Below are 144,179 nucleotides of genomic sequence, written 5' to 3'. Positions count from 1 at the left end.
GCTAAACCTTGATAGTGGTAATTTTAAGAAATCTGAATTGGTTTTCGTGTTTGCATCCTGTGAAATTGACAGTGAACTTTGCTATTTTCTTTTCAGAGGAACTTAGGAAAAACCTCGGTAAGTTGTCCGATATCCCTCTTCTTCCATCGCTCCTTAGGACGCCTGCTGTCTTGGCCTCTGTGAGACCCCTGCCACTATATCTCTGAGCCATCCATTTACATGCACTTCTCCTGAGTGTTGACTTTTCCCACCCAAATCGGATGGTGTTGGGCTTCTTCCATTTTAAGTTCTGACAGCTTCCCTTACTCTTCCCTCCATCCTCTTCCATCCCTGCTATTTGCCTTTCATTCCATGCCATCCTTGGAAACATTGGCTTCTTCCGTGCTGCAGCCATTTCCCAGAGTTTCTTTAAGCAGTTGATGAAACGAAGGACATTACGTTGATTGGCGTTTGGCTTTTATTCTGCATACGTTTCTGGAAAACCTCCTAACTTAAGACTTGCCTCGAAAGTTCTGAGTTTGAGGGCCCGTGCCTGTCAACTCCTACTTACCCAATACACCGAAAGAGAAGAGAAGATCCCCAAACGCTGAGTGCAGCCCCTCTATCCATTACGCCATCAAAACTTCTTATAACTGATATCATTCACTGGCCAAGTGGGACCTGAGGGTGACACTCCCTCTGCCCTCGAACATATTACCCAAGCGTTCCCATGCGCCTAACCACGTCACATGTTTTCTCCTAACATTTAAAAAGTTTTCAAGCACGCTGGTCGCTCTGTATTCTTTGGCATTTTCATTGCCCCCATGATCAAATCGACAAGCTGCAATTTCTTCTAAATATGGGTAGAAGGATTTTTATGACCTCAGGAAGGTTCAAATCTAATGTATCTCAATTCTGAATGTGTTCGAGAACAACACAGGCAGCTATTGGCCTGGCCTGATTCCCAAAGGACATGTCATAGAACCCTTACATTTTGACGTCCCCCTTTTCCAATGACGTTTTCCAGTTAAACTCTTGATTTCCTTGGAATGGGATTTGCAACCTTATCTCTTCCATGTAGGTAGCGCGTTTCCTAAGTCTACCGGTCCAGATAGAGATTGGGACAGCTGGGTGCCTTTACTGTCCGCTGCCTCGTCATGTTTGGAGTCCCTGTCTCACGTATCTGTGCGTGTCTGCATCGTCTCCTTTAAAACGGGACAGCTGCACACACGAGGACTGATTCCTATCGTTAATCCTGGAGGAAGGCCTATCATTCCTTGTCTCGTGGTTTCCTTTCCCATCTTCCTCCCGTTTGCACCAAGGACTGAGGCGATGTAAAAGAACTGTGCCTCTGATGGGTGAGAGGTCCTTTGGAACCTGAAGGTTCTAATTCGCACAAATATGGGTCCGTTTGCATCACAGGGTCAACTAGGAAAGGGTTTCAAATGTCGGCGCTCCTCCCATCCTGGCAATGTACCTTCCTTTGCAATAAATGCTTCCTCTCTTCCTTTCCTTTTCAGCCGAGACTGAACAGGACAAAGGTAGGTTTCCATGATATATTCCACTGTTTACCTGAGCCATTGCGTATGTCTCTTTCTCTGTGTGTCTGTGTGTGGAGGGGGTGTGTGTGTGTCTGAGAGTGAGGTCAGCGACCCCTTGAAAGTGGTAATTTTAGATACGGAATTTTAAGAAATTTGAAGTTGTTGTCCCCTTTCCTTCCTGTGAAATTCACTCTGAACTTTGCTATTGTTTTCTTCGGAGCAACATAGGAAAACGTTCGGTAAGTTTCTGATATCCCTCTACTGCGACAGGTCCTTGGCATGACCGGTTTCTTGGCCTCTTTGAGATTCCCTGCCATGTTATCTCTAAGCCATCCATTTGCACGCACTTCTCTTGGTTGCCGACCGCTCCCACCCAAAGGGGATGGTGTTGGGCTTCTCCCATTTTAAGTTCTGTCACTTTCCACTCCTCGTCCCTCGGTCCACTTCCATTCCTGCTATTTGCATTTCCTCCCGTGCCATCCCTGGAAACGTTGGCTTCTTCTTTCCTGCAGACACTTCCCAGTGTTTCATTAAGACGTTGGTGAAACGCAGGACGTTACGTTGAAAGGCCTATGCGTTTGATGCTATAGCTGTTTCTGAAAAACATCCTCACTTAAGGCTTCTTTCGTATGTTCCAAGTTTGAGGGCTCACGCCTATGCGACGCATACTTACCCCATGCAGCGAAAGACAAGAGAAGATCCCAGACTGCTGAGTGAAGCATGTCTATCCATTGTGTGTTCAAAGTTGTTGTTATCACGGATGTCATTCCTCGGTCAAGTGAGACCTGAGGGTCACCCTCCCTCTGCCCTCGAGCATACTACCCTAGTGTTCCCATGCATCTAAATACCTTACGTGTTTGCTCCTACCCTGTAAAAAATTTCCTACCACGCTGATCGCTCTGTATTCTTTGGCATTTTTATTGCCACCGTGATCAAATCGGCAAGCTGCAATCTCTTCTAACTATTTGTAGAAGGACTGTGCAACCTAAGGAGGGTTCAAGTCTAATGTATCTCGATTCAGAATGTGTTCTGTAACAACACACGCAGCTATTGGCCTGGCCTGATTCCCAAAGGACACGTAACAGAATCCTTCCATTTTTACGGCCTCCTTTTCCAAGGACGCTTTCCAGTCATCCTCTTGTTTTTCTTGGAATGCAATTGACAGATTTCTCCCTCCAATGGGCATAGGACGTTTCATACGACTACTGGTCGAGACAGAGATTGGGACAGATGGGTGCCTTTACTGTCCGCTTCCTCATCACTTTTGCAGTGCCCGACTCATGTATGTGTGCACGTCTGCATCGTCTTCTGAAAATCGGGACAGCTCGGCAAAAGAGGACTGATTCACATTGCTAAACCTAGAGGAAGCCCTATCATTCCTCCCCTCATGGTTTCCTTTCCTATCTTACTTCCTTTTGCACCAAGGAGTGGAGGGATGTGAAACAAGTGTGCCTCTGATGGGTGAGGTGTCCTTTGGACCCTTAAGGTTCTCGATTCTCACAAATATGAGTCCATTTGCATCCCACAGTAAACTACGAAAGGGTTTCACATGGTGGTGCTCCTCCCATCCTGGCAATGTACCTTCCTTTGCAATAAATTGTTCCTTTCTTCCTTTACTTTTCAGAGAGGAGTGAACATGAAAAAGGCAAGTTCCTATCATGTATTCCACTGCTTACCTGAGCCGCTGTGTAGGTCTCTTGCTGTGGGTTTGTGTCTGTTGTTGCGTATGTGTGTGTTTGTCTGAGAGTGAGGTGAGCTAAACCTTGATAGTGGTAATTTCAAATACCGAATTTGAAGACATTTCAGTTTGTTTCCTCGGTTCCATCCCGTGAAATTGACATTGAACTTTGCTTTTTTTTTTTTTTCAGAGGAACTTAAGAAGAACGTCGGTAAGTGGTTCGAGATCCTTCTTCTCCATAGCTCCTTAGGATGCGTGGTTTCCTGGCCTCCGTGAGACCCCTGCCATAGTATCTCGAAGCCATCCTTTTACACGCGCTTCTCCTGGGTTTTGACTGTTGCCGCCCGAACAGGATGGTTTTGTGCTTCTCCCATTTTACATTACGTCACTTGCCGTTCCTCTCTCCTCCATCCACCTCCTTTCCTGCTATTTGCATTTCATCTCATGCCATGCCTGGAAACACTCGCTTCTTCGGTGCTGCAGACATTTCCCAGAGTTTCTCTAAGAGGGTGGCGAAACGAAGGCCATTATGTGGGTAGGCCTGTGGGCTTTATTCTATATCTATTTCTGGAGAACCTCCTAACTTAAGACTTCTTTGGTATGTTCCAAGTTTGAGGGTCCACGCCTATGCAACTCATACTTCCGCAATACACTGAAAGACAATAGAAGATCCCAAACTGCTTAGTGAAGCATCTCTATTCTCTTGCGTCATCAAAATTGTTGTTATGACTGCTATCATTCCTTGGTCAAGTGTGACCAGAGGGACACTCTCCCTCGGCCCTCGAACCTACTACCCAAGTGTTCCCATGCATCTAAATATGTTACATAGGGGCTGGCCCCCTGGCCGAGCGGTTCAGTTCGCGCGCCCCGCCGCAGGCGGCCCAGTGTTTCCTTGGTTCGAATCCTGGGCGCGGACATGGCACAAAAATTTCCAAGCACACTGATCGCTCTGTATTCTTTGGCATCTTTCTTACCGCCATGATCAAATCGGCAAGCTGCAATCTCTTCTAACTATTTGTCGAAGGGCTGTACATCCTAAGGAAGGTTCAAATCTAATGTAACTCAATTCTGAATGTGTTCGAGAACAACACAGGCAGCTATTGGCCTGGCCTGGTTCCCAAAGGACACGTACTAGGATCCTTGCATTTTTACGGCCTCCTTTTCCAATGACATTTTCCAGTTCAACTCTTGATTTCTTTTGGAATGCAGTTTAGAAGTTGATCTCTTCCATGTCCGTAGCATGTTTTGTATGCCTGCTAGTCCAGATAGAGCTTGGGACGGGTGGTTGCCTGTACTGTCCGTTTCCTCATGGCTGTTGGAGTGCCTGAATCATGTATTTCTGCATTGTCTGCCTCTGCTTCTGAAAAACGGGACAGCTCGACAAAAGAGTCCTCACCGATATTGCTAATTCTAGAGGAAGTCCTATCATTCCTCCCCTCGTGGTGGCCTTTCCTGTCTTAATTCTTTTGCACCAAGGAGTGGATGAATGTAAAGCAACTGTGTGTCTGATGGGTGAGATGTCCTTTGAACACTTCAGATTCTCATTCTCACAAATATGGGTCAATTTGCATCACAGAGTGAACTATGGAAGGGTTTCAAGTGGCAGTGCTCCTCCCATCCTGGCAATGTACCTTCATTTCCAAGAAATTGTTCCTTTCTTCCTTCACTCTTCAGCAAAGACTGAACATGAAAAAGACAAGTTCCTATAATGTATTCCACTGTTTTCCTGAGCCACGGGGTATGTCTCTTGCTGTCCGTGTGTGTATGTGTGTGTGAGAGGGAGAGAGAGGGAGAGAGACTGAGGGGAGCTAAACCTTGATAGTGGTAATTTTAAGAAATCTGAATTGGTTTTCGTGTTTGCATCCTGTGAAATTGACAGTGAACTTTGCTATTTTCTTTTCAGAGGAACTTAGGAAAAACCTCGGTAAGTTGTCCGATATCCCTCTTCTTCCATCGCTCCTTAGGACGCCTGCTGTCTTGGCCTCTGTGAGACCCCTGCCACTATATCTCTGAGCCATCCATTTACATGCACTTCTCCTGAGTGTTGACTTTTCCCACCCAAATCGGATGGTGTTGGGCTTCTTCCATTTTAAGTTCTGACAGCTTCCCTTACTCTTCCCTCCATCCTCTTCCATCCCTGCTATTTGCCTTTCATTCCATGCCATCCTTGGAAACATTGGCTTCTTCCGTGCTGCAGCCATTTCCCAGAGTTTCTTTAAGCAGTTGATGAAACGAAGGACATTACGTTGATTGGCGTTTGGCTTTTATTCTGCATACGTTTCTGGAAAACCTCCTAACTTAAGACTTGCCTCGAAAGTTCTGAGTTTGAGGGCCCGTGCCTGTCAACTCCTACTTACCCAATACACCGAAAGAGAAGAGAAGATCCCCAAACGCTGAGTGCAGCCCCTCTATCCATTACGCCATCAAAACTTCTTATAACTGATATCATTCACTGGCCAAGTGGGACCTGAGGGTGACACTCCCTCTGCCCTCGAACATATTACCCAAGCGTTCCCATGCGCCTAACCACGTCACATGTTTTCTCCTAACATTTAAAAAGTTTTCAAGCACGCTGGTCGCTCTGTATTCTTTGGCATTTTCATTGCCCCCATGATCAAATCGACAAGCTGCAATTTCTTCTAAATATGGGTAGAAGGATTTTTATGACCTCAGGAAGGTTCAAATCTAATGTATCTCAATTCTGAATGTGTTCGAGAACAACACAGGCAGCTATTGGCCTGGCCTGATTCCCAAAGGACATGTCATAGAACCCTTACATTTTGACGTCCCCCTTTTCCAATGACGTTTTCCAGTTAAACTCTTGATTTCCTTGGAATGGGATTTGCAACCTTATCTCTTCCATGTAGGTAGCGCGTTTCCTAAGTCTACCGGTCCAGATAGAGATTGGGACAGCTGGGTGCCTTTACTGTCCGCTGCCTCGTCATGTTTGGAGTCCCTGTCTCACGTATCTGTGCGTGTCTGCATCGTCTCCTTTAAAACGGGACAGCTGCACACACGAGGACTGATTCCTATCGTTAATCCTGGAGGAAGGCCTATCATTCCTTGTCTCGTGGTTTCCTTTCCCATCTTCCTCCCGTTTGCACCAAGGACTGAGGCGATGTAAAAGAACTGTGCCTCTGATGGGTGAGAGGTCCTTTGGAACCTGAAGGTTCTAATTCGCACAAATATGGGTCCGTTTGCATCACAGGGTCAACTAGGAAAGGGTTTCAAATGTCGGCGCTCCTCCCATCCTGGCAATGTACCTTCCTTTGCAATAAATGCTTCCTCTCTTCCTTTCCTTTTCAGCCGAGACTGAACAGGACAAAGGTAGGTTTCCATGATATATTCCACTGTTTACCTGAGCCATTGCGTATGTCTCTTTCTCTGTGTGTCTGTGTGTGGAGGGGGTGTGTGTGTGTCTGAGAGTGAGGTCAGCGACCCCTTGAAAGTGGTAATTTTAGATACGGAATTTTAAGAAATTTGAAGTTGTTGTCCCCTTTCCTTCCTGTGAAATTCACTCTGAACTTTGCTATTGTTTTCTTCGGAGCAACATAGGAAAACGTTCGGTAAGTTTCTGATATCCCTCTACTGCGACAGGTCCTTGGCATGACCGGTTTCTTGGCCTCTTTGAGATTCCCTGCCATGTTATCTCTAAGCCATCCATTTGCACGCACTTCTCTTGGTTGCCGACCGCTCCCACCCAAAGGGGATGGTGTTGGGCTTCTCCCATTTTAAGTTCTGTCACTTTCCACTCCTCGTCCCTCGATCCACTTCCATTCCTGCTATTTGCATTTCCTCCCGTGCCATCCCTGGAAACGTTGGCTTCTTCTTTCCTGCAGACACTTCCCAGTGTTTCATTAAGACGTTGGTGAAACGAAGGACGTTACGTTGAAAGGCCTATGCGTTTGATGCTATAGCTGTTTCTGAAAAACATCCTCACTTAAGGCTTCTTTCGTATGTTCCAAGTTTGAGGGCTCACGCCTATGCGACGCATACTTACCCCATGCAGCGAAAGACAAGAGAAGATCCCAGACTGCTGAGTGAAGCATGTCTATCCATTGTGTGTTCAAAGTTGTTGTTATCACGGATGTCATTCCTCGGTCAAGTGAGACCTGAGGGTCACCCTCCCTCTGCCCTCGAGCATACTACCCTAGTGTTCCCATGCATCTAAATACCTTACGTGTTTGCTCCTACCCTGTAGAAAATTTCCTACCACGCTGATCGCTCTGTATTCTTTGGCATTTTTATTGCCACCGTGATCAAATCGGCAAGCTGCAATCTCTTCTAACTATTTGTAGAAGGACTGTGCAACCTAAGGAGGGTTCAAGTCTAATGTATCTCGATTCAGAATGTGTTCTGTAACAACACACGCAGCTATTGGCCTGGCCTGATTCCCAAAGGACACGTAACAGAATCCTTCCATTTTTACGGCCTCCTTTTCCAAGGACGCTTTCCAGTCATCCTCTTGTTTTTCTTGGAATGCAATTGACAGCTTTCTCCCTCCAATGGACATAGGACGTTTCATACGGCGGCCCAATGTTTCGTTGGTTGAAATCCTGGACCCATAGATGGCACTGCTCATCAAACCAAACTGAGGCAGTGTCCCACATGGCACAACTAGAAGGACCCACAACGAAGAATATACCACGATGTACCAGGGGGCTTAGGGGAGAAAAAGGGAAAGAATAAAATCTTTAAAAAGTAAATAAATACGTTACATATTTTCTCCTAACTTTTGAAAACTTTCCCACCACACTGATCGCTCTGTATTCTTTGGCATCTTTCTTAATGCCATGATCACATCGGCAAGTTGCAATCTCTTTTAACTATTTGTAGAAGGGCTGTATAACCTAAGGAAGTTTCTAATGTATTGTATCTCAATTTTGAATGTGTTCTCTAACAACGCAGGCAGCTACTGGCCTGGCCCCATTCCAAAAGGACACGTAGCAGAATCCTTCCATTTTTACACCTCCTTTTCCAATGACGTTTTCCAGTCATACTCTTCTTTTATTGTAGAATGAATTTGCAAATTTCTCTCTCCCTGCACACAGGACCTTTCATATGACTACTGGTCAAGATACAGATTGGGACAGATGAGTGCCTTTACTGTCCGCTTCCTCATCACTTTTGCAGTGCCTGACTCATGTATGTGTGCACGTCTGCATCGTCTTCTGAATATCGGGTCAGCTCGACAAAAGAGGACTGATTCATATTGTTAAACCTAGAGGAAACCCTATCATTCCTCCCCTCATGGTTTCCTTTCCTATCTTAATTCCTGTTGCACCGAGGAGTGTAGGGATGTAAGACAAGTGTGCCGCTGCTGGGTGAGATATCCTTTGCAACCTCAAGGCTCTGATGCTCACCAATCTGGGTCAATTTGCATGACAGTGTAAACTGTGGAAGTGTTTCAAATGTCCATGTTCATCCCACGCTGGCAATGTACCTTCATTTGCAATAAATTGTTCCCTTCTTCCTTCAATCCTCAGCAAAGACTTAACATGAAAAAGACAAGTTCCTATAATGTACTCCACTGTTTTCCTGAGCCACGGTGTATGTCTCTTGCTGTGTGTGTGTGTGTGCACGTGTGTGTGAGAGAGAGAGAGAGAGAGAGAGAGTGAGGTGAGCTAAACCTTGATAGTGGTAACTTTAGTGAATTTTAAGAAATCTGAATTTGTTTTCGTGTTTGCATCCTGTGAAATTGACAGTGAACTTTGCTATTTTTTTTTTCAGAGGAACTTAGGAAAAACCTCGGTAAGTTGTCTGATATCCCTCTACTTCCATAGCTCCTTAGGACGCCTGCTGTCTTGGCCTCTGTGAGACCCCTGCCACTATATCTCTGAGCCATCCATTTACATCCTCTTCTCCTGAGTGTTGACTTTTCTCACCCAAATGAGATGGTGTTGGGCTTCTTCCATTTTAAGTTATGTCACTTTCCCTTACTCTTCCCTCCATCCTCTTCCATCCCTGCTATTTGCATTTTCTCCCGTGCCATTCCTGGAAACATTGGCTTCTTCTTTCCTGCAGATATTTCCCAGTGTTTCATTAAGACGTTGGTGAAATGAAGGACATTACGTTGAAAGGCCTATGCGTTTATGCGTTTAATGCTATAGATATTTCTGAAAAACATCCTAACTTAAGGCTTCTTTCGTATGTTCCAAGTTTGAGGGCTCACACCTATGCAACTCATGCTTACCCAATATAGCAAACGAGAAGAGACGATCCCAAACTGCTGAGTGAAGCATCCCTATCCATTCTGTGTTCAAAGTTGCTGTTATAACAGATGTCACTCATTGGCCAAGTGTGACCTGAGGGTCACTCTCCCTCTGCCCTCGAGCATACTACCTAAGTGTTCCCATGCATCTAAATACGTTACATATTTTCTCCGAAATTTTAAAAAATTTCCAACCACACTGATCGCTCTGTATTCTCTGTCATTTTTACTGCCACCCTGGTCAAATTGGCAATCTGTAATGTCTTCTAACTATGGGTAGAAGGATTTTATGACCTAAGGAAGGTTCAAATCTAATGTATCTGAATTCTGAATGTGTTCTGTACCAACAAAGGCAGCTAGTGGCCTGGCGTGACGCCCACAGGACACGTAATAAAATCCTTCCTTTTTACTTACCCTTTCCACTGATGTTTTCCAGTCACACTATTGATTTATTGGAATGGAATTTAGAAACTTATCTCTTCAATGTACATAGCACGTTTCATATGACTACTGATCGCAATCGAGATTGAGACAGATGGGTGCCTTTACTGTCCGCTGCCTCATCACTTTTGCAGTGCTTAATTCTTGCATGTCTGCATTGTCTTCTGAAAAACGGGACAGCTCGACAAAGGAGCACTGATTGATATTGTTTATTCTAAAGGAAGTGCTATCATTCCTCACATCATGGTTTCCTTTCCTGTCTTAATTCCTTTTGCACCAAGGAGTGGAGGGATGTAAAACAAGTGTGCCTCTGATGGGTGACATGTCCTTTGGAACCTTAAGGTTCTGATTCTCACAAATATGGGTCAATCTGCATCACAGAGTAAACTATGAAAGGGTTTCAAATGTCGGTGCTCCTTCCATCTTGGAAATGTATCTTCCTTTGCAATAAATTGTTCCTTTCTTCCTTTACTTTTCAGAGAGGACTGAACATGAAAAAGGCATGTTCCTCTAATGTATTGCACTGTTTACCTGACCCTCTGTGTATGTAACTTCCTATGTGTTTGTGCGTGTGTTTGTGTGTGTGAGAGTTAGTTCAGCTCAACTTTGATAGTAATAATTTTAAATATTGAATTTCAAGAAATTTGAATTTGTTTTTGCATTTCCATCCTGTGAAATTGACATTAAACTTTGCTATTTTCTTTCAGAGGAACTTAAGAAAAACTTCGGTAAGTTGTCTGATATTCCTGTAATTTCATAGCTCCTTACTCCAAACCTTAATTAATGGGAGAACAGTCCTACTTTGGTGAATGACATTTCTCCCTCCATTGTACTTTGAAAGACTGTAAAGTCTGTTGTCTCCTAGTGGTCAAGTGTGAACTTGAAGCTCAGTTTCGACTGTCCTTGAACATATTACCCTAGTGCTCCCATGTATACAAATATTTTACAGTGTTTTTTTTCTTTCCAACCATAGAAAGCATCATTTAACCTTTTGCACTTTTACTGACACAACTTTTAATTCTGGGAATGGCAGTCTGTTTTAAATGTTGGGGAAACTAGACAGCGCCATGAAAAAGAGTGAAAATAGGCATTATTTTATACCATAGCCAAAAATTACTTCAAAATGGATTAAAGACTTGAAGGTATGACCTGAAACTGTTAAACTTCTACAAGAAAATATAGGCTGTACATGCTTTGACATCAGTCTTGGTAGAATCTTTTGGAATAACCTGTCTGCACAGGCAAGGGAAACAAAAGAGAAAAATTGACAAATGGGACTACATTAAGCTAGTGGGTGGCTAAGGAAACCAACAACAAAATGAAAAGATAGCCTAACAATTGGCAGAAGGTTTTTGCAGGTCATATCTGACAAGGAGTTAATTTTCAAAGTATATGATGAACTCATACAACTCAACAGCAACAACAAAATAACCCATTTACAAAATTAGCAAAGGATCTAAACAGACATTGTTCAAAAGAAGATATATAGATGGCCAACAGACACATGAAAATGTGTTCTACATCACTAACTATCAGGGAAATGAAAATCGAAATAACAATGAGATATCACCTCACACCTGTCAGAATGGCTGTAGTTAAAAAGACAAGAAATAACAAGTGTTGGAGCAGATGTGGAGAAAAAGGAACACTCGTACACTGCTGGTGGGAATGTAAACTGAATACCATGGAAAACAGTATAGGGATTCCTCAAAAAATTAAGAATAAAATTACCATATGATCCAGCTATACCACTTCTGGGTATTTATCCAAAGAACGTGAAAACATGTTCTTTTTGTCTAATTCAAAAAGACATTTGCACCCCTATGTTCATTGCTGCATTATTCACAATAGCCAAGACTTGGAAGCAACCTAAGTGCTCATCAGTGGATGAATGGAAAAAGAAGATGTGGTGTATATATACGACAGAATATGCTTCAATCATAAAAAGAATGAAATCTTGCCATTGCAACAAGATGGAAGCACATAGAGGATATTATGCTAAGTGAAATAAGTGAGACACAAAAAGCCCAGTACTGTATGATTTCACTTGTATGTGGAAGATAAAAAACAGCAGCAGCAACAACAAACAAATACATAGATATAGAGATTACGTTGGTTGCTACCAGAGCGGAAGCGGGGGAGTGGGGAGATTGAAAGGAGTAAAAGGCCACGTGTGTATAGTGATGGATGGTAATTAGTCTTTGGATGGTGTGCATGATATAGTCTGCACAGAAATCAAAATATAATGGTATAAATCTGAAAAGAAAATGATAAACAGTAGAGTCACATTCTGGGAAAGAGATAAAATGAGAGTTTAAAGCAGTCTTCTAACATTTTAGCAGTAATTCTAGCATTCCTTTACCTCCATTAACTCATTATATTTCCCTTCAAGTAAATGAGTTAGTATCAACATTAATTTTATTCCATTTTATTTCTGTTTGTTTATAAAAGATTTATGTGCTGACAAATTATGTACTTATATATGTTAATGGGACTGGAATGAATTTGGTTAGAGTCACATCACTCAATTCTTTGAACTTCTTCTGAGGTAAATGATAAGATCAGAGAATACAGGTTAATCAAAATTAATTTTGAAAGTTCTGTTCAGTTGAAAACTCAATTAAATTCTATTGCAATTTTGTTAAAAGCATAGAATTAGAAACCATCAGACTTCAAAAAATGTTATATCCCATCATGATAGCCATTTGCTTTCTTAATGGTTGTGACATCTTCTAAAAAGAATTTCTCAGGACTTAAATATATGTTGACCATTAATTACACAAATTATGTTTCACTTAAAGATACCTTGTGTAATCTGAAATACTCAGATTTTTGGAATTAAAAATCAATTTCAATAAACTGCTACCGATAACATTTGTTATCAAATTATTTTATTTTATAAAATATATATTTTGACCCAAATCTTGAATTATGTATATCCTTAAAACTATTCATAATAGAAATATGTATAAAATCATATTTGCTATCTCTATCTGAATCTTCACCATTCTTCTTTTATTCAATCAATTGGGAAAGTTTATTCCCTTTTCTTACTTTTCCAAGACAAAAATGTGCTTCCTTGATATTGTTTCAGGGTTTTTTTGTCGTTGTCTTTGTTCATTTTTTTTTTCCTACTTACATTCATCCTACCAATTTACTGTGCACTGGAAATTTTCTACTCATTTTGGTTTTCTCTGTTGGTTCCCGTGACTTTTACACAAGTTTTTCCGTTTTATTTTTCAGAAGCACTCCAGGAAGAAATGGGTAACTTTTTCCTGACATTCTTTTTCACTGATGTTTTCCTTAGAAATATTTTTCTTGTCCCTTCCTGACTCTTCACTTTACTCCTTCCTGTCTTTCCTCTTCCTTCTTGTGAATTTCAAATCACCTTATCTCTTTTCTTTCTGGCATCCTGGACTCCTCTCATATTATGTTCCCTTCCCATCATCTTTCTGAAATTTTCTTCATTCTCTTTCCTTTCTTTGCTATATTCTGAGGGCTTTTCTATCTTTCAGACGATTACTATAATTTCCTTATAAGATTGGTGAGATGAAGTGGATTAAGCTAAGAAGAATGTGGCATTCTTCATTCAGCAGAATGCTTCCTTTAACTTGCATTCTCTAATATGTCCCCTGAGATGGAGTGCTTATTCCTTTGTACATGATATTGTCCTGGTTTTTAAGACAAGTGTTCAAACTCCAAAACTGCTGAGTGAGATAAGTCCTCCTTTTGCTGACCTTTTAAAGACTTCCTATATGCTGATACCAGGTGTAATTTTGAGACTAGCTAATCTACTTCTCTTGACCATATTCTCAAGTGTTCTAAAATATATAAAGATTTTTGCATAATTTTGCCTGATATTTTCTTTCCAACTGTAATTACTACTGTTCTTTCATTTTTATTTTAATCCATTCAACTATTAATTCAACAAATTGCTAAACCATTTTTTAGTACCTCACTACAGGAATTATTTAAATCCTCATGTCCTTCCATATCAGATTGTACTCTTCAAATTGTGGTGAATATTTCAAGTGAAATGGACTTTAGAACTTTCTTTCATTGCTTTTGAAATGGACATTACTTGGCCAATTTGCAGACACAAGTACTGGCAGATGTGTGGCTTTAATTGCATCTTCTTTTTAATGTTAAGAAAGCCTGTGTTATATATGGATGTTCATATATTTTTCTCTCAGGTAGGAGGAAGGCTCAATTCAAGTCAGGTGAGTGATGATTATCCCTCAGAAAGCTCCATTCTTCTGTTTCTCTTAGATTCTGCCCCTGTAGCGGTGGGATAGGATGCAGAAATACAACAGAAATGTCTATAGTAGGCAAAGAAGCGTTTGAAGCATTACCTTTCGAAATTTCAGTAACTTCAATAAATTCTCTCTGAAGTGCAAACCACACATGATTCAGCATTTTCTACCTCCTCTCCTCCTTTTCCTCTTCCTTTCTTTTGTTCTCCCTTGGTCTCTCAGACCTTTATTTGCTTCTATATTTCTATCTATCCTCCAATTGATCATTTTTATCACCATGCTTGAAAAAATGGAATATGAAGACATAGGATAAAAGGAGAAATTCCAAAGGATTTAGAAGAAGAAATGTGACAGATAGGGAGAAATGGAAAAGACAATGAGAGAAAACAGGAAAGAAGAAAAAGTAAAGCGTTTCCTATTTTTTTTTTCCTTTGCAGTCTGGAGGATCACACCATTATATGCTGGTGAGTGGCATGGACTCTGATGAAGAAACTCCTATTATCAAAGATATTTTAAATGAGTACATACTGTGTACAAAGCAGTATGCTGAAAATCAAGGAAACTACAAAGAATAATTCCATGAACTCCATAGATAACAATATTTTAACAGATAATAATGTGTTTGAAGCATTAAATTTTAGCAATTTTATTGGTTTTTTTAATCTTCATCTCACATCATGCTTTGAGGATAGATAAAAGGTTATTACCTGCTATAAATTATAAGGAAACATAGCCAAAAGAAGTTGTTCGATCAAGCTGACATATTCCATATTTCCTCCCCAACATCCTAAATAGATTATGGACACTTATCCTGGGGGAATGTTGGATGAGGAAAGCCTAGGGATGGATCAGGTCTTCAAGTGAGATGTAATTTAGCAAGTTGTGAAAAGAGGTGCAAGTATGTGAAAGAATATTTTCTTTGGTTGCTATAATTCTTGAATTAATCCTAAAGAATGTATACTCACATTATTCTAGACAGATAAGCAGCTTTACCTTTCAAATGGTAGGTTCCCATGTTCATTTTTTTCCTTGCAGATTGGAGGAAAGAAGAGTTCAAAACTGGTGAGTCCATGAGGATCCAGGAGGGACCCTGCTTCTTGTGGGGTAGTCTCAGGGAAAGATGGGTGGATGTAACCTGGATCTACCTCATTCTGTGAGGACTCCCCTGGCCCAGGCCTAGTGACCGTTCCAAGAAATATGATGGTCCACTTATCTTTGCAGTAAATTTGACTCTGGATGCAGCCTCTGCCCATCCTGCCCTCCGTTTGTCTGAAAAAGGGAGACAAGTAGCCTGGCAAGAAAAGCCTCAAGATCTACCCAGCTCCCCACACAGATTTGAGTCCCTCCCCTGTGTGCTTGGTCAGCTAAATATCACCTCGGGGAGATGCTACTGGGAGGTGGAGGTCGGGGACACGTGTTCCTGGGACCTGGGAATTTGTAAGGATAAGGTAACAAGGAAGGGGAGGGTCACAATGTCCCCACAGAATGGCTTCTGGGCCATCAGGCTCTATGAGGGGGAATACTGGGCCATCACCTCCCCAGAAACTCTTCTTACTCTAAGAGAAAAACCCCGTAGTGTGGGGATATTCCTGGATTATGAGGCTGGAGATGTGTCTTTCTATAACATGACAGATGGCTCCCACATTTTCACTTTTCCCCAGAACACATTCCATGGTGTCTTAAGACCTCTTTTCAGACTTTGGTCCTCTGACTCCAGTCCCTTGACCATTGTCCAGGTGGAGGAGAACTGACTGATGTTGTAATTTATATGCCTACCCATCTCCCACTAGCCACAAATTGATTTTGTCTTCCTCCTCACTGGTTCATTCTCAAGATGAAGATCTGGGACACAGACTGATGATAGTCCTTCATATAAATTCTGCCTTCTTCCTTAGCTGTAGACTCCTTCTTCTTATTACTGTGCCCTATGACAGCCTAGTGTAAAGATGTGATTTCCTAGCCTTCCGTACTGAATGTGACTACATGATTATCCTGAATTATTCCGTATCACTCATGGGATGTGTCCTTAAAGGGAAATTCTGGGCCCTTCTTGTTTTCTTTCCTTTTTCCAATGCTTACAATGTGTCATGATGGATGGAAGTCAAAGAACATCTCTGACATTGTAATATGACATGGATGGCAGAGAAGACAGAATGAGCATGGGTTTTTGACAACTTCATGGAACTACTCTATTGCCCAATTCCTGAATTATTTTTTGTGAGAAATAAACATTTGTCTTTGAGCCATTTATACATTGGATTTTTGACACTTATGATTGAATCTAATTATCCCTGATGCAGCATCCCTTTAAGGATGGCAGCCAATGGCATGCATAGTTGAATATTCAGGTGAAACAGGAGGAGTAAAGTCCTGTACTTGCTTGCTTAGCCACTCCTGCACTCCAGTGTGTCAGTCTCATCAGAGCCTCTCAGTTTCTTCTGATCCATCAATCCCTCCCGACTTCACTTCCTGCCCTTTCCTATTTAGATGCCCTGACTAATAATTTTAAGTATTCTCTTACTAATAAATGAAAATCCCTGGACTCATTGTCTTTCTTTCCCATCTGCTTGGCAAATCTCCAAATACAAATGGCTCTACTCATCCATTTCCCATACTGGCAGCTTAACACTCTGTAAAAATCCTCCTATACAAGCAAATTGGATCCTCCGTAGACACCTATCACAATGTGGATGCAAGCGCTGTCTGGTAATCCTCCCACGTGCCTCCTACCATGTGCAGTTCCTTACTTTTGCACAGGCAACTTCATTAAAAATTACACTTTCTCTAAACTTCAAACTCTGCTCTCACCTTACTCGCAATATATGACCTTGTTCACACTTTGAAAATAATAATAATAATTAGAATAATATTCAATTATTCTATAGTTATATTTTACTTATATATACTGTTATGTTATATACACTATATATAATATAGTATATATACAAATTATATAAGTAGTATAGAATAATTAGAATCCATCAGAAGGGAATTGTCTCATCTTTGTAATAACAAATATAACAAACCTATCTAAATCTCTACCTCTCATTCCTTCCTCATTGTTATATTAAGAGAAGTATTCGTCTTCCTTTATAGAGAACACCACATCCATCTGTTTTCTCTATCCATCCTGTACTGCCCTCTGTGGTACTAGGATCCATCAGTTTTTCCTCTCAGCCTTCCTACTATCTTCTATCCATGAAACTTGAAATTTTCAAAATCTTGCCCATCTTAATACAATAGAATTTTCCATCAACTCTATATTCTCCTATATATATTTCTGACTCTCTTTCATAATCCAACTTCTCAAAAAATAGTTATCTAAGAACCTTATTTCTACCTCCCTGATTTCCATTCCCTTCTCAGCATACTCTGCTACGGATTAAATTGTCTCTTACCCAACGCCCCCAAATTCATATGTTGAAATCCTAACCTCCAGTACATCAGAATGATACTTTACTTGGAAATAGGGTCATTTCAGATATAATTAGTTAAGATGGAGTAGGGTGGAGCCCTAATCCAAATGACTGGTATCCTCATAAAAAGGGGAAATTATGACTTAGACGTGCACACAGGGAGAACACCATGTGAAGACTGGAGTTTTGCTGCCACAAGCCAAGAAGTGCCCAAGATCGCTGGAAAACCAGCAGAAGCATCGTCCCAACAGATCCTTCCCAAGCCCCTTAGAGGGAGCACGGCCCTTCCACTCTGTTCTCAGACTTGTAGCCTCCACAACTGCGAGACAATAAACTTCTGTTGTTTCCACCATTCAGTTTGCTGTACTTTGTTACAGCAGGCCGAACAAACTAATACACTCTTCTTTAAAAGTACAATGTTATCTTTTATTTTCTTTCATAATAACCCAATGAAAAAGGACTTGTTACAGTCATTCTGAGAAGTTCCTACATTTATATAAACTTCATGTTACACTTGAAAATCAACATATAAAAAATGTGCTTTAATCATACTAGGGATTCTGAAATTCTGATTAATCTATATAAAATAGTTAAATATGTGAGAATTATGTCTTACATCTTACAGTGTTCATAATTTCACATGCTCTTATGACACTATCTCATGTCAAACTTAATATCCCCTATAAACATTTTATTCCTATTTTGTAGATGAGTAAAATAAGGCTTTGATTATTTAAATTATGTGACTGACTTGTCCAAAGTAACATATTTACTAGATGCCAGAACTGGAACTGATCCCAAGTCTCCAAACTTCCCAAGTTCAAGTCAATTTTGGATAATCAATTAAACTTGCTCTTTTCTTATTTATGTATGCCAGGCCTGATATATGTACTTCATGCTGAGAAGGAGTGGCAGGTTTATGATGTAAGAAGCCAGATTAATAGCAGTGTGGCCAAAAAGAGTTATAGTAAATGGTGGGCATTAAGCTCTTCTACTTTAAATGACGCTAAGCCAGTAATTCTCAAAGTGTGGTTCCATTGAACATTAGTCCTATGATAGCCTTATTGGTCAAATAAAGCTTGCAAATTCTTTTAGAATGCAAAGATTATAAAAACCCTCTAGGCTGTGGTACACTCTGGAAACCACTAAACTATTCCAACCCATAAGCAGTCAAAAAAATAGGAAAAGAATCTATCCTTATATGCAGGGACTCAAAAATCTTAAGAATATTTCTGAAAATCATGTCTAAATCGCTTTTTTTGTTATTAAAGGCCACTTGCTTAAGAAAAAAATCTGTAGCATAAGAGCCATGGTTTCCTTTATGGTATTAAGAGTTTGTGCTATTCTTTCCCTTCACTTCCTCAGTCCAGTATGCCCGCAGGATACCCCAGTCCAGTTCCACCTATGGGCCTGACCAGTGCAGACATCTACATTAGTTGCTATAACAGAAGGCATTATTTTTAGAACTGAAGATGCCATTGAGATAACGTAATCCAAGGTCTTGAAGGATTCTTTCCATCAACCACAATGGATTACCAGGTCCTTAAGAATCAGAAATGAATAAAAACACATTTGAATGCCTTTGGCAAGTGGTTTTCCACACTGGATAAACTTAGAAGCACCAAAAATAGCTTTTTAACTTTAAGCTTTTAAATTCTGAAGCCCAGGCTCCACTTCAATTGAATTAGATCTTCTGAAATTTTGCCTGAGGCAGCAGTATTTTGTTTGAATATTCCTCCAAGAGATGTTACACACAGCCGAGTCCAGTCTTTGTTTTAAGTGGTGCATGCACTTTTGAATTCTTACGTGCAAACATTCACTCTGGATTCTAATCAAACCTGCCAATTTTACAGGTCAGCTTAGAGGACCTGAGGGGCCTGATCACTTGCCCAAGATCACCTTGGTTAGTGCTATCTCAGAAGTGAGATTCCACCAGGTCTTCAAGGTGTTTTGTTGTCATTGTTGTTGTTATGTCATACTGATTGCATAAAAGAAAGATCAAGCCTACACCACAATTTGCTTCAAAATTAGGAGATTCTTAGGACCTATGGTTTTATCTGGTCATCTGACACATGCCTTCAATTTTTCTGGGTTTCTCGGTTCTAATAGCCTATTTGTAATTATGAAAATCTATTTAGTCAGGCTTGACTCTGGTTCACGGTGCTTCTACTTTTATCTTCCTCTCTGTGATGGGTAGTTTTGTGTGTCAACTTGGCTAAGCTAAGTACCCAGTTATTTCATCAAACACTAATCTAGGGTGTTGCTGTGATGGTCTTTTGTAGATCATGTAACATCTACAATCAGTTGACTTTAAGTAAAGAAGATCACCCTCAATTATGTGGGTAGGACTCATTCAATCAGTTGAACTTTAAGAACAAAAACAGGTTTACCAGGGAAGAAATTCTGCCACAAGACTACAGCATTAACCTGAGTTTCTAGCCTGCCAGCCTGCTTGCCCCATGGTTGTCAGACTTGCCAGCATTCCAAAATCATGTGCTACTCCAAAAGCATATGTACTATCAGTATAAATATTGGCAGTTTTGCCCTTGGCTAAAATACAAGCCCATGCAAGAACATCCAATTCAGCCTGTTGGACTGAAGTAGCCATATGGTAAAGTACTGCTTCAATAAAATCAAAAGGAGTTGCAATAGCGTACCCAGTACAACATTTGCCAGTGTCACCTTTTAAATGAGAACCCTCAGTAAACCATGAGAAGTCGGTGCAACTCAAAGGAGTTTCCTGCCGATCATCATGAGGAGTTAGGAGCTGATCCATCAGCAGAAGCAGCCATGAGCAATTTTGTTGGCAATGGAGGGGAGAAGAGTAACAGGGTTAAGGTTATCAGAAAAGAGTTATCTGAGGAGCAATTAAAATAATTTCATAGGAAGTGAGGCATCTGGCTAAAATGTGTGTTGAAAATTCAGGAGAGCTTCTATACATAAGGTACAAAAATGGTTAAGGGGATCCTACAATGATTTTCTTGGTGGCCTTAAGCAAAAGGACAGTGGCGGTAATGGCTCTAAGGCAAGGGGAGTATCCCCATGCCACAGGATCCACTTGCTGGCTATAATACCCTATAGGTAAATGGCAGTCCCTTATTCTTGAGTAAGAACCCCAAGGCCATTCCCTTCCTTTTCACATATAAAGAGGAAAAAGCAAATCTGATCATTGGGATGTCCAAGGGCAGTTGGGTTCATCCTTAATGGCCTTTAAGGCTGCGTAATCTGGTTTTCCCCATAAAAGTGAGTGGGAATTGTTGTTCTTTAATAAAACATACAGGGGTTTGGCCATAAGAGAAAAATTTGGAATCCAATGTCAGCAATAAGCAACTAGCCCGAGATAACCTCACAGTTGGAGCCTACTTTTGGGTTTAGGGAAACTTAGGACACCATGAATCCTATCTGGACCGAGGTGTAGCCCTTGTTCTGACATCAGATGCCCTGAATTTCATATCTGGGTTTGGGAAAACTGCAATTTCTCCTTGGTGACCTTATGTCCCGTTAAAGCTAAAGCTTTAGCAAGTGGATCCTGTCTTCCTGTGAGGAGGCTTGGTAGGGAGAGTAAGGAAGCAAGTCATCCACATATTGTAACAAAGTAGAACTCCTGGGGAACTTTATATCATCTGGATCAGGCTTCAGGACTTGTGAAAAGAAAAAGGGCTCTCAGGAAAACCCTGAGGCATTACTGTCCAAGTGAATTGTTTTCCTTCCCAAATGGAGGCAAAAGTTATTGATTAGCTTCATCAATTGGAATGCCAAAGAATGAGCTACATAAATCAGTTACCGTAAAGAATTTGCTCCCAGGGGCTGGCCCCATGGCCAAGTGGTTAAGTTTGCACGCTCTGCTGCAGGCGGCCCAGTGTTTCATTGGTTCGAGTCCTGGGCACGGACATGGCACTGCTCATCGAGCCATGCTGGGGCGGCGTCCCACATGCCACAGCTAGAAGGACCCACAATGAAGAATATACAACTATGTACTGGGGGGCTTTGGGGAGAAAAAGGAAAAAAAAATAAAATCTTTAAAAAAAAATTTAAAAAAAAACAAAAAAAGGATTTGCTCCCGGTGGGAATGGATGTTAGCAGTGTATAAAGGTTATGAAGACCAGAGTGTCGAGGGATAACAATGTTTTTTATCGCTCAAAGGTCCTGGACAAACCTCCACCCTCGGCCCCCGGGTTTCTAACAGGTAAAATGGGACTATTACAGGGACTTGTACAAAGGATAACAAGGCCTTGAGCCTTGCAATTTTCCTTTATCAGCTTTATACCTCGAAGGGTTTCTTTACTTATAGGGTATTGAACTATTCTGGGGAAGGGGTGTGAAGGATCCATTTGAATATTGAGGAGATATCTGCTGTGAGTTTTACCAATGTCAGTTGGTGGCAGCTGATTCAATAGGGACAAATGACCAGTGTTTCCAGAATCAGCTCTAGTCCTGTCAGAGATGAAACAAGTAAAAGGTGTCAAAATGTCATTTAATTCACCTGGTTGGCTGTTTTGATGACTACTGACAAATCCTAGAATTATTTCCCCTTTTTTGGAGAAAGAAATTCCAGCTTGGTAATTTTTTAAGAAGTCTTGGTCTGAAAAATGAATAGGGGTGGAGGAACTAAGGAGAAAAGAGTTTGTGTCTCTCAAAGAGCCTAAACAAAAGGGAATAGGTTCAGAGGCAGTAACCTTTGGAGGTTTATTAGACACCCCCACTATTTCAACTGTTTTAGTACTCCGAAGCAGGAGTACTGCCTACAGTAGTGAGGTTGAGCACAGAGAGTGCGGCTCCATTGTGAAGTAGGACAGAAAGACATTCATCTTCAATCTGGAGAAGCGTTTCTCTGAGCCAATTAAGGAGGACTGGGAAGAGCCCTTGCAGCTCTTTGGAGCCCCATCACTGAGAATTTGGAGGACAGTGGAAAGGCTGGTTAGAAAACTGAAGGTGCTCAAACTGCTTAAATTTGTAACAATCTCTTTTCCAATGGCCTGGCTGTTTGCAATAACAACAGAAAGTAGAAGGATTTTGGTTTCGTTTAGGGTCCTTCATATACTGGAGTTGAAGATTAAGAATTTTAGTGGTCTTTCTTTTAGGTGACTCATCAAGAGGTCGAGAGAGTTGGTCTGCCAGATTTTTAACCATGTCTGGAGTGGACATAGTTTTCCATTCCATCTTGATCCTTTTTACTAGAAGGGAAAGATTCCAGCTAAGCCCATTAATAGAGTTAAAAGCTGCCCAGGTAGAATGAACATCTGAGGGAAGCCCAGAATTTTCTTTAAAAACAATATGAAGTGAATTGTAATAGTCACGAACAGGTTCATCAGGTTTCTGTGCACAAGCCTGAATTTGGTTCCAATCAACAGACTTTGGGAAAGCCCTAGGAATGTCCTGATGAAGTCATCTAGTGGTTCCCTGAGCCTGATCATACAACAGGTTAATGGGTTGATGTCCTGGTTGTAACTCTAGACTTTTCAGGATTTTCCCAATTAGCAGGTATTATTCAATGCTGGCCTGGCCTTCCCTGACAAGCATATGAACTAGCTGATATAAGTCTGAGAAACCAGGTTGATAAGTTTGAATGACTATATTGAGTTCCTCAGCAAATCTGTGAGGATCTTTGGGTGCTTTCATAAAATCTTTGAATATGGCTTGCAGTTCAGTTTTAGCCCAGGGAATATAAGAAATTAAGGGTTTAGCCTTTGGGTCCCCAGAAGACTTAGTTTTAAAGGAACAAGGCATGATAGATTCAGAGGAAGAGAGAGCGAGGAGAGTTTCAGAGGAAAGGAAAGTTCGGAAAAGGTGTTAGTTTGGGGGAATTGAGGGTATAGAAGAGGTGCAGGCGGTATAGAAGGGAAGGAGGAAGATGGCGTTGGAGGGAGAGCCTGAGACTAAGAAACCAGGAAGAGGAACAAGATGGCACTAGAAGAGAGGAGCATGAGCCTTCAGAAGCCAATTTATCTTTCTTTAATCATTTGTTTGCCTCAGTTAATCTTAAAATTTTATTTTGCAAAGAGGCCATTTTAGACTCCTGATAATGTTTGGAAGCCTCAAAATATCAGTTGAAATAGGCATCCCATTCAGTTTTGGAAATTACAGAACTATGATCATCTAGTTTAGTTTTACAAAAGGTAACTTTGGGGAGTTCAAAAGTTCCCCATAATGGCTATTGATATTCTAAATTACTTTTGGTTAAATTGGTCTATTTAGTTAGAAATGTGCATGAGAAATGACTGTCATTTTTAAACATATAATAGGCCATGGTCCCTGTATGCAGGGCGCCCTCAAAATATTCAGATAACTGAGATGTAATTTCTTAGAGTTTTTCTCTAGAGCAAAGGGATAATTCTCAAAGAGCCTAAACAGCTCAAACAGCTTCAACAACTTACAACTCAAACAGCTTGAAAAGCTCAAACAACCTATAGCTTAATACAGCCAGCTCTAATAGAACAGTCCAATTTCATTAAGGTGGACGAAATCAATGCAGTTCCAAAGAACAGTTTGGTTCCCAAGGGAATAGGGCAGAAGGTTGATCAATACAGCTTAAAGGGAGAGTCTGCTCCCAATGCAGTCAGGCCACAGGCTGGATGGCACAGTTCCAATGAACAGTCTGAAAGTCAGACTGAAGGCTAACCAGTTCCAAGCATGACAACAGTCCAGTTCCAAAAGGAATCAGACCAAAGCCCAGAACAGTTCAAAGAGACAGCCTGATTCAGAGTCAGGCTGAAGCGCCACCCAAGTACCCACAGACAAACAAAGCCTTAACCAGAAAAGGACAAAGCCTTAAAATAGATCTCAAATAAAGCCTGGAGAGCCTCACATGCAAAGAGAGTGGAAGCTCAGATCCAGGAGACAGACTCACCCTCAAACTCGGGGGTCAACAGGAAAAACAGCAAGCTCAATGGGCTCTGTTGTGGGTACCACACCTGTTTTCTCATGAGCCTTGGAGTGATCAGGGTTGTCTCTGGATCCCCATTCAGGCCAGCAAAATGGTGACCTTAAACAAATAGACAGCCATTTATTTCTCCAGGAAAAAAATCAGTTTATTCAGGCTCAGCAAAGAATTGCAGTTCAAGGTCTGCAACCATGGCGAGCCACGTGCAAGTTCCACACCTGCAAAAGAGGAGAAACTCTTTTATGGAGAGGAAGAGAAACTTGAGAGGGCTATTCTCAACAAAGAGTTGGAGTTGCAGTGGCTTTTCATTGGCTGAATTGTGACAGTCTCTCATTGGCTGAGCTTCCTGCTGGTCAAGAAGAGGAAGTCTTTCTTTCTGTTAGGCTCTGCTATCTACGAAGAGTGAGAGCTCCTCGTTTGGTCTCCTAATTTCAATTTAATGATGTTTTTGTTTAATATCTTGACACTAGAGACCTTAGAGCCTAGGCCCTACCTCTGTGCTTTCCCTCTGACACTCCAGGAACAGATATATCCTGAGGTGGTGTTTTTACAACTGTCTGGTGCCCTGGTCTTTATGTCCAGTGCCCCAGGTTTTGTGGCTGCTTCCCAGGATATGCTCCTTGATGGCTCTTGTAGCCAGCAGGGCTTGTGTGCAAGAGTTCAATGGGAGACCATCAAAGAAAGAATACATAGGAATGAATTTAACCAAGGAAGTGAAAGACCTGTACACTGAAAGCTATAAGACGTTGATGAAAGAAATTGAAAAAGACACAAATAAATGGAAAGATATTCCATGTTCACAGATTAGAAGAATTAATGTTGTTAAAATGTCCATACTTTCCAAAGAAATCTACAGATTCAATGCAATCGCTATAAAAATTTCCATGGCATTTTTCACAGAAATAGGAAAAACAATCCTAATATTTGTATAAACCCCAAAAGACTCCAAACATCCAAAGAAATCTTTACAAACGAGAATGAAGCTGGAGGCATCACACTTCCTGATTTCTCTATATTACAAAGCTATGGTAATCAAAATAGTATGATATTGGCATAAAATTACACACATAGATCAATGGAACAGAATAGAGAGCTCAAAATAAACCCATGCCTATATGGTCATTTAATTTGTGACTAAGGAGCCAAGATTATACAATGGAAAAAAGACAGTCTCTTCGATAAATGATGTTGGGAAAACTGTACAGCCACATGCAAAAGAATCAACCTGACCACTACCTTACACCATACAGAAAAATTAAGTATGGATTAAAATGGGTTAAATGGATTAAAGACTTGAACATAAGATTGGAAACCATAAAACTCCTGGAAGAAAACATAGGCAGCAAGCTCCTTGACATCAATCTTGGCAATGACTTTTTGGATTAGACAGCAAAAGCACAGGCAATAAAAGCAAAATAAGTAAGGCTACATCAAACTACAATGCTTTTTCACAGCAAAGGAAACCATCAACCAAATGAAAAGGCAACCTAACGAATCAGATATCATATGTCCGATAAGAAGTTAAGATCCAAAATTCATAAAGAATTCACACAAATCAATAGCAAACAAAACACACACACACACACACGCAAACCATCCAATCAAATGGGCAGAGGATCTGAATAGACATTTTTCCAAAGACAACATACAAATGGCCAACAAGTACATAAAAATATGCTCAACATCACTAATAATCAGGGAAATGCAATACAAAACCACAGTGAAATATCACCTCTCACCTTTTCGAATGCCTATGGTCAAAAAGACAAGAAACAGGGGCCAGCCCAGTGGCACAGCAGTTAAGTTCGCACATTCTACTTCAGCAGCCTGGGATTTGCCGGTTCAGATCCCAGATCCCAGATGTGGACCTACAAACTGCTTATCAAGCCATGCTGTGGCAGGCATCCCACATATAAAGTAGAGGAAGATGGGCATGGATGGGCATGGGAAGACTCAGGGCCAGTCTTCCTCAGCAAAAAGAGGAGGATTGGCAGCAGATGTTAGCTCAGGGCTAATCTTCCTCAAAAAAAAAAAAGACAAGAAATAACAAGTGGTGACAAGGATGTGGAGAAAAGGCAACCCCTGTGTGCTTTTGGTGGAAATGTAAGTTGGTGCAGCCGCTATGGAAAACAGTATGAAGTTCCTCAAAAGATTAAAAATACAACTACCATATCTTCTAGCAATTCCATCTCTGGGTATTTATCTGAAGAAAACAAAAACACTAACTCTAAAAGATAAATGCACCCACGTTCATTGTAGCATTATTTACAATAGCCAAGATATGGAAAGAACTTAAGTGTTCATTGACGGATGAACAGATAAAGAAAATGTGATATATACACACACAATGGAATATTATTCAGCCATATAAAAGAATGGTCTTGCCATGCAACAACATGAAAACATGGATAGACCTTGAGGGCATTATGCTAAGTGAAATAAGTCAGACAAAGAAAAATACCATGTGATCTCACTAATAGGTGGAATCTAAAAAAAAAAGCTCATAGATACAGAGATCAGATTGGTGGCTACCAGAGGTGAGCAGTAAGGGTTAGGTGAAATGAGTGAAGGGAGTCAAGAGGTACAAACTTCCAGTTATAAATTAAATGTCATGGGGATAAAACGTATAACATGGTGACTATAGTTAATAATACTGTATTACATATTTCAAAGTTGCTAAGGGAGTAAATCTTAAAACTGCTCATCATAAGAAAAATAAAATTTTGTAACTATGTATGGTGACAAATGTTAACTAGAGTTAGTGTGGTGATCATTTTACAATATATACAAATATCAAATTATTGTGTTTAATATAATGTTATATGTCGCTTATACCTCAATAAAAAAATACTCAAGTGAGTCTTTTGTACATAGCATACAGTTGGGTCTTGTTCTTTTTGATCCATTCAGCCACTTTATGTCTTTTGATTGGGAAATTTAGTCCATTTACATTTAAAGTAATTATTGATAGGTATGGATTTATTATCACCATTTTGTTCATCATTTTCTGGTTCTTTCGTAATTCCTTTGTTCTTCTTCTTCCCTTGCTATCTTCCTGTGTGGTTTGATCATTTCCTTTAGTGGTATGCTTAGAATCTTTTCTCTTTGTCTTTTGTGTATCTAACATAAGTTTTGCTTTATGTTTGCCATGAGGCTTACATAAAACACCTTAGAATTATAACAGTCTATTTTAAGCCAATAACAACTTAAGTTTGAATGCATTCTAAAGGTTTACATTTTCTCTCCTTCCCCAGATTTTATGTTTTTGATGTCACAATTTACATCTTTTTATCTTGTGCATCCATTAACAAATTAGTGTAGTTATAGTTATTTTTACTATTTTTGCTTTTTAACCTTCATACTAGATTTATAACTGATTAAATTGCCACCATTACAACATTATATTACTCTGAATTTATTTATTTCCCTTTATTTATTTTCCCTTTACCTGTGACAATTAGAGGTTCATATATTTTCTTGTTACCAGTTAAGGCCATTTCTTTTCAGCTTAAAGAAGTCCCTTTAACATTTATTCTAAGGACCATCTACTGGTGATAAACTCTTCCAGCTTTTGCTTGTCTAGAAAACTCTCTCTCCTTCAATTCTGAAGGACAACTTTGCTAAGTACAGTATTCTTGATTGGCTTTTTTTTTTCTTCAGTACTTTGAATATGTTATGCCACTTTCTTCTGGCCAGTACAGTTTTTGCTGAAAAATATGCTTACAGTCTTATGGGGGTTCCTTAGTACAATACAAGCTGTTTTTCTCTTACTGCTTTAAGATTCTTTAACTTTTGACAATTTAATTATAATGTATCTTGGTGTGGGTCTCTTCAGATTAATCTTCTTTAGAACTCTCTGGTTCCCTGGGTCTGGATGGCTGTTTCCTTCTCCAGTTTCAGGAAGTTTTCAGCCATTATTTCTTCAAATAAGTTTTCTGCCCCTTTCCCCTCTTCTCCTTCTTGGATGCGTTTAATGAAAATATTGGCCCACTTGACTATGTCCTATAAGTAACTTCAGCTATCTTCACTCTTTGTCATTCTTCTTTCTTTCTGCTCCACTGACTAGATGAATTCCATTCCCCCATTTTCAAGTTCACTGACCCTTTCTTCCATTCCACCTAGTGCTGTTGAATCCCTCTATCGAATTTTTCAGTTCAGCTTTTGTATTCTCCAGCTCTGTGATTTCTGTTAGGTACTTTCTTATATTTTCTATCTCTTTGTTTAAATTTTCACTTTTTTCATGCATTGTTCTTCTGACCTCAGTGAGTATCTTTATGACCATTATTTTGAAGTCTTTATCAGGTAAATCACTTATCTCCAATTCATTAAGGTCTTTTTCTGAGGTTTTATCTTTTTTTTTCACTTGGAACATATTCCTTTGTTTCTTCATTTTCCTGGCCTCTCTGTGTCGGTTTTTGTGCAACAGATGAAACAGTCACATCTGCCAGTCTTGAAGGGGTGGTCTCATGTAAAAGATAAAACTTATCATTCAACCCTATTCCAGCTTTTGGTTGTCTCTCAAACCTTTGTGATTGCCTAAGCAGGCTTCTTTGTTTTCAGGGGCTCCCATTAGTTGAAGGTGTGCCATGACCTGTCAGTGTCCCAAAGGGGAGGTTCTCAGTCAGCACCTAGATGCAGGTAAATGAAGGCTGGATCCTCAGGCACCAGCTTTTAAAGTATGCAAATATACCTCTTTCAGGGGAGGACTGACAGAAAGGTGTCTCTGTCTGCTCATTTTGCACCAAACCCTGAGAAAATAGACAGTGAAGAACTGTTTCTTTGTTTTCTACTGTCCCATTAAATCTGTGAACACAAGTCCTGCTGGTCACCAGAGCCAGGCTATCAAGGGATGGGTCCTCTTGGTGACAATCACAAAAGCTGGAGCACCAAACCTGTGCACAAGTTTCTTGCATGGAGACACCAGTGTCCTGGGATGGGGCTGAGGAAAAAGCACAAAGATGGCACTTGCTGGCCTTTTCAGTCTCTGGAGATAGTTGTAAGTCAGCGCCTACATGTGCATTAAATTAGAAGCCTGCCCCTCGGGCCACAGCCTTTAAGATAAGCAATAAGGCCTCTTCACAGAAAGACTGCATATTTCAATCTTCTGCCTCTGTGCTGGGCCCTGGGGAAGAGCCACTGTAAGCCCACAGGAAACTGCTAAGAATTGTTTCTCAGTTTGCTATAGCATTGTGGGTCTTGTGGCCACAAGCCCCTTTGGCTTTCAGAGCTGGGCATTTTGGAGGCCTGTCTCTCAAGTGGAAGTCTTAAAAACTGGGGTGCCAGATGTGGGGTTCAAAGCCCTGACTCCTCAGGGAGAAGCTGGAAGTTGTGAGTTCCCTCCTGATTGTGGCTCACTGCACCAACAGTGGGGTTTATGGTGAGATTGTGTCTCAGCCTCTCCTACCCATTCTAATGGGGATTGTTTCTTTTTTGACCAATGTGTAGGATTCACTCAGCCAGTTTCTAGATTTCTTTCAGAGGGAATTGTTCTGTACGTAGCTGTAGGTTTGGTATGTCCACGGAAGGAGATGGGTTCAGGATCCTCCTATCTCCATGTTTCTACTTAATGCACTCTATTTTCATCCCAAGAATTCCACTGACCTTTTCTCATTAAAGCCACTATTCTCACAGTGAGTCTCAGTGGGTGCAACAGCAGTGATGTGAACCATGTGTGTCTTCTCTATGCCCAAATTTTCATGGAGAGATAGCCTCAGAGCTCTGGTATTTTATGGGGCCAAGTGAATGCAGTCCTTTCACTTATTGAAAGTGCTAAGTATTAAGAAGCCGAGTTACACACCCACAAATTCCCATCAATTCTTCTAGAAGTGTTTGCTGAAATTCAATCTCAATCTTTCTTTCCCAAATACAATATTTGAACCCAACACACAATTCAAGCTTCATCTGCCTGCTTTTTGGTTAATCCTCCAGAGGTTTCATACAATATAAGAGATAGCCAGGTTCTAAGGAAAGGAAGTCTTCTTATAAGTGGCAGATATAAAGTAAGGGCCTAAACCTCCAAAACAATTTTCCTTGCAATTCCTAACAAAACAATTTATACTTAAAGGGTTGTTTACCTGGGTTTTTCACAGGCAAACAGGTTTTTTAGACAGGTTTTTCACAAGGAGAAATAAGGTTCTACCTCAAAAGCAGTATTTTCTTCTTTATTTTGTCATACGAAAATTCTAATTCATGTTATATCACAAATATTGTTCATAATGATACATTATTTTGATGATATAGATACCTGAAGGATTTACTAATCACCGAGTAACTTTTTTATCTATTTATACTAACACCAAAACATATGCAATGCTTCCTGGGACTGGCATCGTGGATACCGTGGCATGGGTCCCACTGTTTGCACATCAGTGAGCCAGGTTTACTTTAGTGCATAGTGTCAGTATATCAGCCTGATCAGTATTTCCCAGATTACTTGAGAGTCTTGGGTTATAAATACCACCTCACTGATTACTTCGGTACAAGTGTTCAAGGTTTAGGTTATGGGGTACTTTAAAAGGCCCGAACATTATCCTCAGGACATTAACAGACTTTAAGTCTGGAAGAAGCCTGTTTGACTACGAAGCAATACCTCACTCGATCTTCCCATAAAGCCTCCTGCACTTTAATTATTAGTATTGCTGAGGATGCAGGCAACTCAATATATCAAGAAGGTATTGGCCTCTGACACTTCTCTCATATTTCCATGCTCTTTTAAAAGAATCTAGAGTATTCTCTTTAACCATTTAAAAAACCGAAGAGAAAAATATTTTTGCACACAGTCATGCTCTCAACAATTATTACATTTCATTTATTTACTATTGACTAAATCCAGATATCTTTGCTTGGTGACCATTTATGGTTGATTTATTACTGCAATCTTTCTCATATTTCATAAGTTTGCCTTTGTGTGACATTTTAATAACATATTGAATGGTGTGTGTAAATTCAATAACATGGTGAGAGAATGATAAACAGAAAAATCTTACTTGCCCTTTACAGAAAAAAAAATTGTAAGACAGGTGGAAGTAAGATATTTAGAAAGCAGCAATGGCATTTGATGATGTTAATTTGTAACCAGAAGGTTGAAAGCTTTTTTGTTTGGTTTGGTTAATTGGAACAATCTCAAACTTGAGGGGAGCACTAAAAGATACAAGACTCTTGTGAAATCAGAGTAGGGATGAGGCAATGAATTTGGCTCGTTTGTGAATAAAACAGAAGAGTTTAGAATCATATTTTAAAGAGATTATAGATACAGATAAACAGATAAGTAGGTTGGTAGATAGATAGATAGATAGATAGATAGATAGATAGATAGATAGATAGATAGATGGTGGATAGATAGATAGAATGATAGATATGGTAGGCAGGATTATCACTTCTCAAAGATGTCCAAGTTTTAATCTCTGGAACCTGTGAATGTGTTTTCTTACATGGAAAAAGGAAATTAAGAGAGCAGATGGAATTAAGGTTGCTAATCAGCTGGCCTTAAAATAGGGAGATTATCCTGGATTATCCCAGAAAATTCAATATAATCACAACAGTCTTTAAAGGTGGAAAGGAAAGGTAGAAAAGAAAGTCAGAGTGATGTGATGTGAGAAGGACTCAATCTGCCATTGCTGGCTTTGAAGGAGGAGGAAGAGAGCCACAAGTCACAGAGTATCAGTGGTGCCTAGAATCTGGAAAGGACAATGAAACAAATTCTCCCCTACAGCTTCCAGAAATGAATGCATCCCTGACAACCCCTTGAGTTTTATCCAGTGAGATCTCTGTCAGATTTACTCTACAGAACTATAAGATAGTAAATCTGTGTTGTTTAAGTTGCTAAGTGTAGTGTAATTTATTATGGCAGCAATAAAAAATTAGTACATAAACAGATTATCCATGGAGATGACAGATGACAAAGATACATGATGAGAGACAAAGAGAAAAAGAGATAGAGAGATAGATAGAGAGAAGTGAAAGAGACATGGTAGAATCAGTATCCAGTGAAAATTCCTAGAATTGGATTATTTCATTTCAAGACCAGTCATTCCTTCCCTAAATTGCTTCCATTCCATAATTAACAATCCTATAGCAACTGTCTGGGTGAACACTCAGCCTTTTCTTATTAGATACTCTTCCTACACTTTCACCTTCTTATCTCTTCCCTTTCATCTTCTACTCTCTGATTCTCAGAGTTTATTTCATTCTATCCCACTTTGGTTTTTGACTCCACCCATGGTCCTCACACTATACCACTTTGCATCTCTGTCTCCACTTCCCCTCACTCCTCTTTCAGAGACTAAGAACCATCTGAGTCCCTTTTCATCCATGTACCCACTTTCTTGAGCTCAATCACTTGGAGGGAAATGTATCTCTTTTTAACCATTAAAATTAATGTCAAATATAAGTTTTATTGTGCATAATGTCCAATCCTTGTTCCTGTGAACATACTGTTGAATACTCACGTGGGTATATATACCTTGTGCTGTCTACTTTGGAGATTTGTATTTTCCTTTGTAATGAATAAACTAAAAATGGGGGGGAAATGTCTAAATTAGCACAGGGAAATAATAAAACACAATCCGGTAAAATTTAAAGTCCACATCATCACCTCTTCCTTCCTCTACATGACAATGAAAAAAAGTTTATTCTCAAAAATGTAAACTTCGGTATACCTATTAGAGTATTGTTACTTTCTATGTTTACACCATTCCACCACTTATGTATTCTCAAAGGGAACAGACATCCCTCTATGCCTAGCACAGTCCCCTGTGTAGAATAAGTATTAAATTAATATAAAATGAATAATATATAAAAGGATTCTTCCTCTCTTTGAGGGAATTTTTTCTTCTTCACCATCTCTAAGCATCAAGCATAAGGAGCAGAAAGAGAGGGAAGAATGTGTTTTTACCCATGTCAAAGAAAAACCATCCTTAGTAATCAAATGGGATAACCAAATCCCACTCCAAGTTCTATGGGAAAATTCCCTCTTCACTAAAAGTTATTTTTCATGGGTAATAAGAATAGATTTTGACTGATGTGACTTTTCAATATAGAAAAATAATGGAGTCTCATTCTGCTATTCACTGATTATATTAGAACCTACCTAGTTCTCAGGACCATAATTTGATAAGGAATTTTAAAAAGTTAATCTTAACAAGAATATGAAAGCTCTAACTGAGAAGAGTCTGAAATCCCTCAAGAAGAATAAATGCTTAAAATAATTGCAGGTGTTTACACTAGGTTGACGGGTTGAGCAGTAGTGGCCTCCCAAAAGATACATCCATGTCCTAATCTCCAGAACCTGTGAATGTAACTTTATCTGGAGAAGGAATCTTTGCAGATGTAAGTAAATTAAGGATCTCGAGATGAGATCATCCTCAATTATCCAAGTAAGGCCTAATTTCAACAGCAAGTGTTCTTATAAGAGACACACATAGGAGAGACACACAAAGGAGAAGAACACGTGAAGGTGGAAGCAGAGATTGGAGTTATGCAGCCATAAGGCAATGAATATCTGGTGCCACCGGAAGCTGGAAGAGGCAGGAAGTATTCTCCCCTGGAGCTTTCAGAGAAGGTGTATACGTGCTAAAACCCTGGTTTCAGACTTCTGCCTTCCAGAACTGTGAGACAATAAACTTCTGATGTTTTAAGCCACCAAGAGTGTTGTAATCTGTTACAGTAGCTACTGGAAATTAATACAACCTGAAAGGAAAATCTTTTGGGAGAATGGAACAGGAATTTTCAAACCCCTAAAAGACTAAACACGTGGAAGGGTGATCATCTTTCGTGGTCATCAGGCAGAATTAGGACTGTTGTGGAAATTTCAAAAAGTCAGATTCATAACATATATTGGAGAAATTTTTCTACTGATTACAACTGCTGAAGATGAAAATGTCTTCTGCTCCATAGAGGTAATGCATTAGGAGTGGATGATCACACACTGGAGATTGTTATTGGATCACAATAACTTTGGAGATGTTATTGAGGAGATTCCAGCAGTCTTAGAGGTAAATAAAGTCTTTTCCCCTCGTTCATGATTTCTGAGAATGGTGTTCCTTCCTTGAGATTTGAGCTACTTTTATCCAAAATCTCAGCCATAAGGATTAGTTATTATCACACTGAATTCATTCTGGAAGTAGAGGGTTTTATTGATTTAAAAGTAGATCCACACACCTATCATCCAGATCTTGGTTTTTAGTACCATTCTCCAAAAAAAGGAACCAGGGCTCCATGGACAAAAGGCTGATTCAAGGACTGGCTCAGGGGTATCTTGTAAGGTCTGAAAGCATAGAAGTGCTCAAGAAAATTGATGAGAGAGTGTCAAAGGAGGACAGAAGCCAATTGAAAGAGCTTCCAATGGCCAAAGCTGGAACAATTTAAACAACAAAATAAAGTAATATTGGATTATAAGCCAAAGTATAAAAGTCCATACTGATAAAAATAAATGATTTAATAAATTAATTAATTGGGGGAAGAAGAAACAAATATGTCATGCAGATGAATTACCAAAAGAAATACATAGATTTTAGATACTCTGCTCTCAAGGAGGGGAAGCATAACTCCCCACTCCTTAGATGTGGACTGCACATTTTTGGTTCCTTTCAAAATACACAGAATGGAAATAGGAGGAGAGAATGAATAACTTTACCGTGGAGAAAGCTAACAAACATCATCTCAGTCAGGTCGTTAAGGCCAAAATCAACAGTCATAAATCTCATTGATATGATGTGATGAAAATGGCACTTTACTTTTGTGGTCTTCCTCCCAATAGCTCATAACCCTAGTCTTTTCATAAGAAAAATATTAGGCAATGCCCAATATTGTGTGAAACCAAATACCTGACCAGTATTCCTCAAAGCTGTCAAGGTCATTAAAAATAAGGAAAGTCTGAGAAACTGCCATAGCCAAGAGGAGTCTAAAGAGACATAATATCTAAATGTACTGTGGTATTCTGGAGGGAGTCCCATAGTATAAAAATAACATAAGATAAAAAGTAAGAAAATCTAAATAAACTGTAAATGTTAGTTACTAATAATGTAGCAATATTGATTAATTAATAGTAATAAATGCATCAAACTAATGTGAGATGTTAATAATAAAGGAAACAGTGGGATATAGGGGAGTCCTGTACTATCTTCACAATTTTTCTGTAAATCTAAAATCATTCTAAAACACTCAATTATATAGATCTTTATTATTTGCAAGCAGAGAGAAGGCCCAATGATCAGAGCCATAGAAAGAAAAAGCGTTGGTGAGAGAAAGTATTTGCTTGGATTTTCACAGCAAGGAGTCTAGATGGGGAAGAGATAACAGAAGCAGAGCAAGGAAAATATAAGGGCCAAATTTGTCTCCCCATTGGTTGAATGAAGCCAATGCCTTAGGAAGAGATCCAAAATATAAGGTACATGTGGCACACTTACTATGTTCCCTAGATGCACTGAAAACTTCTTTATCACATAATGGACATCTGAGTCCATATCATTTTTGTCCAGGACTATATGAATGATTCTTCCTGAGTATAACCAACTATCCATTAGTCAATAAGGCAAAATAACCAAGAGTCCAAACTCAGACAAGTTGCCAAAGAGAGGTAAACAGTGTAGGAATAAGCTCCATGATAGCCAGGCCTTGGTTTGCTTTGTACACTGATCTACCCCCAGAGACCAGAATGGGTCAATAATATTTATTTTATGAGTATATAGAGCACATTCTTTTTGGCAAGCTTAAGGCATGAGTTTTCCCAATTAATAAACTCTCATTGTGTACTTTCTGAATACATTGAGTACTTGCTGAAATATATACATGTTGCCTCAATAGCACAGTTGAGGCATAGGATTTTCTATCCCACTGAACACTGCCTTCATTGACAAATGAGGCAACATATTCCTTATTTAGGTGTGATACTCCTGTACATTCAACAGGAAAAGCTGCTGGTTTTGAGTGGGGCCCAGAACAAAAAGAACGCTCTGCATAAAGCCCAATGTGCCATGTAAGCTGCTCTGCCACTTGGGCTACATGATACAACAAATTCAATGGTGCTTAAAGTGTCAGTGCCAGATAGGGATGCTGTTTGAGCCTTTGGCAAACCCCTATAGATGAATTACAGCACAGTCCCCTAGGATGCTGAAGCAACTCCCTTCCATCTTCTCCAGATAACTTCTCTCCTTTTGAGAAATAGTTTTTGGTTTGATACTTGACCGTTATAGAGGCTGAACATTTAACCATAGGCCACAAAGTTAACATGTGATTTGAGCTTCCCATTATGATCTGGGTGTTACCTGACCCATGAAGCCATACAGCACAGCAGCACTCCATTATCAAACGGAGGTGATATATCAAGGTTGGCAGGCCCTGAGGGAACAAGTAAGTTCCCTGAAGAAGAGGCCCAATGTCCATGGTCTCACTCTTGTTACACTATCTTCTCTCTTCCTGCCTGTGCCTATGGCCTCATGGCAAGTTCCCTACAACTAGTTGATAGAGGAGAAGAATACGTGAGCCAGGTTTACAGATGGTTCTGTGTGATATGCAGGTACCACCCAAAAGCAATGCCACAACCCCTTTCTGCAACATCGCTGAAGGACAGTGGGAAAAGGAAATCTTACAAGTGGGCAGATCTTTGAGCAGTGAACCTGGTTGGTCATTTTTCTTGGGGGGGAAATGATTGCAATTATATTCCAATTCATGGGCTGTGGCCAATATTCTTAGAAGAAAACACAAGACAAAAGCTTTACAACATTGAATTTGGCAATGATTTCTTAGATATGACACCAAAAGTGCAGGTCACAAAAGAAAAAATAGACAAATTGGACTTCATGAAAATTTTAAAATTTTATGCATCAAAAGATACTATCAACAGAGTAAAAAGGCAACTTACAGAATGGGAGAAAATATTTGCAGATCATTTATCTGATAAGGGATTAATATCCAGAATAAACAGAGAACACCTAAAACTCAACAACAAAAAAACAAACAACTTGATTAAAAAATGGTCAAAGAAACTGAACAGACATTTCTCCAAAGAAGATATACAAATGGCCAATAAGCACATGAAAAGGTGCTCAATAGCAGTAATAATTAAGGAAATGTAAATTAAAAATATAGTGAGATACCACCTCACATCTATTAGGATGGCTTCTATCAAAAAAAAAAATAAACAGAAAACAACAAGTATTGGTGAAGATGCGGAGAAATTGGAACCTCTGTGAACTGTTGGTGGAAATGTAAAATAGTATAGCTGATGTAGAAAACAATATGGTCATCCCTCAAAGAATTAAAAATAGGATTACCGTGTGACTCAGCAGTTCCACTTCTGGATATATACTCCCCAAAAATTGAGCAGGATCTCAGAGAGATATTTGTACACCCACGTTCATAGCAGCATTGTTCACGATAGTAAAACATAAAAGCAACCCAAGTGTCCACTGACCAATGAATGATAAGCAAAATGTGGTATATACATACAATAGAATAGTATTCAGCCTTAAAAAGAAAGGGAATTCTGCAATATGCTACAACATGGATGAACCCTGAGGACATTATTCAAAGTGAATTAAGCCAGTCACAAAAAGGTAAACACTGTATGATTCCACTTATATGATGTTCTTAGAGTCATCAAAATCAGAAAATATAATGGTGGTTGCGAGGGGCTGGGGGGAGAGTAGAATGGGAGTTATTGTTTAATGGATATATAGTGTCAATTTTACAAGATGAAAAGAGTTAGGGGGATGGATAGTGGTGATGATTGCACAACAATCTGAAAGTATTTAATACCACTGAACTGTACACTTAAAAATGGTTAAAGTGGTAAACTTTTTGTTACGTCTTTTTTACCACAACAAAATAATATGTTATGCATATGCAGAGAACATATTTGAAATCATAACAAGTGAATAGTAACAATGGCTGCCTCTGGGTCGCCTGAGAACAGAGGTGGGAGAAGAATTTAATTTTCATTATATATATCTTTGTTGCTCTTGAAATTTATAACATTTATTTCTGATTAAATTGTCAACTCCTGAATATTTTTACAATGTGCATGAATTACCTATTAAAAAACAAATAAAAAATATGATATGACTACTTTGTCAAGCTCATTTCTTGGTATGACAATGTGTTCAGTTCCAGTAACTGTGTGGTGGCCCATGTGGCCCCCAAGGAGCAGGATTCCTAGAATACTAGCCCCAGCAACAGCATGAGAGAAAGACAGATGCCCTCAGCCTCTGGGGATCCCGTGCCCCAACTTCACTCCCTGACACACTGATCATATGTTATACTGTGTACCATCAGTACCGTGAATAAGTCTATAGCACACCCAGTGAGAGTGTGGGGAAAAATATCCATCGTATTTAGCAATTTTTAGATTTTCACCCCTCCCCTCTATCACTGAAGTCAAGTTAGAGAGAGTTGGAGATTAAAAAGGGAAAAAATTAGGTAAAGGGATAACATATTTAGAAAACTCTTGAGCCATTTAACTATGAAAAGAACATAAGATCAAAGGAATATTTATTTTTTAAGTTATTCCATAATAAAACATGTGGACTTCCATTGTTGGCCAAGATGAAGTAAGCCTACTACAGCCTATGTCTCCCACAGGTCACAACTAAAATCTCTGGACAAAATGCAAAAAGTGACTAGTTGAGGACTTTGAAAAGTTAACAACAGCAAGCAGATTATGGGGTAAAATCAAAAGTTGAAGACTAACCAATATGGGTGGTACACCTCAAGTTTTTTTCTCCTTACATCCAGGCTTCACCCAAGGGCAGCCCAAGTCTCAGAACTGCACAATGAAAGCAGACAGCAGAAACTCCAAGAGAAACTACATTTTCCTGGACAGAAGAACAGGAAAAAGAGTCATTTTGAGTCAGAGAGTGTGTTGGGGTGGAGAAAGGAGAACCTCCATTATTTTTCTCCTCTTTTTCCCCACTAGGCCCTGCCTAAAGGGCCCCATTTCTTAAGGAGCTGTACTGCCACAGAAGAGTGGTGGTAGTGCAGCCACAAAAAACCCTGAAATAAAACCCTTTCTCTGGCCAGAGAAACCAACAAAAAAGTCCCTTGTAATCCAAGGAATGTGGGGGAAATCCTTGCTAATTTTTTCTCTCTCTTTCCTTTGCTGCTTCACCCCAAGGATAGCTCTCGCTTAAGTGGAAGAGTGTGACAGAGTGCAAAACTCCATGAAGTAAAGGTGAACTCTTAAAATGAGTGGAAAGAGAATTTTTCAAAAGAGAAATAAAAACTAACTAAATGGAAATTTTAAAACTAAAACAAAATAATATCTGAAATTTTAAAAATCAGTTAGATGGACTCAATAGCAGAATGAAGAAGACCAAAAAGTGAGTCAACGAACTTGAAGTTAGATAGATAGAAATTATCCAATCTGAAGAACAGAGAGAAAATACTGAAAAATAACTGAACAGAGCCTCAGGTAACTGTGGGACCATATCCAAAGATTGAAAATTTGTGTCACATGAGTCCCAGAAGAAGAGAAGAAAGAGATTGCTGCAAAACAAACAAACAAACAAACAATTTTCAAAACTTAATTGCAAGAAACTTCCCAAATTTGGTGAAAGATATAAATTTAGAGAGTTAAAGATTTAAGTAGCTAAGGAAACCACAAATAGGATAAGCTCAAAGAAAACCAGGCCCAGGCACATAATAAATAAACTTACGTCCTGTGTAGCCTTCAACAACATATGTGCCTAGATTTCCTCATCAATAAAACAAGAGTAACAATCATCACCATCTTTCACAGGACCCACTGAGCTGCTTCCTAACAGGTCTCTTTGCTTCTACTTATCCTTCCCACTAAGTCCATTGTCCACAGTGCAGCTTTTAAAAAACACATATGGGTCCCCACTTTAAGTCCTCTTCTAGTTTCCTAGTACAAGAGCAAGAAGATCCATACTCCTTGGCATGAGGTATAAAGCCCTACTTGATGTGGTCCTACATAAATTTCCAACTTCACGTCCTACCATTTTCATTTCATCCCTGTATACAACCCACCCAAACTGGCCTTCGTTGTGTGCAACCAATGCACCAAATTCATTCCTGCTTCAGGACACTTGATCTGCTGTTCCCCCTGCCTGGAATGTTCCTTGCAAGGCTGATTCCTTCATGGCCTTCAGGTCTCATCTCAAATGTTTCTTTCCCAGAGAAAATTTTTTGACCATTCTAATCATCCTTCTTGGTCTTTCTCTAACTGATTTCCTTACTTTATATTGTTCATAGCACCTATCAATGTGAAAACTCTGGACTTTATCTATTATACTTTCTGGCTCTCACCACTAAGTTTAAGTTCCATCAAGGTGGGGTTATGTCATCTACTCCATCATTGCTGTCCAGTGTATGGAATTTGCCTGGCATGTAGGAGATGTTACATATATATCCATAGAATGAACAAATAATCAAACTAGTTTAAATAACAGATAACATGCGTAAGTACCCGAGACATAAACTTATCTCCCAAAGAGTTATCTCCCAAAGAGTTATCTCCCATAGATAATGTTATTGTTTTCATCCAAACATTGGCCATAGGTATAATTCAATTTCCTCAGTTCTGTCATAATTGTAAAACATTTACACATCTCATGATTTATGATGTCGATAAACTGATGATTGTATATACTGCTTCTTCCATCTAAACTTCTGTCTTTCCAGGATCCTTTTAAGATTGTCCCCTTCTGAAAATTCAGATCTGCTTAAATGCTTAAACTTCCTAAGAGAAGCCTCCTCTGAACACACTAATTAAAGTAACCAACCACCATGTACTTGTATCTCATTAGTCCACTTTATTTTCTCCACAGCACTTACCAGTATCTAAAATCATTACATTTATTTGTTGCCTTGTTTATTTTACCCTCCCCACCTCTAGAAAGTAAGTTTCAAGAGACAGGAAGTTTATATATCTTATTCACTACAATATTTTCAAGACTTACAATAGTGCCTGGCATATCATAAACTTTCAACAAATGCATATTAAATGAATGACTGTCCTTACTTTTTTCCCAAGTTCTTCCTTGAAAAAGGAAGAAGATTGGATATTGAAATATGTTAAAAAGATGGCTATTGTAGCCAAATGAATCTATTATAATCCAATGTATCATCTAACAGTTGAAAGATTAAAAATTAAATATGTATCAACTTTTCTTCATCTTTGTTAGGTAAGAAGGTACTCCGATTCTAATTGACTTATCAGACCCAGTTACTGTAATTGCCTAATAAGGTTATCCCTTGAAAACATTTAAGACATTACGATGTAACTTCTTGGTTCACTAATCAATTTCTAAACCATAATTCTGTGTCCTGGTTGGTTCCGTTTTCCAGGAAAAACATCCTTGGGGAGGCAACTACTCCTAGTCATCAGTGTAGATATATCTCATTCAAGCAGGTTCTAACTTGCTGAAACTTTTCTTCATAAATTAACTTCAGAGGGTTCAGTCATCTATCACTACGTGAGCTAATCAAATACAGTTCCTGAGCTATCAAAGTTTAAAAAAGCAAAATCAGGCAGATGGACTACAAAAGAGATGCAGCGAAATAGAAAAACTCTATTATTGGGCACAAAAAGAGAAAAACGTAAGTCATGTACAATTCAGGCAACTGCATTGCTTGTAGGTTCTCTATACTTTTCAACTTCAGAAGCTCAGAAACTCCAATAAGTGTGATAGATCAGAAGTATTAAACTGTTAACAAAGTGAAAGCTACTGCAGGTCTTTGACTAAACAAGATAGGCCTAGTTTAATTCTACTTCTTCTTTTCCTGGTCATTACAAGTAGCTCTTCCCTGTAGTTGAAAATAAACCCATAGGCTTGTCATACATATAATTAATTTCAAAAGAGGAAAGATTTTTGAGAATGGCCTAAACCTCCACACACTTAAAGAGAAAATCATATCACCTTTTGGCTAGTAAATGTTTCATTTGCTCATTCTCCATGTGGTCAAGGACCTTACATATGCTCTGTTTTCCGTGCCATTATTTTTTCTGCTTCTGCTCTGATTCAATCCATTCTAAACACAACCAATCCACTACTCACATTTTTGGTGAAGAATCCACTATGTTTCTGAGTCATTAAAGAGTCATTTGAGGGCAAATCTTGGTAACAGGTGACTTAGGAGTCTCGCATGATTCTCATTTTCTACTTGTTGGCAGTAAGATCCAAATGAGAGAGTGAAGCAGAGCTGAGCCTGGACTGGGTGAGATCCTGGCAGTTCAAGACCTTTGTACTTGGTATGCTTCTCAGCGAGACATACCCTAAAATTCTGAAAAAGAGAATATATACCCTAAAATTCTGAAAAACAGAATATGTATAGATCAGGGTCTCTAAAGTTTTCAAAACATAAAGTTTGCATGTGGCAAAAAGAATGTCTGGTTAACATGCATAATGCAATGTTTACAAGTGCTGGGCTGAGGGAATCACAGCCTAGACCTGTGGTAAACTATGCCAAATCCCAATACTGTACTTCCTCAAAGGCTTCAAGGTTAACATTGAATCAAATTAGCATGGGAAAATAAAATAGATAGTAGTCGCAGTAGCCAACCTCTAAAATGGCCTTAATAATCCCAAATTCCTGGTATTCACACCTTTTGTAGTCCCCTCCCACATTAGACCAAGGTTGGTCTGTCACTTCCAATATTAGATTACAAAAGACATTGAAGTCTCTCTCTTGTTGCTCCCTCAGTCTCTCTCGGATCACTCACTGAAAAAAGCCAGTTGTCATGTCATTAGCAGAACTCTGAGGAAGCCCACATGGCAAGGAATCGAAGTCTTTTGCCAACAACCATAGGAGTCAGACATCCTAGAAGCACATCTTCCAGCCCTGGTGAAGCCTTCAAATGACTACAACCCCAATCAACAGCTTCACTGCAAGTTCGTGAGAGACCTTAAATAAGAACCACCCAGATAAGCCACTCCTAAACTCCTGACCCTCAGAAACTGTGTGAGATAATAAATGTTTATTATCTTGAGTTGCTAAATTTTGGGGTAATTTGTTATGCATCATTAGGTACAGTAATATAGCCCAGATTGGCAGATAAATAAGTTCACGATGGGTGCAGTCAATCATCTTTAACATCAGACCCTCTAAGCATTGGCTTATAAACCAAAACCTGGGAGTTTTTGAAAAGCACATGCAACCAGAACTCCTACATACTGCTTGTGGGAGTATAAATTATTATAGCCACGTTTGAAAACTATGTAGTAGTATCTACTAAAGCCAAACCTAGGCTAGCTAAGATCTAGCAGTCCCATTCCCAGATAAATACACAACAGAAATTAGTGTATACGCTTGCCAAAAAATATGTACAGGAGTGTTCAAGAGCTTTATTCATAAGAACCAAAGATTGGATATAGCCCGAATATTCATGCACAGTAAAACAGATAAATTGTAGAGTATTTATAAAATGGAATACTATGGAGCAATGAAAAAGAATAAGCTATAGCTGCACACACAATGACATGGATGAATCTCACCACATAATTTTGAGTGAAAGAAGCTAGATGACAAAGAGTATATACTATATGGTTCCATTTCTATGAAGTCTAAGAACAGGGAAAACTAATCCATGCACAAAAATCAAAGTGGTAGTTACCTTTGGCAGGAGTGATCAGGAGAGGGAACACAACAGAGCTTTCTAGGGTGCTGGAAATGTTCTACGTCTTGATCTAGATAGGGTCATATGAAAGTACACTTACATAAAAATTCCTTGAGCTGTGCACTTGAAGTTTGTGCACTGAGATTTGAAAACAATTAACTGAACTATTCTATGGTTAAGATACAGTTCCAAGAAAAGTACCAAGAAGAAAATTTTTGTTTTCATCTTTATAGTTGTCTGTATTTTTTAGATTTTTACGACAGGTATGCATCTTTTTAAATTTAAACACTTCAGTTCAAAAAATGGTAAATTACAATATGTCATTTTATTATAGTTATGAAATATATATATATAAGCAAAAGAGTGGAAAGAAATACACTGAAATGTTAAACGAGTTTTCTCCAGAAGGAGGAAAACTACTTTCTTATTTTTCTACTTCTCTATTTTCAAAGTTTCCAGGATTAAGCATGTATTGTTTTTACAAGAGGGCAAAATGTTTAAGGATTGACTGGCAGAGTTACCCCTTGCCTTAGCTATTACTGGGAGCACCAGGAAAGGAAGATGAGCTGAAAGGTAATATTTCTGAAGAACTCATGGAAGCGTTCACTAACACAGGGGCTACATTTTGAAAGTTTCTATTAGATTTTAAAATATGTTATTTTATGTCATTTTAAATAGGTGTTAATTGATCTATAGAACCTTGCGTGTAGTAGGGACTGAATAAATATTTGTTCAAGGAAAAATATGAGCACTAAAGTAATCTGTGGGTTCATGTGTGTTATACATACTTTGTAGCAGTATAACCTAAAAAAACGTCAAGGTTAATCCTTGTAGCCTAGTGAACTAACATGAATGGAAATCCTCCAAAGACAGCTCCTATCTCAGGGCATCCTCATTATGCAATAAGGCTTCCCCTGCAACTCTTTAGGCAACTTTGGCCTATCTAGGCGGACACAAAACACAATGACAAGCAGGAAAGCAAACTATGTAAATGTTCCCTTCTGAGAGTTTTTATATATCTATATCTTCACTTATCTATCTATCTACTATTTTTATTATTTAAAATGGCAAAGCAAAACCACTATGCAAACATGGAAAATATTAGAAAATACAAAGAAGAAAATAAATTGTCCATAATATCACAATGAGAGATAAACATTATTACTAGTCTAATGTATTTTATGGTTTTCAGATTAATTTATAAGTTAACTTATTTGAACTTCTCTTATCATGTAATATTATACCACGTGCTTTTCCCATGTCATTATAAATTCTATAAAAATATGACTTTCCTGAATGTGTAATACATTTAGTTATATAATACTTTGTCTGATAACCACCCTGTTTTAGCATGTTTAGCCTTTTCTAAGGACACTGCTTTCTAACCACATCCTGAAATACATACCAAGATGCCACCTTACTCTAAAGAGAAAATTTTAAGAGTCTCATTTCCATTATCCTATACTAGAAGCAGAGGTAATTATTTCACCTTGTTTATTACTGTATCTTTTATTTTCTGTATTCTGATGTTTTGACATTTGGGGCCTTGCTGACCCTAGAAGCACTGCTCCTCCCAGGTTAGCCAATTCCTAGAGACAGTAAACAGCTCACCCACAAGTGTGCTTTTCAAATACAAACCAATCAATCCAGAGCCCACACCCCAACCACTTCCTTTATCAGTGTCTCACGCTCCAGGCCACTATCCACGTGCCCTAATCACCCCAAGGCCAGGTACCAGACAAATAGGGATAGTCCCTGTGCCCCAGAGCCCATTGACATTATTCAAACTAGTCAATCCTAAACCTGCTCACCCTGCCACTCCCATTCCTTTCTACAGAAACCATGATAAAGGCTCTTGCCCACAGTTCCCCCTTCTCCCTCTGCCTCCTGACTGATGCAGGTGCTTCCTCATGTGGCTCCCTGCAGTATGGTGTGCCCTTTCTTCCTGGGACCTGTGAGAAATAAACTATCTTTTCAATGACAACCATCTCCTGATCTGTTGGCCTTACTATACCTCAAATTTTCTATTAATACACTATACTTTAAAACATGGCAACGTTCTGGGCCAAAGTCATCTCATCCATATGTTACAGTGCAGAATTCTGTAGTCTCAAGAGATAATAGCCTCAAGAATTTGAGCAAATCCAAAGCTGTTTTATAAGAAAATGCATGGCCCCAAATATAAGCTTTCCTAGCCCATCCCAATGAGGTACAAAAGTTTTTTTTATTTAAAAAGAAAGTCAGGCTCTTGCCATTGCCCAACAAGTTGCTAATATTGCTGTATATCAAGGGTATTTAAATTATATGGACCTCCCATCAATCAACAATACATAATAGGTGTACTTTAGATACTGGTTAGCAATATTAACATTAAATTTTCTCACCTTGTCAAATGACCGAATTAAAGAACAAGCATGCCTTTAATTTATATGCCTAGATTATCAGCCCTAGGCAAACAAAGTGTATGCATCAGAGGGGATGCGTGCTATTCGTTACTCTATGTTTCTTAAACTGTAAGCTTCATCAAGTCAAATCCATTGAAAGTTACATATCTCAACTCTTTCCACATTATTTCTTTCTCCTTCTTAGTAGTTTAGAATTCCCATTGTGTGGGGTCAGTTTTCTAAAATAGATCAAATGTCTCCCACGCCTACTGGAAATGTACAGGGGGCCCACAGGAAGTTTTTTCTAACAAACACACTATAGCATATTGCCATAATTAGATATTTAGCAAAGAGGTGTACTAGTTAGGGTTCTCCAGAGAAACAAAATGAATAGGGTAATTATAGAAAAAGAGATTCATTTCAAGGAATTGGTTCACACAATTGTGGGGGCTGGCAAGCCTGAAATCTGTAGCGTGGGCCAGCAGGCTATAATTCACATAAGAGTTGATACTGCAATCTTGAGTCCAAAATCCACAGGGCAGGCCAAGCAGGCCTGAAACTCAAACAGAGCTTCTATGATGTGGTCTTGAGGCATAATTCTTTCTTCCTTGGGAAATGTGTCTTTGCTCTTAAGGCCTTCAACTGATTGGATGAGTCCACCCGTATTATGAAGAGTAACCCGCTTTACTTAAAGTCTTGTGATTGTAGACGCTTATCACATCTAAAAAACACCTTCACAGCAACATCTAGACTGGTGTTCAACCAAACAACTGGGCACCATAGCCTAGCCAAGTTGACACATAAAACTAACCATCACAGAGGGTGCTTTGTTTGTTTAGTCTGAGTTTGGGTTCAGGTTTTATGATGATGGCAGTAGTTATGATGGAAAGATCATAGAATTATCATGTTTCCACCCTTAGAATTTTGCTGCCAGTTTACATTTAGTCAACAGTAGGGGAGTTGCTGCAACTGAGCTGAGGTACTAATCTATTTCGTAAAGTGTTATGCAATCAAATCCTAATAATTCTTTATGATGTGCTATTAACACAGTCAAAATTATATAATTAATCATTGTAACTGACCGTTGGACTCATGATGTTCTAATAACTTTGTAATATGACAAGAATGAATCTATGTCAACAGATAAGTGTTAACGGAATTAAAATATGGATTATTGAAATACATGTAATTGAAATACATGTAATACATGTACATGAAATACATTTATACATGTAAAAATTTTAAATGACTACTCCTTCATCAACCTAGACCATAAAAATAGGCCAAATAAAGATTTCAACTATCAAAGTTGATTTTAAAAATCAAAGTAGGCCAGAGCTTCCCCAGACCTGGCAGGTAGAGCATCATAAAACTGAAAGGCCTCACTCTCCTCCTCCAGTGGCTGACTGTTTAGCCTGTAAAATACCACCATGGAAAGCAGGCCTCCAAGACTGAAATGAAATGCAACTTTGTGAATAGAGTGTGGGCTTTGGAGTCAGAAACTCTGCCATTTGTTGGCTGGGTGACTTCAGATGTCTCAGTCTTGAAGGATTTCGTTGTGAAGGTTATTGGGGATTAAATGAGTTTGTACTTGTAAAGTATCTACTACAAGCCTTATAGTTCATAAATACTCAATAAAAGGGAGTTTCATTACTCCCCTTGTTCTCCACAATGGCTTATGAAATCCCATTCACTGGCTCATTCTTCTAGCACCACACACCTCTTGGCTTTCCCTTACTATCTGATTCCAACAACCCGGCATCATTAGTTAACCCTTCACTTGTTTCAAGGCTCCTATTTTTAAATATATAGAGGAATTTTTCATCATCAGACATTTAGTAAGTACCTAATCTATAGGAGGTTCTCTGTCTCAAGTGTCATAAAGATGAATAAAACACAATCTCTGGCTTAAAAAATCTCTGGAAAATTAGAAATTATTCCAGAGCCCAGATAGGGTAAGTTCCCTTCCAGTATCCTAAGTTTAAGGTCCTCCAAAGTATTTTGAAATCTTCCCAGACTCTTGGTCGTCCTCTTCCTTTCCTTCTGCATCTCTGAAGTTCTACTTCTTTGTTATGACACAAATTCTAGAACTTTCATAGACCACACTCCTGTAGTCTGCTTAGATCTGACCACCTAAGCCACACAATTCCTCTGTGACTCTCTGCATCCTTGTCTACAAGTGCCTCCCTTACATCCAAGTTCATTCTGCTCAGAAACTGTGAGCTTGGGATGTTCATTTTATCTTGATCTCGTTCTGATAAAGAAATCCAGATGATACAGAACCTATTGAAGACAATAACTGGAAAATGGCAGTCTTGGGTATGGACTGACTCCCTCTCTGAGGCCTCCTTGACCCTATTGGCTCAGGAGTCCTCTCTTCAAAGGCTTTAACATAACTGCTTCACCTCCTTGCCTGCTTTCTTTCAAATTCAATATCCTTTCTTTCACTTTCATTGATTCCTTGAGAGTGTGGGGAAAACAACTCACAGGTAACTCAGCCCTAGAGTGAGAGTGCTGATTTCTTCTTCGTGTTTCTGGAGTTTGAACTGCTCAAAGAAAATAACCATCCTCTAAAGCAACAGGAAAAGTCCTTAGTCTATTATCTCACTTCCTGTAATATTACTCATTTTATAATGTACCTCAACTCTTCCTCTTATTTTCCTCATATATGGAGTGGATCATCTTCTAACCGTCCTATAGACAGAAAACTTCAGACACCACTGAAGGAGAGTGCTACTTTTCTGAGGCTTGATTTGAGTAAATGGTGGTTATGCTTCCTCCACTAAAGATTATTTAACATCAGCTGTGAAATTCTAACTTACATGATAGAAGCCAAACGGACTATTTACTGTTCATTTTAGTGGTCCATTAGGAGCAAATCTCTGAAAGTTCATTTGGCAGGAGAATTTTCTCACATGACCTAACACCTAAAAGACTCAGCAGACATTTGCCTAATCGGCCCCAATTGGAGTGTGTCATTACATCTTGCAGTGAATTCACCTATTGCTTTTTTGCAGTAGCTTTAATCTTGGTGTAACTAATTTTCTTAGCCCTTCAGAGTTCAATATTCTTCAGCATTTTTCATTGTCACAGGCAGATTTATGGTTGGTTCATTCATTCCTTCCTCCCTCCCTTCCTCCTTTCTCCCTCCCTCTCACCCTCTTTCTCTTTCATTTTTCTCCCAAGCCTCCAAAGTCTCTGTTCTTCACAACTATAGCAAGGTATCTAATTAAGATTTTCTCTCCTATGACACATAAACAAAAACAAGTCAGGCAGTCCCAGCATACTTTCTCCTATTAACCACAGTAACAATCCTCACAAACATCTATCTTATCATGAGAGGTTTGGTGGGTGATGACTGAAAAGTATTTCCCAATGATAAGAAATTTCTTTCCTCTGCTGTGGCTTTCATTAACATAATCACCTTCAGTCAAGATCCTTCAGCCAGGGACCTCCAAAATTTTTTGTTCATTTACCCATTTAAAAATTTTTGAGCACGTATTCCTTATATATGTGTATTTACAAATTTTATGAACATCCTACTGTACTAATATATATGTTTTAAAATAGAAAATTCAGACATTTTAAAGTTATAAGATAAAATTAAATAAAAACAGAACTAACATTTTTTTCTCACACCCCAGTGGATTACTTTCCATACCCCTGATTCCCTCTAACCTTCTCCTGCCCACAGAGTAAGGGGCTTAAGTGAGGAGGAGTTCTGTCAGATTTCCCACTCTAAACCAAGGGTACACAGCAGCTGAGGTTCTTACTATCTCACCAAATGGACCAACATAAAAGCTAAGAAATGGGCAGAGGAAGGAATATGAGGACAATAAGATGAGGAAGCCAAAGGAAGAAATGAGTTGAAATACCAGAAAAGGGAGCTAGGAGGAAATGTCTATTGGGTGAAAACATTAAGAGGTGACAAGAAGTTGTCTCTGATAATGACCAGGTCTAAATAAGCCAGCCTACAGGTGAGTTTTTGTTTCAGAAATAACTTTGGCTGTCATCCTGACTCTACTGGGTTTAGCCATTCTGGCTATTTTGCTAACAAGATGGACACGACACAAGCAAAATGGTGAGTAACAACAAGTGAAAATGGAGATTCCCTGTGAAAGTCACAGAGGGAGAAATGCTAAGATTCAGTCTGAGTTTGTTTCTGCTTATCACATAGGTAGAGACTTTGCCAATATTCTGGGAATCCATTTCAATACGTGAATCAAAGAATCTCTGACCAATTAGTGATTCCTCCTGTACTTTTAAACTCCCAAAGCTCATGTTATCAATAATGTCAATTAAAAAAATCAGATTGAGTTTAACAATAGTAATAATGAGAATACTCCAAAACAAAATTATCTGAGCTCCAAGGGAAATTACCTGAGGGGAAAAAAATGGAAGAGAGAAGACACTATGCTAGTAAACACCACTAGCTAGTATCACATGAAAAGAATTCAAGAATTTTAGTTACTTAATATTGGAAGGTGATAAGGAGACAAATATAGAGTAGTACTTGTCAATGAAACAAAGATGGGGCTCATAAAGGCAATGTCCTATTTCTATGCCATGAGATCTCTCTTTTCAGATTTTTTATCAGTATCTTTCCTTCTCCCTTATAGTCAGTTGCATCCCTTCCCAATTTCTCATCCTCAATACCCATGAGCTGAAGAATAAGTAGTGTAGGAGGATAGATAGAACAGGGCTGACTGGAGGCACTGAAAAGAGGTGGAAGCCAGTAATGCATCATATTAAGAGGGCCACCTTAGGAGCAAAGAAATACAGTTTAGAGTAAGGAGAGCTGAGCTGGGAGGAAGAACACCTCTCACAAGTACTTAGTAGAAATATTTTTGCTTAATTCTTCCACAGAAATTGATGTCTCCAGATACAGTTCAGATCAAAGTAAGTACTTATACCCATGAGAAAAATAAAGGTAGTAAGTATTTATGGAATTTACTTAATTCAGGGTTCAGATTTGTCTTGTTTACCATTGTATTTCCAGCACCTTGCATACCGCATCAGTCCATGAACTGAACTCCTAAGTAACTGGGAGAAACCAACCAGAGATTTCTATGCAGCCTTGAATGCCAAACTGGAGTTGGGCAGAATGAATTACGTTTAATAGTGGGTAGGTCTGCATGATTCTGAGGCTCTCTTCAAACGCCTGCTATAGTCCAAGAGGAGCAACAAAGATACTAAGCCATGGAAACAGCACACTCCTCAGGCAATGGAGCAGGTCTAAATCTGGTAGTGAAGAGGGACTCAGCAAGGTGGCTGGGTAGAAGAATCTAATGTAGCTAGGAATAACAAGAGTGAACACAAGATAATTATGATTGAGAAAGAGAGCACCAAATTCAAGATGTGAAGAGGTGAAGCAGATTTTCCACAGCAATGTCCAGTGAGATGTCAAGGTTGCTGATCAAAAGACAAACAGGAGCCAGGTGTGGAGTACCAAGAAGGAAAAGCAATTTTGAGGCCCCTTCTGATGATTATTTAGCCCGGCTAATATTATGAAACTGGTGACTGCCACGGTCACTTATCATCTTCCGCTCCTGCTACTTATGCATAGTTCCTAGTTCCTGTAAAGTAAATTAATTCTCATCATTACTCACTACTGGGAGTTCATGTCTACATTAGCTCTCAGAGTCTTAGAGCCCTACTAATTTTCAAGAAGCAAAATCATGGAGGTCTCTTTCCTTTTTTCTCCAGGTGCTAGTCTTCTGGACTATGAGGACAGTGCAGGTAAATAGATTAGGAACTACTAGAGAATTAATGGAGGAATGTGTTATTTAGAGAAAAAAATGGACTCATCTCCCTTGAGCATGATTTGTTACGTCAGCATATCTTTTGCTGTTGTAATATCCAACTGCCAATCCATCTCTCTATGCATTTACATATGTGTGTATGTGTGTGAAAGATTTGTGCATTTTCCTCAGAAAAGGCAAACATGTCCCATTCCTATGACTATTAAAATAACTCTTTCCAGCTCCTGTTTACCCTAAGATCTTGGAAAGGTTAAGGAACCTCTCTGAAACAATTTCCTTCATGTGTAAATAAGGATAAAATACATAATTCATGGGTTGTCATGAAGATTGAATAGTATACATGAAAAGACACTTTGAAAGCTATAAAGTACAACATAATAGGTGAACACAAGTTATATTATTATCTCCATTTTAGGAGATGAAATTGATGCTCAAAAAGGTTAAGAGGTTTACTCAAATTCACCTAGCAAAGGAAAGAGATGGATAGCAAACCCAGGTTTGTGGCCCTGAGTTCAGTACTCATATTCTTAAACTATATTATCCCTACTTGTTTTAAGACAAAAAAAGGCTCATATTATGCTGAATTCCAGTATTTCTTATTATTATTATTAATACTTATACTCTGTCCCTCAAATCAGGACATATGGTCTGACATGAGTGACAAATAATGATAAAGCTTATTTGAAATAAAACATCCAGAAATCTCATGGTTCTTAGGAGATTCCAAGGCACTCTCTACTTTTTTGTAGGGACACACACACACACACACGTGCGCATGCGCACGCACATGCTGCAAGCATATAGATTAATATCCCCAAGAGGAAAGAAAAGAGGATCCAGCTTGGTCACTCTGCTTGCTGTCCATGCCTCACACTTGGGACTCTTGATCCATTCCTCTTCTTACCTCTATGATTCATCTGTCATGACCAAAAAGAGTGAGGAGAAAAATGCCATGGCATAACCTCTTTCTTTTCTGAAATGGAATCCAAAGGAAATGGGAACATCTGGGAAAGTAGAAAAATCTCTTAGTAGTTGGATTTAGACTAATGATGAAACTTTTCTTGATGGGCTGTTAGTAAACTTAATCTGGCTTTTTTCCCCCAAAAGATCTTTCCTCTCAGAGATCTAAAAGAGGTCAATGTCAACAGATTTTCACCTAATAAGAAAATAATGTAGACATAGTTGTCAAGGTAGAATCTCATTATGTTTTAATCTTGTCTTTTAGGATTCCGACATTCATATTCAACAGAAAGTGGTAAATAAATTAGACACTGAATTGCTAAGAAAGTAATACAGAAATCTGTTTATGAGAAATTAAGAATCTTATTTTTTTCTTCAATCCTCTAGACACTTCATATGATGATCTAGGTAAGTATATTTAGAGATTATGGTAAAATTAAAGGAAAAGCAATGATTTTCCTGTTATAACATGAGGGGCTGTAAAACCTACCCAGGTAAAAAGATAAGAAACCAAAGTAGTGTACAGAAGATTCTGAGAGGTGTTCAAAAATGTTCACCTTCACACTATGAGGCCCCTTTTTCCCCAGTGCTGTCCAATTCCTCTCCTATCCACTGCCTAATCAGTTAACAAAAGTAATGAGTACTCAAGAGAAATTCAATATCCAAGAGCTCAGAAATGCTAATCACTCATTGCACCTTTCTTAATATAAATGTTAAGAAATGGAGGAATAAATCCCTGAAAATTCATCACATTAGGGTACAACCTGTGCATCGAAATTTCAAGGGCACAAAGAAGTGCTGTTATTGTCTACTGTTGTCGTTTACATCTCATGTAAACAAACCTCCTTAGACAGTTAATCATCAGAACACCACATTTAACCAGTGTAAGAAGGTACCTGAATGTGTTTAAGGGTACACAGACAAGCAAAATACAACTATACACAATAGGAAAGGAAGAGAATTAACATGCACTCAGCACCTTCTATGTGCTAGTCACTCTGGTGGGCATTTTCATTTTATTTTATATCTACAAAAGATCTTGTCAAACATACAAGGATTAATTACCCAAAAAGAGCACCCTGGCTGTCCAAAACCTCTACTAGCCTACAGGTTGCTTTGGAGCAAATTAGAGAGTGCTCCTTCCTCCAAGCAGATGCAGCCCCACACCAGAGATGCTGTTAAGGATTTCAGTCCCCATCTCTCTGCTCAGTGAACAACCTATACAACTATAATACAGCGTTCCTGAAGACATATACATGAGAGGCATCTCGCTTTTCATATGTCTAAACCCGGGTACTGGCACCTGTATTCACCCAGTTGCTCAGGCCATCTACCTTGGAATCATCTTTAACTCCTTTCTCTCACTCTGCTCATCCAATCCACCAGCAAATCTCATCTCTGATACTTGTGAATTATGTTCCAAATCAGACCACTTCTGACAGTCTTAGCCCAAGCACCAACATCTCTTGCCTGAACTATTTCAACTGTCCCCTAACTGGCTTCCTTGTTTATACCTCTTGCTCTCTTATAGTCTATTCTCATCAGTCTGAGTGATCCTTAACAAGAAAGTTCTTAAATGAATCAATTAATTTACTATACACTGTTATCCCGAATTTATAGAAAAAAAATGTATGCATGAAAAATTTTAGTGACTTGCCTAAGGCCACAGAGCTTGCAAGTGACTCAACCTGGAGATGAAGTTAGAACTTTCTGACTCCAGATTTCATGTAATTAGAGAGTTTATTCTTACACAGTATAGTAATACCTTAATTATTAATTTCCTGGTTAATCTTTAGCCTATAGTCTGAAATCTTAGCTTCTTTCAATTCCAGGTACACTTTCATTCTTAGGGAAGACTTTCCTCAGTAAACATTTTGTTGTCTGAATAAGCCAAAATTCAAAATTCATAAAACCAAATGACAATGAATTTCTCTGACTTGAAAATCACCTCTAAGGTGGTCCTGTAAATCATAATCACTCTAAGTTTCTAAGTTCCCAAGCTCTGTTAGTCTTCCCACTATCACTTCTGGACATAAAAATATAAACTTCCTGGTCAACTTGAGATTACGGAAATCTTCTGACAGAAAAATATTAGGTAAGATTATTATACTAGGTTAGGTACATAAATTTAGTACTTAAATCTTAGCTGAATTTAAATATATCACATATATATTGAAATTTCCATGATAATTCACAATTTTTGAAATGCACTGAATTTATTTAAAAAAAATTTTTTTTGAGGAAGATTAGCCCTAAGCTAACATCAGCTACCAATCCTCCTCTTTCTTTGCTGAGGAAGAGCGGCCCTGAGCTAACATCTGTGCCCACCCTCCTCTACTTTATATGTGGAACAACTGCTACAACATGGCTTGCCCTGCAGTGCACAGGTCCACACTCAGGATCTGAACTGGCAAACTCCAGGCCCCCGGAAGGGGAACGTGCGTACTTAACTGCTGCACCACTGGGCCGGCCCCCCGAATTTATTTTTAATGCTATTAATTTTTATAGCAAATATTAAGTGCAGCACATGAAAGTGTTCTCCATCTCTTAGTATTTTCCATTTTTAAAATACAGACAGAACTATGAGAAACAAGTAATATTAGTGTAAAACAGAGAAGATTTTGTGTGTTTTGGACTTAATTTCCTTCACAACGACAACCAAGTATGGAAGGAAAACACTCATTTCAGAAAAAGGGCTAAGAAAAAAAATACATATTGTCTCTGCATTTCTAGGTAGATCTTTATTTATACTTTCATAAACTATCAATGATACCATCATGCAACATAATTTGTTATTTCCAGAGTGTCAGTATTATTTATTTTTACACTTTCATGAAAACAGAAATAAAAAATTCAAACTGATTTTTCTTCATTTTGTGTGTGTTTTAGAGGGATCCAAAGGAGATTACAGTAAGTATTCTCTAGTTTCTCAATGAAAATTTGCTTCCCACTAGTAACATTCCCCTAGATTGTAAATACTTTGGGGAAGGAGAAATTCTATCAGTTCATATGAATACTAAGCAATAGACAAAATCTCGTAGTGCTAGTTTAGGATGGTCTATCAGTAACAAACAAGTTTCCAAATTGACTGAGAGGAAAGGAAAACAATGGAGAAGATCATGAGAGAGGGAACAGAGAAAGGACAGAGATAAAGGAAGAGAAGAGAAAAATATAGAAAGGAGGGAGCAATGAGAGCAAAGAAAAATGTAAGTCACAAAGTTTCATAAAAATTGCATCTGTCCACTAAAAGATGAAACCCTTTATAGAGATTGAAAGGATGAGAGATAGCTCGAGTGGCCTCCAGTACCCACCACCATGTCAGTAGATCTCCCAGGGTCTGGGCTTCAACTCCTGAGAGGAGGTCACAATGATTGAAGCTGATATGCAAAGGTTAGGGATCCAAATTCTGATGATAGTTTATGTGTGTGTGTGTGTGTGTGTGTGTTTTAGCACCATCAGCCAACTCTCTAGGTAAGTTCTTCATGGATTTCTTTGAATTCTACTACATCTGTGTAAGTCCTGTGGTTTCAGTATTTTCTTTCTCTTAAAGAAGTTTTAAAAATAAGGACTTGTAAATCCACACCCTAGATTTGACAACTGATATTTTGTTCTATTTCTCAAGTGATAGATAATATAGAAATCTCTTTCATCCCTATCCCTAGACCCATTCCACTCTCAACTCTTCCCTTATCAATGTATTACAAATATTTTTAAGTTTATTTTCATATATTCATATAATATATGAATATATTTTCATATATTCATATAATCTCTGTGTATCACTGAATAATATATAATATTATTTTGTATGTACTATTTTAAAAATTTTACTTAAATGGCATCATTCTGAAAGTATCATTACAACTTGTGTTTTTCCCAAAAACATTGTAACATAGAGATATACAGAAATCTGGGTGATGCATTTCAATTGTTGAACAATATTTCAAATTAAGAATATACAATATTTTTTCTATCCTTTCCCTCACTAGCACATTCTCAATGTTTCCAATTTCTGCTATAATAAATAATGCTGCACAATGGCCTTAAGTAAGAGGAAAACAGCTTATCCAGGGTACATAACCTGAAGCGAGATTAATGAATCACATCGTATGAACATTTACTTTATGTAATTTAGGCACATTTTTAATTTACTAGCTATTGTTTAATTGAGCCCCATGGTAGTCACACAGGAGGCACACCAAAAGGTATAAAAGTTTTCTACTTTCCTGCATCAATAACAACCCTAAATTTGTCATACTTTCACATTATTGCCATTTTGATAACTGTAAAATTTTTTAATTTGCATTTTCCTGCTCAGTCCTCAAATTGAGTACCATCTCATATGTTTAATAGCTAGGTAAGCTTCACCTTATACAAACTGTTTGTTCCTTTACTCATTTATCTACTAGGTTATTGATCTGTAGGAATTCTTTATGATTACGAAAGGTAATCTTTTATACTTTGTGTTAAACATTTGCAAATATCTCCTCCAATTCTGTCTCTTAGTTTTAAGTTTTTATGGTGTCTTGACATTTAGAAGATCTTCACCCCTCACACACAATTTGTTGTAAGTAATATTTGTCAATCTTTTGTTTTCTTTTAGAGTTTATGCTTTTTTTGGCCTTTCTTATATGGATATCACAAAGATGTTATCCTATACTTTCTCTTAATAGTTATAAAGCTTTTCTTTCTACATATAGGACTTTAATTCAAATGGAGGTTTTTGCATTTGGGGAGTTGTTTTTTGTTTGTTCATTAATAATACACGTAGCAGTCTAATTTTCTTCTGGAAAACCAATAGGTCAATTGGATTTACTGACTCTTGCATTCTTTCCCCACTGATTTGTAATACCTCCTTCATCTTATGCTTCGTTTTTCCCTGGATTTTCTCTTCTGTTCCAGTGATCTTTTGTGTTTTGTTGAACTGATACTAAATTGCTGCCATTACTAAAGCTTTCTGATATCCCAAAGCTTTTCACAAAGTTATCACAAACTTATACTATGAAGAATGGCATACTGTCTCTTTGTTTTTCAGAAATGCTTTGGCTATTCTTGGATCTTTACTCTTACACAAGAATTTTAGAACCAATTTCTCAAGTTCTATCTGAGTCACAATAGGATTTCATTGGAATTTCACTAAGTACGTATATTTACAAAATCAATTATTCATATATTAATATGGTAATGTATTTATTATTCAAATCTTCTTGTATGCTCTTAAATAATGTTCTATAATTTTCTGTAAAAGGTCTTGAGTATCTTTTGTTAGATTAATTCCTATACACGTATTTGTTTTCTTTCTGTCATGAAAGGTATTTTTTTTCTATTGGATTTCCCAAATAATTATTGCTGGTATATAAGTTGTATGTTGTATTGTTGAGAGTGAATTTTGTATCTAGCCACCTTGTGGAGCTCTTAGAGTTCTAATAATTTTTAGATTCTCTTGGACTCTGTAGAAAATCATATCTGCAAAAACTAACAATTTTGAGACTTTTTTCCAATTTTTAAAACTTTTTTCTTATCTTATTGTTCTGCCCAACATATCCAGCACAATGTTAATATCAGCAATAATCACAGGCCTCCTTCTTGGTACCTGACTTTAACAGGAATGCCTCTGGCTTCATCGTTAACTGTGATGCTTGCTTCCATTTGGCAGCTCCTTTTTATTGGGTTAAGGAAATTCCTTTCTCTTTCTAGTTTGCTAACAAAAATCTTATCAAGAATGAGTACTGAATGAATTTTAATTAACGCTTTTTTGTATTTAATGACATGAAATTATTTTATGATTTAAAAATTGTTCATTCTATCTATGGATATGTCCTATTTTTATTCTTAATATCACTGTGCTGTGCCTTCTTTCTTTCTGATCATTCATGACAGAAATAGTCATGATTACTTAATCTATTCAAAAATCAACTTTGGTTTTGTTGAACATCTACTGATTCTTTTTTCCTAGTTTCTGTTTTTATCTTTAGTATTTCCTTCTTTCTACTTTAACTTTATTTCTGATCCTTTTCTAGCTTAATATGTGAAACTCTTAATTAACTTTCAGACTTTCTTATTTTATAATATAAATATTTAAGTTCATTCTAAATGCTGCTGAAACTTCATTCCAAAAAGTTTTGATATGTAGTACTTTCCTTGACCTTCATTTTAAACATTTCATAATTTCCATCATGATTTTAACAAATAAATTCTGTAAAAGTGTTTTAATTTAACATGTTTTAGCTTTGTTATTTTTATTGTTGATTCAAATTGTATTGCATTATGATACAAAAGTGAGATGTGTGTGATACAGATTCTTTGAAATATGTGAGACTTTTGAGGCCTTATAAGTAAACTTAAAACCAGTTTTTATGGGTTGGGTTCAGAATTTTAGCCACAGATGTACATATCAGCCCAAGCTTATTACCTTTATTATTCAAACATTCTCTATTGTTATTCTTTTACATGATGTATTAGTTTCTGAGAGATATGTTTAAACCTTCAACTACAATTGTCTCCTTTCAATGTCACTTTTCTTTTTAATACTGCTCATTTTTCATGCTCATATTTTGATTTTCGTTAGATATATACAAGTTCATAATTGTTCTATCTTCTTCTTTCAAATTTTGCTTTGCATAATGATACAATGTCCATCCACAGCCTCGTGAATATTTTTGGCTAAATTCTATGTTATCTGATATTAATATTGCTCCAAAACCTTTGTGGTAATATATATCTGCCTGTTATATATTTTTTTTCCTTTTATTTTGAATCTGAGTTTATTTTTGTCTCAGTTGCGCCTTCTTTAAATAGTATATGTCTCTGTTCACATTAACAATTGTAAAATTTTCTCTCTTAATAGATGAATTTAGTCTATTTACATTTATCATAAATTGCTGATATATTTTATCTAAGTGCTGCCAACTTGTGTTTTCTATTTACCATGTTTTGTTCTTTTATATTTATTTATTTATTTATTTATTTTTGGTGAAGAAGATGGTCCCCGAGCTAACATCTGTGCCAATCTTCCTCTACTTTGTATGTGGGATGCTGCCACAGCATGGCTTGATGTGCAGTGTGTAGGATCCAAACCTGTGAACTCCAGGCCGCTGAAGCAGAACACACACAAACTTAACCACTATACCATTGGGTCGGCCCCTGTTCTTTTATCTTTTTAATCTTCTTTCCTACCTTCTATTGGACTGTTAGGTTTCCTTGTTCCTTTTGTTTTGTTTTTGCTAGTGTTGGTGGCTTTTATTTTATTCATCCTTACATTTGTAACATGCATTTTGCTTAATTTTTCTTAAAAAAATCAACCTGTATCTTTTTCTTCCTCCAAGATTAGACAATAACTTTTATTTGCCCATCTTCCGTTTCAACATTCTCCATGTTGTTTTATGGTATGACTTTTAAAAACCAAAGAATTATTTACTTTTTTACAATCGATAGACATAAAAATGTTTCAGGATTTTTTCTGTTTATCATTGTTTGCCGTATCCTATGCTTTCCTCTTTATTTCTTGCCTAAATACAATCTTTCAGTGGTTTTTTAAACTCTATATGTGTGTGAAAATTTTTCTAAGGCTTTGTAGGACTGAAAATAGCTTTACTTCACCTTCAGTCTTAAATGAGAGTTTAGCTGAATATATAACTGATAACTATTTTTTCTCATTACTTTGAAGATTTATTCCATTTTTTTCTAGCATTTATTATTGTGGATAGGAATCTACTACTACTTTGATGGTTGTTCCTAAGTAGATATGAATTTAAGATTTTTTCTTTACCTTTGTATTCTACATTTTAATTATGATATTATCTGGGTGTGAGATTAACTTCATTTACCCTGCTCAGGACTCAAAATTTTCCACTCTGTGGACTCATATCCTTCTTTAATTATAGAAAATTCTTAACCTTAACTGCTATAAATATATCCCATATTTAGATCTATATCTATCCATCTAACAAACTATAGTCTCACCTTCTAAAATTCCTATCAAATATTTGTAAAAATTCTCCTCCCATCTTTCACATCTGGTAACTTCTCTTTTGTATTTTTCATCTGCATTAATTAAGTTATCCCCATAGATAAATAAATAAATCCTAAAATCTCAGTAGCTCTATTCATAAAATTCTGTAAAATCAGGAATGCTCAGTTGGTGGTTGGCTCTTCTCTCAGCAATGACTTAGGCATTCAAATTCATCTTCTCCTATGTCTCAACCACCTTAAACTAATGGCTTGAGCTCATCACGACTGCCTTAAGTGAGCAGAAGGGTAAAAGCTTGGAGACCATGAGTGAGAGGCTTTTACGGATGTCTGGATGTTTCTCACACATCACTTCCAACAACATTAGATTGACTATAACTCAATTATATGGCCACACCTAACTGCAAGGGAATCTGAGGGAAGGAATCTAACCATGTAGTATTAGTTTTCTATTGCTAGTATAACAAATTACCACAAACTTAATGGCTTAAAACAAGACAAATTTATCATGTTACAATTCTATAGGTTAGAAATCTGATACATATCTCACCCTGATAAAATCAGGGTGTTAGGAAGGCTGCATTCCTTCCAGAAGTTCTAGGAGCAAATCTGTTTCCTTGTTTCTTCAGCTTCTAGAGGCTGCCCACATTCCTTGGTTCATGGTTCCCTTCCTCCAACTTCAAAACTAGCAAAAATACACCAAGCCCTCACATCGCATCACTGTGTCCCTTCTTCCATTGTCACATCTCTTTCTCTGACTCCCTTCAACCTCTTGCTTCCACTTTTAAGACCTCTTATAATTACATTGAGCCTACACAGAAAATCCAGGATAATCTCCCTATTTTAAGATCAGCTGACTAGCAACCTTAATTTCCTTTTGCCGTGTAACCTAACATATTCACAGTTTCTGGGGATTAGCACGTAGACTTCTGGGGGTGAGGGGGTTTTTATGCCTACCATACATGTACCTTGGAGAAAAAGGAAATTAATTTAGTGAAAAGCAAGGCAATTTCTGTCACATCATCTCCTTATTTCTCTATGCTGGGTCCTGGATAACTTCTCTCAGATTTATCATTCACTACTTTCTTCAGTTGAGTCTGTTCTCTTTGTTTATCCACCTAATGATTTTTAAAATTTAATGACTATATTGTCTAAATCTGCCCTTTCCATTTTGCTGTTTATCAAATGCAGCTGCTCCTGATAATGTTAGTCTTGATTAATGGATTCTATTTCTTCTTTTGTATCTTTGAGTATTTGAAACACATCTGTTTGAAAATTCCTTTTAAATTGCTCTGCTTATATGTGTTGTTCCCTTTGTTGTGGCTACTGTCTGTCATGTCAGTAAGTTTCCTCAAATGTATTTTATCTTTAGTCTGTGAGCTCATTGGTTATCATTTGTTTGAGTTCCTCATAAACTCTCTGTTGTGCAATAATGCTATTAAAGCGTAGATGTAGGTTTTATATTAGTTTCTACACTCATAGTTTCTTCCCTACATGAGGGGATTAAATGTGAGCTCTATACATGAACTCAGCCTACAGTGAGGGTTCTCTCATTGCTGAAGACTCAATTTCCAACCCTGGCCTGGTACAAATAGGTCACTTCCCACATACCCTTAGCAAGAGGTAGGGATTAATGGTGCCATTTTCACAGATAGTGCTTTTATCAGCCTTTGGTATACAAGAAGACTAGTCCCAGGTTCTTACAATGCATGATGCCTGTGGCCTTGATTTCTGCTCCTGATCAGGTATTGAAAATCCAACTCCCAATGAGATATTCATGTGGGTGGTGATGCTTCTCACTCACTGTCAAAATTATGGGGTCCTTCTTGATATATGGCTCTTGAATACTTCTTTTTCTAGTTTTCAAGCTCAGATCTACATTTTGAAACTTTAAAAAAATTGTGCTCAATTTTTCTAAGTGATTATAGAAAAGAGTGAAATATCCATCTTGATAGTAAGCCCCCTTTCCCTGCCTTAACTCTTTATCTTCTAGTATCAGATACATCCTGAATTCGCTTTTTGTTATTCAGTATCCTCATAGGCCACAAATGATTTTTGGAAAGTGAAAACCCCCTGTTGAAGCACTTATATAGTAATAGTTTGGTGTAGCAAAGGATCTGTCAAACAAAGGGGAAAAAAGAATGAAAATTGAGAGAGAGGAGGAGGAAGAGAGGCAGAGAAGGAAAAGAGGGAAAGAACAATAAAGCAACAAGATCAAAAATGAAAGAAGAAAGACATACAGGCAGAAAAATTTCCATGGAGTGAGAAACTAGCAATCCCCCACAATTTTTATTCTCTTATTAAAAGAAATTAAAAGATAGATTGCATAGATCTTGCAATCCTCCTCTACCACAAGAGTATTACTGAGGAAATTTACAAACGTCTGAAGTTTACACCCAAAAAGTAATCTGTAAATGGGTATCCTCCTGCCCACCACACTGCATTGCAACTGATAAAAGAAAACAAGATGTGAACCATTGCTGCCCTCTTTGCCACAACCTCTTCCTAATATAGTAGCTATGGAATCTAAGATCTTCCAGACACTCAGATCTCACTCTTATTTTGTTTTCTTTTAGCACTGTCTCTATCACATATTGATAAGTTCCTTTACTTTTCCTCAGTTCTGCTGACCTTTAGCCCCATTTAATCAAAGGAGCATTTTCCTAAATTACTCATACTTCTTCCACTGAGACGCAACAGAAGCTTGAGTTTGATATTTCTCCAATTTCTTTTTCCTACACAATGCAGACATCTCAATAATCAACCAAAAGTATAGGAAGTAAATGAAAATTTCTAGTGGCTTACAGTGAAATGTCAGCAGGAAACAGAAACAATTTCCAAACCTGTAGTGCTGGGAAAACAGAGTAAATAAAGAAGGAAGAGAGCAAGGAGTTAGGAAGAAATATGAGATGAGGATGGAGATAATACAGTATGAAAGACAAATGGTGTTATCAGTCTCTTGAGGCTGTCAGAGCTTTGTATTGCTGAAAGGAAAGGGAAGCCTTCCCTGGAGATGTCCCCAAGTCTGGCTGGCAGCAATGGAAATGTCTAATCCCCTACCTCCCTGAGTCAAACTGACATTCAAGAGTTTGGTGCTCCCAGGAGCTCCTGGTTCTGATATTCCTCCCCTCAAAAATATATAGTTTTTGAGCCAGACAACCATATAAACTTTTTATTTGTGTTTCTTTTTAGGAGAACAAAGAGGTAAGTTCCCTTTCTATTTCCTAATTCTAATTCTCTGGCGTATCACAGAGCTGGGGAACATTCCCTGACTCTGCCTAGCTCTTGTCCCTCACCTTCGCTTCCTCCCCTTCACAGAGCATTTTATCTGAAATTAATGAGAACTTTGGAAAATGAAAAGCCCACTGATTAACAAAAGAATAAAGAGGGAACTGAACTAAAATGGTTTTAGCTGTCTATGGTGGTTTCAGCAAAACAATGAAAACCTCTTAACTTAGAAACAGGAAGGAAGAAAAAAGAGAGTTGTGAAGAGAGCAGGGAGTGGGAGCAGGGGACAAGGGGAGAGTTGTAATTAAAGAAAGTTGTGTTTATTGAGTCCACATTATTGAGTCCTTTGACCTCATCTCCCCACTCCACCTCATCTCTTCAGTAGTCATAGTTTCTCTTTTCTATATCTTTACATTTTCTTCTTCCATTAACTCCTTCTCCTTAAAGTACAGAGTAGGATTGATTTTCTTCCATACCAAACAGATGCTCCCTTGACCGTGTCTCTCTCTACGTTCCACTCCCGAAGGAGGAAATTATGCTGTTCACTTTGGCTTTGGGCTTGGGAAAAAGTTATTGCTCATCCCTATTATTGGAAATATGCATTATTTCTCTGCGAATTGAAAGCAGTATAATAAAACTTACTAAAAACCTGCTTTTAAAATGTTTACTTATTAAATTATTTTAAACATACAGAGGAACTTTTGCCTAACACTTAAGCAGCAAGTTCCGGAGCCAGGCTGACTAAAGTTGCATTCCAGCTCCCTGTGTACTGGTTCTTTGAATGTAGGCAAGTTACTTAATCTCTCATTAAGTTTTTGAATCAGTTACATGACTAATTTCAAAAGCAAACAGAACAGAGAAGTGAGGGAAGCTAGAAGAGATGAATGGAGAAGGGAGACAAATTGAGGTGATAAAGCTTAAATTAGTCTCCTGAACTGATCTCCATTTATTGTTAAAGCAAAATGCAAACATTTTCTAAATGAATGGAAGATTGAGAGAGAAATGAAGGGCAGAAAAGTGAGGAAATTAGGGGAAATAACCCCCCAAAAATAACAGAAAAATTCAGAAACAGATAATCCTGATTGGACAGCTTTTTCTCTTCTGAGCTATGTGCTTGTGGTAGACTTTTTCATACTGAATATCATATATTTGGTCATATTTCCAACTAGTAAAATTGCTTCTTGTTCAAAGATAGAATTAAATACATCACTATTTCATGCTTTTTCTCTAAAAAGTATTATAACTTCCAGGTGCTTCAGAACCTGAACAAGTTTGTGAATCATAGGTTTTAATTAAATGTGACCCAACCAACACCTATGCTTAAATTAATGCAAAAAAGGGATTCGTTTGGCCTATTCCAACTCAGGCCACAGCCCATGTGATGCTGATCTCACACTGCACTGTTTAAGTATGGATGGTACTCACTTAGATCGCTTCCTTTCTCAAAGTAGAGCTCCCAAATTAGTGACCCACTAGCCCAGTGCCACCTGTAGATGTGTTTGGTGACCAGCATAGCACTATTTTATTTTTTTAAGTTTGATGTGAAAACCACTTTCTCCACAAAAATTTTAACTGTTAGTATATTTCTTTTTTAGCTTTGATGTACATTGTAGTATATTTTGAATTCTGTGTAGATTACATCATGTTCACTACCCGAAAACTAATTATAGTCCATCACCACACATGTGAGCCTAATCACCACTTTTGCCCTACCCCTCCCCCCTTGCTCTGTGGTAACCACCAATCCAATCTCCGTTGCTACGTGTTTGTTTGTTGTTGTTTTTATCTTCTACTTATGAGTGAGATCATATGGTATTTGACTTCCTCGCTCTGACTTATTTCACTCAGCATAATACCCTCAAGGTCCATCCATGTTGTCACAAATGGCCGGATTTCATCATTTCTCATGGCTGAGTATTATTCCATTATGTATATATATCACATCTTCTTTATCCATTCGTCCCTTGATGCTTCCAAGTCTTGGCTATTGTGAATAATGCTGCAATGAACATAGGGGTACATGTATCTTTATGCATTTGTGTTTTCAAGTTCTTTGGATAAATACCCAGCAGTGAAATAGCTGGATCATATGGTACATCTATTCTCAATTTTCTGAGGATACTCCATACTACTTTCCATAGTGGCTGCACTAGTTTGAACTCCTACCAGCAGTGTATGAGGGTTCCCGTCTCTCCACATCCTCTCCAATGCTTGTTGTTTCCTGTCTTGTTCATTATAGACTGATTTCAACGTTTTATTAAGCACAGATTCAAATAAATTTTGTGTGATGAAAGTCCTCAAAGGCAAAATGGCTGGGTCAAAATGGAGGAATAAAAATGGTAAGACCACATTATCTTCTGCTCATTTTTTAATTTGCTTTTTTTTATCGAGGTCATATTGGTTTATAACATTATATAAATTTCAGGTGTACATCATTTTATTTTGACTTCTGTATAGACTGCATTGTGTTCGTCACCAAAAGTCTGGTTGCCATCCATCACCATACACATGTGCCCCTTTACCCTTTTCACTCTCCCCTCACTCCCTTCCCCAATAGTAAAAGCAATCTATTCTCCTTATCTATGTATTTGTTTATCTTCCACATATGAGTGAACTCATACTGTAATTGTCTGTCTCCATCTGAGTTATTTCATGTAGCATAGTACCCTCGAGGTCCATCCATGTTGTTGCAAATGGGATGATTTTGTCTTTTATTTATGGCTGAGTAGTAATCCATTGTATACATATATACCACATCTTCTTTAGCCATTCAGCTGTTTTTGGGCACTTAGGTGGCTTCCAAGTCTTCGCTATTGTAAATATTGTTGCAATGAACATAGGGGTGCATATATCTTTTCAAATTAGTGTTTATATTCTTTGTATAAATACCCAAAAGTGGAATGGCTAGATCATATGGGATTTCTATTTTTAATTTTTTGAGAAATTTCATACTGTCTTCCATAGTAGCTGTACCAATTTACATTCACACCAGCAGTGATTGAGGGTTCCCTTTTCTCCACATCGCTTCCAACACTTCCTATACATTGTCTTTTTAATAATAGCCATTTTGATGAGTGTGAGATGATATCTCATTGTAGTTTTGCTTTGCATTTCCCTAACAATTAGTGATGTTGAACATCTTTTCATATGCCTGTTGGCCATCTGTATATCTCCTTGGAAAAATATCTGTTCATATCCTATGCCCATTTTTTTATCAGGTTGTTCATTTTTTGTTGTTGAGTTGCATGAGTTCTTCACATATTTTGGAAATTAATCCCTTATCACATATACGATTTGCAAATATTTTCTTCCAGTTTTGGAGTTGTCTTTTCATTTTGTTCATGATTTCCATGGCCATGTAGAAGCTTTTTAGTTTGATGTGGCCCCATTGTTTATTTTTTCTTTTTCTTGCCTGAGGAGACATGATATTCAAAAAGATACTGCTAAGACTGATGTTGAAGAGCATACAACAATGTTTTCTTCTAGAAGTTTTATGGGTTTAGATCTTACACTCAAGTCTTTGATCCATTTTGAGTTAATTTATGTGTATGGTGTAAGATAATGGTCTACTTTCATTGTTTTGGAAGTGGCTGTCCAGTTTTCCCAACATTATTTATCCAAGAGACTTTTCTTTATCCATTGTATGTTCTTGGCCCCTTTGTCAAAAATTAGCTGTCCAGGGGCTGGCCCCATGGCCAAGTGGTTAAGTTTGCGCGCTCTGCTGCAGGCGGCCCAGTGTTTCCTTGGTTCGAGTCCTGGGCGTGGACATGGCACTGCTCATCGAGCCACGCTGAGGCAGCGTCCCACATGCCACAACTGGAGGGACCCACAGCGGAGAATATACAACTACGTACAGGGGGGCTTTGGGGAGAAAAAAGGAAAAAAATAAAATCTTTAAAAAAAATAAAATTAGCTGTCCAGGGGCTAGTCTCGTGGCCTAGTGGTTAAGATCGGCATGTTCTGCTTTGACAGTCAGGGTTCAGTTCCTGGGTATGGACCTACACCATTTGTTGGCAGCCATGAAATTGTAATCTTGGTTTCTGTTTCTGCTAGTTTGTTGTTAGTGTATAGAAATGTGACTGATTTTTATATGTTGATTTGTACCCTGCAACTTTACTATGTTTGTTAATTATTTCTAATAGTTTTTTGATGGATTCTTTAGGGTTTTCTATATATAGAAACATGTCATCTGCAAATAGTGACAGTTATACATCTTCCTCTCTAATTTATATACCTTTTATTTCTTTTTCTTGCCTAATTGCTCTGGCTAGAACTTCTGATACTATGTTAAATAAGAATGAAGAGTGGGTATCCTTGTCTTGTTCTTGTTCTTAGAGGAACAGCTTTCTGTTTTTCACCACTGAGCATGATGTTGGCTGTGGGTTTGTCATATATGGACTTTATTATCTTGAGGTACTTTCCTTCTGTACCCATTTCTTTGAGAATTTTCATCATAAATGGATGTTGAATCTTGTCAGATTCTTTCTCTGCATCTATTGAGATGATCATATGATTTTTGTTATTTTGTTAATGTGGTGTATCACATTAATTGATTAGCAGATGTTGAACCATCCCTGCATCCCTGGAACAAATCCTACTTGATCATAATGTATGATCCTTTTAATGTATTGTTGTATTCAATTTGCTTATATTTTGTTGACAATTTTTGCATCTATGTCATCAGTGATATTGGACTATAATTTTCTTTTTTGTTTTGCCCTTGTCTGGTTTTGGTATCTGGGTGATATTGGCCTTGTAAAATGAGTTAGAAAGTGTCCTGTATTCTTCAATTTTTTGGAAGAGTTTGAGAAGGATTAGTATTAAATCTTCTTTGAGTGTTTGTTATAACTCACCAGAGAAGCTATTTGGTCCTGGACTTTTGTTTTCGGGGAGATTTTTGATTACTGTTTCAATCTATTTGCTTGTAATTGTTACCAAATTGAAGTAGTTGTAGTTTTTTTTGTTTTTTGGTGGTTGTTGAGGAATATTTGCCCTGAGCTATTTCTTCTTGATTCAGTTTTGGGAGGTTGTATGATTCTAAAAATTTATCCATTTTTCTAGGTTATCAAGTTTGCTGGTGCATAGCTTTTCATAGTATTCTCTTATAGTCCTTTCTATTTCTGTGGTATCTGTTGTAATTTCTCTTTCATTTCTGATTTTATTTATTTGAGCCTTTTTTCTTTTTTTCTTAGTGAGTCTAGCTAAGGGTTTGTAAATTTTATTTATCTTTTCAAAGAAGCAGCTCTTAGTTTCATTGATCCTGTTGTTTTTTTAGTCTCTATTTCATTTATTTCTGCTTGGATTTTTATTATTTCCTTCCTTCCTACTTACTTTGGAATTTGTTTGTTCTTCTTTTTCTAGTTCTTTTAGATGTATTGTGAGACTGCTTATTTGAGATGTTTTTGTTTCTTAAGATGGGCCTGTATTACCATATACTTCCCTCTTAGTACCACTTCTTCTGCATTCCATAGATTTTGGTATGTTGTGTTTTCACTTTCATTTGTCTCCAGATATTTTTTGGTTTCTCCTTTGATTTCTTCAATGATCCAACAGTTGTTCAGTTAGTATGCTGTTTAGTCTTCACATATTTGTGACTTTTCCAGTTTTCTTCTTGTAGTTGATTTCTAGTTTCCCACCATTGTGGTCAGAAAAGATGCTTGATATGATGCCAATCTTCTTAAATTTACTGAGACTTGTTTTGTTTCCCAACACGTGGTCTATCTTTGAGAATGTTGCATGTGCACTTGAGAAGAATGTGTATTCTGCTGCTTTTGGATGGAATATTCTATACATAACTGTCAAGTCCATTCAGTCTAGTGTTTCATTTAAGGCCAATATTTCCTTGTTGACTCTGTCTACATAATCTATCCATTGATGTTAGTGGGGTATTAAAGTCCCCTACTATTATTGTGTTGCTGTCAATTTTTCCCTTTAGGTCTGTTAATAGTTGCTTTATGTACTTTGGTGCTCCTATGTTAGGTGCATATGTATTAATAAATGTTATGCCTTCTTGGTGGAATGTCCCTTTTATCATTATTTAATGTCCACCTTTGTCTCTCTTTATCTTTTTGGCTCAAAGTCTATTTTGTTTAATATAAGTATAGCTACACCTTCTTTCTTTGCTTGCCATTTGCTTTAAGTATCACCTTCTATCCTTTCATTCTGAACCTATGTTTGTCGTTGGAGCTGAGAGGGTCTTCGGGAGGCAGCATATTGTTGGGTCTTATCATTTAACCCATCCAGCCACTCTGTGTTGTTTGATTGGTGAACTCAATCCATTCATATTTAGAGTAATTAGTGATATATGAGGGGCTAATATTTTCATTTTATCTTTTTTTTCTGATTATTCTATATTTCCATTGTCTGTTTTTCTTGTGTTTCTGTCTCCCATTTCAGTTTGGTGGCTTTCTGTGACGTGTTTCTCATTTTCCTCTTTTTTTACGTTTTGTGACTCTGCACTGACTTTTTTTATGGTGGTTACCATGAGGTTTGTATAAAAGATCTCATAGATGAGACAGTCCTTTTTCTGCTGATAGCATCTTATCCCCATTTGTCTATGCAGATTCCATCCTTTTCCTCTTCCTCTTCTGCTTTTGTTATCAAAAATCATCCCTGTTTGTATTGTGAGTTTGTTACCAAATTGAAGTAGTTGTAGTTTTTTTGTTTTTTGGTGGTTGTTGAGGAATATTTGCCCTGACCTAATATCTGTTGCCAATCTTCCTCTTTTTGCTTGAAGAAGATTTACCCTGAGCTAACAACTGTGCCAATCTTCCTCTACTTTGTATGTGGGTTGCTGCCACAGTATGGCTGATGAGTGGTGTAAGTCCACACCCAGAATCTGAAGCTGCAAATCCAGGCTACCAAAGCAAAGTGCACCAAACTTAACCACTATGCCATGGGGCCAGCCCATGAAGTAGTCACAGTTATTTTTGATGCTTTCTTTCCTTTTAGCCTTTATGTTAATAATTACATGTTTACTAATATATTCTGATAGAGTTGCAATTTTCTGATTCTGCCTATTTACTGCCTTGCTCAAAGTTTTGTATACCTCTGCCTTTTTGTTTCAGATAGGAGGGCTCCTTTTAACATTTCTTGTAAGGCAGGTCCAGTGGCAATGAACTCCCTTAGCTTTTGTTTGTCTGAGAAAGTCTTTATTTCTCCTTTATATTTGAAAGATAACTTTGTTGAATAGAGTATTCTTGGCCGATAGCTTTTATCTTTCAATAATTTGAATATATCATTCCACTCCCTCCTAGCCTATAGAGTTTCTGTTGAGAAATCCACTGATAGCTTAAAGAGAGTTCTTTTGTAAGTTATTTTCTTCTCTTTGGCCACCCTTAATATTCTTTCTTTGTCATTGACTTTTGATAGTTTTAATATAATATTCCTGGAGAAAGTCTTTTTGCATTGAGATAATTAGGTGTTTTATTAGTTTCATGTACTTGTATATCTAGTTCATTCTTCAGGTTTGGGAAGTTCTCAACTATTATTTCTTTAAATAATCTCTCTGCTCCTTTCTCCCTCTCTTCTCCTTCTGGGACACTCATTATCCTTATGTTTCTTTTCCTAATTGAATCCGATATTTCTCATAGAATTTCTCCATTTTTTTAAATCTTAGTTCTCTCTCCTATTCCCCCAAATCATTTCTAGATTTCTACCTTCAGGTTCACTAATTCTCTCTTCCACACAGTCTGCTCTATTTCCAATGTTTTCTACTGTATTCTTCTTTTCATTTATTGACTTCTTCAGCTCCATAATATCTATTTGGTTCTTTTTTAGAGTTTCAACCTTTTTTGTAAAGTACCTCTTCTGGTCATCAATTTTATTCTTGAGCTCATTGAACTGTCTTTCTGAGTTTTCTTGTAGCTCATTGAGTTTCTTCATGACAGCTATTTTGAATTCTCTGTCAGTTACATCACAATCTTCTATGACTTCAAGTTTGGTTTCTGGAGAGTTGTCATTTTCTTTTTCTCTTACTGTGTTATTGTAGTTCTTCATGGTGCTTGATGAATTGTTCCTCTGCTGGTGCATTTGTGGTAGCAAAACCTTTCTTATCTGAGTAAGGCTTTGGTTACTTTGATTCTGAGCTGCTTCTGGTTGTATTTGAGAGCCTGCACTTTCCACCCTCCACTGCCTCTGCCAGAGGTGTTATCAGTGCCCTCTTTAGGCAGCTTCTGCCTCTGAGGTTGCTGGTGCCTTGCTGCTTACAATGTCACTGCAGTAGTGGGTGTTGCTACTGGGGTAACCAGGCTGCAAGCACCTCCACTTCTGGGGTTGCCTTGGTCTTGTGTCCCCCTACTGCAGTAGGAAGATGGGGAGAGTAGGGCAGGAGCTAGGGTCACAAGCACTTCTGCCACATCGAGGTTTGTTGGGTCTGCAGATGCCCCTGCTATGGGTAGAGGGGCTAAAGTTGCCAGAGCCTCTTCAGCTGGGGGAAGACTTGGGCCATGGGCCCCACTGTCACTGTTACCTGTTCCTCTGTGGGCTCTCCATGGGCTCAGGTACTGCTGCTGCATGTGCTGCCTGCATTGCTGCTCCCGAGTTATCTGGGGGTGCTGGCAGTACTGTTGCCAGGGGTGCTGTGTTCTCGAGTATTGCCACCACTGCCAGGGGCCTGGAGTCTTGTATGTAGCCTCTACTGCTGGTAGGGCTGCCACTGGAGGCTGGGTCATGGGTACTGCTATGGCTCCTGAAGGCTCAGGTCGCAGGCACCACCCACCATTGCTGGTGGAGGGAGAGAGGTTGAGCTGCAAGTGCTGTTGTGGCTTCTGAAGCCTCTGGTCTGAGGCACTGGCCTAATTCCTGGAATCTCAGGTCCTGGGCACTGCTGTTACTGCCAGGGGCATTGGGATCTTGTATGCAACCCCTGCTGCTGGAAGGCCCAGTGTCAGAGGTGCCACCACTGAGGCAGGAGACTGGGTCACAGGTGCCACTGTGTTTCCTGAAGCCTGAGGTTGCAGGCACCATCCTCCACTGCTGGGGGAGGGGGAGGGGCTGAACCACAAGTGGTGCTGCTCCTATGGCAGCCCCTGGTCTCCAGGGCTGGTGCACTTTTTGAAACCTCAGGTCATGAGCGCCACTGCTGCAGCCCGGGGTATCCGAGTCTTGGATGCAGCCTCCACTGCTGGAAGGGCCAGTGTTGGAGGCTCCACTACAAGGGGAGGGGACAGGGTTGGGTCACCGGTATGTCATGGTTCCCAATATAATTGCTTATATTCCATGCCCTCTAAAAGTCTACATCTAAATATTATATTTGTCAATTTTCCTTCTTTTTCTTTCTTTCTTTTTTTTTTTTTTTTTTTTTTGGCTTAAACAACAAACATTTCTCACAGTTCTTGTCAATTTCCATTACAGGTGATACAAAAGGCTTCAAAGTAACTCCAGAACCTTTATGTAAGTTTCTCCTATTTCTCAACTCAGTTCTTTCTGCTCTTCTACAAAGTGCCTACTACTGGGGAGCTGAGGGGGGATGAGGAGGCACACAAAGATGGAGGAAAGGAGAACAACAACTCACTATTTTGCTGTTCTCCTTTTCCTTCACCAGGGTAAGGAATTTTAGGCTGATTTTAGGATCCCCCTAAGTAACTGATGATTTTCTTATTTAGTAAAGTGGGAAACTCTGCTAATAAGAAAATAATTAATTATTTAATTAAAACGTGAAAGAAAAATCTTGGAGTTGGATGAAGTTGTTTACCAAAAACTAACAAACTTCTAGAAGGATTTGGCAGTAAGAACATAGTAAAAATCGAGAACAAGAAAAATAATCACAATGTATGATCTTATCAGTCTCCTAGGGTAAAAAGGAGAAAATACAGACTTACTTTCGTCACTATCTTCCATGTAAACCTAATATGTAATATGCTTGACCTGAGACTCCCTGAGATGTACATCCTTCAGTCATGCTCCCTCTAAAGTTACTTGTCTGTGTTTGTATTTTAGCTGGCACTGCAGGACCCATAAGTAAGTTCTTTGTCTGTGCTTTAATTGTCACGTGCTTTGCTTTACTACACTGTTAGAATATGTAAGACATTCCCATTCCTGGATGTTTCTATTTCCTCCTTGCAGTAACTGTCAGTACTTGTCTCCTTCTTTATTCCCTATTCTTATCTTAATAAGCTGGGTACCTCTGTAAGGAAGTACTATCACTTTTAAATTTTCTCAAAATCTTGAGATTTAACGGCAAAAGGAAAAATATTAAGAACAAGAGTGTTAGAGAGAAAAGTGGGAAGGTATCTTGCTAGAAATTCCAGTAACACACAGCGGAAGAGGGCAGTGAGTCCCAGCTCACTGACTGAGGGTCCCCAGTCTATCACTGATGGTTGTGTGGAATATATATGTCCTGCTATGAACAAAGAATAAGTCTGGAAGAAGTGTCCACTTAGCATTTTAAATGACATTACAACAAACATCTCCAGCAGAAGCACTGGGAGGGAATAAAGTGTGGGGGATGAATAAGAGGTAGCTGATTTAAAAAAGAAAAAAAAATGGTAAGTGGAAACAGTGACATATAAACGCTCTGAGATTTTACCAGTCCTTTATGTGCTTGCTGTTTAAAGTGGGTCCAAGGACCTGCGTCAGCGTCACCTCGGAGTTTGGTAGAAATGCGGAATCTCAGCCTAATGCACATCCCCAGAGATTACTAAATCAGAATCTGCATTTTAGCAAGATTTCCGGTGGTTGATGTGCACATTAAAGTTCAGAAGCATTGCCCTGCAGGATTTCAATCCTCTGCACTTGGGGAAAAAAAAGATTGAATGTGCTTGATCTAAGTTTATCCAGCTCCTCCATCCCTGCAGATTCTCCACATGAAGAGTAGCCTTAAAGCCAAAGACAAGAAAGATGAAACTCACCAAGGCTTAATTCATTTCTTAACACATTTCTATCCATCAGTCCTGAGGATGTTCAGAGCTTGATCTCCTGGGATAGGGTCACCCCTGAAGAAAACAGGAAGAAGAATGATTTGAGGGTTAGGGATCATAAAAAATCATACCCTGTGTCTACTCCTCCTGGAGCATTTATACACATGGAACATGACGAAAACAATCAAAAGTCAAACTTTAAGAGTAAACGCTGGGGAGGTGTCGCAAAAGCTCATGTAGCCTAAGAGGTATAGAGCGGTGTGTGATGTGTGTGTGTGCGTTCGTAAAGAAGGAGAAGGCTGTTATTGCCAAGTATGTGGCTCTAGTGCCTCAATTCCTTTATCCACTGACTGTACCTGTGAATGTCTTGAGTCTATCTAGCAGTTTCTGTTCTCTCTTATACTAAGATATTGCAGACCAAGTTACTCAGTTGAATAAGGAAGCCAAGGCCACCCACGGAGACAGAAATTTCCACTGCCTCCTTCAAAGGTAAGGCTACAGACTAGCTCAACAAGCTCAAATTAGCCCAGGTGGGAGAAGGACAACGGCCTGTATAATCTACTGAGATACAAATAAGACACTCACCAGGGAAGGAACCCTGATCACTGCATCCCCACAGCTCCAGCTGTCAGATCTCAGCTAGTTACTAGGGTCCCCCAAGGTAAGGAATGAAGTATAAACTTTATTTGCTCCTCCATTGAAGTGGAAATTTTGCTCCTGGTGTCTACATTTCTGATGTTTTCCCAGAAATAATTTCAATGCAAAGTGTATTTTCCTATGCCAAAGAAGCACTCTAATTAGTTCTGTCTTGTTTTTCCCATATTTTAGCTGGAGCTATTGGACCCATAAGTGAGTTCCTTTTCTGTTCCCTAATTCTGACACTCTTTGGTCTTCCGTGGTATCTGGAACCCTCTCCTCACCCTATCTGTTTCCATTTCTATACCTGTAGGCTTTCCCACTCATGCTTCTTGATTGCATTTGAATCTCCTGACATCTCCTGATGCCCAAGCCATCAGAAAAAAAAATGCCCTGAATTGTTCACTGAGTATAAGACAAGGGGAAGCCAAATAACTCACATTTAAAATAATGACCAGCAAAAAATTCTCTGAATTATGATAAAAATAATCAAAACAATTATTTGTGGGCTTTTCCTGAACTGGGGAAGAGCTATAAGAAGAACAGTAGAAGGCAAAAAGAATAAGCATGATAAAGACAAAGGAAGAGGTGGTGATGAAAAAAGATAACGGAACGAACATCCCACCTACCCCTAAAGAGTTTCAATGCTCTGAGACAGCTAAGGGGTAGACAGGAAAAGGAGGGAAAGAGAGGAGGGGTGGCAGCAAAGGAGAAGACCCCACAAGCTTCAGCCCAAGTTCTATATGTTCCCCTGTGCCGTGGATTTCTCATTTAAGATGAATGCTGAATGACTTGATCTGGTAGGAGGGTGAGGGGCTTCCATGCTAAAATTACCTACAGACCTGCAGTAGTAGTTCTACCTCTGGTTGAGTTGCTTCACGGTTTCTTTAGACATAATATTGGTGGTATGAGAATTCTGTTAATATCAAACCACACTGATTTCCCTCCTCTTTGTATTTCAGTGCAATTCACAGCACCTATTCGTAAGTATTAAGTTTGTTTCTCTACTCTGGTTCCCTTGATATCTGACCTACAAGGTCTTGAGGCCTGAGCTCCCCTGTTTTCTTGAGGCCACACATCTTGACACCCCTAGCATTCCTATTACACAGTTTCCAAAGAAGTTCTGCATGAGGTATAGAGACTGCAAATTCCGTGGGCTAAGATAAGAAAATAGAAAAGAAAGGGCCCTTTTAGTAGCAGTCATAATGCCCTGTCAGCGAGGGAAGGTTCACTTTTCTAATAAACAATAAATCCCCAAGGGAATCAGAAAAACAAAAGAAAAATGTAAGAAAAAAAATAGAGACATTACAAATTAGTATGGATTGAGTCTTTCCCAATTCTCTAAAGGTTTTCAATCATCACTGAAAATAAGGGGAGGCCTCCATTCCTGTAAGTCCCCTATATTGTGCAACAAGGAGCCTACCATAGGACTGCTATACAGGGAACGCTTGATCTTCTTAGGGTTCCCATTTATGATACTCCCCTAGAGTGAATGTTGAGCAATGATGAGTATTCTCGTCACAGTGGTGAAGTATACTGATCTCTCTCTCTCTCTCCAATCTGTTTCTCAGCTGGAGCTACTGGACCTATCAGTAAGTTTGCTGATTTTCTACTGTGGAGCATTTCAATTTCCCTGGATTCTATGTTGGGATTTCAGGAGTTTAGGGTCCACATTTTCTTGGCCTTTTGGTTTTCTTCTACCGAGCATTTCAGTAAGTCATTAATGATCCTGTGAATGTACATTCTACTGATAAACACAAACTACACAGTGGAAGACAAACTCTTGTAGGTTACCAATGGCTTATCAACATCACACAAAGGGCTTCTGAAAACAGTAAGTGGAAAGAAGTGAAATAATGAGAGAAAGAAAGAAAAGAAAGTTTAAGTGGGAAGGATTTTTCAAATCCTCTACAGGGGTTTAAATGGATCAAAGGAGTGACCTCTACTTAGTACTTTTGCTACTTACCCTCTTGGTGGATCCATTAGATGAGCAGGCCCTTATATGTAGTAGATTGTTTTAACATCCCAGCAAGAAAGTCAATTGTAGCTGACTCCAAGTTTAGTGGTACAGATTCTTACTGGGAAAAGCATATAAATGAGAACTATGGTCTCCAGAGTCTGAAAGCACCTACTGATTTCTTTTACTTCTTTTCTCATTTCTTTCTTTCTTTCTTTTTTTCAGAGCTTTCTCAGAAAACCATTGGTAAGTCAGCTGAGTCTCAATTATAATGCCTTATGGTCCTTTACAATGCTTACAACATCAATCTAGTTTTATTTCAATGATTTGTGCCCATGGATCAAGTGTTTCCACTGCCTCATTATCCCATCCAGAATTCCCAGAAGTTGGGTTCACCAAGGTTTTGCAATAAAAAAATATTAACTATGAAGCTGAAATATAAAGTGAAAAAAATGCCCCCCCTCCTCCACCCAAGGATGGTCCTTTCTGAGCTGTTCCCACTTATATATATAATCTAGCTCTTTAGAACCAATATATAATAAAGATTTAAAGCACAGAACCTAAACTTCTTGGTTTCTGTGCAAATAATCTTTCATTATTAGATTATCTTCATTGGGTAAAATAATCCAAATTTTAAGTTTATTTTCATTTCTAATTGCTCTGGAAAATTCTCTCTAGGACAGTTATGTTCCATTTTAGCCAACTTTTAGCAACTTGCCCTATTGCGTTTTTCCACGGAAATAACATAAATAACGGCTAGGTTCCAAGATACAACTGTCCGTAATTACATCTTCATAAACTAAGAGCAAGTAGTTACAGCTCACACATTGGGTTATAGTATTCCTAACAAAAATTAAGAATTTTTTAAATTATAAACTATAGAAATATGAGTTGATGTTCCCCTATATTCATCTGACAGAATGAATTTATACCTAGTCACATTCTTTGAGTGATTCCTATAATGTCTTACAGTTTTTCTAATTTTCACATGCATTATTTTGTTGGATCTACACAAAATTCCAATGGTAGTGGGTAAAGCAGGTACTATACTCATCTTTAGAGATGAAGAAACTGAGGCTCAGGAGTCATTTCTCAGAAAAATAAGGAGGGTTTTATTAGTTAATAATGAAGTTAGGACTGAAGTTTTGCTGACTCTTAGTTGAGTTCTTTCTGCTAACATTTTGGTTCTTATAATGGGTTATTAGCAACGAATAAAATGAGATTCTAATGCTATAAGTCAGAGGGAAAAAAGGCCTTTGGGGAGAGGAAGTAAGAGAAAATGCAATACAAAGAGTAAAAGAGAGAGAAGGAAGATATAAGTTAAGGAGAGAAAAACAGAGGAAAATAAAAAGAGAACAAAAGTAGGAAGAAAATTGGAAGGAGAAAGAGTAAGTGAAATGGCAGATTAGAGAAGAAAGAAGAATAAATGAATGTAACTAAAGCTGATAAAGAGAAGAAAAGGAAGGGTTCAAGGAGTCACAAATTAAGAGTGGGAAAAGGGGAAGAAATATAGGAAAACTGAAAAAACTAAATAAAATTTGAAATGGTCATCTGTCCAAGGATTTAGTGGCTTATACCAAGAGAGCAGGTGTCCTAGGAGTTCTACTTCAGGATCAAGGGCACTTTTTCATAGATACAGTCAAAGCAAATATTAAATTACTTTTGTAAGACACCTAAATTTCTAGCTTGTCTATGGCTCATAGCCCAGGATATACAGAACTGGTAAGGCACCTTCTAGCTTTTTTACACAGAAAAAAAAATTCAAAGTTAAAGGTTTAGGGCTTATGGGTCAGAACTGGGATATTTCCCATCATGAGTGCCATGCAGTCAGGGGCTGTGGAGGAGAAAGATACCACAATGCTGACTGAGAGGAGGGGTGGTCTTTTCAGATTCAATTAACCATGCAGACTCACATGATTATCATAGCCCTCACCTGGCATCAGTCTACTTAGTAGGGCTTAAAGCAGGAAACACAGCTTGCCAGCAGGGCAGTATTAGCCAGCCCTCTTCTGTGGGAGTAGTCCTGGCAGTGGTCTCTGCAGGTGTCCACAGAGCCACCCAGGAACTATTCTCTTCAGCCTCCCATTGGCTGAGGATGGGAGCTGCCCCGGCTTAGGAGCCCCAAGAACCAAAATTTGCTGTAAGAACTCCCTGTATATAACCTGCAGGGATCTCAGAAGGAACATGCCGAAACTATAAACATGGTCACTACACTCAGGGAAGCCAAGCCCATGGCTTTCTAACAGGTATTTATAGTTCTCCCGGTTCAGATGCAGTTTACCAACCAAGGATCATTCTTATGTAAAAGCAGTGTTGCCAAGTAACATAGCAGGTCTACAATCTTTATCAGGTCACCAGAGGATCAGAGCTAAAAAAAACAAGTGAAGGCTAAGTTCTTGTTAAAACCTGAAGGTTTTGTTGACCTCTGCCCATGGGCACTAAAGCTAATCAAAGCAGCAGTTGCAGCTCTGTCTTCCCCAATAAGCTGGAAGCTGTGAGAAGACTGGATCTTTATCTCCTACCCTAATGCCTACCTCTGGAACATAATAGTTGGTCAGAAATAAAGATTTTAGTACAAGGGTGGTCCCGTGAAAAAGCGGTATCTTCCATTGTTACTGAGAAGAAAGGTAAGTATAAAATTTAAACTTCCCCTAATGTCTCCTAGGTTGACAAGGATCCTAGAGAAACCCTCACCTGAGGCTGAAATATTGCAATATAAGCTAAATATCTCTTTTCCTCTGTAGTTAACATAGCTGGATTAGTTCTCCCTAATGATCTCACTACTGATATCACTTCCTCTCCTCTACTCTACCTCGCAAAGCCCCACCCCTAAAATAAAATTAAAGAAAAATTTGTTCTTCATCTGAACACCCATACTAATATGCCAATTTGGATTTATTTTTAGTGCAAACTCCAGGACCTATTGGTAAGTTGCCTGTATATATATATATATATATCTCAACTCTTATATACTCAAATTCATAATAAATAGTATAACATTTTTCTTATAGTGACTATAGTGGTTTGTCAATAATCATTAGAAGAACATCCCAAAGTAAAGATGCAACAGAGAGAATCTGGGGAAGGATATAAGAAACGAGGAAGAAGACAAAACAAAGATAGCTGAGAGAGTGAAACAAAAGTGAGATGAGGGAAGAAAAGACAGAGGAAGATGGAGAGAAAGGAACACATTTAAAATTTCACCTCAAGCACCTATAGTGAGAGGCAAGAATAAAGTGGTTATCCTTCCAACTAAAACAGGGTTACAAGTCTCCTAGAGGAAGATCTGATTCTTATGGAGAATTTATACTGTCCAGCAGCAGTGCAATAAAAAGTATTTAATCCTGAAAACTGGAATTTAGTAATTCCTGGGAAACCATTTTCACTGGTCTCCTTTGGAAATCATCAATGGTACATGTGTTTTTCATGTTCAACAACCACAATAATTTATGTTTGTTTTTATTTTTAGTACAATATACTGGACCCAGTGGTAAGTCCCTTATCTGGTTCTTTCCCCTGGTATTCTTTGATCTTCTACAGTGTCTAGAGAGCCTATTCCCTGTCCTAAATGTATCTATTGCCATAAGAACAATGGTTTTAGACATCTTTTCATGCTTCCCAGTTTCCACTTGCTGAGAATTCTCCAGGATTATTTTTTTTAAAGAAAAAGAATAAGAAAATTCCCCCAGATATGGTCCTGATGGCTTCTATAACAATATTGGACTTTCTAAAGTAACAAAGAAAGAATAAAAGCAGTTTTCCAGTTCTGAAGTGCTTTGTAGTTTATAAAGGGTCTGCTCAAAGATAATGGAACTAACATATAGAAAATGAAAAAAGGAAGGCAAATTTAAAAACTAAATGTAAAAGAGAGAAAATAAATCAAATTTAAATAGACTGAGGTCTCAACAATCTTCTTCCCAGTTTCCTGGGGGAAGTCTACCAAGGCATACTACTCAGGATCCAGTCTACCCGGAGTTCCTCAGTCTTCTCTCTCAACTCTCAAGGCCATTCTCTTTCCTCATGTCCTCTCCTGCCCCCTTGCCCCAAACACCCCTCAACACAAACACACACACACATACACACACACACGCACACACACACAGAGCTTCAGGGAACAGGATATGACAGTAGTTGGGCTGCAATTACAGGAATTGGCAGAAGCATCAGGCAACTACAAACCGTAAGGGGGAGAGAGTGAAGGGAGAGCTCATACTGTGACTAGGTAGGGCAAAGCTAGTGTCAAAACCAACTGTAGGTCACAGGAAATTCTGAATCTGGAAATTAAGTGATAGCGTTCCAAAGTTTAAGCCAAACAGGAGGAAATTATCAGAAGGCAAGTCAGGTGTACTCAAACATTCCTTCAACTAGCTGAATTCCTACTATGTATCAGAAACTGAGCTGAGCACTGGGGATAAATTCATGAATAAGAAAGAGAAGATGTATTTGGTCTCTGGTGCTGTGGAGTTTACAGTCCTACAAAATGTCTTGGGAAAAGGATCTCAAAATGTGAAGAGGGCAGGCAATCTCCCACACAATCATACTATGACCACTAAAACTGGATGTTGCCTGCCCTAAATGCTGGTTCTAAATACCCTTCTTATTGTGGATGAATATGAGCCATTATTTTATCGACTACTCCTCTAAATCAGGGTGGCCTTTCTCAGCAATCTTGATTATCACCAAGACTTACAGCCTTGGAAGTTCTCCTAATTCTTATAAGGGAAAATATGTAAGCCAGCTTACCTCAGAGGATCTCACTGTGGCTAAAGGAAGGGTCTCATCTGGCCCAAAATGCCCTAATAGCCACCATATGCCAGACAATCTATATGGGTACTTGGATTCCCTTTCCCTTCTTTTCTTCCCTGCTTACCTCCCTCTTTCCTATGTGTAAAGGTTTTAAAAATATAATAATGGATAAATGAAAATTATATTGCTACATTTATTCCTTCCTAGCTTTCCCCAAAATTACCAGTGATTTGGAAAGTGTGCAAAATGCACTGATTAATTTTTTTAAATTAACAATAACAAGGCTCCAAATGAGACTAGTAAAGAAGAGTGGGAAGAAAACTTTTGAAATCAATTGAAAGGTCAGGTAGGAAAGATTAGTGAAAATGAGAAAGACTAAAGTACACAGAAGTCCAAGTTTAAGATATTATGAACCTATAGAAGTGTTTCAAGCATTTACCATCCCTGAAAGGAATGGAAAGGTTGGATGAAGCCTCACCTTATGGCCCCTCTCCTGCCCCAGACCAGCAGAAACAAGCCTGAGGATGCGAAGCACAAGGGTAGGTGCTTAAGCCCAGACACTGCACTGAGCTAACAGGCAGGTTTTAGAGCTCCCTGCATCTTCTCTGAAGTTACCCTTTTTAAGCCCACCATGAGAGAACTGAGTTCTCTTGGTTCTACACACGCTGATTTCTCCTTTTTTTCCCTCCACTTTTCCACCAGCTGAAACTTCAGAAATGACCAGTAAGTTCCATGCCTGTTACGTTATTAGTTGCCTTCGGCTTCCTACATGATCTCAAATCCTTTGTTTCTGTCTTGTAGGTATAGAAATTCATGTTTCTCTGTCTGCTTCTTATTCTACTATCTAGCTGCCCCCAAGGAGTAAATGAATTGAGGGGAATACAAACCCCACTTAATAACCCAAAATGTAAAAATCAGAGGAAACTATCTGAAGTTTATTGTGACTTGCCAACAAGGGAGGGAGGATATTTGTATTAATGAATGAAAGCTTGCACATGATGGCAGAAATAGGGAGAAGAAAGGTGAAGGCAACACAGTTTACACTACCAGCCCCCTGTAGGATTTTAAGCAGCTACCAGTCACTGCCAAAAGGGAAGAGAGAAATCATCTCTCTTTCCTGCAGCCTCCCAGACTAAGCAGGAGGCAGAATCCCCCAAGGCATGATGGCGGTTGTATTCCCCAGCACAGTGCACTACAATATCTACAATGGTTTCATGCTCCCTCCATTGCCATTTCTGATAATCTCTCACGGAAGAGTAGCAGGAAAACTAGGCCCTCTTTCACCAGACTTCCGCACTGATTTCTCTCTTTGTTTTTCAGCTACAGGATACTCCTCTTGTAAGTTTGACTGTCTCCCTTCATGATGAAACTCAATCGTCTCCAGCAGTGTCTAACAGATCTTCTTGAATCAAAATTTATCCATCCACATTGAGATTGCAATAGCTAAAGCTCCTATTTCCTTGAACTGTTATTTTTCCATTACTCAAAATTCCACTGGGTTATTAATAAGTTTCTAGAATGTTCACCGAGTCATTTAAAAATTAAAGAGCACAGAAAAACTTTCTCCATGGTTTTAAAGATTGCCAATTAGGGTCTTTCCATACAGAAGGGAACAAAATGAGTGGGAGAAAAATATATAGATAATATTTTTGTTTTCCACTTGGGTCATCTATACAAGCAGTTAGCAAGTGTTTGTTTCTCTGCTGTGCATTTTCAAAGTCCAGCGATGTCTATTGGAACTAGAGTTCCAGTACAGGAACTTGAATTTTCTTAGCCTTTTGCTTCTCCGTTATCCAGAATTCCACCAGTTGATTATAAATTTTCTGGAAAATTCAAATGCCTCTAACCAGAAAAACTTTTCAAGCAGTTATATCACTAGGAAATTTGCCAAAAGGAAAAAATGAATAGGAGAGTAAACAGGAAGGGAGAAATAAGAAATCTCTCTGCTTGTTTTTCAATGGGATCAACTCTTCACACAATCACTAAGTCTGTGTGTTTATTTGATTCACTGCCACGGGGCTCGACTGATTTCTAGTGGGGTCCAAGAGTCTTTATCTGGCCATACTGGGATGCAAAGGGCTTGAGGTACATCTTGGTCTCTGCTATTTCATTATCAAAACCCATCTGGGTTATTAATGATGTACTGGAAAGTTGTAACACTACTGATTTAACTAAAGATGAAGAAGGGAGAAAAAAAGTTTTGCTTAGTTATAAAGACCACCAATAACAGACTGTCTACAGAAAAGAAAAAAATGATGGGAGAGAAAAAAGGGGATAAGAAATTTCTAAAACAGTTTTTCATTTGTACCTCCTGCCCTACCAGGTCTGTTTTTTCACCTTTGAATTCCAAGATACCTGAGGAAAATTTCCCTGACCTATAGAGATCTTAGGGACTTTAAGTTCCTATTTCCTTGACATCTTGCTTTCACTTTAACAATAATTCTCCAAGGTTTTCAATAATTTTATGGAAAAAATCAAACTCCGCTGACTTACATAAAAAATAAAATACAGAAGGGAAAGTTTTCCAGCAATTAAAAATGATATGTTACAAGGAACTTCACAAATTGAAAAAAAATGAACCTGGAAGAGAGGAAAAAGAGAGAGCAATTTTCTCTGTTCTGCTTTCCAGCTGGATCAATTCCACATGCTTTCAGTAAAGCTTCCCACGTTTCCTTCACTGTGGGGTCCTGTAACCTCTCCTTTCCCTGGCAGTGCTGGGATTTCTGGGCACAGGCTACATACTTCCTTAAGCATTTACCTTCCCATGGTCAAAATTCTATTGTTATTAATGATTTCTTGGAAATCACTAATTGTTCAAATTGTCGTGATTTATATTAAAAGTAAACAAAGACCAAAGGAACATTTCCCTTATCGTTATAATGACCTACCAAGAGGGAACTCTCTAAATAAAAAAGAAAAAAAATAGTGAGAGAGAAAAGGGTTGTAAAGATACTTCTCTGTTTGTCTTTCAGCTGGTCCACCTTCAACGCCTAGAGGTAAGTTCAGTCTTTCTCTACTGTTTCCTGTTGTTGTTATTGTTGTTCTCTACAAGACCTATGGACCTGTCACTGCTCTGCTCTTTTCTAACTCTTATGCAGCAATTTGAGACTCACAGCTCTCAGTTTCCTTTGCCTTCAGCTCATGCAGCTTCTCTCCCTATGAAATAAACTTACATTTACTTGATTTTAAACATATATTTACTTTGCACCTCCTCTGTGATAAGAACTATATAACTGCTTTAATTACATTATCCCATTTAATCCTCAAAGTAATTCCATTGATCTCTTTGTAAGGGCTAGGAAACTGAGACCACATACTTGCCCAAGAATGCATAATCATATAACCATAATTTGAATAAAGAGCTATGTGGCTCTATGAAGCTACCAGGCTTCTCTCCTACACGAATATGCCTTCTTAGAAAGAATCTTGTTCCTTTCAAACAAATATCCACTGATATCTAATCTGGTGTTTTTTTAGGTCTGCCTCTGGCACCCATGAGTAAGTATGACATCTGTTTCTCTACTTTGGTTCTCTTTGGTCTTCAAAGTCTGAAGGACTTTGTTCTGTTAAAGTGATCTGAATTTCTCATTGCTCTCTTGCTTCCTTATTACTCAGCTTTCCCTACATTACAAATAGTTTAAGAAAATACTGATTAAAAGAAGGACTAAGCTAGCATTTGTCCACAAAAACTGAAGAATATTATGAAATAACAGAGGTAGGCAAAATTTTTGAGAGCAGACAAGAAGTCTAAAATGATGTTTAAATGGAGAGAGAACTTGAGGGCTCCCTCAAAGATTACAGTGCTATCCAAAGGAAACAGAAAGATCCAGTGGTCTTTAGCTGGGACTATACCCAAAGTTGTTCAGGTCCAATAAATGAAGAGGGTCTTTAAGGAAACCGTGCCTTTGACTTCATCATCACATCTTCACTGCTTAATCTTACATCTAAGTTTACATTGCAATTACTCTATAGAGTTGTTTGGGATGCTTTCTTCTTATGCCCACCTAAGTCTTCCCATCACAGACACCAGCAGAATATATTAGATAATACTGTTTTTTCTATTTAAGAAAAATCACATGGATTTCTTTTTGCTTATTTTTTAGTGATTTCACAGAGAACCTCAAGTAAGTTCTTTACTTCTCAGCCTGTATATGTGAGACTTTTTCTGAGCTAAGGTATTTCTAAGGGCACAAAATCTTGAGACTCGTGTTTCTATATTTGTTTATTTCCACATTACCCAAAAGCTTCTAGGTTAGGACTGCAAGACAAACTTTTTGATTTATAACTGTAGGATTTCCCATTATTTCAGTTCTTAACTCATTTTCCCAGGTAACAGACACCAACAGCAACTCAATATTTAAGCCAGATGAAGCACCAACAATGGTGATATTTAATATAGAATTCATGAAGCCACCTTTCACACTACGTCCCAGTTTTCCCTAATTCAAATCTGGTTCTCATACCTATGTTACAAATGACTTTTATGCAACCCCAATATCCCTTGGGTTCCTCAGATTGAAATTAAATCACATTACTATTAAAACCCAAAATTCCTATCAAGGTAAAAAAATTCAGATGCCTACAGAGCCCAGACAGCTTACATAAATAAGGTTGGGTATACCCCTAGGAACTGTGGAGAATGGGAGGTCATGTACAGTCTAAAGAGGGTGGCTGCTGCTCAGTTCCAGCCAATTTCTCAGGCAAGAATGCAGATCTAGAGTTGCCAAAGCATCTCACTTAATCCAGATTTTAGGTAAAATTTCTCAATTTTTAAACATGACAGACATCTGGATCACTCAGACAGATTGAAAACATGCTTATCTGCCCGCAAAAGTTCCATCTAAACACATTCTGAATATACTTTTTATAATAATAACCTTTTAATAATTTCAATACTATTAGGACACAAGGATTGGTATTTGAGGAGGGAGAATTGAAACCGTTAACACAGAATGAGCTAGTGTCCCTCTGAAGTTCCCATCTACACATCCTTTCTGAATCCTGAGCAAGGAGGCTCATTAGCTAAATATTCTCACTGCACAGATGAAAACACTGAGTCTACAGAGTCAATGATGTAGACCCCAAGGATGAGGCTGGATACGTCAGTTATCCATGTTTGCGCACAGGCCTTATAACTGGAAACGGGGACCAAGGGCCACTTGAGGTCAGCGGAAAGGATTATTGGTTTTGCAGCTAGAAATTATAATCCAGAATCTAAATTGAATGAATAGTGCCCTTTTCAGTAGAGGCATCAGAGAGGATGGGCAGGAAAAAGATGTGAAAATCCAAGACCCAAGGGATTGGGAGGAGGACAAAATGTATGCCAAAGGAACTAGGGAATATGCCACCTTCTTTTTGTCTGGCTTGATCTTGGTTGCTAATTTAACTTTTAATTAAAAATACATATCCAAGCTTAAGCATAAAAACTGTGGAGGGGGATGATTTCCAAGGGGCAGCAACTGAATAGAAATGCATTGTGAGAAGAAGCTAAAGTTAAGTTCTTGGCAGGAAAGGTGAGGGAAGAGGAGAAAAAGAGGTAGCAGCTTCACCTCAGAAATAGAGCTCGAGTTTCAACACCTACTACGAGATGGCAGCCAAAGCCTCAGGACACAGCATGGTGAGAAGTGGAATTGGGCCTCCCCGAGTTAAGCTGGGAGCAGAAAATACACTGCCTGTCCAAGGAGAAGAGCCAAAACATCCTCACCCATTTGCCCCAGCCATGAAAACAAAGTCACCTGCATGGATCCAGACCTAAATCTGCCCAGGGCACAAAGCCCTGCTGGAAGTATGTTATCCATGCAGTGTGGGAATCCAAAGCCAAAAACGTTGAGATCCACTTCAGTGATGGATCTCAGGTAGCTAGGGCAATAGCAACCACGAAACTCCCCACAGTAAGGGATCCACAAAACAGTATTCACAAGATAAAATATCCACAATGGTAACTCCCAAGGAATAAGAGACTACCAAAAAATATGAAATGTATGAGGAAATTCAGCACTTCACAAGCCCCAACAAATTGTAGAATTCCAACTGAGAGAAATATAGCTATAGCAATGTGAAGAGCACTAAAACAAGAAAGTTAAAATCTTCAAAGATATTAATGCGCTTAGCAAACGTATATTTGGTGCCCGTTCCAGGCCAGGCATTAACCTAGGCATTGAGAATATGGCAGTGAAAAAAGACAAAGTTCCTGCACTCAAAGAGTTTACATTTTGAGATAAAACCAAGCAAATAATAGCAAATAAACATATAATAAAAAATAAGACAACTGTTAATATAATAGAAATACAACACACACCTTCTGAACCCATTGGGAAAAATAAAAAGGACAAAGAAAACTTTATTAATCCAAAAGAACACAAGAAAAGAGAAAAAAATGAAAGCAAATAAAAAAGAAATTTTAAAAATTTAGGTGGCAGAAAAAAGTTTAAATATGCCCCTTAATACAGTACTTGAAAATAGTTGAGAATAATTCTTAAATGTTATCAGCATACACACACACAAAAATGGTAATTATGTGAGGAGTTGGAGATGTTGACTAACTTATTGCAGTAATCATTTCATGATACATACATGTATCAGATCATCAAGTTGCATACTTTAAACTTACATATGTTATATGTCATTAATATCTCAATGGAGGTGGGAAAAAAATCAGCGGGACAAAATCAATTTCCCAGAGACAGATCCTTCTTATATGACAAAGTTGATCTCATAACAGATGGGAAATTCAATAAATGGTCTTGGGTCAATTGAGTATCCTTATGTAAAAAAAAAAAAATGTTCTACCTCACTCATTTCCTTAAAAAAAGTCCAGTCCAATTAATGACCTAAACATGAACTCTAATGAACTCTATCACTATTAGAAGAAAATATGCAGAATAAACTTGTGTTCTTAGATAAAGAGTGAGGTTTTTAAATATATATATATATATATATATAAAAAATATATATCCAGAAAACACCAAACATAAATGTTGACCAAGAAAAATTCAAAACTTCATATCGACCAAACATAATATGCACAAAGTTAAAAGACAAGAGGAAGTCAGACTGAGAGAAAATGTTTGTGGTATGCATAGCTATCAATGTTAGCAGCATTAAGAATATATATATAAAATCCCCAATCAGTAAGAAAAAGAAAAGAAATTAAATGATTTAATGATAAGAATAAACAGTTTACAAAATAGGGAAACTGAATGTCTAATAAACATAAGAAAATTTGCTAAATCTCTGTAATGATCAAAAAATGCAATGTAAAAATGAGATACTACTTTTCTCAAAATATATTGGCCAAAATTTTAAAGCCTGACAAGATTCAGGTTTTTATTGGCATGTGTGATAAAGTGAGAACTCCTTCTCTTCATTGTCTGAAAAGCAATTTGTCAGTATCTAAACTAGATATGTGCATACCCTACGAATTCTACTTCCGAGTATAAACACCAAAGAAAAGTCTTACATATGTACATAAGAAGACATGTACAAAAATGTTTGTTGTGACATTTTCAATAATAAAAAATCAGGAATAAATTAATAAAATGTATACCCATAGGACAGAATACTACACAGCAGTTTAAAATGAATTACCTATGTGTGTCTGTGTGTATAAACAAAGAAAGATCCCAACTATAGTGTTGAATGAAACAAGCCAGATGCAAAATGACATTTGCAGATATAGAATGACAGTAAAAGATAATATATGCAAATTAAAGCCAAAAACTATGTAAGCCCACCGTATTGCTTAAGGATCCACAAATATAAGAAAGTACTTTAAAAGTTATTGGGTACACTCAACTCATCATAGTGGTTGCCTCCAAAGAGAAGAGGGAAGGAAATGAACCTGGGACCAGTGATTCAAAGAGATTCTGGCCATCTCTGTAATATTTTTTTCTTAGAAGAAAAATTGGGAACAAATACGATAAATATTACATTATAGGTAGTATGACTATTGATTCTTGAGATATTATTATTCAAGTGTTTTTTAAAATATTGCAAAATGAAAAGATATGAAATAAAATAAATATACTGTGAAGCCCTAAGGAGGCACACTGTCATGGGAAATTTGGCTGTGGACCACCAGTGTGTCCACCTGCAAAAGATCCAGCCCTTCTTGCAATGCATCCTGTCCCTTTAAGCTCTGGGAACTCTAAGGGAGTGACTACACAGCCTCACCCACTACTCTATCAGAACTTCTCTGGTTTATTTTATCCACTGTCCATGAGGCTATTTGAAGGAGCCCCACTTACTTTCATAGCTAATGCCCTTCTTCGTCAAGAGTGCTGCCTTCTAATGCTAAAAAAGCCACTGATTCTCAAAGTGCTTTACAGTACTGGGTTCCATGAGGAATGAGGAGTTCCTTCTCCACAGTGATACTTGTTACCTGAGCCCCAAAATAACACAGCTTGAGTTCAGTTTCATATTTCAATAAAATTTCTGCTTAGTCATCTGTGAATAAGAACACATATACACAGAACCAGAGACATGTTTACACACTCAAAGAACGTTTTCAACATTAGTGCAACCCAAATTTCTACTTAGAAAACAGTAGTTTTCTTCTATGTAGGTTTTCTCATACTTAATGGAATGGTTTGGTTACTCAGTCATCGTGTATCAAATATCTCCTTTTCAAATCTTTGCTTTTCTCTGCTTTGCTTTTTCATACCTGGCCCCTTTCCAGTGATTTCCTAGAACAAAAGAACAAGCTAGCCCAAAAGTGTACTAATTATTTCACTACTTGCAAATAGAAAACTCCTTATAAATTTGAAATTATTATTCGTAGCCTCACCAAGTTTTCAAAATCTTACAGCTAAAATCCTGCCAGGGCTTAGGCACAAAATGCCATATGATCATCCCTCCTCCAGCATTCTCTTTTGTTCACCCTCATGCATTGTGTGGCAGGGAACACTGCCGGTCTTCACATGCCAGATACCTATTTCACTTGCAAGGACAAAATCTTCCTGACTAATGGGTGCGTGAGGAGAACAGAGGGAAAGGAGTATTCTGATGTTGGCCGCAGTAGGGAGAATTTCTTCACTGATTCAGAAAACATTTGTTAAGTGCCTGCTCTTGTAGAGAGCATGCGAAGCATGGGGATTGATGAAGAGAACTTGCTCTCAGAGAAGCGAGTGACAACCCAGGTAAATCAAGTGAGGAGCAATGGTGAGGACTGCAGAGGTCAAGAATGTGGGTGGAGATTGGGAGAAAAAAGTGACAAAGGAGGACCAGAAAAGTAGCTCAACTGAAATAGGTGGGACGTTACACATTTCCTGATTTCATACAATCAGATAGACGGGAAAGGGAAGTGTGAGCTCCATCACTAGCTGTGGACCCTTCCTTCCATAACATTCCCAGGACAAAGTGGTCTCTGCTTAATCCTCCTTCTTTTCACTACTATTCAGTGTGTGAGGCTCATACTGGAAATGACATCAATGCAAACATGTGTCTGTTTCATCAGACAAGCACACTAATTTGTTTGTCTTTTTTACTAAAGCAAGACCTGAGAAATCTAAGAGTAAGTCCCATGTTTTCATCAATTCTATTGTTATCATTAGTTTCTTATAGTATCTAGAGGCCCTTTTGTGCCCTGTTTTTAGTGTAAATGTACTAAGACTTAAGATTCATATTTCTGACTCTATGGTTTATTAATTTTTTAGCATTCCTCTCCTTCTAGCTTCTTGTCTCCCTATTCCTATTTTCAGTAGCTTGCTCCAATTTTAACTATTAATGTCCATTTGGAGGCTATAATTGAAATTAACTAGTACTTAACGTGGTACTATAATAATAAATAATATTTATTAAGTACTTACAATGTGCCAGGCACTGTACTCAGGGCTTTATATATGCATATACATTATATCAGATAAGTATTGTTATTCCTATTTTAAAGAGAAGGAAACAGTGACACTATTGCCCATGATCCCACAATTAACAGCAGCAGAGGCTGGGATTCAAAATCCAGGTCTGTTTACCAGACTCTAAAGTCAAGCAATGCTTCCACCCGAGTCAAATGGTGTGAAATGTGGTCGCCTAGCCCTAAGATATTTATGTTAATGAGGGAAAAGAGAAACCTTTCTAAAATTAACCTAAAGAACAGTAATTAGCAAACAGGAATCATAGTAATGATCAGGATAAATCAGTACAATCATTCCAAAGTAGTGATGGGAAAGAGAAGAAGAAGACAACAAAGCACAAGTGGCATCAAAATCTTACCCGTTTGAATTAGCAGAGAGAAATCAGAAGGAAGAAATAGCCTCTCCCAATGATCCCACTCTTATCCTTTCTTTCCAAGAAGGCACCCAAATTAAGAGGGACTTGAGCAGAATAATCTGAAGATATTTATTCTCCCACTAAATTTAACTGATTCTAACTAGAGTTTGGTAATGTCTCAAAGTCCTGTTTCTAAAGCTTCCAGCATAGAGTTTAAGAAGTAATTTTGTTCTTCATCCATAAACTTCTCACTCATTTATTTATTTGATTTCTTTTTCACAGTAAGACAAGAAGAGCCAAGTAAGTCCTATATTTATTCATCAATTCTGGGGTTGGTTCCTGTACTGATTATATCCTTTTCTGAACATGTAAAATCTTGACATTCAAGTTGCAATCTCTTTTGTTTTCATATTGAATAACTTCCTCTAAAGTTACTAATGAATATTTTAGAAAGTAAAAAACCCAAAGATGGCAAATCAAATAATGAGCTGGCTACAGGTGACCTGGAATTAGAAATAATGCTTCTGAACATTTTTTGTAAGTTGTCATTTATGGGGAAAAAAAATGCTAGCTGTTAATATTTTTAGTATTAGAGTTTATAAATGCTTTGGTAGAAAAAAAAATTAGGAGATGACAAAAAAATGAACTGGCAAAGTTAAATTAATTGATATCTTACTCCTTCAAAAAATACATATTTATTGAGGGCCTACCATGTGCCAGGCACAGGGAATACAGAAGCAACCAAAATAGAAGATACTGCCCTCCCAGAGTTTACATATGAACTTAAACATTCCTGGAATGTTTCTCATCCAGAGAAGTTGAGAAGAGGAAGAAAAGGTAGTTTTCTCCCACTTCTAGAAATGGAGCTCTTGCATCTGAAAAATATGTTTTAGTAGTACTTAAGAGTATATTTCTGTCTTCACTCACTGAAAACAGAATCAACGAAAGCCAAATTCTCTGTATCCACTTTAAGGAATCTTGAAATTCTAAGAAATTCCCTTTCTGTTTGATATTTCTATTTGCTCGCTGTGGACTTTTGCCTAAACATGGCTGTTTTCCTTCCAACAGAAAGACTGACATTTATTTTTTTCACACTCTTCCATCAGAATCCTGCTAGAATATTTATGATTTTATACAAAAGCATAGACCACAAAGATTGGTGGAAAAAATAAACATGATTGATTTTTTCCTAGTAAGTTAAAATGTCCTACTAAAAACAAACAACACTTTACATACTTAAAAAGACTCATGTTAATGACAGAATGGAGATCATATACTATTACCTGAGGAGGGAGTCAGGATAAGCGAAGTCTATCCTCATTTCTGACTGTGCTGGAACTGCTCCTGTTCACTGATCTTTGCATACACATTGACCAACTTCTTCTCTCTTGGATTACTGAATAATATTTGGAAAACAAAATTGACAGAAATAATTGAGTGAGATTAAAATCTCTTGGGATTGGCTCTAATGACTTTTCAACAAAAGAATATATTTTCAGCTAAATATAAGGTAGACATGACAGAGAAAAGTGGGAAAACTCATGAAAGAGTAAGCAATGAGAAAAGGGAGTAGAATGAAAATGGAAGCAAAATTTAAAGGAAATGAGGCTTTTCCAGTTCTATGGTATTTCAATTTCCAAGAAAAATTGGATGATAAAAGGAAAATAACGACTATGTTCCTGGAAAAGAGTGACTAAAGTAACATAAAAAAACTTGGGGCTTGCTCTTCCTTTTCATTCCAAAAGTTCCTATCTGAAACAGTATGAGTAAGACTTCTATTAGCAATGTCTATTCTGTCATTAGTGTCAACCCATACTAATAATTTTTGTTTGGATTTTAGCACATGTAGCAGTACCTATCAGTAAGTTCCTTTTCTTTTCATAAATCTGGTACAAATTAGGATCCCAAAATGAGGAGAAAATTTTTTTCTAATTCTGACCAATTCCATTTAATGCTTCTATTGATAAATATTTCCTCTCCCTCTTACTCAGCAACCTGCTGGGTTATTAAGTACTTGATGGAAAAAATAAACATTTGACTAACAGACTATGTATAAAAGAAATATATTTTTTTCTAAAAAAAAAATCAAATAGCTTTTAATAACAAATAAAACTTTCCATGCTGCAAAAAGGAAAGATACATAGGATGGAATATAACAAATATGGAGATACCAACAAGGAATAGAGGAAAACTCAGGAATATATGTTAGGTGTGGGGAGAGGAAAGAGAATAACTGCAATTAGCATTCAAATTTGTAATTGATTAAAAGTTATTGGCAGAATTTAAATCCTCCATACTAGATGAGAAAGAAAAAGAATGACCTAAGCACATACATACTAGCCTAATCTGCCTTTCTACTACATTGAAATATACTTAAGCCAGTCGCATCAGACTGGAACTATTCCTTTACCACAAAAGAAATGCTAATCCCTCTCATTCCATTATTTATGTCTTTCTGGGGGAGGTTTGGTGTCTTCCAAAGATCTCATTGTTAATGCTTTGGGAAGAGCAAGGAAGGAAACTACATTCTTGATCCAAAAACTCTGCTAATACATTTTTGTTTTATGTTGTTCTGCCAGTTACTTCAATGCCTGTTGGTAAGTTATTATTCATCTATTTCTTAATTCCAGTGTCTTTAGAAAATTTTCCCTGATGTAAAGGGTTTTACATTCACATTTTCCAAACCCCTTTGCCTACCCATTCTCTAGTACCCTTAAGTTAATGATGAATTTAGAAATTATAATATGCCCAATGCCTGAAAAAAGAAATAGTAAAGGATAGAAAATTAAGAGCTTGAGGCAATATTTTTCACCTAATGAAGAGAAAAATTTAAATATAATAAGAAATGCTGGAAATGTTTTGATAAAAATTATACATTCATACATTACTGATCCCATTTAAATTAATATAACCCTTTTAGAAAGTAAATTTGCAGTATGTTTCGAGACACACAAAATACAGTATCCTTTAAACTCGCAAGTCTATTTCCAGAGATATGCTCTATGGAATAATTCTAAATATGGAATAAAACCATTTGCATGGTGTTAATTGGTAAAAAAAAAAAAAAAAAAAAACATGCAAAGGTTTATTTATTGCAAAGATTTATTTATTATTTATTGCAGTGGTTAAGAAAGAAATCAGACAGATTTAGGTTCAAACCCCAGCTAAAACACTTATCAGATATGTGGCTTTGGGTAAATTATTTAATCATTTAAAAATTTAATTTGTATTATCTCTACTTGGTATTATTTCTAATCATTTCCTTACAAATCTGATGTTCTCATTCTGCTTATTCCACATTACTGGAACAACTGACTAACTTATTTATAAATTAGTGGAAAGCATAAACTCCTACTGAGAGAGAAAAAAAATAGAGAGGGGGTAACAATTACTGGTTTAACATTTTATCAACAACAAATCAAGCCACAAGGGAAACCTGAAGACAAAGAGAGAGGGAGAGCAGAGAAATCAGGTCTCTCAGCCAAAAGAGAGAGGGCAGGAAAATCACGAAAGCTAAGTTCAAATATGGCAACATCCAACTCCTTCCTCTTACTTCGCTTCAAGGGTCTACTTTAGCATGCTTTTCAGTGGAAGATTTCCAAGATAAACACTTTTTCAAAAATCACCAGTGAATATGGACTTCTCTTTTCCCAATTTACTAAGAAACATGTATATATACATACTTTCCCCATCTTTACCTATCTCTTCTAAAACAGACAAAATTTTCACGTTCTAGTTCCATCACTGTAGGATGATAACTTCATTGACTGTTAGTCAGAGAGACCATGTTAGTTATTATTTCAAAGTAACATCTCCAGAAAGGATCTATTTTCATGTTTTTGATACAGGATTCTGAAGTATCTCTGGTAGTTTCGTTCTTTATCTTGCAGTCATAAAGAGCTTCTTCTAAGTTGACTTTAGCTAATGCAATCACTTTAAGCCTTGAGAGAGAGCTGCGTATTTTTATCAGATGATAAAACATTTGTCCATTTTTACTATTTTTAGAAGCACTGGCATTAAGATAAACTCTTTTCAACACACTAGGTAGAGGCATGACTATGACTTGGATGAGATTTTCTGTATAAATTTGCCAGCTGCCTATCTTTTGGCAGTTTTCCGTGTTCCCTCCACTCCACATACAAGACCAGCCATTTTTATCTAATGACTATATTTCAGATCTTTTCTAAATTACCTGTGAGCAAAGAGTAAATCTTTAACTTATTGTAATAACAGTCTTTACAGTCACTATTAGCTCATAACTCATAAATAATGCTTATTCATAATAATTGTATGAAATTAATATTTGATGCCAACTGGAAACTAATATCAAAATATTAATAACTCTGAATACCATAACAATAATAATTAGTGCATGCCTTCTCCCACCACTCCTGTTGCCTACAGTTTATATAAAGTTGTGAGTATACTGATGCCTCCAGCTTTGCCCTTTGGTCAAGGCTACTGGACAAAAACAACAGAGGAGTTGATTTATCACATTTCACTGCATCCTCCTTCTTGGGAAACAGACTGATCTCAGGAATTCTTTTCCTCTCCTGCTATGCAGAATATGATTAGTAACTGAGTTTTTGGAAGTCTGAATTTGTGTTAGGTTGATTAGAGTTCTTGTCCAACCCCACCGACATGCTGTTTGATTGGCAATCCTAGTGTTCTTTGGCCTTCCACAGGGTTCGGGTAACATGCTCTGATTGGCTGTAATCACTTCTCTTAATGCAAAACTGAGGTGGTATATTTCCTCATCTCTTTTGCTTTCAGATTTTTCTTTATTTCCTAAAATTATTGATTTTAAGTTAAAAAATCTCTTCATTGCAAAGAATAAAGAGGACAGACATAATACGGATTTATCATTTTAAAAATTCCTAAAGTAATAAAAATTTTAGCTCATGTATTTTTGAAATAAGGCAGGGAATAAGTAAACTAAGTGATGGACCTAGATGAATAATATAGTGGAAGATAAGAATAGAACAGAGACATTCTGAGATTAGTGATTGAAATAGGAAGAAAAATAAAAGGAGCAAAATTTAAATAAACATTGCTAGGTCTTGAAGAGTTTTAAATTCTCACAAAAATTGAGAAGAAAAGGAAGAGGGGCTAAACTCAATCCCCTTTTGCCCACCATGAAAGACTATAAAACAGGATCAGGAGATTGGAGCTCTTGAGATTTCTCATTTGTCATTATAACTGATCCTTGCTTTGCCTATTCTAGAGCCCTGAAAGATATGCAAGCAAGAACTCGTCTTCCATGCATTACATATCTTACACATGCTATTTCTTAAGCCAGATTTAGAATTCTGATTAAACCCCAGAGACTATCAGAAAGAAAAAAAATAGAAAAATTATCATGACGAAAGTTTTAAACTTGATAATTATAAATAAACTTTCTGTACTGCAAAAAAGGAATATGATGAAACCTGACATGGTACTAGAGGTTTGAAAGGGAGAGAGAATGTTGAAAGACAGAAAAGAAGATGAAGAGGGAACTTAAGTTCATAATCTTTAACTGGTAACCAGTCTCCTGAATGGCTGTGACCTTTGCCCTGGTTAAGAATGTTAAAAATAAAATTATTTCATTAGAAAAAATGAGCTTTACTCATATAATCCACAAACAAGCCTTCCAAAATGGCCTAGATATTTAGGTTGTTAAAGTGGAATTAATATTGAATTAATAAGGGATAGTATATTCGTATAGGATTCAATGTTTCCCAAAAGTCCCTTGTCTGATATTCCAAGTAAATTTTCAATGGGAACTGAGTATATAATTTTAAAAAGTAATAAAGTGTTTTATTTTCTTTTTTAGCAATTGGTCCAGTAGCAGCTGGTAAGTTCCAATTACCTTTTATAGTTTCCGCTGGACCTCTGTAACATCTGCGTTCCTTTGTTTGCACTGACACTTTTAACATATCACATAAAGTAGACCTAAAGAGCAAAAATTTACCAAGGACATTATACAATGACAAAGAAATCAGTACACCAAGAAGATATAGAAATCCCAAATGTGTATGCACCAAACAGCAGAGCTTCATAAAACATGGGAAAGAAAGAAATGAAAAGAGAAAGAGAAAAATTTCAAAATTATGGCTGGGAAATTCAACACCTCATTCTCAGCAATTGATAGAACTACTAGATAGAATGTGAAAGAGGTGAGAGAATTAGTTATGCAGATATCTGATGGGAGAATATTTCAGGCAGAGGGGACAGTGAGTATACCACTCTGGGGTAGGAACATTTCCAGACTATTTAAGAAGAAAGAAAGCAAGCATGGCTGGAGCATAATGAAAAATGAAATGAACAGTAGCTATCAGAGAGCTATGGCAAGACAAATCTTCTAGGGTCTTCCTTTGAAAGGCACTGTGACTCTGACTTTGGCTCAAATAAGATGGAGAGTCATTGGTAGATCTTAAGCAGAGGAGTGGCCTGATGTGACTGAAACTTTAAAAGGATCCCAGTGGCTGTTGTATTCGGATATTGATTAGAAGGCAAGAGTGAAAGAAGAGCAATTTGAGAGACGACAATAACTTGGATCACAGCGAGAGTCATAAATGTGGTGAAAAGTATCAAGTTCTTACAACACACTGAGGGATCTGCTGTCCCACTATAGCATTGTATCTTGATGGTATCTTAAAAAAAAGAATTAGGGAAACGGGAGTAGAGAAGAACTGTGTTTCTGATCCAAAAATACTACCATTAATATACCTTCTTGTTTTGATTTTCAGGAATACCTCAAGATCCTACTACTAAGTTCCTAATCTATTTCTAGTACTTCAGTTTCCTCTATGGTAGAGGTGGAAAAACTTTTGTGTAGAGGGCCAGATAATAAATATTTTAAGCTTTTCAAGCTATAAGATCTCTGTCACAGCTATTCAACTCTGCTGTTGTAGCACAAAAGCAGTCATAGACAATATGTAAAAGAAATGGATGTGTCCCAATAAGACATTATTTGTAGACATTGAAATTTGGATTTCATAATTTTCATGTCACAAAATATTATTCTTTTTCTTTCAACCATTTAAAAATGTAAGATCCATCCTTACCTCACAGGACATAGAAAAATAGGTGGCAGACTTGATTTGCACTTTGCCAATCCCTGCTCTAGAGTTTAAATATCCATTTTCATCCCTGGTAAACATACTCCTGCATGTAGTGTTTCTCACAATTTCATTCTTTCTTATTATTTTATGCTTTTTAATGTTACATGTACTAAGTAACATCAACATAAGAGATACGCCCACATTTCAGTACTTGGCAACAAATGTACCTTAAATATTTCATAAAACACTGTCAGTGAATAGTGTTAGCACACATCTTCTAAGCAAGACTATTATTATACAACCCTTATTTTATAAACTGTAATCTTGAAACTCTAGACAAAATTACTAATGACTAATGAAAAGTAAACAATTTTTCATTGAAAAGAAAAAATCATTTAAAGTAGTTAATCATAGGGACATCAGCATGAATCATTCCTTTTTTTCTCTCTCTCCTTTGATTTACAATGAGTTAGACATCCATAAGCAAACCCAAGTGCATCTGTATGTTACAACAGAACACTCAGGAGTTTCTACACACCTGTACATCCAAAAGTGGGCAGATGGCACCTCAGTGGGGCAGTGGATCCAAGGGAGTCCATAAGCCGGCCCCACCTCCACTCCCTGCAAAGGAAGGGTGGGGGAAGGAAACTGGGAGAGTGCAAAACTGGGAAGATACCCATGGCCAATAGAGAATTTATGGAGGTCCAACTTGCCTGACAGGGAAATCTGGCATGCCATTAGAGTGGAATAGAGATGAGTTTTGAGGTAGAGGAGACACAGGAACTCACAAAGTCAGCCTTCCTTCCCCAGGATGACACTGCAAGGCACTGGGCTTTTGGCAGAATCAGATACAACCTCTCTGGCAGAGGAGGTGGAAAGAGAATGTGGTGAGGTGAGCAACCAACCCAGTTGTATGGGTTGCAGCTGGAGGAACCCATTTCACTACACTGGATTTTTGAGAAGAGACCTCCATGACTAGTGCAAGGAAGAAGAAAGGGAAAGAAGCAGACAAAAATATCAAAGGGCACTGAAGGAATGAATTTCCTGCTGTCTGCTTCAGAATTTCAGCAGGAGGTCTACCCACAGACCTCTGGAAGTGCCTCACTCAAGGATCCCCCTACTGGCCTGTAGGCATCTTCCCCCAAAGCCCCAGGTGCTGAGACCACACCTCCCTAGGCTCTGCTGACAGCAGTTTGTGTGTGCTCTGAGTGTAGACCTAGAGTCAGCTCCCAAAGGAGAAACTACAAACTTGAGCTATAGCATCAACTTTTGGAATACAAAAGAAAGTTTTCTAATTGCCAGGCAGCTTAATTGTAAAAGACAAAATAAACATAAGCTCTTAAATAAGGAAGATGTTTCCTACTTCTAATATGAAAGAAAAAGTGCCTATCATCAAATACTATGGAAAATCAAGGAAATAGGTATCAGAAAAAGAAAATAATTCTCCAGCAACCAAACTCAAAGGCATGGAATATTGTGATCTAACTGATAAATAATTCAAAATAGCTGTTATGAAGAAATTGAGTGAGCTACAAGAAAACTCAGAAAGACAATTCAATGAACTCAGGAATAAAATTAATGAACAGAAGGAGTTCTTTACCTAAGAAACTGAAATTATAAAAAAGAACCAAATAGAAATTCTGGAGCTGAAGAACTCATAAATGAGGTGAAGAATGCAATAGAGAGCATAAGTAACAGGGCAGACCAGATGGAAGAAAGAATAAATGACTTGGAAGATAGGAATATAGAAATAATTCAGTTACAAGAGGATAGAGAACTTAGATTTTTTTAAAAAGTGAAGAAACATTACAAGGGCTGTTAGATTCGATCAGAAAGGCAAACATAAGAATAATTGGTGTACCAGAAGCAGAAGAGAAGGAGAAGGAGACAGAGTTTATTTGAAGAAATAACAGCTGATAACTTCCCAAATCTTGGGAAAGAATTGGACATAAAAGTCCACAAAGCAAACAGGACACCCTATGACTTCAATGCAAAAGACCTTCTCCAAGACACAGTATAACGAAACTGTCAAAAATCAATGATAAAGAAAGAATCTTAAAGGCAAGCAGAGAAATAAAGAAAGTAACCTACAAAGTAACACCTATTAAGCTATCAGCAGATTTCTCAGCAGAAACTCTACAAGCTAGGAGAGTGGAATGACATATTCAAAATATTGAAAGGTAAAAATTGCAAGCCAAGAATACACTGTCCACCAAAGTTATCCCTCAGATATGAAGGAGAGATAAAGGTTTTCCCAGACAAACAAAAGCTGAAGGAGGTCACCACCACAAGACCTGCCTTACAAGAAATGTTGAAAGGAGATCTTCTACCAAAAAAAAAAATCAAAAGTACACAAAACTTTAAGTAAGGTGATATATAGACAGACAGAACCATAAAATTGCAAAGCTTTTAGAGAATAGGCTGTTAAATACTTAATTATAGCATAAAGAGGAAAAAAGCACAAATAATTAAAGCTACTTCAATATGGTAACAAACTCACAATATAAAAAGGGATAATCTGTGACAACAAAAACATAAAAATGGAGGAGGAAAAGAATGGAACCTGTATAGGCAAATGAAGATAAGATGCTATCAGCAGAAAAAAAGACTATTTTATCTATAAGATGTTGTACACAAACCTCATGGTAACCACAAAACAAAAACCTAGAGCAGAGATATGAAATAAAAAAAGAAGAAACTGAGAAAAACTTCATAGAAAACCACCAAACTAAAATGGCAGACAGAAACACAAGGGAAAAGAAACAATGGATATATAAAAAACCAGAAAATAAAAAGGTAAACTGCAGTAGTAAGTCCTCTTGTATCAATAATCACTCTAAATGTAAAAGTATTTAACTCATCAATCAAAAGGCACAGAGTGGCTGGATGGATTAGAAACCGAGACCCAAATATACGCTGCCTTCAGGAGACTCATCTCAGCTCTAAAGAAAAACATAGATTCAAAGTGAAGGGGTGGAAGATGATAGCCAAAAGAATTTAGCCAATGGTAGCCAAAAGAAAGTAGATGTAGCCACACTTATATCAGACAAAATAGACTTCAAGCCAAAAAAGGTAACAAGAGACAAATATGGACATTATATAATAATAAGGAGACAACCCATCAAGAAGACAATACATTTATTAATATATATGTACTCAACATAGGAGCACCAAAATACATAAAGCAACTATTAACAGATGTAAAGGGAGAAATTGACAGCAATACAATAATAGTAGGGGCCTTTTTAACACCCAACTTATGTCAATGGATAGATCATCCAGACAGAAGTTCAACAAGAAAAAACTGGCCTTAAATGACACATTGACCAGATGGACTTAATAGATATATATACATGGAACATTCCATCCAAAAGTGGCAGAACACATTCTTCTCAAGTGCACATGGAACATTCTCAAGGACAGAGCATATGTTGGGACACAAAACAAGTCTCAATAAATATAAAAAGATTGAAATTATATCAAGCATCTTTTCTGACCACAATGGTATGAAACTAGGAATCAACTTCAAGAAGAAAAGTGGAAAATAACAAACATGTGGAGATTAAACAATACACTACTGAACAACTGTTGGTTCAATTAAGAAATCAAAGGAGAAACCGAAAAATACATGGAGACAAATGAAAATGAAAATATGACATACCAAAATCTATGGGATACAGCAAAAGCAGTACTAAGACAGAAGTTTATAGCAATACAGGCCTACCATTATAATGATGTACACCTGAAACATATATAATGCTATAAACCAATGTTACTTCAACAAAAAAAGGAAAGAAATTAGAAGAATCTCAAATAAACAACCCTAGCTTCACACCTCTAGAAACTAGAAAAAGAAGAACAAATTAAGTCCAAAGTTACAAGGAAGGAAATAATAACAATCAGAACATAAATAAATGAATTAGAGACCAGAAAAATAATAGTATCAACAAAACTAAGGACTGAAAAGATAACAAAATTGACAAAACTTTAGCTAGACTAAGTAAGAAAAAAAGAGAAAAGACTCAAATAAATAAAATTAGAAATGAAAGAGGAGACATTACTACTGATACTACAGAAATATATAGGATCATAAGACTACTACAAACAACTATATGCCAACAAAGTAGATAACCTAGAAGAAATTTTAAAACTCCTAGAAACATACAACCTACCAAGACTGAATCTGGAAGAAACAGAAAATCTGAACAGACCAATAAAAAGTAAAGACATTGAATTGATAAGCAAAACCTTCTCAATGCAGAAAACCCCGAGACCACACAGCTTCACTGGTTAATTCTACCAAACATTTAGAATTAATGCCAATCCCTCACAAACTCTTCCAAAAAATTGAAGAGGAAGGAACACTTCCAAATGTGGCCAGTATTACCCTGTTAATTAAACCAGGTAAAGACAGTACAAGAAAAGAAAACTGCAGACCAATATCCCTGATAAATATAGATGCAAGAATTTTAAACAAAATATTAGCAAACCAAAATCAAGAACACATTAAAATGATTATACACCATGACCAAGCAGTATTTATCCCTGGGATGCAAGGCTGATTCAACATATACAAATCAATAAATGTAATACATCACTTTAATAGAATGAAAAATAAAAATCATATGATCATCTCAAAAGATACAGAAAAAGCACTTAAAAAAGCACAACCTCTGGAAAACTACTGGGTATTTATCCACAGAATATGAAGTCAAAAATTCAAAAAGACGTACACACACACACCCCCCCCACCCCGTTCATTGCAGCGTTATTCACAATAGCCAAGACATTGAAGCAACCCAAGTGCCCATCAATGGAGGAATGGATAAAGAAGTCAGACAAAGACAAATACCATATGATTTCACTCACATGTGGAAGGTAAACACATAGATGAAGAGAACAAATTCGTGGTTATTAGAGGGAAAAGGGTGGTGAAGGGGAAAAGGGGTAAAAGGGCACATGCATATGGTGACAGACCAAAACTAGACTATTGATGGTGAACACAATGCAATCTATGCAGAAACTGAAATATAATGTACATCTGAAATTTACACAATGTTAAAAGCCAATATGATCACAATAAAATTTTTTAAAAATTTAATGCTACATGTTGATGAATTAAAAAAAAAACCCTGGACAGATTGAGTATACAAGGAATATATCTCAACATAATCAAGACCATTCATGACAAACGCAGCTAGGATTATACTCAAAAGAGAAAACTGAAAGCTTTTCCTTTAAGATCAAAAATAAGATAAAGAGGCCCACTCTCACCACTCTTATTCAATATAGTCCTGGAAGTCCTGGCTAGAGCAATTAGGCAAAACGAAGAAATAATACGTATCTAAAATGGAAAGGAAGAAGTAAAATTGTTGCTATTTGCAGATGATATAATTTTGTATATAGAAAATTCCAAAGACTCAACCAAAAATCTTTGGAACTAATCAACAATTCAGTAAAGTTTCAGGATATAAAATCAACATACAGAAATGTATTGCATTTCTATACACAAATAATGAAACATCTGAAAAAGAAATTTTAAAAAATATCTCATTCACAATAGCATCAAAAACAGTAAAATACCTAGGAGTTAATATACCCAAGGAAGTAAAAGATCTGTATAACAAAAGCTACAAGACTGCTGAAAGAAATCAAAAAAGACATAAACAAATGGAAAGACATCCCATGTTCATGGATCCGAAGAATTAATATTGTTAAAATGTCCATACTACCCAAAGACATCTATAGATTCAATGCAATCCCCATTAAAACACCAACAGTATTTCACAGAAATAGAAAACCAGTCCTAAAATTTGTATGGAACCACAAAAGACCCTGAATATCCTAAGCAACCCCAAGATAAAAGAACAAAGCCAGAGGTATCACACTTCCTGATTTCAAACTATACTATAAAGCTATAAAGCAATAAAAATAGTATGGTCATGGCATAAAAATGGAAGAGAATATAGAGCCCAGAATTAAACCCCCACATATATGGTCAACTAATATTTGACAAGGGAGCCAAGAACACCCAGTGGGAAAAGGATAGACTCTTCAACAAATGGTACTAGGAAAACTGGATAAACACATACAGAAAAACGAAATTGAACTCATGTCTTACATCACTCACAAAAATTAATTTGAAATAGATCAAAGATTTAAACATAAGACGTTATATCATAAGACTCCTAGAAGAAAATACAGAGAAGAATCTCCTCAATGTTGGCCTTGGCAATGATTTTCTGGATATGACACCAAAAGCACAAACACCAAAAGTGAAAATCAACAAATGGGACTACATCAAACTTAAAACTTCTGCACAGCAAAAGAAATAATTAACTAAATGAAAAGGCAAACTATGGAATAGGAGAAATTTTTTGCAAACCATTTATTATCAGAAGTCAATATCAAAAATATATAAAGAACATATACAACTCAATAACAACAGACAACTTGATTAAAAATTGGGCATAGGAACAGAATAGACATTTTTCCAAAAAAGACATCCTAATGCTCAAGAAGTACATGAAAAGATGGTCAACAGCACTAATCATAAGGAAAATGCAATCAAAACCATAATGAGATATCACTTCATATCTGTTAGAATGGCTATCATCAAGAACACAAGAAACAACAAGTGTTGGTGAGGATATGGAGAAAAGGAAACTCTTATACACTGTTGGTGGGGATGTAAATTGGTTCAGCTGCTATGGAAAACAATATGGTGGTTCCTCAAAAAATTAAAAATAGATCTACCATATGATCCAGCAATTCCACTTCTGGGTATATACTCAAAGGAAATGAAAACAGAATATCAAAGAGATATACGCACTCTCACATTTATTTCAGCATTATTCACAACAGCCAAGGTATAGAAACAATCTATCTGCCCATAACAATGATAAAGAAGATGTAAGATACACACACACACACACACACACACACACAATGGAATATTATTCAGCCATGAGAAAGGAGGCCATCCTGCCACTTGCAACAATATAGATGGACCTTGAGCATATTAATCTAAGTGAATAAGTCAGAGGAAGACAATTACTGTCTCATGTCATTTACATATGGAATCTACAAAAGTCAAACTCATAAAAACATAAAGTAAAATGGTGGTTACCAGGACATTGGAGGTGGTGGGATAGGACAGATGTTGTTTAAAGATACAAACTTGCAACAGGCAGTAAATAATCCCTAGAAATCTAATGCACAATATAGTGATTATAGACAATAATGTTGTATTAGAACTAGAACTCAATGATTCCAACCAGTACAAAGAAAGGATCATTACATAATGTATATGTAATAATATGTATGTATTACATATAAAGGTGCTAATTGTTGCTACAATGGAAATCATATTACAGTATATAAATGTATCAAATTAACATATACACCTTAAATTTGCATATGTCAAATATATTTCAATTTTAAAAAATAAAGTAGCTAATCACAGGTCTTTCTAAACTATAACAGGCCAAAAGAAGAGGGAAAGGAGATGGAGGTTCTCCACATTTAAATAAATAGAACTTAGCTGTTCATGAATACATCTAGAGAATAAGATTCTACCCAGTGCAGAGGCTAGGGAGTTGGGGAAGGAGGGAAAGCCCATACCTACTGACGTGTTTGTCTTTGTCTCTTGCAGTGGACAGCTCTGGAAAAATCAGTAAGTTTGGATCATTTCCTTGCCTTACCTATTTCTGTGTCTAGGACCTTTGAGTCTTTGTTCCCAAATTTTTTTGTATTCCAAGTTCTTCTACCTTAGAGTAGTCAGTATTTCTTAAATAAGCAATTTTCTCCTATTTTGATTTCCTCTTATCTATTTTCCTTTTGTAACAAAATATAATGGTCTTGTATTTTATTCTGGTTATTTACTACCAAAGATTATTGGTAGCATATATTTCCAGCTAGTCTATCACAAGAGAACTTGTTTTCCTTGTGCTATAATTTGGCAATGGATAATTTTTACTAAAGAAAAAAATTCCCTAAAATTCACGTAAAGAATAGGAGTCTGGACAAGATAGTGATTTTGATAATTGACCAACAATACACATTTTTCAAACTGATCTGAAGAAGAGTGGATAAAAAATTTACTTGTGAAAGAACATTGAAAAGTAGGAAATGTAATAGTTTGAATTTTGGCAGAATAAATAATACTTAAGGAATAAATCCATACACTATCTAAATGACATCCCAAAGATAACCTTCTCTGTGGAGTAAGACATGGAGCTTTGGCCAGCAGCACTTCTGAAGCACTTCTTCTGAAGAAACAGAGGATTTTATACTCTCTGGAGGTCTCATTTCTGCATGCACCTACAAAGGGTATCACTGGGAGCTGGGTTCTCCTTGAGTTAGAAAATTCCCACTAATCTTTCTTTTGTATTTCATTTTTAGCACTAGCTCCTATGGGTAAGTACCTTAAGTGTTTTCAACTCTGATATTTTTCATTGTTTATGGTTACTTTCTGGCCTGGCTTTTTCTAAAAATTCCCAAAATAGGAACTTGTGGTTCAAAGGTCATTTTAAACATCCTTATTCTCCAAATTCTTCCAATATTTTAAGTAACTATCTTTGGACAAATTGTTGTAGAGGAGATGAAGTTCATACAAATAGATGCCACAATCTCTGGCCATCTTCTAGACTCAGAAAAAGAATCTCCTCACTGACTCTCAGCAAAATATAATGAGAGAAAAATTGGTTTCTGAATGACATTAGTTCTTTGCTGGTTATTTAGAACTCTTTTTTAGTTATAAGTGAGGCCCACGGAATCATATTAATAGAAAAAAAAACTAGTTAAGAACAAAATCTTACCTACTTTCTATTGCTTTCCAATAAATTCACCTTTGAGGGAAAGTAGGTATTGAGCACCTCCTACATACTATGCACTGTGCTAGGCATTTTCAAAAAACTTCTATCTTATTATTACCATAGCCCTACCTGGTAGCTACTATTATCCCCCACTTTACAGATCAGGAAACTGGTTCAGACATTTGCCCGGGGTTAAAGAGTTGGTAAACAGCAGTGTCAGGATCTAAACCCAGGACTTTCTGTATACGAAGTACACGCTCTTTCCACACCAACACATTGCCTCCTATACCAAACCACAAATGCCTTTTTGGTGATTAGTCCTGAAACTTTATCTATAACTCAAGTGCTTGTAAAATACAAATATACATCTACTAAAGAAGCTGTATAATTAAATATACACAAAAGAATCCTTTTAAAAATAGAAGACATCCCATTTAAATTAATGTTTGGCTTTTGACTTTTCTAAATTCAGATTTCTCTATATAAGGATTATCTAATGCATGGCTTAGTTCTTCAAGGAAATCATGTAAAACAAAATAGAATAATTTCTAAAACTCTGTAAATATATAATCATAAGAAGCAAGTAAAACTTAGATGTGGTGAGATACATTTCAAGCATCTCAAACATTCTAAACATGGACAAACACAAAATATGTCTTTTTTATCATGTTTAAGCTTCACTCTTCTTTCTCAGTTCACACTAAAAGGAGGGCGGGTTTGTGAGTGTAGGGGAGGAGATGAAGTTGAAAGGGACAATTATTTTCTTTTGATTCACAATACAAGAAACAATATGCATTCAGAGCAGTCATGATGTGTCTGCATCACGTAAATGTCCTCCCTACATGGGGAAAGTGGTAAGACTGTGTGTTTTCTTTACAAAAAGAAAGAGCGCCATGAGAAGGGATTGCATAGGCCAAGTCCCTTCCTGGAGGCGAATTAGTTTTTAATGAATATGTCTTTTTAAACTGCCAGAAAAAAATCAGTTTAAACTATATTTTAACATTTGTCTTGTAAAAGATATATTCTTATTGACACTATTTCAAACATATTCCTCCCAGTTGATATTTTTAGTAAAAGGAGGTTAAGGTTTAATTCATTGTTCAAAGAAAGACTTAAGATACATCATCCCACCAAACTTCATCATTCTCTCAAGTTGTCTCTTATTTTCTCACCTCCACATTCAGCTAATAAATATATGATCTTTTAAAATGTAAATTCACGGCCTAAAAACTATAGTGATTCATCTCTCTAATGCTTAACAGATCTTTTAGAGTCTAGATCTGATTGTGCTCTCCCTGACAGCCACTGGATTAAGAATCTAGTAAGATTAGTTTCCTAATAAAGCCCATGGTCTATTTTCTCCATTATTTTAAGTATCATATAACTAGAATTCTTAACGTGATAGTTATTTCATGATATCTTTCAGCTTTAACAAAAATTAACCCAATTTAAAATTTTTAATCAGCCTGAATATGTTACAATGATCACCAAGGTTTTGATTAAATCTTTCAAATGTGTTAGAATTTTGTTATATAGGCTACTGCCTGCAATAAACGGACTTTCAGCCAGGGCTTACTAATCTTCATATTATGGACATTATGAGGTCCAAGAGAAAGAAAAGATTTTTTCACTATCTAGAAATCTGGGAGAAGAGAGAGAAGAACTTAGAATTTGGTAGAATATGATTTGCAGCCTACTTCTGCAATGCAAAGTTGACATAAAAGTGAATCTCACTTTATGGGATAGCCAGGTTCCTGAAAAGTAAATCTTAACAAAACTACTATTAATTAAGTTCAAGATAGAAAATATATAGCAAAGATATTAAAACAATCAAAAGTATGAAGACACTATTAGAAGTGACTAGAGGTATTTTTCAGTGTAGTGGGGAAAAGAATAAAATTCTTTTAAAATCTATAAAACTTGGACAGGTGTAGCTAGGATAAACACTGATTGTTTCATTAAATCCTAGAATTCTTAATTTTGATTAACAAAATCTATATAATTTAGGAGGTAAATTTAGGTTAAAAAAATGGGTCATGCCATTGTCATTCCAAATTGTTCTCCAGTGTTCTTTAATTATTTTTGATTGAGTTGTAGTTATTTTCAAATATTGAATTTAGAAAGAAGAAAAAGCAGCCCCAACATCGGGAATTGGTCTCACACTTACAACGAGGCCTCAGTGTTGTTAGAAGCTGGCCTGGTGCTCACCACTGGGCATGCTATTCTCCTGTTGGACAGAAGTTATCTCACAGAACATTAACATCAGACAAGCACACTCTGAGAATGAAAAAGTGAGACAAAACAAGACCAACATGTCGCTTTGTCTAAGCACAGACAAAAACAAGTCACTGCACAACACACAAAATACCAAACTTCTCCCCGTGCTGGCTCATATGAATGACTGCTGCTTCTTTCAAACTACAGCTCTATCCTTTCTGTGGTCAGCCCTGTCTACAGATAAGATTTATCAAGATGCCCAATCATAGAATTTCCCCCACTTCCTGACAACAACCAATCTAGAGTGAGCCTCTCTTTCCACAGATCCTCCTCAAAATCACCCAACCAAAGTGCAGATCCTTCATATGTTCTAACACTTTCACACAAAGACTCCCTGTGACCCTGATGGTGTGTGTTCTCCCTCCCAGCAACAAGTAATAAACCCAACTTATTTGCCCACAGAAAAAAGGGGTCATGCACTAGTATACACAGCAGTAAACATGAAACAAATTACCCTCAAGGGATGATAAAACTAAAAATATTCACCTAACAAGACAAATCAGCTTGTTTAGGAGTACAGTCCATAGAATTAATAAGGTTAGAAGCTTCAATGGAAAAACACACTCTTCTCCACACCACATCCCCAGACAAAATAAGCATCCATTGGTAGTACTGTCGGATATCAAAATATTCTGGACTGACTGTCTTTCTCAACACAAAAATACTTGGGATATATTACCATTGGTTTTCATTAGGAAATTTGAAATGGGATTGCCTAGAATAAAATTTCATTACCCATATCTTTGTGAACTAGTGCTAGGGAGGAAAATACACAAAAGGGCTCAGAAAGTATTACTGCAAGGTTCCTAATGTTATTTTTATTTTGGTGTCAAAATTTAAAATACCAAAGAGAAAACATTAAACTACAACATCCCTTTGATTTATAGTTACTTTTCTACCTAATATAGGTGTGTTTCACTTTTTTCAACTGGTAAAATTCAGTTTTTCAAGCATCAAACCCTAAATGTACCAAAAAACTTTCTATGTAAAAAAAAAGGCAAATAATTAATTTTTAAGTGAGAAATCTTCCTGTAATGTAATTAACCATTGCTCTAAATTATTTGGTTGGAACTAAGAATGCCTTGTCTTGATAGATCTGAGAGAGTTTTGCGTGCACCTTCTCATCTGTGGTACTAATAGCCAGTATCAATTCACTACTTACTATGTTCCACACACTGTACTGAGGGCTTTACTTAGATAACATTATTTCATCCTCATAGTGCTTCTCTGAAGGAACTACTACCATAGCTCCCATTCTACAGATAAGAAAGTGCAGTTTGTCCAAGGTCACTCAGCTCCTTAGGTGTGGAGCCAGGATTTCAACTAGTCTGACTGGAAAGCCCATGCTCCTTAAACATTTATCTAGAATCCTTAAATAACTCTACAAAGTGGGTAGAGCAAACTAAATATGAGGACAGTGAGTCTTTGGGGATTAATTGATTTACCCAAATAAACCCAGCTAGCATGGATACTAAACCCAGTTGTTCTGATTCAGCTTTTAATTCAGTATTCTTTCTACTACATCGAATATTAAATATTACTTTTCCTCAAAGCAAGGCATGCTTCTGCTCCACAGCAAGAATTCATTCAATTCTCCTTGGTAGCATAGAGATTGTTTTTCCTTAATTCAGGGAACCAAATCACTAAACAAAAAAAAAAAAGCAGAAGCTAACAAATTCAAGTTTATTAGATCACACACAAATTGAGACATAGCAGAGCTAATTTACTTATACATGATAAAAGGGACCTAAAATTTTTGCAAAGTGAGTTAGCAAATATTACAAGAAGCAGTCTAAGGCATTGGTTAAAACTGAATTCTAAAGTCTGACTACTCAGGTGCAAATCCCAGCTCCACCACCTACTAATTCCGTGACCATATTCACATTCATTTAAGCTTTCTATACCTCAGTTTCTTCATCTGTAAAATGGGGATAATAATAGCACCTACCCTATACAATTGTTGTGAGGATTAAATGAGTTAACACATATAAAGTGCTCAGAATGTTGAGTGCCTGATGTATGGTAAGCTCTCAATAATTATCATTTAGCACTATTATTACTTTTGCATAATTATAGACACTTTTATTCAATATGGAAATCATATTTTGAGTTTCCTCTAAGAACAGCTATCACTTCTTTCCACAATTTTTCCTAAAAATAAATTCTCTTTTCAGAATATGTTCTCCTTTAGCTATTAAGCATTACTCATTAGCCACCATACTTAACAAATGCCAGTTCATTTATAGTACATTTTACTTTTTCTTTCATTAATCTTCCAATTTATTGAAAAGAGTCTGAAATGTTATTGATATTTATATAATTTTATATGTAGAGTTCCACCATTTTATATTTTCAGGAAAATCTCAAGTTATCTCCATTTTTTCAGTTTAAGACAAAAAAAAACCAATATCAAGAAAAAAAAGTAGAAAGAAAGAGAAAGTACTTTATATCTTAATTGTGCACTTTTCTTGTGTGCTCAGTTATATTTCCAGGTTACATGGACAGAGAACTTGCAAAAATATCAGATTCCAAAGGCCAGATTCTAAAAAGTAAAGGCACTACAAATTCTCAGAGTAGCCAAGAAGAAAATAAGGAAGCACTAAAGAAGGAAAACTTATTCATAGATTCTGATGAATCCTTAACATCAAGACATGAAATGGAGTCAAAAAGCAAAGCAAAAGGTATTGAACTGGAGAAAGGCAAGACAGGAATGGAGGTCAAGGTAAACAAGAGTGACGTTAGGATACCAAAAGGACAGGAGGCCCAAGTAAAGAATAACAAAGCCAAAATAACACAAGGACAGGAGGCCCAAGAGAAGAAGAGTGAGGCCAGAATACCACAAGGACAAGAGGCCCAAGTAAAGAAGAGTGAGGCCGGGATACCACAAGGACAGGGCTCCCAAGAGAAGAAGAGTGAGGTCAGGATACTAAAAGGACAGGGGTCCCAAGCAAAGAGTGAGGCTGGGATGCTAAAAGGACAGGGGTCCCAAGAGAAGAAGAGTGACGTCAGGATACTAAAAGGACAGGGGTCCCAAGTAAAGAAGAGTGAGGCTGGGATAACGAAAAGACAGGAGGTCCAAGATAAGAGTGAGGCCAAGATACCACAAGGACAGGAGGCCCAAGACAAGAAGAGTGAAGCTGGGATACCACAAGGACAAGAGGCCCACAAAATGAGTGAGGCCAGCATACCACAAGGACATGAGGCCCAAGAAATGATGAGTGACGCCAAGTTACCACAAGGACAAGAGGCCCAAGAAAAGGAGATTGAGGCCAAAATACCACAAGGACAGGAGGCCCAAGAAAAGAAGAGTGAGGCTGGGAAACCACAAGGACAGGAGGCCCAAGAAAAGAAGAGTGAGGCCGGGAAACCACAAGGACAGGAGGCCCAAGAAAAGAAGAGTGAGGCCGGAAAACCACAAGGACAAGAGGCCCAAGAAAAGGAGATTGAGGCCAAAATACCACAAGGACAGGAGGCCCAAGACAAGAAGAGTGAGGCTGGGATACCACAAGGACAAGAGGCCCAAGAAAAGAAGAGTGAGGCCGGGAAACCACAAGGACAAGAGGCCCAAGAAAAGGAGATTGAGGCCAAAATACCACAAGGACAGGAGGCCCAAGTAAAGAATAATAAGGCTGGGATACTACAAGGACAGGAAGCCAAAGAAAAGAAGAGTGAGGCTGAAATACCACAAGGACAGGAGGCCCAAGACAAGAAGAGTGAGGCCAAGACACCACAAGGACAGGGGTCCCAAGAAAATAAAAGTGAAGCCAGGATACTAAAAGGACAGGGGTCCCAATTAAAGAGGAGTGAGGCTGGGATACCACGAGGACAGGGGTCTCAAGGAAAGAAGAGGGAGGCCAGGATGCCAAAAGGACAGGGGTCCCAATTAACGAGGAGTGAGGCCAGGATACCACAAGGACAGGGGTCTCAAGGAAAGAAGACTGAGGCAGGGATACCACAAGGACAAGGGTTCCAAGGAAAGAAGAGTGAGTCTGGGATATCGCAAGTGTCAGAAGCCCAAGACAAGAAGAGTGAGGCCAGGATACCACAAGGACAAGGTTCCCAAGTAAAGAAGAGTGAGTCTGGGATATCGCAAGTGTCAGAAGCCCAAGACAAGAAGAGTGAGGCCAGGATACCACAAGGACAGGAGGCCCAAGTAAAGAATGAGGCTGGGATACCACAAGGACTAGGGTCCCAAGTGAAAAAGGAGAATTCTGAGGAAAAGGAAAGCAGACCAAAGAAAAGGGAGATGCAGAGAAGAATGAAGATACAAAATAAATAGATGCTAAAAACAAGAAAGGTGATGAAGGAAAGCACAAAGTAAAAGGAAAGAAAGAATCAGAAGTCAAGGGTTAAAAAGCAAAAGGTTCAGTGACAGGCAAAGGCAAGTAAAGGAAGGAAGTACAACAAAAAGGTCGAAGAGTAAGGGTAAATAAAAGGAAGACCCATAAGTCAACTGATTATTATGATTCCCATCCTCCAGATACAAGTCATATCCCAGCCATTGCCTAAATAGATCACAATTATAGAATCCATTTAACCTATACCTCTGCAGAGTTTCTGCTCTTTACACGTTTTACCATTTTTAGACCTCTCAGCCACAACCTCAGCTTTCAACTGTTTTGTAAGTTGGTACTTATTTAATCAAGAAAGACTGGATTTTTTCTGAAATAAAACATTTTGATTAAAGAAATCCTTTAACAAGTATATCTCTGTGATAGCCTAACCAATCAACCAACCAATAATTCCTCACAGTGGCCTAAAGTTTGCAAAGCACTGTTCTAGCACTAAGGGGCAAACAGAAAAATCTAAGTCTGAGTCTGTGCAATCAAGTAGCTTGTAACATATATAGTGATGTGTAAAAATTAAAATATGTGTCAAAATATAGTTTAGATGGACAATATAATACAAGTTAGCAACCTCTTGGGAGGAGAAGGTAAAGGAGATACCTTCATTGGAAGAGAGTGGGATATATGATGTGTCGTAAAAGATGGTAAGATACTGACATGCTGAGTGAAGTAGAAAGAGTGGAAGAAAAGAAAAGGGATTAAAGACTGCCACACCATACTCTAGACAATGTTATTGCTGCAGCAGGCTCATGAGAAGCATTCCGGGGTATAATTTTCAAAAGGAGGGTTAGAAGAAGATTCTGAAGAGATCTGAAAAACAAACCAGGAAGTTATATTCTACTCATTGGGCAACTGAAAGCTTTCTGAGTTGTTTGAGAAGGAGAGTAAAGTGAACAAGATCACGTCACAGAAAAGAATGTTAACCTTGCGATTGTGCAAAATAGACTGGAGAAACATCATAGGTAGTAAATCTAGTTAAGAAGTACTTGGAATAGTAAGCAATGGAAAGAGAATAAATAGAAGGGATAGATGTGAGATATTTTTTCAAAGAAAAATCACTACGTCATGACTGACTATACATGCATAAAGAACAGGACAAAGACAAAACAACTGACGACACCATAACTTTTGAAACTGAGTAACAGAAAATCAATAACAAACTAGGAGCTAGTTTGTGGGACAGGGAGACAATAATAAATTGTTGAGTTTAAGGGGACAAACAATAACACTTATAATTTGAGAGGTGTCAGTCCAATGGAGGTAACAATTGAAGCCGTAAGAGTAAATGAGCTCCCCAAAGGAGAAAGTACAGAAGTAGCAAAAGCAGAGGTCCAAGAACCGAGTCTGTTCTATGTAATAGGCTAAAGAAGAAAATTAACTAAGTTATGGGAAGATACAAGGAATATCTGTATAATGAATGTTCTGATAATTAAGGAAGATGAGAGTTTCAAAAGTAAAGGATAATTAAAGTATAGCTGAGACTTCAAGAAGAATAAGGACTGAAAGAGACCATTGTAGTTGCTACTTGGAGTTGGCTAATAAACGCGTAAAGAGCACTTTCCAAAGAGAGGTAACTAGGAGAAGGAATTTAAACAGGCAGAATATAGAAACACAAGTAAGTAGCTGCAGGATGTGCCTTCCAATAAAATTAATTTTATCACTTTAAAAGTATAGTTTTTAGGAATTTTATTTTTATATTACTCTGTTCTGTGCCGGTTAGCCCATACTCTGAATATTTCGTTCAGTTCTGTCACGGGATATGGATAAACTAGGGTTTCTTCAGGGGAGAAAGACCGTGATGGTAAGGGGACTCAAATCACTTCAAGTAAGCAGGAATTTTCACAGTTTCACCTGGGGGAAAAGAAACATGCAAGGAGGCAACGAAAATTATTTTCAAATATATGTTGGTACAACATGGATTAGAATATTTTGTATGGCCCCAAGGAAATAAGACCAGTGAACGGAAGGTTCAAGGTAACAGATTTTTATCTCATCATAAAGGGAATTAGGATGCCTAAAAGAATCTAAGCAAGAATTTAAGACTGCAGGATCATTTGGTGCTGCAGAGGAGATTCTTAGGAATCTGCTGAGTGGTTAGAATAGATTATCTTTATGGTTCCTTCCAAATATGAGTCTATAATTCAAAGTATATAATTTTTTGGACTAACTAGATGTCTTCCAAGGAAGCTTTTCAAACCATCTACTTTAATATGCTAGGATTCTTTAGAAAAGTTTGGCCAAAAAAGAGGAAAACCTGGGCCAGCCCCGTGGCCAAGTGGTTAAGTTCACACGCTCTGCTTCGGCAGCCCAGGGTTTCAGCAGCTGGGATCCTGGGTGACGACATGGCAGGGCTCATCAAGCCATGCTGAGGCAGTGTCCCACATAGCAGAACCAGAGGCACTCACAACTAGAATACACAACTGTGTACTGAGGGGCTTTGGGGAGAAGAAGAAGAAAACAAAACAAAAAAGACCAGCAACAGATGTTAGCTCGGGTGCCAATCTTTAAAAAAAGAAGAAAAATTTTAGTCCCTGCCCAAAGTATAAAACGTTTCATAAATGGTTCATGCTACCTAATCACAAGCTGAAGAGAGCAGCTCCACATCTTCCAGTACAACCCATACCACTGTGTGGATCCCTACTGTGTGTTCACAGACCTGCCTCAGATGTAGAAGCCTAAGTTAATTTTAAAATTCACAAAACCATGAGGCTTTCGATGAACCACATAGATTTAGCAAGACTGAATTGCAAAAAAAAAAAAAAAGGAGGGGAGGAGCAAGGACAAATATTAAACATGAAATTTTTATCTTGTAAGTTACTTCTATGTCTCTGGAATACACACATTTAGAGGTTTTACCAGCCTTAGTTGACTTATCTCTTGCATATATTATGCTATTATCAGGGGAAAATGTGACCAGAAGACTTTTCATATAATTAAAAATATCTAGGTTTTAATGATCCTTGAGTCATTTTTCTCTAGCTCTTACTGGTCCATGTGGCAGCTAGCTAGTAGGTTTTAGAAGGCTGTGACAAATGCAGCTTCTCAGATTTCCGCTAAGAAGCAAGGACCCTTTCAAGGTAACTTCTGAAAAACAGTAAACAGACTTTAGCAATCAAGCTCAGTTGATGCCATATCTGAGTGTATATCCCCTGAACCAAGGATTCAGAAGAGAGGAATCCATAGAAACCTTCCTGTATCTTCTCCATAACTTCTAACTTGCAGTCAAAACATTTTCATTCCCACTAGATCTTTGAAGGCAAGTCATACAATAAGAAACTCCAACTACAAAAACTGTGTGAACCATCCTCTAAAAGGCCACCAAAAAAACAGGTCAATTAAAAACAATTGTTAATCCTTCCTTAAAGATACAGGTACAGAAATCATAAAGGACTCCCAAAAAATGAAGGAGAAAAGAGTGAGCTATCAAAATGGCATCATGTTTAGCAAAATGATGCAAATATTAGGAAAATGAATAAGTATATATACTTTCAAGGTAGTTTAGATATAAAGGTAGGAATTAACAGAAAATCAACAGTGGTAAATTTTGTTTTACAAATAAGCTAACACAAATGTCAAATGCCCTGTTCACAAGACCAAGCAGAAACATGCATCAAAACTTCAAGTCAGGTGCTAATAGAGCGGATCTTAAAAGCTCTCATCACAAGGAAAAAAGAAAATTTGTAACAATGTGAGGTGATGGATGTTAACTAAACTTATTGTGGTAATCATTTCACAACATACACATATGTCATATCATTATGTTGTACACCTCAAACTTACACAATGTTATATGTCAACTATGTCTCAATAAAACCAGGGGGAAAAGTCAAGTATTACACCTTAAATACATACAATTTTCATTTGTCGATTATACCTCAATAAAGATGGGGGAAAAAAAAGAATGAGTGGAAGTGTTACCATTAGTAATTTTATGTTTAGAAGAAGAACATAAGGAAAGTACAAAAGTGAGTTTAGAGATAACAAAGATAAATAAAAGTTGCAAAGATATTGGGAACTAATTTATGTAAAATCAGTTAGTGTGGCTCCTATCCCAACTAAAGATCTCCTGGGTTAGAATTGCATTAAAAATGCAGTTTCCCATAGCCCCAAATGTCTCTCACTCCAGGTTATAATTGGCATATCTAGGAAGTGAATCAGGGAGCTGGTGAAAGAAAAGAAGTACAGAATTTAAAAACATGATCCAATCGGATAAAAGGATAAATTTAAAAAATGATCAGAATATTCAGTTTTATATTTGATGAATTCCATTACTCTCCCCCTCTAAGACAGTCAAGGATAGGAAAAACAACCAATGTCCCTGCTCTCTACCTGGGAGGTTTCAATTAGTTTTTGAAGAAATATAAGCCTATTCTTTTAGCACTTAAAGAATAAAGATATTTTAATCCATCATCATCCAGAAGCCTAAGCATCTGCCAAGACTGGGAAGTCAAACCTAAAAGATGCCACATTACAGATTATATACTTCGTAACACAGGTCTCAAAACTATTTTACTTAAATCTTTATTAAATTTCAAAAATTAAAAACTCACAATGTTATCAGTGTTAACTTCCTCTGAATCTCTCCATATCTTAACACATGCTCATATAAACATATATGCAAATAGGGTCAAATTGTATACATTATTCTGCAACTTGATTTCTTCACCAAACAATATATCATGTACATCACTCCAGGTCTAAAGCATTAGCATAGCATTCAGCAGTGTGGATGAACTGTTGCTTATTCATTTCCTTAAAGATGTGCGTTTGGTTTGTTTCCAGCTTGTTGCCACTGGCCAAATGCTGCTGCAATTGCCAGGTGGTACTGTAATAAACATCTTTGCACATGATGAGACTTTTATTTATCTAGGCTAGATTTCGAAAAGCGGTATTGCTAGGTCAAAGGAAATATGTATTTTTAATGTTAATAGATATTACCTAATAATTTTCCTCCAAATTTGCAATAATTTACAGTCCAATAGGAGTGTGTGTGAGTTCTGTTTTCCCCACACTTTCTCGACGGTGCTGCAAACAGCACTATTTTCAATTTTTGTCTATTTAATAAGAAAAATAGTATCTAACTCTTGCTTTAATTGCATTTTCCCAACTACTGGTGAGACCAAGCATTTTTTCATAGCTTTATTGGTTTTTTGAATTTCCTGTTCTGTAACTTATTCATTTTTCAAACTCGCAGTTTGTCCTTTTCTTATTCAATTTGTAGGTGCTTTTTGTATATTAATGTTTTATCTGCCATTTGTGTTGAAAATAAATGCTTTCCAAATCTACTTCTTCTTTCTATACATCGAATTCATTCAACCTGTCCCCTAAAATTCTATCCTGAATCTGACTACGACTCACCTCCTTCACTAGGTAATCCAAGCCTCCACCATCTCACCTATGCTGCTGTGATGGCCTCCAAACTGAGCTTCTTGATCTCACTCCCACTCCCAACCTATTTTCCCCACTGCAGTCAGAATCATACTTTTAAAATCTAAATTAGATTATGTTACTTCTCTGCTCAAGACCCTCCAAAGGCTTTCCAATCCCCTCAATGCAAAACTCCAAAGTTCTTGTGGACTTTGAGGCCTTACAGCATCCAGCTTCTGGCTTCCCCTCAGTCTCATCTCACATCCCATTGTTGCAGCCACACAGGTGACGTCATTGTTCTTCACACCTGCCAACCATGTTCCCAGTTCAGAAACTGCCTGGAACACTCTCCCTCTCCCTCAAATATTTGCACAACTCATGTCCTCAATTCTTTAAGATGTCGGCTAAAATATGATTACCCTAACTAAAACAATACTCCCCAGTTTCTATTCCTTTGTTCTGACTTCTTCTTCCTAGCATTTATCAATACCTCATATTATATATTTATTTGATTGTGTATCAATAGATAAACACTAGAATGTAAACTCTACGAAGACAGGAACTTAGTTTTGTTCACTGCTGAATCTCCAGTGCTTAGAAAAGTGTTCACACATAGTAGATGCTCAACAAAAGTTTATTAAATTAAATGAAATAAAGATATTATTTTACTACACAAAAAATTATTGCATTTAGTCAAATGTGTCTACCTTATCCTTGATAGCTTCCAGGCTTTCAAAAGGGGCTCCCCTACTACTGTGGTACATGTATTCAGTATTTTTCTAAAATTTTTGTTTCTCTTTCACAGTTATTTAATCCATTTGTTTATAGTGTGAAATATGATCTAGTTTTCTTTTCTTCCAGAAAGAGATCAAATTTGTCTGCAGCATTTGTAAAATAAGTCATCCTTTTTCCACTAAATCACGCATTCCCAATGGTAGCAATGTTGCAAAAATTGGTTCTTGAAATATTTAATGAAATTCTTCATTCCTAATAATGCTTTCTGATTTAAATTCCACTTTAATTGATGGTTTTCTTTAGGTTAATATTTTCCTCTGCTTCGTCCATTTCTATTCTCTTACTTTTCAGATTCTGGTGACTCTTGTGAATAGAAAATAACTGGATTCTTTTCCCCAATCTGAGAGTAAATGCCTTTTAAAGTTTAAATCATCTATATTTTTCATGATTACTGATGTATTTGATTTTGTTTATGACAACTTACTTAGTGTTTCCATATAGCATAACTCTTACACCACTATTCCACTGTCCTTGCTATGCTTGTATGGTATTTTCATTCTGCCATGTTTTTAAGCACCCAAAATTAGTCATGATAATTTAATCATATTTAAATGTATTTAATTATTTTTATTTAGATTTATTCATATGTTTACTATATGAGTAAACTATTTCTCTTTGTATCTTAATTCTTGCTGTGTGGTTTGATTTCCTTCTTTTTGACATGCATCCTTTATTTTTTCAACTAGGATCTGTGAATAATAAACTTCTTGGACTTTTTCTAGAAAACTTTTTAACTTCACCTTCACTATCAAATAATAGCGGTTTTGGGAGGGATTTTTTTCTCCTTAAAGATTGGCACCTGAGCTAAAAACTGTTGCCAATCTTATTTTTTTAATTTTTTTTCTGCTTTTTTCTCCCCAAATCCCCCCAGTACATAGTTGCATATTTTAGTTGTGTGTCCTTCTAGTTGTGGCATGTGGGACATCGCCTCAGCATGGCCTGATGAGCAGTGCCATGTCCACACCCAGGATCCGAACCAGCAAAACCCTGGGCCACCAAAGCAGAGCAGGCAAATTTAACCACTTGGCCACAGGGCCAGCCCCTCAAATAATAGTTTTGCTGAATAAGAAAGTCTAGGTTGGTGATTTATTTTCTCTACACTAACTGAAGACACTATCCATAGCCTATTGGCCTTTGCTTTTGCTCTTTAGAAGTCTGCCAGATCCCTAGTTAGTTTGGAAGTTGTTTTGTCTTTTTCTGACTGCTAGAATTTAGAATTTTCTGTTTGTCTTGGTGTTACACAGTTTCACTGCTATGTATCTGCTACATTTTCATTATTCCTGCTTTGGGATTGTGCTTCTTAAACATTCAGAATCACGTCTCTCGTCAATCAAAGATTGAAAAATCTTTAGACATTATCTTTTTGAACTTTGCTTTTCCTCTATGCTTTCTATATTCTCCATCTGGAACTCATATTAAATGGATTTTGGACTTTCTCATTATAGTCTCTATTTCTGCTAATCTTGCTTTCATATTTTTAAACGGCTCTGCGATGCATTATAGGTAATTTCCACCAGTCTGCCTTCCAGTTCACTAATTTTTTCTTCAGTGTCTAATGTTCTGATTAGCCTATTAAGTTTTTAGTCAATTACTAATATTTGTAACTTCTAGAAGTTCTATGTGATCATACTAATGTTTTTTCATAGTGTCTTGTTGGTTTTTATTCTTTTCTCTTGTTAATCACTTTAGGGTCTCTTTATGATTGCACTGTAGTAGAGATTAGTAAACTTTTTCTGTAAAGGGATAAATAATAAATATTTTCAGCTTTGCAGGCCATACAGTCTATGTTGAAACTATTCAACTCTACTGTTGTAGTGCACATATAACCACAGGCAATACATAAACCACTGGGCATTGCTGGATTTTGCCTGTGGTGGGCTGTATTTGACCCGTGGGCTAGAGTTTGCCAACTGTTGCTCTGTAATCTCAAATTCCTAAAGTACCAATTATCTCTTATAATCCTAGTTTGCTGTCAGCAATTTTGGCAAATGCTATTTCTACATCTATTGAGAGTACCACACAATTTTTCTCCTTTATTCTGTTAATATTGAGAATTACATTGATTGATTCTTAAATGTCACACCAACTTTGCATTGCTGGGTCATGGTGTATTCAATTCTTTGTATACTGCTGGATTCAAAAATGCTAATATTTTATTAATGATTTTTGCATTTATGTCCAAGAGGGATATTGGTCTATAGTTTCCTTCTCTTGTAATTAGTCTTTCTTTGGTAATACTGATTTGGTAAAATAAATAAGGAAGTGTTCACTCTTCCTCTATTTTCTGATGCAGTTTCTATAGAATTGGTATTATTTCTTCTTCAAATGTTTGTGAATCCATGTGGACTTGGAGTTTTCTTTGTGGGAAGGTTTTCAATTGGGAATGCAATTTGAATCAGGACTATAGAGCTATTCAATTGTATATATTTTTTATTTAGTTTTAATAATTTGTATCTTTCAAGAAATATGTCCATTTCACTTTATTTGTCAGGTTTATTGGCCTAAAGTTGTTCATGATATCCCCCTGTCTGTAGGATCTGTAGTGATTACCTCTTTTTCATTCCTGATATTGGTAACTTGCGTCATCTTCTCTTTTCTTAATAATCTAACTCTAGAGGTTTATCAATTTAATTCATTTTTTTTGGAAGTGTAAGCTTTGGACTTTTATTGTCATTAAGGTAGGTGGCATTTTCCTTAGACCATCATCTCTTTAGCACCACAGGCTTACAGACCATGAGATCTAAAGTGCAGAGAAAATATAGGTTCAAGTCATTGAAGTTCTTACAGTTGTGAATGTATTTTAGCATGAACACTATCATATGCCATCATTTTTTGTTATGTTGCTAATGCCATCAGATATATGTTAGAGGGATTTTTTTTCTCTGAGCGTTATAGGAAAATAATACTTAAATGAATATATAAACCAAATTATCTCTACTGGCATTGTTAATCTAGAAGAAAGTATTGCATAGACAACAGTAAGAGCGAAGACACTTAGTCTATACTTTCAAATGGAACTTGATCATTTTTCACTGGCAGAATTTCTCACCAAGTTAGTGTAAATTATGCTATTTGATAAAAGATAGCAACAATGAAGTTAACTGGTTTTTTTCTCTTCAGTATTTGCTTTAAGAAAAAAAATCCTGAAGTTTGTAGGGATTGCCAATGCCAGAAAATCATGAAATGTAGCAATCAGGGTGACTTAGCTCAGGGTAATTTGCACATGTATAATTATAATTTGCATTCCAGTTATTTAAACTGAGCTATCCTTGATCAGGTTGAACATACTGTGAGTAGACAATCTCTTTTCCCAAGAAATAAGATGGAGAGTGTCTTTGGAGAATGACCTCACTGAATTGGTAAGTTAGCTTTCTCCGGATTTTGGTGATTTCCCCAGTTTTTCCATAATTCCTCAGTGCTCTGGCCATTTTCTGATAAGCCACGGTCTTCTGGTTGCCTTTTCTTTTTCCCCAAAGTTGGGCAAGTTTTTCTTTGTTCTTTGATATAAACTGCAAGATGTCTCTGTTTTTATCTACCCACTAAATACAAGATGCCATCTCAGGATTACACAGGGACTCATGAAGGTATTCAAACAGTCGGAGCTTCTTCGTGCCTTTTCCTCCCTTTTGCTGGAGAACGGCAGGTTGTACTCTCTGGTTTTCAGGGATGTTCTGCAGAGATTGATGAATATTTCCTTCAAAATAGGGGTGTGAAGCACTGTTTATTACTGTCCTCCTGTTATAGATAGGTTCCTCTACAGGCAGCACACCACAGCAGTTGGAATTTCCTCTGACATGAGAACAGCAGTTGACGAAGGCCAGGTAATTTTTGTAATCTGGGGAGTACTGAAGATCTCCAGTTGGATGTTAACTCAGTACCTCAGAAGCATCTTCAAATGGTTGTCTCAGCTTGTCTTGTTCAACACAAGCCATGCTTCATCCATAAATTGACAATTCTGTCCATAGAGTCCAATCTAGCATCCACAGGTACCAGGTAGAAATCATCTTTCGCTCTGAAACACATGTCTGCATCACCCTTCATTCATATTTTTGAATAGATTTTTATTATACTGGCTTTCTATTTCATTAATTTCTGCTCTTTTGTTAGTCTTTCCTTCTGCTTAACTTTGGGTTTATTTTCTAGTTTTATAAGTTAGAAACTTAAATCATTGGTTTTGACTTTATTCTTTGCTAATATAAGCATTTAAGATTACAAATGTCCCTCTTGATGCTGCTTTAGCCACATGCCACAAATTTTGATATGTTGTGTTTTCATTTCCATTTAGTTTAAAATATTGTTTAATTTTTCTGTAATTTCTTCTTTACTTTATGGGTTCCCAATATTTTTGGAGTTTTCCCTATAAATATTTCTGTTATTAATTTCTAATTTAATTCTGTTGTTACATAACATACATATAATTTCAATCTTTTTTTTAATTTATTGAGACTTGTTTGATGGCCAAGGGTATAGCTGATCTTAGTGAATATTCCAAATGTACCTGAAAAGATTATGTATTCTTCTGTTGTTGGGTGGATTTTCTATAAACGTCAATTAGGTCTCAGTTGATTGATAATGTTGTTCTTATCTTCTATGTACCTACTTATTCTATCAATTAGTGATAGAGTAGTGTTGAAATCCCCTACCCAAAATTTTAATTTGTTTCTCCTTTCAGTTTTGTTAGTTTGTGATATATGTTTTGAAATTTTCTTACTGGATATTTAAACATTTGGAATTGTTATGTCTTCTTGATATATTACCACTTTACCACTACAAAGTGTCCCTGTTTCTCACTGGTAATATTCCTTGTTGTGATGTCTACTTTGTCTGATATTAATATGGCCATTCCAGCTTTCTTGTGATTAGTTTCTGTATCATGTATCTTTTCCCATCCTTTTAATCTCTGTATCTTTATAATTAAACTAGATTTTTTTTCTAGGGAGCATATAGTTGGTCTTGCCTTTTTTAACCTAGTCTTACAATCTCTGTCTTTCAACTGGAGTGTTAATGCCATCTGCATATAATGTGATTATTGGTATGGTTGGGTTTATGTGTACCATTTTACTATTTGATTTCTATTTACCCCATTTGCTCTTTGGGCCTTTTCTCCTCTTTTCCTGCTTCCTTTCAGATTAATTGGGTACTTTTTATGTTTCCACTATGTCTCAACTATTGGCTTACTAGTTATCTTTCTTTTTCTTGGTGTTTGCCATATGGTTTAATATATATGTGTGTGCATGTGTGTGTGTGTGTGTGTAACTTACTATGGTCTACTTTTAAATAATAATATACAACTTCTTACATAATGTAAGAATCTTAAAATATATTTCAACTCCTACTCCTGTCCTTTGTGATATTTTTATTATATATTTACTTCTGCATATATTTTAAACCCTACAATACATTATTACTGTTTTATGTTAAATAGTCAATTGTCTTTTTAAAAAAAATTTTAATGAGAAAACAAGAGACTTTTAAATATACCCAGATATTCGCCATTTCTGGAGCTCCTCTTTCTCCTGTGTGGATCCAATTTACCCATAGTGTAATTTTTTTCCGGGTTTAGAACTTCCTTTAATATTTCCTATATGAGAGTCTGCTGGAGATAAATTCTCACAGCTTTTATCTGTCAGGAAAAAATCTATTTCACTTCAGTTTTGAAAGATATTATTTCTGAGTATAAAAATCTAGGTTGAGTTTTTTTTCTCAGCACTTTAAAGATGCTATTCCATTGTCTTCTGGTTTAAAAAGTTTCTCACAAGATGTCTATGACAATACTTACCTTTGTACTTCTGTATGTAATATGACTTTTTCCTCTGATTGTTTTAAAGATTTTCTGATTATTGCTGGCTTTCAACAATTTGATTATGATGTGCTTTGGTGTGACTTTTTTCATGTTCCTCCTGCTTGGGATTTATTGAGCTTCTTGGATCTGTGGGTTTATAGTTTTCCTCAAATTTGAAAATCTCTTGGCCATTATTTCTTTAAATATTTTTTCTGTCTCCACTTCCACTCCCTGCCATTTCTGGAATTCCAGAATTACAATTCTAGAATTACACATAAGTTAGACTGCTCAATACTGTCTCATGGGTCACTAAGAACTCTGTTCATCTTTGTTTCATTCTTTTTTTCTCTCTATGCTTTATTTTACATAGTTTTTATTGCAATGTCTTCAAATGCACTGATCTTTTCTTCTGCTGTAACTAACTGCTGTTAATCTTATCTAGTTTTTTATCTAGTTTTTTTTTTTTTTTGAGGAAGATTAGCCCTGAACTAACATCTGCTGCTATTCCTCCTCTTTTTGCTGAGAAAGACTGGCCCTGAGCTAACATCTCTGCCCATCTTCCTCTACTTTATATGTGGGATGCCTACCACAGCATGGCTTGACAAGCAGTGCCTAGGTCTGCACCTGGGATCCGAATCAGCAAATCCTGGGCTGCTGAAGCAGAACGTGTGGACTTAACCACTGCACCACTAGGCCAGCCCCTATCTAGTTTTTCTAATTTCATATATATTTTCATCACTATAAGTTACATTGGTTCTTCTTTATATTTTCAATTTCTCACCTCACATAATTCCCATTTTTCTTTAAATATTTGAACATAACTATAATATATGTTTTAAAATTTATTTCTAATTTAATCATCTCTGTCTTTTCTGAGTCTATTTCTACTGACTGATTTTTCTCCTGGTTATGTGCCATATTTTCCTGCATCTTGTATGTCTAGTCAATTTTTATTGGATGCTGAACAATGTATTTCTTACATTACTCTCTGGATTTTGTTTGTTGCTTTAAAGAATGTATGGCTTTGTTTTGGCAAACATTATGGCACAGTTCAGTTTTATCCTGATAGTTTAACCCATTACTAATGATATCCTTCTGCATCTCTACAGAATGCCATGAGTGATCGAGAACTCTTCACTCTGACTGATGGAATTCAAATGCTTGTCATTCCAGTGTGAGCTCTGGGAACCATTCAGCTCTCAGCTCCTCAGTCATTTTTTGCCTTATGGAGTTTCATCCTATAGATGCATGTCTTAGTATTTAACTAAGATTCAAGGCAACTCCTATGCGTATTCCTAGAGCTCCATTTCTGCCTAGCTCCCTCCCCTCTGGAACTCTATCTTGCAACTTCCAGCTCAGGCAGTCTGCCTGAATTCTGATTTCAGACTCCCCAACCCCGCAAGACTTCCATGCTCTGCTTGACATTCCTTTCCTTGCTTTATAGTCCAGAATGTGCCTTCAGGAATAAAGTTTGGCAATCCTAGGGCTTACTTAGGTTTCACTACTCTCAGGAATCACAGCTCTATGTTGTCTATTGACAAATGTCTGAAAACAGTTGATTTATTATTTTGTCTAGTTTTACTAGCTGTTTGCTGTGGGAAGGAAACTCCAATCTCTGTTACTTCATCATGGCTGGAAGCAGAAATCTTTCATTATAATTTTAACATGCATTTTTGTGTTTGCTATATTTTCATATGTTTGTTATTTGTTTAGACTGCCTCTTTTTAAAAGTGCCAGTTCAAGTATCTAGGTCATTGTTAATGGGCTGTCTACCTTTTTCTTATTGATTGTGGGTATTCTTAACATAGCTGATTAGGAATCCTATGTTATTTATATGTGATGTATGTACTTTCTCCAACTCTCTGGCTTGTCTTTTCACTCAATGATTTCTTTTGATGAGTACAAGTTCTTATAATAAGGTGATTCCAATCATTCCTTTCTCTTATTATTCATGCTTTTTGTGTCCTATTTAGGAAATATTTTCCTACTCTCGGTCCTTGAAGATGTTCTCTTATGCTATCTCTTCTAGAAGCTTTATTGTCTTACCTTCAATACATTTTGGTCTATAATCCAACTGAAATTGATTTTTTTCTCCCAGATATCCAGTTAACCCAACATCATTTGAAAAGACTGTTCTAGCCCATAGTTCTGTATTGCTGCATTAGTTATAAATCAATTGTGGGACTATTTCTGGCCTTCTTTTCTGTTCCATTGATCAATTTTTTATCTTTGCAACAACATCACACTATCTTAATTACTGTAATATAATGTCTTGATAACCAATAGAGTAGGCTATTTTAAATTTTTGTGTCTTGAATATTGTCTTGGATATTGTTGGCTTTTACATTTCCATATCAATTTGAGAATCAACTTTTTAAGTCACACACACACAAAGGAAAGAAAAGAGAAAAAAAAAACCCACAAGAATTTTGTTTGGAATTGCATTGAATCTGCAGTTAATTTGCAGATAATTTACATATTTATAATAGTGAGCCTTCCAATCCATTAATAAGATTTTTCTTTCCATATATCAGTATTCTTTAACTTCTCTGAGTAAGATTTTATAGTTTTCTGTGCTGAGGTCTTGCACATCTTTCATTATCTTTATCCTAGAAATTTAATAAATTTTGACATTATTGTAAATGACACCTTTTTTAAATTCTACTTAATTTTTTGCTTTTAATATATAAAATAAAATTGAATTTTTATGTTGACTTTATATCCAGCAACTTTGGTAAATTCATCTATTTTTCTAGTAATTTGTCTATAAATTATTTTGGACATTCCAAATTCACAACCAAGTCATCTGCAAATACTGAGAGTTGTATTCTTTTGCAATTGCAATTGCAATGTTTAGTATTTTATTTCTTTTTATTGTCTACTTGAATTGCCTAGGGACTCCAGTATAACGTTGAATAAAAGTTTAAATGGCAAGCATCATTTTTCTGTTACTAATCTTAGATGGAAAGCTGTCAATATTTCAGTCGTAAGTATATTTTCTACAGGTGTTTTGGCCTTAAATATTTCTCTTCTATTTCTAGTTTACTAAGAGTTTTTATCATGAATAAATTTGATGTTTATCAAATGCTTTTTTCTGCATCTATTGAGATAATCATATGATTTTTTTCTTTTATCCTATTAATATGATGTATCACATTTATTGATTTGCATGTGATGAACCATGCTTGCATCCCAGGGAATAAATCCCACTTGATCATGGTGAATGATCCTTCTAATTGCTGCTGAACTGGGCTTGCTAGTATTTTGCTGAGAATTTTTAAGTCTATATTCATCAGAGATATTGGCCTGTAGTTTCCTTTCCTTGTAGTATCCTTTTCTGGCTTTGGTATCAGGGTAATGCCGGTCTTGTAAAATGCATTTTAAGCACATTAATTAACAAAATCTATCTTCTACCATCCATATATGGTTGAGATGTCCTGATGTGGGCTGCCTAATAAATAGGGTAAAGGTAAGAATATGATGAAAATGTGAATAGAGAAAGATTTGCATGTTCTAATGCCTTATAACTATAATGAAAAGTTTCAATCAAAAGTACGGAAAAATATTCATGGATGTTATTGCCCTCAGTCTATCAAACTCAGGAAATCTTAAAACCATCAGATTAGCACTGTCCTTAAATCATAACCAGGGGTGCACAAGCTCATTAATTCCACTGAAGCTGACTTTTCTACCTGCAATACTATAGGTTCATTTTCTAATGTTCCCCGCTAAAAAATATAAATAGAAGCCTTGTTCTTAATTAAAAACATAAATAAATGAAAAGATTTGGCACTTTTGTGGCAAAACTTCCTAAGCAAAAATAGAAGTTACTTTTCCTATTTCTCAACAAATTGAGAGAAATCTCAATAGCCCTTAAAGTGAAAAGAGATGAAAGGGAAGACAAAATGGATGCACAGATTTCTCAAACCTATGACATTTCCACTATAGAGATCAAGAACAGTAGATAGAGATGACTTCGGATCCAAAAACAGTCTAGCTTTAAAATGAATCCTCCCAAAAAGAAGGCGTATTAGATGAAAATGTGACAATTTGGCTCCTCTCTGAAGGAAATCACACTCATATATTTAAATTTGTATTCTATGAAAGACTCAGAACCTTCATCAAGTCCCTGAATTGTTCCTTAACTCTGCTGGTCTTCAGTTTATTAATTTTTTGAGAAGCTTTTGATCTGTCTACTCACTAATATTTCCGTCCTACAAGGCATACCCCAAAATAATATTAAAGAAAACTAGAGTATCCTTACCTTAAGCAAATGATAGTTATATATTTACTTGTGTTTATATTTCAGAGAAGACATCACACCCCAGCAGTAAGTTTCTTTTTTGTTTATTTCTTATTTGTGATTGATATAATACTATTAATGATGTGGAAGATTTTTGACCCCTCTGGCTGTCACCAGTTCCATGTCTACTGTGTTTAAATATGAGTCCCAATATGAGTCTAGTATGCTTTGGTTTCAGTAAAAGATGATTTTTTTTCCTCCAAGTATTGAGAGTAATAGTCTTATAAAGCCCTTCATTTAAAGAATACTATTGTGGGATTGAAGCTAAATATGAAAACTTGAAAAACTTCATTTTCCTTCATGAACTTTGAAATCACATTACATTGGGAGAAAATATATTTTTAGGAGGCAAGACTAAAAGTCTAAGAAAATAAGAGAGAAACCATAAGCAGATGAAATTTAAAACAGAACTGTTAAAGCTCAAAAGCACAGTGAGGCACACTAAAAGATAAGTTAGTAATAACTAACTTATTACTACTAGTTAGTTATTACTAACTTAGCTGATACACAAAACATCAATCCTTAATAAATTCAAGAGACCTAATCCTAAACAGTAACTCTTAAACAGCAGAAACCAGATTGACTCAGGATGATCAGGTGCCAGGTAATATTTAAATCAGAGATGTGAAGGTGGAGCTGAGGAAAAGATGATTTCTAAAATATTGTTTAAATAAGTCCATATAAATCATTTCCTCCATTCTCCTCCATCAGGCTTCAACTCTGGTACACACACTCTTACCAGAGTAGAAGAAAACGGGTTTATGCTCAGGAGAGGTTGAATCAAAGGAACCCTGGATACAAGGACTCCATGTACAGGTAAAAGCAGGGGGAACGTCCTTATAACAGAGAGAAAAATAAGAGTCTACAATCTATATTCTCTCCCCAATGTACTCAGAGAATCCTGGAAGTCAGTTTAATAGTCCACACATAAAGAGAGTACATGACCCTTCATGGGAAAAAATGAAATACTCTAGAAGACAGACCCAGAGATTCTGCTTTTGAGGGTTACTGGAGAAAGCCAACTGACTCAGGTGACAATCACTATCTATGCACAAATAATTAGCTATTTAGAGTTAAATTCCTCAATATGAATGGACTTCCAAATATCACCACATATAAAGATGAAGAATCAAACTATTATGCAGAAAATAGGCAATTGAAGGAAACCAAGAATATTCAGAAAAATAGTGAAAAGATTTTTTAATGTGTTTGACACCTAAGTGGATAAGATATTGATCTCATGAATCAAAGACAGGGTGATGTAAAAGAGTGACACTCAGAAAACAAAAATGAGCTACAAGATATTAAAAATACGAGGAGGTGCATTAATATTCTGTAAAATGGTTGGAATATGATGTCAAAAAACAAAAACTCCCAGAAAATAAAATGAAATTAAAAATAAAAAACAAAAGATAGAATATGGGCATAAAAAGAAAATTAAAGTTCAAGAGGATTTACTGCACAATAACAGGAGTACCAAACAAAAGATTTTTTTCATGGTGAGAGGGGAAAAAAAAGAGAGAGAGGCATGAGAAAAATTACTCTGATTTTAATATCATGAGAATCAAAATCGAAAGGATCCCCTAAAGGCTCTGCACAATGAACAGGGGGAAAAGGCACACGTCAAAACACAGCATCACACATTTTCAAAATGCACTAGGAATGAAGAAAAGTGGGTATATACAAAAGATCAGGGATCAGAATGGCATCATATTTCTCAAGAGCAACAGTGGAATCTAGAAAACAATGGAGCAATGCTTTTCAACTCTGAAAGATTTGGAATAGATCTCCACTCCCCAAAAAAATCTACCAAGCAAATGTGAAGATCAAATGATTCAAGCTCTCAAAATTTTCATCTCCCATGCATTCCTTCTCCAGGAGAAACTGGAAAATGTACTCCATCAAAACAAAGATGTAAACCAGGGAAGAGGAAATCAAGAAATCCCAGAAACACACAATTAAATACAAAAGGTCAAAATGTGATTTCCCAATCGTGGTGGTCTTTTGACATGTCCAATAGGCTAGGCACAGTCCAGTTACTCAGTCAAACCCTAACCTAGGTGTTGCTGTGAAGGTATTTTGTAGATGTGATTAAAAGTCCATAACAAGTTGGCTTTAAGTAAGGGAGATTACCCTAGATAATCTAGGTAGTCCTGATTCAATCAGTTGAATAGCCTTTAAGAGCAAAGCTGAATGACAGAGCCAAAGCAGTAATCACAATAGTCTGACTCACAGAGACCATGACACTGGCTACTTGATACTGGAGTCCCTATAAGAGAAATAGATGCAGAGTCTTCTAAATTCTTACTTTATCTGGATATGTGGAAGAGTTCTAGGTTTAGTGAATAGAATTCCAACCTGAATCACCAAACAAAGAGTCATAGCTCCTCAATCAATTCCCAGACTAGAGCCAGTTTACAGATCCAGGACTCCTTGAATGAAGTGGAGGCCAGATTCCCTTGAGAAAAGACCCTTCTATACTGCCAAAAATGTACACCATTAAGCTTTCTCCAAGCCTTCCACAACGGGAACAGATCAAATACCAGGGATACTGTATATTGGGGAAATGGAAATAATGAGACTTTTCAGGAATTACTGAATACTGGTTCTGGACTGACACTAATTCCTGTAGACCCATAACTGTGGTCCATCAGTCAGATTAGGGGCTTGTGAAGGTCAAGGGATCAATGCATTTTAGCTCAGGTCTCCGGTGAGACCACTGGGTCTCCAAATACATCCTGAGATTATTTACCCAGTTTCAGAATGCATCATTGGAATAGATATACTCAAACACCAGCAGAATTATAATATTGATTCCCTGATCTGTGAAGTAAGGGCTATTATGCTAGTAATGGCCAAGTGGCAGCCACTAGAACTGCCTCTACCTAGGAAAATGGTAAACCAAAAGTAATACAACATTTCCAGAGGGATTGCAGACTTTAGTGCCACCACCAAGGACCTAATTCTCACCACATCCCCATTTAACTCACCTATTTGGCCTATGCAGAAACTAGATGGATCTTGGAGGATGACAGTAGATTATCATAAATTTAATCAGGTGGTGACTCAAATTGCACTGCTGTTCCAGATGTGGTTTCATTGCTTGAGCAAATTAACACATCCCCTGTTACCTGTTACCTGTTACCATGCAGATACTCATCTGCCAAATGATTTTCCCTATACTTCTTAGTAAAGACTACCAGAAACAGTTTGCTTTCAGCTGACAAAGCCATCGATACACCTACACTGTCCTACCTCAGGGTATATCAACTCTGTAGCCCTAAGTCATAACTTAGTCTGCAGGGACTTTGAGTACCTTTCCCTACTACAAGACATCACAATGGTCCATTCTGTTACTATTATGATGATTAGACCTGGAAAACAGGGAGAAGCAACTACTCTGAACATATTGGTAAAGCATTTGCATGTCAGAGATAGAAAATAAATCCAAGAGTAATGCAAGGGCCTTCCACCTGAGTAAAATTCCAAGGGGTCCGATGGTGTGGGTCATGTCAAGATATACCTTCCATAGTGAAGGATAAGTTGTTGCATCTGACCTCTCCTACCAAAGAAAAAAAGAGGCACAATGCCTAGTGGACCTCTTTGTATTTTGAAGCCAACATAATCCTCATTTGGGTGTGCTACTTCAGCTCACTTCTGAGTGTTGTGAAAAGATGCTAGTTTGAGTGGGACCCAGAACAAGTGGAGGCTATGCAACAGATCCAGGCTGCTATGTCAGCTGCTCAGCTGTTTGGGCCATGTGATCCAGCAGTTATGATGATGGCTGAAGTATCAACGGCAGATAGAGATGCTGTTTAGAGCCTTTGGCAGCCCCTTGACATTTAAAGTAAATCTCTTCCTTTTTATGCATCTGGCCATTCTCCTTTTGAGAAAAAGTTTTTGGATTGCTACTGAGTCTTAGTAGAGACTGACTACTTAACCGTGGGCTACCAAGTTACCATGAGACCTGAACTGCCCATCATGAATTGGATGTTGTCTGAACCACCAAGCCATAACGTTGGGCATGCGTGATGGCACTATAGCCCCTTTCTGAGACATCCTTGAAGGAATGTGGTGAAGGAAATTCTCCCACTGGACATAACTTTGAGCACTACACTTGGTTGTTCATTTTGCCTGAAAAGGGAAATGGCCAGATATGAGTCTATATAAACTCATGGGCTGTGGCCAATGGTTTAGCTGGATGGTCGGGGACTTGGAAGAAACATTATTGGAGAATCAATAACAAAAAGGTCTGTGGATAGACACCTCTGAATGGTAAAAAAAAAAAAATGTAAAGATATCTGTGTCCCATGTGAATGATCACTAAAAGAGTAACCTCATGAGAAGAGGATTTTAATAAAGTGAATAGGAGGGCCCATCCGTGGACATCAGTGATCTTTTTTGCCCAGATGCTCATGTCATTGCCCAATGGGATCATGAAAAAAGTGACCATGGTAGCAGGGGTAACAGTTATCCATGGGCCCAGCAACATGGACTTTCACTCACCAAGGCCAACCTAGCTACAGTCACTATTGACTGCTCAATTTGCCAGTAGCAGAGAACAACACTGAGTCTCAATATGACACCACTCCTCAGGGATTATTCAGCTACCTGGTCGCATGTTGAATGCCCTGGACTGCTTACATCATGGAAGAAGTGGCACTTTGCTCTTACTGGAATAGACATCTACTGTGGATATGGTTTGCCCTCCCTGCATGCAGTTCTACCATCAGTGGATTTATAGAATGCCTTATCCACCACCATGGTATTCCACACAGCATTGCTTCTGATCAAGGAACTCACTTCACAGAAAATGAAGTCCAGCAATGGGCCCACTCTTATGGAATTCATTAGGACTATCATGTTCCCCATCATCCTAATACAGCTGGCTTGATAGCACAGAAGGTATTTGAAGACTCAGTTACAGTGACAGCTGGATGACAATATCTTGTCTGGCTGAGGCAATCCTGCAGGATGCTGTATACACTATAAATCAGTGTTCACTGTATAGCCAGGAATCAAATGGAATTGACTTCACTCACAGTTAACTCCTAGTGATCTACTAGCAAGAAGTTTGTCTTCCATGAACTTAGGCTTTGCTAGTCTAGAGGTCTTAAATCAAAGGAGAGGAATGCTTCCATAAGGATACAATTCCATTGAATTGGAAGTTGACAATGCCTACTGGCCACTTTGGGTTCTTCATACCTTTGAACCAAAAGGCAAGCAAGGTTACTGTACTGGCTGAGGTGACTGATCCCAATTACCAAATGGAAATTGGGCTGCTACAATGCAATGAAAGTAAGAAGATCTCTTAGGTGTTTCTTAGTATTACCATATCCTGTGATTAAAGTCAACGGAAAACTAAAACAACCCAATTCAAGCAGGACCGTTAACGGCCCAGACCTCTCAAAAATGAAAGTTTGGGTCACCCTACCAGACAAAAACAAAAATAGCCAGCTGAAGTGCTTGCTAAAAGCAAAGGAAATATGGAATGGGTAGTAGAATAAGGTAGTTGCCGATACTAGCTACAACCACATGACCAATTGCAGAAACAAGGACTACAATTGTTATATTTCTTCCTTATTTTTTATGGATATGTTTATATACATATTAACCAAATATTTTAATTTTTTCTTTCTCATCCACTCACCAGCTAACATGAGATGGATTAATAATACTTAACTTTATATCACAAAATTTAAATTACAGGATATCAAAGGAGAAGAGTGAACTTTGCCCAAGGACTTGCATACTCTTCTGGGGAAAAACTTAGCATGTTTTTGGTTGTATGCATGAAAGTTGTATCATGTGAAGTGGAAGTATAACTGTTATTGTCTTTATTTGGAGACTTAAGGAAATGTATATCAGTGCTAAAAAGACAAAAGGTGGACTGCAATGGTCTTTTGATGTATCACCTTGGTTAGGCTATAGTCCCCAAGTATTCAAACACTAATGCATGTGCTGTTGTAAAGGTTTTCTGTATATATGATTAAAGTTCACAGTTTAATTTTAAGTAAGGGAGATTATCCTAGATAATCTAAGTGGATTGAATTCAATCCTTTGAAAGGCCTTAAGAGCAGAGCTGAGGCTTCCCTAATGAAAAAGAAATTCCCCTGTAGAAAGCAGCCTCAGCCTGGGCCTGAATATTCCAGCCTGCCCCTCCTGATGGCCTACCTTAAAAATTTTAGAATTGTCAAGCCGGCCCACATAATTATATAAGCCAATTGTTTGCAATAAACCTCTAACATATATCTCCTGCTGGTTCTGCTTATTTGGTTGAACCTTGACTCATACAACAGGTTGATAGTAAAAAGAATCCCAAGACAACTGCTCTGCTGTGTATCAGCTAGTCCAGCTGGAAGATCGAAGACTCCTCAGCTCTCTCAAGGAGGAAAAAACCTGATGGATGCCCAAATATCTCTCAAAAAACTAAAGTATTATACACTTCAGGCTTTGAGTTTGGAGATGCATTCATAGTTATTGCAAGGAAATTAATAAATGAAATAATAAAGGCAATCACAAGTTCCAAAGAAAATAAAATGTAAAACAACTGAAATAAAAATGTAGCTACAGTTTGTCTAAGAAATGACAAGTATTTCTATGCTCATGATTACGTAAACACAGAATGATAATTTTTATCAAAACTTCCAATGCCAAAAGGGGGGAAGTGAACACTTGAAATTCTACACATGGAAAAATGAGTATCTATAATTTTATATGGTATAATCTAACAGTCAGTTACATGATAACTGTGTTGTCAAATCTTTTACATCTCATTGAACTTTGCTTCATCTGTAAGATACTGAAAAGTTCACATGAAAATTTCCCACTATGATTTAACTTTACCTATTTCTCTTTTTCTTTCATTATGTGTGCACAATATAGAGATATAGAGAGAGAGAGGCATACAAATTCAGAATTTTATATCTTGCTTGTAGATTGGCTCTTTTTTTCCAAATAAAAGAATCTTTAGCTCTTGCAATGTTTCTGCCTTAGGCCTGTTTAGCTTAATATTTTACCATGAGGTATATGTACCATGCTATAGCTTTCAAACTCAGTATCCTTATATTTAAGGTGTAACATGCAAGCAATACATATTTGCATTTTGTTTTTTAATCCAGTCCAAAATTTTTTTAATTAAAGTATTCACTTCACTCTAATGTAATTTATATTTAAATATAAAATCACTTACATATTTGGGCTTAAAAATGTCATCTTACTATATTTATGCTAATTATCTTACCTGTCCTTTTTTCTTTTCCTTTTTTCTGATTGGTATTTTATAACTCTGCTTTTTTCCTTTTATTCCCTTTAATATTTCCTTTAGTGCTTCTACCCCATTTTTTCTCACCATTCATCTATGACTACAATTTCATGTTTCCTAGACCACTTCACCATATCTCATAAGTCTCCTACATTCTTCTGAGTCAACTGAGTGGTCTTCTCACATTTGACAGCTTGCTTCATTAAAGCCAGGAGGAGAATGCCTCATTCCAGTCGGCTAAGACTGAGACTTATATAATGTAACATTATCATAGGACTGATTATCCATTCACCTTAATCATATTCTATTTGCTAGAAACAAGTAATAGATTCTTCCCTCACAAACAGAAAGTGCATTATACAAAGGCATGACTCACTGAGGGTCATCCAGAATGTTACCTAACATAGGAAAATAAGAAGGTAAAGTGTTAAGAGGAGAAACAAGAAGGCCTCGGGCTGGCCCATGGCCGAGTGGTTAAGTTCGTGCGCTCCAAGTCCGGGGCTCAGGGTTTCAACAGCTCCGATCCTGGGCGCGGACATGGCACCGCTCATCAGGCCGTGCTGAATCGGCGTCCCACCCGGCAAAACCAGAGGCACTCACAACTAGAATTTACAACTATGTACTGGGGGGCTTTGGGAAGAAAAGAAAAAAGAAGATTGGCAACAGTTGTTAGCTCAGGTGACAATCATTAAAAACAAGAGAAACAGCTTTTCCCTTCATGCCTATGGAAAAAAAAGGCCTCATCTTTGAGAGCATGAAGTCAGCAGATACTGTATAAAACTTAAAAGTCAAAGATTTCATATTTTCAGAAAGCTATTTTCAAATATTTACATAAATTTTAGGAGAAATGGCCTGCATTTAAATATTACATGTTTGTCATTTGGGAAACAAAATATGACTATAAATCGATAAGGTAGGGGACTGATGCATTAAGCCTACAACATTAACTTTTTAATATTAGAATACATGTTACTTTAATGAAAGCAAGTAAATTTTAATTCACATCTGAACCTGTCAATTTTGCATTGTGCTCCAAATCAAAAAGACTGTTAGAGAAAACTAATTTTCTTTTCATAGGTAAATAACAATTTTGTGTTTGTTTTATTCATGTTTTAGTTGAGACTCAATAATCTATACACAAGTTCATTTTCAATTTCTCAAATCTACTTTGGTCTCCTAGTTGCACAGAAATTTTGGCATTCTCAGGTTATCATAAATTCAAGTTTATTAATGACTAAAATATATGAGGGAAAGAAAATATTAATCTCCTTCTCTCAGGCAAATCGAACTGATGGAATTTTTTGTATTCTATGAAAGATCCTAGAATGCATCAGTACCCTCTCATCCAGTTTTTAATGTATAGGTGATTTGGTCTGTTAATGGTGAGGCAGATTTCCAGATAATACCATGTCTGCTTGTAAAATCACCCGTGAAAAGAGCATCAGAGGTCATATTTGGAAAATTGAAAATGGGCCCTTTCTTCTCTTCCCTTACACAAATCCACTAAAATGACTGACATAGAATAATAAAAGGCATGGGGCCAGCCTGTGACCGAGTGGTTAAGTTCACGAGCTCTGCTATGGCGGCCCAGGGTTTTGCTGGTTCGGATCCTGGGCGCTGACATGGCACCACTCATCAGGCCACGCTGAGGTGGCATCCCACATGCCACAACTAGAAGGACCCACAACTAAAATATACAACTATGTACTAGGGGGATTTGGGAAGAAAAAGCAGAAAGAAAAAAAAAGAAGATTGGCAACAGTTGTTAGCTCAGGTGTCAATCTTTAAAAACAAAACAAAAGAATAATAAAAGGCATAAACACAACAAACTGTTTAAAGAAAGCCCCTCAAAAGTCAAGAATCAAGTAGAGAGAAAAAATTTTGAATAGGAAAGCTGGTATAATACATGACTCGACAATGAACATTATTTATATGGTCATGGTATTGCTAACACAATATGTTGATTTATCTTAAAAAGGTGAGCTGGTTTACTGGAAAAACAGGGAGAGAGGAAGTGAATTGAGGAAAGGTATAAAAAGAGGTAAATCCTTGCTGCCTATAGTAGGAAGCCAATGTACACTATCCAAATTTGGAAAATAATGAAATAGCATACATTCTATAACTAAATATTAGTTCTAGAGCCCCCCTCAGAAAAAGAGTGTAAGTGTAAAGGAGGTAAGAAGGGATGCATCAGAGAACTGGTGGTTTAATTTACTTTAAATAATTTCACTTTTAAAGTAAGTACAATGTACTTTGATATAAGAAAAGTTAAACTTAAATAATTCATGAAAACTTTACATTCAATAGATTGATTTTAGAAAGATATTTAGGAAATCTAATCTTCTAATAGACAATCAACGCCCATTTTTTTCCTATTTCAGTTGTGACTTCAAAACCCAACAGTAAGTTCCTCTTTTGAATCTCAAATATTCTGTGCTATCATAACCACCTACAAAGGATTCTTGCATACTTTGGTTATCATCATTTCTAGCTTTGTAAATCTGCCATTTAGAGAATTAGAGAAAATGGTAATTACAACTTTAAGTTAGAATACATGTTTATTTGTGTTTGTTTCTGTAGGGACTACCTCAGGACAAACCAGTAAGTTCCTCTTCCCTCTCTTATTACTAGTATACTTTGATATCTAAGGAATAGGAAAATATTTTGCTCCTATAGTGATTGCGATAACAGCTTAAAGCCCATCATTATAAGAGCATTGCTGGGGTACTAAGTTTGAAAATGAACACTTGAAAAACTTCAGTTTCCTCCATGAACTCTTGGAAACACAATAAATTGAGAGAAAAAAATTTTTTAAAGCAAAACTATGATGTCTAAGAAATAACAAAAGAAATAAGCAGAAGAAACTTTGAAACAAAATTATTAAAGCTGAAAAGCAGATGGATGAGTAATAATAAATTTAGCCGATCCTCAAAACATGAATGCTAAGAAAATTCAAGAGGGTTAATTCTAAACAGCAGAGCCAGAGGGCTCAAGATTTCCAGGGATCAGGTAACATTTACTTAGTCAAGCATATGAAGGTAGAAATGAAGATAAAATGATTAGCTGAAAGTTTGTTAAAACAAGTCTACATAAACCATCTCTTCCATTCCTCTCAGTCAAGCTTCTACTTCAGTCCCACATTGTAATAGAGAGGAAGAAAAATGGTTTATGTTCAGGAGAGGCTGGATCAAAGGAACCCAGATTTCAGGGACTCCATGTACAGGTAAAATCAGAGTGACATCCACTAACAGAGACAAAATAATGGTCTAGATCCTACATTTCCTCCCAATGTACTCAAAAAATTCAGAAAATACAGAACCCATGCTTGGAAAAAATGAACTACCAGAGAAAAGACCTACAGATTCTTATATCAAGAGTCACCCAAAGGAATCTGACTTGCTCAGGTGGCAATTTGTACCCTTGCATGTAAGATCAGCTATTTAGAGTTTCATTTTTCAATATAAATGGAGTTCCAAGGATCACAAGACATTGCAGGACAGACTCTAAAACAAAAAACCAAAAAGTACACAATCCTGCAGTGAATAGGAAATTGGAAACAAAGAAAATTTGGAGAAAAAAATGTACAGTAGTCCCCCTTTATCCATGGTTTCGCTTTCCATGGTTTCAGTTACTCAGAGTCAACCACAGTTTGAAAATATTAAATAGAAAATTCCAGAAATAAACAATTCATAAGTTTTCAATTGTACCCCACTCTGAGTAGCATAATGAAATCTTACACAGTCCCACTCCATCCCACCAGGGACATGAATCATTCCTTTGCCCAGCGTATCCACACTGTATAGCTACCCACCGATTATCACTCAGTAGCCATCTTGGTTATCAGACTGACTGTCACAATATCACAGTGCTTGTGTTTAAGTAACCTTTATTTTACTTAAGAATACCCTCAAAGTACATAGTGATGCTGGCATTTGGATATGCCAAAGAGAAGCCATAAAGTGCTTCCTGTACGTGAAAAGTTGAAAGTTCTCATAGGGCTCAGTATTATCCATGGTTTCAGGCATCCACTGGGGGTCTTGAAACATATCTCCTGCAAATAAGGGAGACTACTGTAAACTTAAAAAAATTAAGATATATAAAAGATAAGATATTGCACTAATAAATCAAGAGTGGGTTGATATTAAGTAATTTCAAAAAATGGGAGGTAGACTATTAATAATACATAGAAGTGACATATTAATAATTTGTAAAATGATGGAAGGTGATATTAAAAATAATAACTTCCAGAGAGTTAAATTAATAATATGAAACAAACCAAAGAAAATAGTAATAAAACAAAGGAACAGCTCCAAAAGATCTGTTCCAGTATAACAGGAGAACAGGACATAACATCAAAAAAAATTTGTTGGGAAGGAAAAAAGAGAGCTAGAGACAGAGATGAGACAGTCACCCAGATTTTAGTATCACGAGTACTAAAATTAAAAGTCTACCAAGTGCTCAGCACAATGAAAGGAAAAAAGACACACATTAAAGCTAGCATCACACATTTTCAGAAAACTAGGACTAAAGAAAAGTTGACAAACACAAGAGATCAGGAATCCTAATAGTATCAGATTTCTCAAAAGCAACAGTGGAAACTTGGGGGAAGAAATGGAATAGCGCTTTGAAATTCTGATAAAAGATTTCCAATGGAGAATTATGTACCCTCTAAAATTCTATCTAGCAATTGTTAAGGTCCAATGAAAATTTTTTCATAAATGTAAGGTATCAACATTTTCATTTCTCATGTGCTCTTTCCACAAGTAACTGGAGAATGTGCTTCATAAAATAAAGATATAAACTGAGGAAGTGAAACTCAAGAAATCCCAAAAAACATGGAATTCAATACAAAGATCAAACTGTGTCTTCCCAATTTGTTAGTGATAAAAATCCTGAGATGACTACTATTCTGCAAAAGATCAACTGATCCAGCTGAAATACTGAGGGATTCATGGAAGATGCTTTTGAAAGACAAGAAACTGGACAGACACCCAGATATGTTTCAACAAACTAAGAGATTATACACTTCAGACATTAATTTTGGAGATACAATAGTGATTACTGCCAAGAAAATTAAATGAAAAAGGCAATATAAATTCTAAGTAAAATTAAAATTTTTTAAAGAACTCAAGTAAAACCACACTGATAAATTGGTTGCATTTCAATAGTATTTATCTGGTCACAATAACATAAACACAGAACAATAATTTTTAGCAAAATGTGATAAAAAAAGTGAGAAAAGTGAAGTGTATGGTGTAGCAGGTTCAAATAAGAGAGCTAAACATCATCATGTAGAACCTTTTGTGATGTCCTATTTTTCACTACTAGTATTGGTAAATGTGTGTTCTACATCTTTTTATCACTCTCACTAATGAGATACTAATTTCTTTAGTCTTTTCAAAGAACCAACTTTGGACCAAAAGAAAATTTTTAGAATGAAGCATGGAGAGACAAAAGGATGTAGAAGAAAGAAAAGCATATAGGAGCAATACCAGTTACAGAGAA

General features: G+C 37.2%; 1 protein-coding gene and 1 pseudogene across 1 annotated transcript; one reads left to right on the top strand and one right to left on the bottom strand.

Annotated features, from left to right (window-relative positions):
* Positions 1-48,482: 48,482 nt before the first annotated feature.
* Positions 48,483-117,920, top strand: TSBP1 (testis expressed basic protein 1). The gene is made up of 28 exons (XM_070583905.1): positions 48,483-48,675; positions 50,351-50,437; positions 51,223-51,255; positions 52,063-52,095; positions 53,344-53,373; positions 53,466-53,486; positions 55,968-55,988; positions 56,529-56,549; positions 73,629-73,667; positions 74,214-74,234; positions 75,962-75,982; positions 76,732-76,752; positions 77,341-77,361; positions 77,952-77,972; positions 80,632-80,652; positions 81,196-81,216; positions 83,175-83,195; positions 83,793-83,810; positions 85,445-85,468; positions 85,950-85,970; positions 86,576-86,596; positions 91,963-91,983; positions 92,961-92,978; positions 94,519-94,539; positions 98,494-98,514; positions 107,379-107,399; positions 108,128-108,142; positions 113,298-117,920. Exons 1-28 carry the CDS (start codon positions 48,663-48,665, stop codon positions 115,094-115,096), a joined length of 2,466 nt encoding a protein of 821 aa, XP_070440006.1. The 5' UTR covers positions 48,483-48,662; the 3' UTR covers positions 115,097-117,920.
* A 6,443-nt stretch (positions 117,921-124,363) lies between these two features.
* Positions 124,364-125,363, bottom strand: LOC103545994 (transcription factor Spi-C pseudogene; annotated as a pseudogene).
* Between the last annotated feature and the right edge of the window lie 18,816 nt (positions 125,364-144,179).

This window comes from Equus przewalskii, chromosome 19 (assembly GCF_037783145.1).
Source record: "Equus przewalskii isolate Varuska chromosome 19, EquPr2, whole genome shotgun sequence".
Taxonomy (NCBI): Eukaryota; Metazoa; Chordata; class Mammalia; order Perissodactyla; family Equidae; genus Equus; species Equus przewalskii.
This window is presented reverse-complemented; position numbering and strand designations above follow the sequence as displayed.

Bases quoted from the DNA above. Each gene is read 5' to 3' on its own strand.
- TSBP1 (XM_070583905.1), top strand. The intron at 74,235-75,961 runs GTAAGTTCTTTG...CCCATATTTTAG, and splicing joins TGGCACTGCAGGACCCATAA to CTGGAGCTATTGGACCCATA. The intron at 98,515-107,378 runs GTAAGTTCCAAT...TGTCTCTTGCAG, and splicing joins AATTGGTCCAGTAGCAGCTG to TGGACAGCTCTGGAAAAATC.